The sequence below is a fragment of the Sciurus carolinensis genome, chromosome 5, assembly GCF_902686445.1.
Source record: "Sciurus carolinensis chromosome 5, mSciCar1.2, whole genome shotgun sequence".
NCBI lineage: Eukaryota > Metazoa > Chordata > Mammalia > Rodentia > Sciuridae > Sciurus > Sciurus carolinensis.
The window spans coordinates 24,753,540-24,875,435 of NC_062217.1; the positions used below are offsets into that span (position 1 = coordinate 24,753,540).

Consider the following 121,896-nt stretch of genomic DNA (forward strand, 5'->3'; position numbering starts at 1 on the left):
TGCTTTCCCTCCACATACACTTTTTTTTGTTTGTTTTTAAACTTGAGTCCCACAACATTGGTACATTTTATTTCCATTTTTATCTTAAATTCCTAGCCTTACCATATTTAGTACTGTGGCCATATTACCTAATTTTTTAAAAAAGTTATCTTATGCAAAAGAATTATTTGGGGGAAGATAACCCCTCCCCAAAATTTGTTTTCTTGAACAGTCAACAGATCCAAGAATCTCCCTCGCCGAACTTAATTTCTTTGTTGTTGTTGTTTTTGTTTGATTTTGGATTTTGGTTTGTTGAGTGGTGCTGGGGATTGCTTAAGTGCTCGCTGTACCACTGAGTTACACCGCAGCCCCTGAAATTAGTTTTCAACAGACGCCTGGCCTTCATGGGGAGATCTCTGCGGTCTCAGTTTGGGAACAGCCACTGTGTGGAAAGGTGCTGGAACTAGTACCTTCTGATTGGGTAGGAACTGGGGCCCTTTCCGGGTCGGCTCCAAACAGAGCTCGTTGAGCGGGCCGCACCTCAACTCTTCCCAGAGCGCGCGCGCCCCCTGGCGGCCTAAGCCGATGACTCAGATCCCCGGTTGCCGGGGGATTCTGGGACCCCCATCCTACCCAGTGCTGGAGGCTCTTGGAACCGCTATGTAATCTGGTCTAAAATAACCTCAGGCAGCAGGGGGTGAGCCTCCCTAAACTCGGCTACACTGACCACTTTCGCCCTGCTCCATATTCTCTGGGGCTCACTCCGGAGGTGACAAGGAGTCCTAGCGTCCGAAGCGCGGTAACCTTGCAGGTCTGCACCTTTTCCGTGGCCTAGGAGGCTTGGCAGGCAATCGCAGCAGCGAGCCCGGTACCTGCATTTCAGAGAGTAGCCGAGCGAGCGCCCGCCCTGGCCCCCAGACCCATGCACAAAGGGCCGAGCCCCGGGAAGGGGAAGAACTTGTAATCGTTTGCAGCGGGACAATGCCGACTTTTGAACCTCTAACCACTAAGCAAACAACCCTTGTGCTCTTGTTCCACTGTCCAAACAGGGTTTATTGACAGGCGTTTCACGGCAACGCATAGCAACGGCTGCCGCAGCGGAGGGCCGGCGTGTGGGCGCGGTCAGGGCGCGGGGCTGCTTTCCCTCCCCGCGCCTTGAGATACGCGGACAGTGGGGAATCGCCCTGGCCCTGAACAGGTACCGTAGCCCAGCGGACGCCCACGCGGCCTCCTGTTTTGTACCAGAACCCTCCCCTTATCTCCGACTCTAAAGCCAGGTGCCCGCGGGCTCTGCCCCAAGAGCCCCTTTCTCAATCCTGGAGCGCAATGCGCCACCCGGAAGGGCTACAAAATTGGGGAGGTGCAGCAAGGGGCATTTAGGCCTCCTTCTGTCTCCCAGCTGGGCTCAGCCTTTTCTTTCTCGCAACCCTTGAGGCACCTCTTCGTGCGTTGGAGGCAATACCTAGGCTCTAAAGCGTTTGTGGGAAGATTGAAATGGGGGACAAGCTCTCCTTTCCCAGGCCCATTCGAAGCGCCCAGTACCGCGGTCCCCAGGACCTAAACCCGGTCCCCAGCGGATCAACTAGATAATAAGCAACACTGCAAGGATCTTCTTATACAGATTCTTGAGTTCTTGTCTGTGGTGGGTGGGATGGGGATGGAATAAGGACACCACGGGATAGGGGAAAGAGGGTAGGCGGAAAGGGCTTAAGGAAATGCCCAGTGATTCAGAGGACTCTATTCATGAAAATGTTGTCTTGGGAAAATAGAATATATATCTTTTTCTTGTGGGGCATCCATAGGAAGGAAGGGGTCACTGCCAGTAAGTTTGCCTAGTGTTTGCATTGCCTTGGTGTGGGTTTGATGAGATGCTAAGGCAGAGGAGGCCCTCTCGGCCCCACCCCCCATAATTCCGCAGCAGCTGGGAAGCAGCTGACCATTCAGATGTGCATTTTGCCCAAAGGCACCCCCAGGAGAACCACACATTCCACACTCGAAGGCTGGACTCAGGCTTGGGGGCAGGGAAGGTCTCTGAACCTGCTCCCTCAGGCTTCTGACGCTCTGGGGTAAAGTGAGGCTTCCCAGATAACCTTCTCCATTCCTCTCCCTGATTTTTTCCTACTTTTAGCTTGCAACAGGTAAGATATTTCATTTCTTAGAAAAAATTTCCACTGAAATCTAAAGAAAATCAATTACAAAATCTGTAAAGTTCATTTATCTTTTTTTTTTTTTTCTTTTTAGAAAAATTCAGCTGTGTTCAGACACCCCCTTCCCTTCACCATATCACTTCTCTCCCCATGGATCCAGAAGGCTTTTAAAAGGCTGACTGGGATGTTACACAGACCAACAACCCAAACAGCAGCAACAACAACAAAAACTCCCCTTCTTCATCAGGCCCAAGATTGTGAAAATGACAGGAAGTCCAGGTTAGCTCTGGCATTTATAGCACTGACATACATTCAGCCCAGAGAAGCTCTGGTGACAGGCTTTCTAAACAAGGCCCTGGGCGGGGGCCTCCCATGTTATGCCTGGAGTCCACTCACCACCGCCACACACACACACACACACACACACACACACACACCCCACACTCACATGCACCAGCTAAGCCTTTCCTGGTCTGGGAAGGGAGAAGAAAGACACAGACCACCTGGGGTTCTGCAGTCTTTGGTCAGTCCAGCTTTCTATCTTAGCTGCCTCTGGCTTCTGCAGTTTAAATCATGCTTGCCCCTGAGGCAGGAGGGCCAGCTGGTCCTTGGAAGGCATTGAGCAGGAAGCAGCCATCTTGGCTCCGAGTGTTGCGGGTTCCCTCTCTCCCCTCAGCTCCAATCAGAGATGCAGCCCACAGATTTTGGAGGCAAAGAGCTGGGGCAGAAGGGACGAAGGCTTGGTCACTGTAGCCAGTCCAGGCAATACTTTTGCCAGTACCAAATGAAGCCTCACTGGTCATTTCCTGTATCCTCGCCGGCAAAATGTCAGATGGGAAAAAGTAAAAAATCTGGAAGATATCTTCCTTGAGGCCCCCAATCCCACTTGTCTTTACTCCTGGCCCCCAAGCTTCCTCTGAGAGCTAGGCTTGTAGTTATGTTTGTAGGTGGGAGGGAAGGGGTCTCTTCTGAGGATTCTAGCAGAGTCCATGCTCCTCATGGCTCAGCCTGGAATTGCTCTGGTGCAGCCACAGACCACTGTGGGTCACTGGGTGACAGTGGGGTTTAACACCCCCCCAGTTGGCCCCAGAACCCCAGGGACAGAGCCAGGCACTGAGCCTTGGAGGGAAGACACAGGACTCAAGGGCTCCGGGACACTTCTCAGAGGCCCCGGCTGTGGCTGGGGAGGCTGTTGGGGAGGCGGCTGGGGCTGCTGCTGCTGCTGTTGCTGTAACTTCTTCTTGTTGATTTTCCTTTCCTTTGCTCTGCGGTTCTGAAACCAAATTTTAACCTAGAAATGGAAAGGTGGAGCAAAACAGAAGATGTGAAGGAAAAGGGGAACTGTAGCACCAATATCTTCCTCTCCAACAAAAGAACCCCAAACTCGTCGTTGGAAGCTTTCATTGGATATCTTCCTAACAGCCTAACCCTGGAGCCATTTCCACACCCAATTCAGCCTCCTGAAAAGAGTCTTCCTCCTTCCTTGCTCCCTGTGTTTCTTTCCAAAGGAATCTTTACTGGAAAAGTACAGAGTCTCAGAACCAAGGAAAACAGAAACTTGCTACAAGTCCCTCCCTACACAAGCACAAGGAGGCCAGTGCTAGGTATACTTCACATGACAACCTTTGCCCCTCATAGCTAAACTGAACTGTAATATTCCTCACCTTGGAGCTGAAAATGAGATTTAATGTGGAGCTTCCTGGCTATGAGTTTGACCTGCTTTTGGTTTTGTTTTGCTTTGCTTTCCAGACTATAGTGTTCATAAGCCAAGTGTTGCCCCTCTAGTTTTTATGAGCAGAAACTGGGCTCTTTATTTTTCCTAATGATGGGCACAAAGAAAACATGTCTTTATTGCCCAACTAGAATTCAAGATTAAAGTAATGCTCTTGGCTTTTTCTTGCACCTCTCTGAAAAGAAACTTTCAACGACATCAGAAAATATAACCCGAGGTAGAAGGAAGACTTTAAGAAAAGCATTCAAAATGCAAATGCCCTTTTAATCCCACAGAGCTAAGTGGACCCTTGGCCAGGCTTCCTAATTCTCCCTGGAGGTCTCCCCCAAGCAGCAGCCAGGCCTGCAAGCGCAGGGTGAGTCCCACCTGTCTCTCAGAGAGCCCCAGTGTGGCAGCCAGCTCAGCTTTCCTCCGAATGGTGATGTAGCGACTGTAGTGAAACTCCTTCTCCAGTTCCAGCCGCTGGTGGTCCGTGTACACCACTCGGTATTTGTCTTTCGTTCTGGTTTTCACTGTGGAGGAAGGAGAAGTTAGGCCTGAGAACCACAAAGCAGCCCATCAGTCATAGGTAATGACAAACCTCCCTAACTGGGGGCTATTTCTCTTCCTCCACCACCCTGGGAGGCCAGGGGGTTTGGCTGGTTCCTGCCAAGTCTGACAAGACCCCCCAGAGAATCCTGGGGGAGAGGGAGGGTGTGAGGTTAGCAGGGCAACTAAACTAACCTTGGGGTTAAGTGGTTTTTAAAAATTTAGAAAAACTAAAACCTCACCCACAGAGAAGATAGCAGAACCCAGCGCAGCTCACCATTTTGATAAACCAAATATAGTACTGAAATACATTTAGCACCAAAGGAAGGGGACCATGTGGGGGGGGGAGTGGCCAGACTCTGGGAATATCCAGATTATCAGATCTATCAGAGACCAGCATCCCATCTGGAAACAGTTGGAGTTCTATGTGTTGTGGGATAGGAGTTAGTTTGTTTTACTACAAATGGAAAGAGGGATACAGGAGCTGACAGTTTCCCTCAAGTCACCAGAACTATCCTGCAGTCACATCAGATCATCCAAATGAATTCTGGGTTGGGCTCAGGCAGTAACCTATGCTGGCAGGCAGACTGTAGCTCCTGCTGCGGACAATATACCTGCTGGAACCAGGTGTAGCCTTGGGTACTTTTTCTTTTTTAATCCTCCATTTATTCCTACTGCAAACCCCACTAGAGCTATTCTGACCAGTGATCTATGATCATTGGATTGAGTCAACATATTAAATCTTGGGTTGATTGTTTTACTGGAGGGCCTTGACAAATAGTGTCACTGCTGTTGGAGCAGGCCCGGGCCTGGCGTCTCCATTGCGTCTGTCCCGGGCCGGCCCTTGTCCTATCCCTGGCCAGGAGTCGTTTTCTCTGACTGGGTCCCAGGTAGGGGTGGTCTTGGAGCTGAACAGGTTCAATCAATATAGTGCCCAATCCCTACAGGAAGATCTAAAGGGTCTGGGAGTTGCCTTTGGAGGTGTTTAATGCCCCGCAGGCCGACTTTGTTCAGGTAAAACCCTTTGCAAACCACAACAAAAGCGCCCTGGGAAGATACAGGCGGGATCAGAGAGAGCTCCCCCGAGCCGCTGAAAGGGGAACACAGCCGCAAACAATGCAGGACAAGGCGATCTTATCAAAGAAAAGCCCTTTCAATGCCTTAATAACAACCGCATTCTGTTTGAATTACCACTACTGAGCAAATGGCGGCCGGCTTTCATCCCCCTCCCTGCCAGGCGCATTAACATAAACACTGCCCGGCAGGCGCATTTGAATGGGCGCTGCGAGTCCGACCCCGCGCCTGCTAAGGGAACTAACACGTCCCGGGCTCTGGGCGCCTTGTGCGTGGTGGGCGCGTTCATATGCACTACCGCCCGAAATCCACTACCGCCGCCCTTGGTACGATCCCTTGGCTCAGGTGAGGGAAGAGACGCAGACTAGGCTGCACAGATAAGACAGGCTGGGACTGGAACCCGCTTGGAAAATAAAGGCCGCGTCCAGGCCTGGGGAGCTGGGCACAGGATAGTTTCCCTAGCCGAACACCCCAGGAGCGATACTCGCCTTGGGGTGCCTTGGAGTGGCCTTTGTTCGGGTGCTGCCCTTTCAGTGTCCGGGGCGGGCGGGGGAACGCGGTGACCAGGACCCGGTGCGCTCTGCGACCCGCGCCCCAAGAGCCTTGGAGGCGCCCCGCACCCCCTGGGAACCAAGGAGGGGGGCTGAAAAGGGGGAGGGATGAGAGGGACTTGTCAGAATTCATTATTGACTGCGAAAGTCACCACCCTCTTTCCGGGCCCTAAAAGAGACAATGGCAGGGCTGGGAAGGTGTATATCAAAGCCGGCGGGGCCGCGTACCCACCCCCCTCCGCCCCTTGACAGATGACGCTCCGCAGAGGAGTCGGGCTCTGGCCCCGCGGGCCGCAGCCTCCCCACATTAACATCACAAGGACGCCCGGCGCCGACCGCGGCCTTGCCACCTCCGCGCGGGACTTCACAGCGGCCTCTCATCTGCTGACCCCGCGGCCTGGGCTCCTGCGGCTTCCCATCCCCCCTCCACACCGCATCCGATCCTAGCCCCGCGACCACTCTCCTCCGACACGCACTGGGTCTTAGACCGCAGGTGACCCTTGCCAACTGTGCCCCTGAAGCTCGGATCTGAGATGCGCCGGTGCTAGGACAAGGGCGCCTCCCCTTGGGGAAAGGACCACTCCAAGGCTCAGAAGCCCACCCGGAGTTGATCTGTGGCCTTCTCACTCCAGGGCATTTCCCAACAGGGCGCTCCCAGCATGTGCGCAGTGACGCAGAAGTCGATGTTCAGAGACAGCCCCCAACGGGCGCTCTGATTTATACGGCTGTAATTGACTATAAACCTCTGCAAAGTGGCTATAACTTACAATGCGGGCCGACTGGGCCAACAAGGAAGGAAGTGGGAAAGCGGAAGCGCTGAGAACTGGGGAACACTTCATGGAGTAAAAAGAGAACTCAAATAACTCTCCCACCACACCTATCCTCACTTCCTTCCCACCTTCACACACATTTCAATACCAATAAGAGCAGACCTGGAGCTAATGGGTCCCACATCCCAGCAAACCTAGGATCTTTGAGGGAAGGAGTCTTGAACACACACACACACACACACACACACACACACACACAAGATCCTTGAAAAGAAAGTTCAGGAAAAATGACCCTTGTCTGGAGCAGCGGTTGAATCACGCCAGGGTTTTTTCTCCCCCCTTTTCTTGCTCTTTCCGTAGACACAAGAGGACTCCCGCAGCTTCTTTCTTGAATAATCCCTCTGCAGACCAAAGGTTCAGGGACCTGGGCGCGCCCCCTTCCCCTGAGTTCTTTCGGTCAGCACCTTCTTCCCGGCGACAGCAGCTTTCTCGGTCCCTCTGCTCTCTGTAGCTCCGACCCCTTGGATTGGCCTAGTTGACCAAACATAGGCCCACATGCAGCCTTGCCGCCCTTTCTTCCCACCCGCCTCTCTTTTGGGGTGGCTCAGATGGGGGAGGACAGCACGGAGAGAAATGATGTAGATACGGCTCCGCAGAAGTTCAAAGCTCCTTCTCCTTGGCGGCCAGGAGCTGCCCAAGGAATGCAGGAGGCAGCAAGTGAGCGGGAAGTCGAGCTCACGCCAACATTCGCGGGATCTTCCCGAAGGTGTCCCGTGGTTGTGAATGAGGAACTCTTGGAAAGAGCAAGCCTTTCTTCTGCCCTAAACTGAACCCAGGGTGGTGAGACCCCAAGTATCCATTCCCGGGAGCAGCAGCCGGTGAAGCCCCCAGAGCCTCCCTGAACTTGCTCCCTCGCCTGCCCTTCGGGCCCAAAGCTCCCAGACAGCCCGGATGACCCTGTGAGCCCTGGATTCAGGCCCTCCCAGCAGCCGTCGGCTGGGCGCGCGCCTTCCCAGGGCTTACCTTGGCTTCCGAGGGACGGTTGCGCTGGCTTCCGCATCCACTCGCACAGGTTCCGCCGCTGGCCGCCCGGGGACAGCTGCTCCGCAGCGGCAGTGGCAGCCGGTCCGGGAGGGCCGGGATTAAGCGTCTGCAGCAACCCTGAGGCGCAGGAAGGCGCGGCAGCCGGGTGATGCGGGTGGTGATGCGGGTGATGGTGCGGGTGGTAGTCTGCAGGGCTGCTGTAGCCCATGGCGGCGGCCGGGGAGCCCCCGTTGAGGCCGTGGGCAACCGCGTTAGCTGCAGCCGCTGCGCCTCCCGGCCCGTAGCCGTTCCAGTCCTCGCGGAGTGGGGCACCGTATGCTGCGGGCCAGGACGGCCCCGGGGACTGAGCGCTGTCCAAGTTCGCGGCCGCAGCAGCCGCGGCCGCCACGTGGTAACCACCGTAGTCCGGGTACTGAGGGGGGCTGACGAAGTTCTGCGGTGCCAGGTTGAGGCCACCAGAGTGGCGCACAGAGCTGGGGTACATGCTCACGTCCTTGTCCAGAAGGTAGCTCACGTACATGGTGGCGAGGGCCTGAGAGCAGACCTCACCATACTGCCTGGGGAGGAACGCTGAAGGCTGCCGGGGGAGGGGGTGGAAGGGGCGACAGGGAAAGGGTGAGGGGGCGAGAGAAACGGCGGGTGGCTGCGCCCCAGCCTGCGCAGTGCTCCGCTGGCTCCGCGCGGCGCTTCTGCCTCCGAGGCGGTCCTTCCCTTTGGCCTGCCTCCTCCCTCCCTCTCTTTTTCCTTCTTTCCTCCCACCTCCTTCCCACTAGGCAGCAGAGGCGGGGAAGACCCGCCACAGGCTGGCGTGCGGAGCCCCAGGCCGGCGGCCTTACGTGATTAACGAGTGTTTACAAGACTCTATTAGTAATGACACAGACACCAATGGCTGGAGACGTCGAGGCGCAACGCTCCTTCTGCGCACAACCCCCCGAAACCCGATTTGCATTTTAAAAGATAAGGGGCGGGGGAGTTCGCGAGAGGGCAGGGACCTGATCACAGCTAAATATTCAAACCTTTATTGTTGAGAGCTTCCTCCTTCCAACCTGGTGCACTTTAACCTCCAATCACAGGTTCAAAGAATGAAATCAAGAGACTTGCAAAAGCCAGGGGGAGAGAAAGAGCTATCTTGGTGGGAATTTGGGTTTAGAGGCAGAAGCAGTCTTGTTTATGCATTCGCAGGGAAAGGGGCGATCAAGAAACTCCTGTCCCAAAGAGAAAAGGAAAAAAGAAATCATTGCTTTGATGGGAATATTTCTGACCAGCCAGTGGGGTGACCGGAGCGGAGCCCTAAAAGAAGGTCCTATTCCTTCTTGCCCTGCGCCCCTGGCCTGGACGACATCTGCCCCAAGCAACTATCAGCGCTAATTATTTTCTTGCCCAAGGAATCACTTGCCCTCCGCAGAAGATAAATTAGGCTGCGTCTTCAAACTCATCTTATGTTTGGAATTTGAGTTGTCAAAGCAATTCATTAAAACACTATTCAAGAACCAAACGTCTTAACTACGAAACCAATGGGCCCGTGGTAGAAGTTTGACTAATGGTTACTTGGGAGGGCAGTAATTGAAGGGAAGTCAGGAGGTGAAAACCAGTGTGTTGGTAACTTTCTATTTCTTGAACAAAGTACTGGTTTCATGGTGTGTTTGTTTCGTGGAAATTCAGCGACCTACACTCACATGTTTATTATATTTAAATAAGTGGCTAAAAAGCAAGGAAAAGGGGACTCTGGCATTTCTGCTAATACATACTTTTGTGTTTATGTCTTACATCATATCTGTGCCTTAAAAATCGTTTCTCCTTTACAAAGTAAAACATTCTGTTTCTCATCTCCAGTGAACTGGAAGGCAACCCGGGCCGTTATCAATTATTGCTAATGAAAAGCTCTGATGTGCAAAGGCTCAGAAGGAATTCCTCTTCGGTTTAGGAGCACTGTGACCAGAGGGCCCAGGTCTGAAAGTGGCCATTTGGGGACACCAGTGTTGAGGCCAGGATTAGGAACTAATCAGACAGGAGTAGAGAGGCAGCATGAATAGGCTCCCATTCATTCCCATCTCTATTTCAGCAATAATTTGGAGAGCACCAACCCGGGTCATTTGACTTCTCTCTGAGATTCAGTTTTGCTGCCAGGCTTGGGTATGAGGCAAAGCTGGGCAGCTGACCCCACAGTGCTGAGTGCACTGGGAACCCAAGTGGACTGACCGCTTTCATTCCTGGACACCTGCATTTCTTGGTCCTCTCAGATATGTGTCACTATTCCCTTCATCTCTAGAGCACTTTCCAGCGTCCCTTATCTCCCTTGATCCTCACATCTCCCAGGATCAGGGACAAAGCTGATGTCATTACCCTCCTCATTCAGGTGACAATCACCAAGCCATCTAGTTAAGAGACCAAAGCACTATTAGAACTAGCCTAGGGGTGCAGGAACCTGTGCTTTCTGGTTCCTCCTGTACTTTTGAGTTTTGTCAGGAAGAAGGTTAAAACGGGGTGTCCAGGGCACACAGGAGTCAGGGTACACAGGATTCCCAAGAGGCAGGAGCTGCAGCTGGTCCTCCTGGAGGCCCTCCTAAGGGCCTGACTGGGACAGCCAAGTGCCACTTCACATCTCAAGAAATAAAACTAGAATTAAGTTGCAAACCCCATTACAGAAACTTAATCAAGGGAAAGACAGAAAGGCGTGTTAGCAGTCCTGATGGGGCGGGAATGTGGGAGGTTAAGTGGTGGGCATTGCAGACTTTTGATCTGGTAAAGATCTTCCTCCTCTTCCTGGATACAATTCCCCTTTCCGTCCCTCACGACCCCCTCCCAGGCTTGAGCTCTGGAAACCCGGGCCAAGGCAAGTCTGTATCTTCGGAATGCTGGCATTCTTTGGAACAATCGCTTTATTAGGGACAGCCATTCCCTGAGCCCTGTGGTGGCCGCTTCCTGAGTTTTTATGACCCCGGCCGCCGGCTGCTGGCTAATTGTCCCCATTTTCCAGCTGTGTCTCTGTGCTCTGCCCTGGAGAAAGGGCTCCAGCCTGTGCACCCAACTGCTTTGGGAGCAGCCAGGGCTTCTCTGGCCCTACTGGGTCACTCTGGGACCCCAGAGCTGGAGAAGCCACAGGGAAGCCTGAGATTTGCTTGAGGTGCTTGAACCCAAGAAAGGAAACCATGATGAAGACAAATTACTTTGATTCGTGGCAAAAAAAAAAAAAAAAAAAACCCAAACCTCAGGGTGGGGGCTTCTCTGGCAGTAGCATGATCCTGCCTCCAGTCCTATGGTCTGGACTGTTTGGTGAGGGGAAAGGGACTGGTAAACAATGTTGCTGGACAAACTCCTCAGAGTGGAACTGTCCCCCCAATATCCGGGTTCCCTTCTTTGCCAAGAGGACCCAGCTGAAGAAACAGGATTGTGGGATCGTTCTGCCATCTATAGAAGGTAGCAGATGGTAAAGAGGACTGGGTGTCTTTCACATAGACAGCCCTAGCAGGTTGGCAAGTTGGTGGTTCTTAACCTTTCCTCTGGAGACCTACCCTGAACTGGGGCAGTTCTCCAGCCTCTGAGTGCAGGCCTATGGCCCTAGCGAATACAGAGCCACCTGCATTACAGTCCTATTCTGGGCTTTTTTATTCCTGGGCCCAAAGTGCTTGGCAACTTTCTTAGAACCTCCTGGACTGAGTTGAGAATCCCCAAGAAGGGACTGGGATGGGCATTACCAACCCCTTCCATTGAAGGCCCCCTTCCATTCTATATCTCTCAGTCATCCACCCAATGTGGGGCCAAAGAAGCCTGCAATGATCACTCTATGGAAGGCAAACTTGTTCAGGAAGCTTGGGGCTGGAATTGGGCTGGAGCTGAAGCTGCGACCACACAGAGCCATGGCCAGAGCTGACTTCTAAGGGCAGGAGAGGGTGGGAAGAAAGAGATTCAGGTAAACAAAGCAACTGGAAGATAGGTAGGGCAGCCCCACCAGGTTATCAAAGGGATGTCTCTTTGTCACTGATGGTATAGAGGCCATTCCACATTCCTTGAAGAGCAACCCAGCTTCTAGGATCCTGCTAGTGGCCTGGGCAGGGGCTCCAGAGGGGGATGGGGAGCAGGAGGTTGCCGGAAGGGGTGGGTTGCTCTGCCAGGCAGATGAGACACTCCTTAAATCCACAGATCATTGACACAGCTCCCTCCCAGCTCAAAGGTCCCCAGTGTTTGCTCCTGCTAAGGGGACCCTGCTCTGCCCAGTATTTGTAGTTCCTAGAAACTGGGGAGCCCAGTGGTTCACATAACCCTGATAGAGTAAACTGTTTCTATTCACCTTAGCATGAAGGTCTACTTTCTGAATCCCTTTTAGATTGAGGAAAATATTCATAGAATGAATCCCTTTCATAATCCCTCTTCTTCCTATGCTAGGAAACTTCTGCCTGCAGAGACCTGAATTCACAGGATAATTTAGAAAGAGTGAGAAGGAAGAGAATGTATTCTGGTGAGATTATTCAGCTTGGCATTCTATAGTTCCAAGGGGGGGGGGAAACCCGTTCAATCTCTACTTAATTGGGAGTTTAAGGAAACTTTCATTCATTTCATTCAATCAACAATCACACAAAGAAAGACTCAATAATGGACAATTTGACCGCCAACAACCCCACCCTGCCCTGTCACAGTCCACTCAGCTAACATCTCAGGGAAGGAAATCAATAATAGTGTCCTTTCTGTAGGGCCTCCCCAGAGTCCACCACCTGTCCAGCCCCATCAGGCCACAATGGAGCCCAACATGTTCATCCTGAACAGAAGGGAGGGGCCGCAGCTGCCCACAGCTGCCTGGACTTCATTAACAAGAGCAGATGTGGCCTCATCCTGCAGAATAAAGACCATTTTCTTCCTAAGCACACTGGGTGTCTGGTTCTCTCTACCTGAGGAAAACTTCCTGAATTCATGGGAGGTCATTGTGGACTAGAGTCGTGTCACTTAGCTGCTGGGATGCAAGATCACAGGAGAAGGAAACAGAGCTGTATCACGCTCCTCTTCCAGGAACTGCTAAACTTTCTGGTTCTTAGCAGGGAATACATTCTTTTTTTCCTGCTCCTCTGTTCAAAATATATTCTCATGGCCAGAGGATCAAAGAAAATAAAAAGCCTCAGGAGTGGGGTAATAGTTGGATACAGAAATCTGGTTTTGGTCATTGGGTGAAAGTTGTTCAAATAAATAGTAGTTGCCCTTTTTCTTCCTTTGTTCTAGAATTAGGGTCTGTGGACATTGTACAGTTGTATAAAGCACTGTCATTCTGTGTGGTAGATGAACACAGAGAAAGATACAGAGGGCCTTACAGGGTTGGGAGGGAGGTCATATAGACTGGTTCCCACATGGGAAGCCCAGGCTTTCCATCCCAACAGAAACTGATTGATGCGGGAGAGAACCAGCCCTCTCCAGGTCTGCTTCTGCCAAATGTTGCCACCTGGCTTTGGTATAGAGGGCCTTCAATTAGCATTTGTTCACTCACCATTGTCTCATGTCAGAATGACCTTTGTTTACCATATGAAAATTCATTCCCAGGAAGCTCTACAGGGTAAGTTTTATGTAACTAGTGAGGAAAGGATCTCAGATAAATGTTCCACTCTCCTTGATTGACTGGGGCCATTGACAAGCTGCTTTCTCTAGAGGGGAGTCTCTGGTCTTAGAAGTCATGTAACCCTTCTATTTTAAAAAGGAGAATCTGCCACCCAGAGAGGTTAGGAAATTTTCCAAAAGTTCTAACAGCTAGCCACAGGTACAAGTCCCTAAACTTAAATGAGCTACTAATATGTGTTCTTTTGCAACCCACAGCAGTCTGTACAGATGTTAATTATTACTATGGCTACGGTGCCACCCTGGAAACATATCCCCAACACAGAACCAACTAGCATGATTCAGGGAAACAATTCCCCACCCTACCCTACCCTCAACATGGAATAGGTTCTGCAGTTGTTATAATTCTTACCACTTCCCTTATACTGCTTATTTCTCTCCACAGGCACCTGCTAACTACAGTTTGTTAATTTATTGAATTGTGAATTTATTGAATGGTGAATCTGTCCCAGATTTTCTCCAGTCAACAAAGAAGGTCTCCACGTGCTTTTTGTCTCACAGTATTCTCTATTCTTGAATAAAAACCGATATCCTGTAGCTGCTCTCTGGACTCACGTCTAATTTAAAACGAGTAATGTCCTGTATAATATGCGTGTTGCCTTTCCCGCTTCCATTATGCCCATATCGCTGTCTGTAGACCCCCGTGGCAGACAGACCAAGAAGCCCACCACTTTAGATACTCTCTTTAAAAGGCCCCATTCAACTTCCCGACTGTAGAGGTGATTGACCAACTCGGAGTCGACTCCTGAATTCCTAGCCTAAGCCGCTCTCTCGGGTCGTTGGACTTGATATTTTAAAGTACGTGAAAATTGGTGAAACCGCCCCCACCTCCTAAGGGTGTGTGCGTGGATGGGTTGTCTGATTACAAACATCGCGATCAGATTTTCACCCTCCAACTCTCCTTAGCGTTGCCATCATGGCTCTTTTCGTTTTGTTTTTAACGAATTAGTAAGTAAGATGTTAACTGTTCATCCTGGAGCCTGCACCAACCACTTCTGCCCCCTGACGTTTGCTGCCCGGGCTGTCTCTTCGCAAGCAACCAGGGTTGGCAAGCGAGCTACTGGGATCCAAGTTGGTGGCTCGGTCCCTTCATCCGCATTTGTCTCCCGTATCCTGCGCACCAGAGGGCGGAAACGAGAAAGCGTCTGTGCCATGCGAAGGGCTACAGAAGCACAGGGCCTTTGAGCCAAGATATGCCCCCACCTCCAAAACTGCTCTGCCATACTTGGCAGTCGCAGGTGACTCGAGAAACAACCTCGGCCTCTTGCTGCTCGGAAACGGGGAAGTAAGAAGCACTAGTCATGGCTTTTGCCGTAGCCCTTTCTGGCCCGACGCCCACGTCGCGGCTGCCAGCGCTCAAGCATCTTTGGAAGAGGCATGGAGCGGCCAGCACTCCAACCCATCACCCCCATCTCCTTCGAAAGAGGCAGATCCAGCGTTTGCCCCCACCCGTACCCTTTCCCGCAGGAATAAACAATTTCCCGGACAAGCTTTTAACTGTTGAAATGTCATAGTGTAATTGGAGACAGCGGGTCGTGCCTAAGAGGTTCAGGTCACACCGGCTAAAAATAGAGCTGGGGGAATCTTGCCCCGGTGGATTCTTCTCATCTTAGGTGCGCACATTTACATAGAGCTTGGACTCTGCATTTTAGGGCTTTGGAATCCCCTCAGGGCTGGGCAGGGTACTTTCAGTACAGTGGGTTATTCGGAGTGTCAGGACCAGCCTCTGGCATTTGGATTCTGGTTTAAAAAAAGAAAAGAAAAGAAAAGAAATTCTCTTCACCAAGCGGCAGTCCTCCTGGATGTCAGGAAATTCCCCAAGCTACCCTGACCAGAGGGCGTCTAGCTCCAGGCTCAGGGTGCAGCACCTTGCCTGGAGGCCCAGAGCTACAGGAACTGAGTCCTGGAAGCTCCCACCTGGTGTGCACCTGGTGCTCCTCCACCCAGAAGTGGCTCAGGTTTGGGATGCTGGTGACCCCCCCCCCCCCCCCGATCAGCTTTGCTTATCTCCACTCTTACTACTAGCAGGGAACGCCTGTGAGAAGGGAATGGAGAAAAGGGGTTCCTCCACTAAAACTCCTAGTCCATCTGGAGGGATTTATTTCTGTGGACCATCAGCCACACAACCAAGAGATCTTCTGGACAATTGGTGGTGGTGGTAGTGCATGTTGTTTTGTTGCCGCAGATAACCGAAAACTAAGTCGGTCACTAATGGAAGTCCTTGTCTTCAAAAAGACTCTACCTTTACTTTTTTACTCAGCTGTGTGGGAAGGACATGGAGGGTTTGGTTTTTGCCAACATAAGGCTAAGGTATTTGTTGGGGTCTGTTAGAGAGAGGAGCGCAGAGACACGTATGTGGGGGTGGTGTTGGAGACAGAGGTGGGCTCCTCCTCCATGATGCCGATGATATTCTTCCCCAGTGGACGTTCTAGCCGCCGGAACTGCCCAACTCAACTCTGGAGCCCGAGGTCGACAAGCTCTCCAGAGCAGGCCTACTCCACCTGGAAAGATTTCTGCAAACAGATTTCCCTCCATTTTATCAACACTATGGGGTACCACCTTCATCTCGGAGTCCACAACGCTCACCGTGACACAAAATGAATATTAATAGTTTTATAACTGATGGTTTCCGAAGGCAGTCCACACCCCCACCCCAGCCGCCGCCCCAGGACCGACGTTCCGGAGAGACAAGAGGCCCACCCACTCCTGACCTTCAGGCTTGTCCAGCTTGGAGACACTCCCCCCGCCCCGCCACCACTACCCTTGAAGTGGAAGCTACATCGCCCGTCCCCACCAGGCGCCTTCCCAACGCTGGCCCTCGGAGGGGTTCTACCGGGTCCACCGCTCCCCTCCTGCGGCTTCCCAGAGCCCCGGACCAAGGCCAGCGCTTTCCTTTGCTAACTCCCGCTTCCGTAGGCGCCCCAGAGCGAGAAAGTCGCTTCCGCTCACATGTAAATGTCAGGTGCAGCAAATGAGGTGGGAGAAGGAAAACAAACAAGCCGACAACCGCTGCGGAATAAAAGATCCTTTTTCCATCGTTTTGCTTTGCAGATCAGGCTTAGCAGGAGAGTGTGGGGGAACCAATAAGGGCTGGATAAGCGCTCTGGAATCCACAAAGGCTGGTGGTGTCGGCAGGCGGCAAAGCGAGTGAAGAATTGAAGCAGTGAGCTGGATAAATCGGGGCAAAGCACTACATTACATAAATATTTTGGAGACGCGTGTACGTGTGGGTGGGTGGACAAAAGGGCCCATTACTCGTATGATTGCCTCAGTTCTCCACGTCCTTTTTGCGCGTTTGTGGACGCCGTTCCAGGCCCAAGTCAGCCTCCAGCGCAGCGCTCACAGCGCCGGGTCAGCCAGTTGTCCCGGGTCCCCAACTCACGCAACCTCTACAATCTGGAAGAGTCCGCATCGAGAAGGTCGGCAAGGCGCAGGTGGCCAATTTTCTTCACCTCGCCCAGGGCGGTGCGCAGTTCCTGCGCTGGCTGGCTGTGGAGCCGGCGCTCCAGCTCTCCAGGCACCGCCGCCCGGTCGCTGAGGCGCGCGGCAAGCACGAAGGGGAAGCCGAAACGCGCGCGGTACTGCGCGTTGAGCTTCGCCAGCTGCTGCCGCTCGTCTGCGCCCAGGCTTGTCAGGCCCGCGCCGCTTTGCTCCCGCTGCGATTCCGCAGAGAGAGTGCCCCGCTGCTGCTCGCGACCCGCCAGGTCCGGGTGGCAGCGCAGGATGCCCTCCTGTCCTGCGGAGAAACAGACATTCGGTGGGAGCGTGTTACCGCGCCTGCTCCGCGCCAAGCAGCTGGGAGGACCGGAGCGCTTCATGCTGCTCGCTCGGCTCCGCGGGGTCGCTGCTTGCAGACCCAGTCCGGCCCCCTACTCCGCCCCGCCCGGAAGGAGGTCGAGGGAGGGAAGTAGGGTCCCGGGATAGTGGTGTCCTGGAGGCGCAGGGACACCCACCGCACCCTCCCTTCTCACGAGCCCCGGATCTCGCGACCCTCTGTCCCCGAAATATTCGGTCCCCACCGGGACCGGGGGCGGGGCAGGAGTGACAAGTTTGTCCTTCGAGACCTTGGGGCAAGAAGAACGGAGGGGAGAAAGGGCGGCCACGGAGGCTCGGAATTTACGACCTGCTTGGGAGAGAGCAGGGACGCGATAAGAAGCCGAGCATTTCGTATCTTTTCAAAGTCCTTTGCTCTCAGGGGGGCTTTGATGTTGAAAGGGGCCGGACGCAAGGGCCTGAAGACTTCCTGCAAAAGCCCTGGAATGGGTTTCGTTCTGCTCCAAAGGAGAACAGGCAGGGGTGGGATAATATCCATGGGGCTTGGCAAATAAATGCCCAGGATTTTGTGACCCTAAGTGTGAGTCCTGGATATCTGGAATCAAGCATCCAAAGCGCCTCGGAGATTAACTGCAAAGAAACCCATTTCCAGCCGGAATTCCACAGCCCTTTGAATGAAATGGCTTTCCTCTTTTTAGGAAAATTATGCCCACCCACCCTGCTAGGGGGTTTATTCTCCTTCTCCCACTATAGATTCCTAAGAGTCTTCGGCAGAATGACTTCTCTTGAAAGAAGTCTTCTCATAACCTCTTAGGCCTAAAATTGGGAAACCCGGGTGTAATACCTGGAATTCCAATTCCTAACCCAGGCGTTTTCTCTGAGCCCTGGCTAATCTTTTCGCTTAGCACTCCAAAGAGAGAATTAGAATTCTCCAGTTTATGCAATATCTCAGATACAGTAAGCAGAGAGTGACCATCAGTTAAATTTGGGCAATGACACCTAACTTGCTGAGTTGTGAGGATTACAGACAATTCATTTACCCAAAGCACAGTGCCTCATGCCTAGTAAACATAAATAGTCATTATTATTAGTTGTAGTAAACCCAATGGAACTGGACCAAGGTACCACAGGAAGTCCCTGGCTCTTTCTATCTTAATAAGGCTATTGTCTGCCTTTGGCACGGGAATAGGTGTGAGGTTCTATTGGAAATAGGGAGCATTCAACACACCCTTTGATAAATTATATCTCGTCAAAGCTGAAAAGACTTTTTTTAAACTTTATTTATGATGTAGCTCCCTCTTTTTCAAACTGTATGGTTTCTGCCCAATAAAAGGATGGTTGGGATTATGCTATCAAATCATGGACCAATGAGGGGGTAGAAAGAACTGAGGGAGTGGGTAGCATTTCAGTAAGAGTATTGGATGAAGGCTCAGAAAGGGTTAGGTGATTTGTCTAATGTCACTCGGCTTACATGCACCTGGACCATCACTCCAAATCGCAGTCGTTTTTAGGGGCCTGGTTGCCGTGCAAGGTTAAAGAGAGTTCAAAAAGAAACTCACCAATAATCCCACCTCTCTAACACCATTGCTTTCAACTCCTCCCATGGGTGTCCTGCCTCTTGGCCACTGCACGTTGGAGTAGTTCTCCTCTGCTCCCCGTGTCCAGCCTCGGCTGACCGGGTGGTGCGAAAACGTGGGTGTTAAATTCCCCACCCCGGGGGAGCTGCCCAACCCTGGGCCGGCGGTTGGCCGTGCCACGCCACGCGGCTCAGCGCCAGGATCCCGCACCCCACTCACCCGGGGCGACCACCCAGTCCTGGGACTAGCAAACCGCCCTGGCTGCGCGCAATAGGAAATGCGAGTTATGGGCGCCTTTGCCAGGACCAGCAGGACACCTCCTCGTCATGCACTCTGTTTCAAAGCAGTCGCTCCATCCCTTTACCCAGTCAGGGGGCTCCAACTCCCCATCCCCCATTTATTACTCTTTCCAGGACCAGCCTGTGGGGAGTAGTTATTGGTGGGATGACCCGGCGTAGTGGGCGGGGGTCTTTCCACTCATCGCCCCTCGCACCTGACCCCCAGTGCGCATGCGGAGCAGCAGCAGCAGGTGGCGCAGCAGCCGGGGTCTCCCGCGCGCCAGACCTGCCTCTTGCCCTTCTTGCCCTTGCACCTCGCTTCTCCCCTGAGATTTATCTCCCGTCTTGAAAGCATCGCCCTGGGGTTAATGTTTGCCTAGGACTGAGCATGTATTTTCCACTCTTGCCGGGAGAAAAGGAGAAGAGAAAGGAGGCCGAGAAAAGGGCAGCGCAAAAGGCAGACTAGACTGAAAAAGAGGAACTGAAATTTACACACCAGCACGCAGGGGTGTATGCACACACACACACGTCCTTCAACTGCCAATAACGAGAAAAAGGTGCTGGGAGGAGTCAGTAGGGGATGGTAAGCCAACCAAAAGAAACAACCTGACCTACCTTGGGTGGGTTTGTGGCTCAGTGGTAGAGCGCTTGCCTAGCATGTGTGAAGGACTGGGTTTGATCCTCATAAAAATATGATCCACATAAAAATAAATAAAATAAAGGTATTGTGTCCATCTACAACCAAAAAAAATACTTAAAAAAAAAGACTCTACCTTTCTTGCCCCAAGTCACTGAGCCCTTGGGTGCTGCATGCAGCATGGTGTCCACCTGCTCATATATTCGCAGCAGGGACCCTCCCTTTCTCACTCCAGCACCCTGTCAGTGTAGTATCCCAGAGGTACTCCAGCTATGGCCATAAACCCCAGTGGAAAGCTGGAGACTGTGGCTGTCTCCAATCCTGAGGGGCTCCCCACCTGGGATGCCCAGGTGCTAGCCAGGCCACCCCATGCCCTAAGTGGTTCTCAGAGCATCTTCACACTGCCTGTTCTTGTTTTTCCTGAAATTCTGGACTTACTGATTATATCACTGGCTATGACTTCTAAAGATATAGGTGTGGTTGTGTATCGCTGGAACTACAGGATATGAATCTGCACATAGAAGAGTTCCTGGCATAATCTACCCTCGTTGTTCCCAGAGGAGAAGGTGTGTTCGGGGAGGGGGGTCAATGGTGGCTACTGGCCAGCAGACCATTGCTGAGAGCCCATAACAGTCCACATGCCTCCCTGAGTCTGTACCCACTAGTGTGTTCTCACTTTCTGGCTTAAGAGATGATTTTCCCTTCTACTAAACACCAACCCCTCCATTTGTGTTCTTGAATCCCCCTGCACCCCCTTTCTTTCTCAGACTTTGCTTCTGCAATTTCAGATATCCTTTTGTGCACCCCCATCCTCATCCAAACACACCTTAGAATGTCTCATCCCATAAACAAAACTGAAGTCTTCCTTTGATTCCCTTTTGTCCTCTAAATTCTCCTTCCCTTTTTCCTGTCTTCAAAGGAGTTGTCTAGTGGTCTTCTTTCTCACCTCTCTTTCTAGATTTACTCTATCAAGCTTTGGCCCCACCCCCCAAACCAACCTGTGTTTCTGAAGATCAATAGAAGACAGGCATCTTGCCTGAGCACAATGGGCATCCTCTTCATTTTCAACCTCTACTGAACATGTCACATGGTTGGCTCTCATCGACACTCCTTTGGAGACATCCTTGCCTACATTGATCTTGCTCCGCCAGCTCTACTCTGAAGTACTCTAGTATTCAGGACTCACATTGCTTCCTTTCTCCATTTACCCAGACACACTATGTGCTCGAATCCAGTCCTGTGATTCTAAATACCATTGATTCTTTGATGACACCCAGATCTAGGTTAGCACGTAGCTTTTCATTGAGTTCCTTTGCTATGTTCCAACTAAGTACTCACCAATTTCATTTGGATGGTCATTAAGCATCTCAGATGTAACAAACTCTCTTCTTCCATCCCATCCTCTCAATTCTAGGTCTTCAGCACCTCAGAAAATGTCACCACCACCCACCCAGTTGCTCAGACGAAAACTTAGGAGTTATCCTTTATATTCTTTGTTTCTGATCTGCCTCCCTACCCATCAGATCCACTAAAAAGACACCCTGTTGGCTCTAACATCTGTTCTAAAAATAAACTGACATCTCTCTATCTTTACTACCCCAATCATAGTCTAAGCAAATCCATTGCTCACTTTACTACCGCAACACTCCCTGGACCTGATCTCCCCGTATCTGATGTGGTTCCCCCACAACTATTCTAAAAGGTAAGTACAATGGCAACTCACTGCTCTTAGAGAAAACCAAAGTCTTTACCTAAAAAGTTCTACTGACTGACCCTTGCCTGATTCTTTCCCCTGATATCTCCCCCACTCTTCACAACTCTCCCATCACTTTTGTCTTCTGTGACCCCCCCCAAATATTAAATTCATTTCAACCCCAGGTTCCTTTTCCTATAATAACCTTGTTGTTTGTCTTTACTGCTTCCTTCTCATCTTTTGGTTTTAAATTTAAATCCCACCTTCTAAGAAAGACATCCTTTATCACATATTTTCTACATTCAACATATATAGTTTATTCCAATAATTTCTAGAATCTGAAATAATCCTATTTATCCATGTTAATTCTGTCTTCATTAGAATATAAAACCATTGAAGGCAGGGACTTGTCCACTGCTTAGTGCCCAGGACAGAGCCTGAGTCATACCGTGTGGGCACTCAGAAAGCATTCATCAGCTAACATAGCACTCTTGAGGAGGAGTGTTATTTATTTGGACTAAATAAACAAATGAACTTATTTTGTGTATATGGGAGGTTGCTGGGGATTGAACCTAGAGATGCTCTATCATTTAGCTATGCCCCCGGAAGCCCCCTTTTTTTGAGACAAGATCTCACTAAGTTGCCTGTACTGACCTTGAACTTGAGATTTTCCTGTTTCAGTGAGTAGCTGGGATTACAAGTATGTGCCACAGTACCTGGACAAATGAACACATTTTAATAGTTTGACCTAAACCCCTTCTAGTCTGTATTATAAAAGAAATCTTAGTACCTAATTCCTTCACTAATTTAACAAATATCTTCTCAGATAAGTATTAGATATTAAATTATGGCATTACTGTAATTCTGCACTGTCAACCACTGCATAATTAACTATTAAGAAAGCTTTATTGCTTTTGATGGGGGTGGGGAGGTTGCTAGAGATTGAACCCAGAGCCTTGAAGATACTAAACTCTACCACTGAGCTCCATCCCAGCTGGTTCTTTGATTTTTAATACCAATCAGTCCTGAATTGGCTCAAGTTGTGTGTGTGTTTCAACCTTCCTTGCTTTACTATTGCCATTCCTCTTGCTTTGGAAGCCTTTCCCCCATGGTTAGTCAAAGGAAACTGTCTAGAGAAGATGCTTTGTCAGGTAGGGCAGGAGCCAAATATTAATCCTGTACTGCCATCTACTGGCCAATCATCATAATCATCTAACCTAAATGGACTGCCAACTTTGGTTTACTCTAGAAATTGGATATTCAGTTCTCTGTCAATGGTAGGTTTTCCAAGATCCCCTAAAACAAATCCTTGATCAGGTAAATTACCATATCCTGTGCATTTCCCTATGGTCTTGTCTTGTTTTCTACTACTCCCAGTTTGCTCTATACTATCCAAAGGCAAAAGCTAGACTATGAAATAAATGCTGTTTTTATTTTTTGACAAATAAATATTGTAAATATCATGGTGTACAATCTGATGTTCTGACATACGTATGCATTGTGAAATGATGAAATCAAGTTATTTGACATATCCATTACCTCACATACTTCGTTTTGTGTTGTTTTTGTGGTCTTGGGGATGGAACCCAGGGCCTGAACATGCTAAGTAAGCTTTCTACCACTGAGCTACACTCCCAGCCCACATGCTTACTTTTTTATGTTACAAAATTTTAAATATATATTTTAAGCAGGGGATGTAGCTTTGTGGCAGAGCACTTGCCTAGCATGCATGAGGCCCTGGGTTCAATCCCTAGGACTATAATAAAATAAAGTCTATACTCTAACCAATGGTCAAGTATGCAATAGATTATTACACTGTGCAATAGACCATTTTATTTGACTATTTGAACAACAAAACATGGAGTCTGAGAAATCAACGATTAATGTGAATTGAATTAATTAGTGAATGAATGAACGATACCCTTAGATACTGTTTCTAGATTTCATTTCTGATTCTCTGAAACTGGGTTAACTCCAAGTTCTGCCTCTTTCTTCAAAAGCCATTGGGATGATTATCAGAGAGTTATTAGAGTCCTAGTTCTGCCACTTTCTAGCTGAGTGTCCTTGTTCAAGTTAATCTCTCTGTGCCTCCTCAGTTTTCTCATCTCTAAAATGGGGTAACTAATACTAATAATGATACTTATTTTAAAGGGTTATTAGAAGGATTAAGTGAGTTAACAAATGCAAAGTGTTTGGAAAAGTACCTGGAACACACCAGTGGTAAAAGTTCGACAAATGCTGGTTATCTGTTATTATTATCACCATTGCTAGCATTACTTATCTAATGTCATTAAGATGATTAGATACAGTCACCCAGACAGCATTGAGGCTGTGTTCCCATCTGCCTCCAGGACACCAGGAGAGGGCTGAGAAGCAGGGAGGTCTCCCCAAAGAGCTCTCTACTGTGGAAGCAAAGAACAGTCCAGTTGGTCCAAACTCCCTCCAGCCATTTTGTCTCTCTAACCCACACTAAAGTCACCCTAGTTAAAACCCAAGGGAAAGAGATTATACTGGAATCTGTCTTCTTTCAACACCACGTTAGGTCTAGTTACGTTCATTTGTTGAGCACGCCTTTATTAAATCTAATATCCCACCCACTGAGTGATCTAGGATTCCAACACCAGCCGGAAGACAAAGGATCCATCCAGTCCAGAAGGATATTGAAACCTGCCTCAGGAAGGAGGCAGTTCATGCCCCACATCCTGCCCCACATCCATAGTGCTCAGGACCAGGACTGGATTTACCTTTACCCAGAACCTCTGGTCAAACAGCTTGGGGTGAGTGTTGGTGAAGAAGATTTTAAAAAGGGATATTTTCATTATATTATCTAAGTTCTAAGTACAGCGTAATAAACCTCAAATAGTTGTTGAATAACTGGACAAATCAATGACTAATAAATTTGATTCATCCTTTCTCTCTTAACATATTCCCTCATTGGCCCTGCCATTTCTTTTTTGTGTTAAGACAAATCCTAGGCTTTTTCTTCTTCTTTTTTTTCTCCTGATAGAAAATGTCACGAAAATCTCTTCAATGTGGTTTTCTCCCGTGATTAAGGAGGTTTTCAATTTTCCTCCTTTATTTTCTGGTCAGACATCGTGAGCTTGGGCTCCCATAGCCCCCTGTTCTTTCCAGCTCACCTGGCAGGCTTTGAGCTGAGAAGCCAGAGTCACCTTGCTGAGCAAGCTGGGGCTGGGCTGTCCCTGTATGTCACGGGTCAGGGGACTCCAGGTCTGTCAGCCCCCTTCACATCTGAGCCTGTGACTGAAAGAGCTTTGGAGAAACCCCAAGAAGTGGGTGCATGTCAACAGGGTCCTCATGTTTCTGTCACTTTGATTTTATAACATCACACTCTGCTCTTCTGAGATGTGTCTAAAATGAACTGAAATGAGTTCCTCATTTTAGAGACTTTATCTGACAATTGGAAGCCACTCAGGATGTCAAAAGTCTGTTGGCTCCTTCATGGGATGGAGGAGAGCCCAGGTCTCACTCCTGACCCTGGATGTCTGTGGAAGGCTGCTGTGTGAAGGTGGCCCTTGTCCCCTGTCCTTGTCCCCTGAGGGCATGTCAGGTAATCCACAGGGTATGGGACAGCCTGGGCCATTAACCCTTGGCCTCAGAGTCTCTGTGCAGCTGTACTTCATTCAGTCAGGCTCCCCTAAACCTCCACCTCCTCTTCTCCCCAACCCACAGCATGAAACACCTCCATTTTCTCTTTCTCCCCAGAAGAAAACAATAATTTATTGTTTCTTCAGTTTCTTCTCTTTCCCTGCTTACTCTCCCTGGGGAGTCCGGGATCTGATTGAATTCACTTTCCTCAGTAGTAATTTCCAAACTAGCCCTTTCTGGTAAAAATGTCAGCCACTTGCTCTTTTCCCTGGCTGCTGAGGTTTCCTGGAATCTAACTCTTGCCTCTCTCACATACAGGACACTGCCACAGTGGACACTGTGTGGCTCAGAGGGGGTGGGCCCTCAGCCTGACCTTTGACCTCTAAATCATTATGAGGCCTTTCACCCTGGTCCCCCTCATGACCTCTGTGTCTAATATTTAACAATGACTCTACCTTAGCTCACATAAGTTGTTTCAGTCCACTTTGGTCTAACACCTTGCAAATGCTTAGCTTCTTACTAAATCCAAGGACATTTATTGAACCTTATAATAAAAGAGCTAAATAAACATAACAAGTATGAGCAACTAGACTAAGATATCTATATCTATCTATCTACATATTTATTTATTTATTCATTCATTTGGTACCAGGGATTGAACTTAGGGCTGCTTAACCACTAAACCACATCCCCTGCCCTTTTTTATATTTTAATTTTGAGACAGTGTTTCACTAAATTGCTGAGGCTGGCTTTGAACTTGTGCTCCTCCTGCCTCAGCCTCCTGAGATTACAGGCATTCACCATTGCACTCAACAATACCTTTATTTTATTTATTTATTTTTATGCAGTGCTGAGGATCAAACCCAATGCCTCACACATGCTAGGCAAGTGCTCTACCACTGAGCTACTAACTGCAGCCCCTCTAAAAATATTTCGATAAGCATATATGAAATCCTTTTGTGTCTGACACTGAGTGTCTAATACTGAAACCTTACCTGACTGTGGAAGAGCATCTATAAAGGCAAAAAAGTGCTTCTCTAAATCTTCCAGGTCAGAAAATGGACGCTGGGACCAGACAGCTGCTGCAATCAGAGGACATCTCTCAATGACATTTCCAAACACATCCACAAATTCTCCAAAGTCCATGGAATTGACCTTCTCTATGTTCATCGCTTGTGTTCACCTGGAGGCAGCAAGACACCCTGCTTCGCTCTTGGTGAATGAGGCTGACGGTTGCTCACTGGGCTTTATTTGCTGAATGCACGAGCTTGTTTTTTATGCAATACCAGCTTAGCATGTTCTAACTGCCCCTGAGAGAAGCTGATCCAGAATACTTAAGTAATCAGTAAACATGTGCTTAAGGGTTTTTATTTGTTTTTTTTGTTTGTTTTGTTTTGTTTTGTTTTTTGTAGTTCTGGGAATTGCATGCAGAGCCTTGTGCGTGCTGGGCAAATGCTTTACCACTGAGCTGCACCCCCAACTCAGGCTTAAGGTTGTAATCCGAGAGCAGAGATCTCTGTATGGTGAATGTTTCCAATTAAGACGTTCCCCAAATCAAACTGAGTAGGGGCCATAGTTCACCCTCAGTATTCACGCCAGATAGACTTGGTGTCATTAACATTTTAATGCCATTGTTATCCTGGGAAGTTTTCCCTGACAATTCAGACAGGTCATATAGACAGGTCAATCCTCTTGGAACCTGGATTGGGAATACATTCCCATCGGTTATTACTGCTGCTACAGAGGACAGGCCCTATGGTTCACTTTTCCTCTGAATCTAAATGCTTAACACAAGATGTAATAAATACACATGAAACAAGATGAGGTGTCTCAGAAACAATTCTGTTTCACTGTCAGTGATCTCTTGAGCACTACTATGTTTTATTTTCTCCTTGGGTATATCTATCCTTATCTGAAATCACCTTCATTATTTGGCATTTATTTATTTGCATATAATCTCTCAGCCACAACTGATCTACGAGCCTACAGACCATGTATCTTGTGCCTCTGTAGCCTGGGAGCCTAGAACTGTGCCAAAGGAGGCTCACAGTGAACTCACTGTGGGATAAATTCACCATGGGATGAATTGACTAAGTGACCACATGGATTAGATTTCACACCCTAAATGTCGCCCATGCATACACAACACAAAAATAATGTGGAAGGAATAAAGTGTTAATTGTAATACTATTTTCAATAACAAAGTTATGGAATCAGCCTGGATGCTCATCAACAGATGAATGGATAAAGAAAATGTCACACACACACACACACACACACACACACATACTCACACACACACACAATGAAATACTAATCAGCCATGAAGAAGAACAATATCAAACCATTTGAAGGAAAATGGAGATCCTCATGTTAAGCAAAATAAGCCAGACAAAGACAAGTATAGCATTTCATATGTGGAAGAAAAAAAAAAAAGACCTCATGAAAATAGAAAGAGAAATATTAGAGAAGGGGACCAGATGGTAATAGGGAGGGTGGATACGATGAAAGCATGTTATACACATATATGGAAATGTCACATCAAAACCTGTAATTTTTTACAATTGATATGCACTAAAAATTATAATGAAATGTACATAAGCATAATGTACATAAAATTATAATGAAATGTACATAAGATGAGTCAGAAATTAAAAACAAAGATTGCCAATAGTTTCCTTTAGAACTAAAAATGCAAACATGTTTCCTAAAACCATACCAGTTACACATTTACTTCCATGTGAATTACAGTTTAGCGCGGGAGCAGCAGCCTTAGAATTAACAAAGCAGTCACTTAGGCTTACCCCATGGTCTTCGGAGTAGGGGGCAAGTGCCTATGCAATCTGTCAACAACCAAGGGTTTTGTCCTAACTCTGTAGTCTGTTCCCCAGCACCCCCACCCGGGAATCTGGGCCACCTCAGAAAGAAGCTGATGAAATTTGGTTTCCAAAGGGGGTAAATCTAATGCCAGACGTTCCACCATAAGTGGATTTCCTTTCAAACTGGAGCAACAAAGGGTTAATGTTGCATGGATTGTTCCCACCTTAACAAGATTCAACTTATGATTTTTCAACTTCATGATGGTGCAAAAGTGTTACACATTCAGCAGGAACCATCCTTGGAATTTTGAATTTGGATCTTTCCCTGGCTAGCATCTCCAGGTCCAATCCTCTCTTGCTGGTGAGCAGCAGCAGTGACCTCAGTTCCCAGTCAGCCCCAGGATCACGAAGGTGACAAAAGAAACTCTGAAGTGTGCTGTGTTACTGAGCTAGGATCTTCCATAGGTTACACAGACTACGCGCATTTTTAATTTTAGATGGGTTTACCAAGGCTGTAACACCATTGTAAGTTGAAGAGCATGTGTGTGTCATATATCTGTGTATTTGTGAAAAAATACTAAATCGCATACGGGGTATTCAGTTTCAGACAGTACAGCAGAGCATAGAGAAGCTGGGCTCGGGAGCCAGCGTGCCTGGGTTCTAATGCTGCCTCCACTGCTTACCACCCGGCATGTCTATACTTTAGTATTTGCCTCAGGGGAATTTTGCAAAGATTAAATGAATTAATGTACAAAAGTACTCAAAATGTACCATCATGTAATAACACATAGTTATTGGCTAACCCAGCATCCCTCGTGTTCAATCCTCCATTGGACCAACCGTAGTTTCTTTTTCTTTCTGCCCTCAGGGAGTCACATCCCTATTTCCTTATTCACGCAGGTTTCGCCTCAGACACTTTGACAGCTCAACCCCCCTCTCTTCTCCTTCTCCCTCCACCACTCCATCAGCCTTATTAGCTCTAGGGCTGACCTGTGTGGCACCTGCAGTGTCACACTTTGATCAAAGTGTGCTGTGTGCACGTCAGATGGGGACTGGGAAAAGGCAAGGGACAGTCTGTTTAGGGCCTCCATAGTGCCCTAGGGCCCCCAGTACTGGCCTGCCAGACATATCCAGACGTGGAGTGCCCTCAACCGCAGGGGCTGCAGTGAGAAAGGAGGGCAGAGTGAGGGAGATGGGTCCCTGGCACCTCACTGGCTGGGAACTGAGACCAGGCACAAGGAGGCAGTGCTGGAGGGAGCCCCCGACATCTGCAGTCACCAGTGAGGTGGTGAGGAGGTGGGCAGGTGTGGAGGGCCAGACCAGGCCCTGAGTTCATTACTACAAGTCTCCAAGCAACTTAAGTTTCTTGAGCTTTGGCTTCATCATCTGTTAAATTGCCACAGAACAAACTCCTACCATGCAGTTTGTTAAATGGGACCATCTACATTGAAGCCTTTAGCCCAATTCTGGAATACAGTATGTCACCAGTAAGTGTTAACAAAAAAAATCATCAAAGCAAATTTTGAAGACATCAGGTGAAATAGGCAATCACGAAAAGATATTGTAAGATTCTGCCAGAAAGGGAGGTTGGCAGGAGCAGTTCTAAAAGACCATCCAAGACGCTTCCTGCAGCTGTCCAAGCCCCCAAGGTGTTTATCTTACTCCTAAAACATCGCTTGGAGAGGGAAATGGGTTTTTCATTTTCAATATGGGGAGTCAGTCCGGGCTCCAACAACCCCAAGCATGGCAAGTGTTCCACTGTATGGACCAGAACCCTGAGAACCAAGTCCCAGGGAAGGATCTGACCTTGGGAGGCTTAGTGCTAGGAATCTGGGAAGTAATGAACTTAAAATGCACTCATTGCCATAGTCACCGAACGACTGAATCCTGACTGAATTGAAATTATTTGCAAAGAAGGTTGCTTTTTCTTCCTATCAACGCATTTATCTTTTCCTTAACTCTGAAGCTTAAAGTTTGCCTTTCCAGAAGGCAAGGAGTAGTAATGAAACGAGGCCGCTTGGGAATCAATTTTAAAACAGCGGTGCTAGGGCGCCACCTGCTGGCAAGACCGCGACAAGGCGGAAGTGGCTGCCTTAGTAAACTTGCAACACCCTCACCCACCCAACCCCACCCTCGAATCGAGAATAAGATTGATCAAAGTAGACTGTGTGCATGTACGAAAATGGTATAATGAACCGCACTGTTATATATGATTCTAATGTACAGATAAAAAATTAAAGATATTTCTAACAAATAAAATGAGTGCTTCTAAATTGTATTTTTCCTGATATTAAAAATGGGAAGTTAAGTCAGGGACACAAGCTGATTGATGCAAACTAAAACGGAATCTGTGGTTTAATGAGTCTAATTTCATTTTCCATTAAGAGGTTTTTAAGCACCGTCATTCTGCAGAAAATGTCTCGCAAATATCACATTGGGCATGTTAAAAAGTACAGTAATATAAAGAACGTTTGTGAATCACCACCCAACCCAACCCAAAAAACTATTCAAGGGTCATTGGTGTGAGAATGAATGAATAGTAGTAACTGTATGTTCAGTGAAATGAAGGAAGTTCAGCTCCATGTTATGAGTTAAGTAGCCCTTATCTGAAATACTGGGGACCAGAAGTGTTTTAGATTTTGGACCTTTTAGATGTTGGAATTCTTGCATATACAAAATGAGATAACCTGGGGATGGGCCCCAAGTCTAAACACAAAATTCATTTCTTTCACATACAACTTATACGTAGCTTGAAGGTAATTTTTTTTTTTTAAACTGGGGATTGAATGCAGCAGCACCTTACCACTGAGTTACATCCACAGTCCTTTGTATTTATTTAAATTTTGAGACAGGATCTCACTAAAATTGCTGAGGGTCTCACTAAGTTGTCCAGGCTGGCCTGAGAAATTTGTGATCCTCCTGACTCTGCCTCCCCAGTCGCTGGGACCACAGGCATGAGCCACCACACCCAGCTCCTAAGGTAATTTTATACAATATGTGCATCTGCGTTTTGGTGGAACCCCCCTGTCACACTCCTGTCACATGGGGTCAGGTGTGGAATTTTCCCCTTGTGGAGTATCATGTTGGTGCCCAAAATTTTTCAGATTTTGATTTTGAAATTCAGATTTTTGGATTAGGGATGTTCTTAATGTGAACCATGAATAAAATCTTAGAAGCAAAATAATATTGACTTGTTTAAAAAAGAAAACAGGATCTGGAATTGGACATAGACCACAATGTCATTTTTTTTAAAGTTCATGAACAAGAGAATATTCGTTCTTAAGGAAATCAAATCCTCTGGTGACTTTAACACTACAATAAATGTTATGTGCCATTGGGGATTCAGGTATAAATATATTTGACACCAGCCACAGAGAAGTCACATTCAAAGTGTGTGTGTGTCCTGGCCAAAATCACTTTGGCAGAAGGAAAAGGAGAACATTGCCAGCAATACTAACTCACGTTAATCTCCTCCCTATTGTCACTAACATACATTTTGTGACAAGCAGTTTGAGAGGACTTACCAAATGCCTGTCACTTCACTCCCTCCTTGAATCCTGTCATGATAATAGAGAAATATAAAATGAAAATGAATCAGTATATCACTCAAGGGCAGGAGGACTGTTGGCAGACTGAAACAGACGGGAAAGCAGGGGAAATCCTCAGTTCTGAAGAGTCAACATGGTGTCCCCATCAAGGTTCTCGAGGTGGATGTGAGCCCATGCATTTAGGCAGCTCAGAGGAAAACCAGAGACGAAGGCTTGGAAAAGAAGCGGACCAGCCCCGCTCTAGGGATACAGGAAGTGGGATCAGTCACTCTTGTCAGAGACTGGTGCTAAATTAATAAGCGACAGGTCTGGGGTTGTGGCTCAGTGGTGGAGCAATTGCCTAGCACGGGTGAGGCCCTGGGTTCCACCCTCAGCACCACATAAAAAGAAATAAAATAAAAGTATTGGGTCCAGCTACAACTAAAAAATTATTTTTTAAAAAAACTCTGCTCCTTTCTTAATCCTTGCCTGAATCTAGCCAAGGCACAAAGTCCTAGAACAAGAAAAAAACTTTATTAGCCTAGTACGATCCTTCTAGCAAGGACTAGAAGGCAAAACCACCGGATTAAAATCACAGCAAACTGCATGTACTAGGGAGAAATAATACCCTAAGTCATGATGCTGTTACCCTGTAATTGATAATGATACTGGATGGTCAAAGAACATGGGATCCCTATGACAAAGACTTTAAAAATAATAAATACAAGTCAAAATAAAATTATCATATGATCTCTCTGTGTATATATATATCCTAAAATATATATACACATTTAAATATATATACACATTGAAAATAGGGTCTTGAAGAGATATTTGCATACCCATATTCAGTCTTATTCACAATGGTCAAGGGGTGGAAGTAACCCATGTGTCCATTGATAGATAAATGGATAAATAAAGTGTACTATATGCACATAATGGAATATTATGTTCCCCAAAAAGGAAGGAAATTATATATGCTATAATATGAATGAACCTTGAAGACATTATGCTAAATGAAACAAACTAGGCACAAAAAGACAAGCACTGTATGATTCAATTTATAAGAGGTACCAAAACAGGTACATGTTAACAAGGTTTGGAGACTGCAAATTATTAGCCTAACTTTCAGTTTCCTTAGATTAAAAAAATGGTAATAATTTTAGTACTTACTTCATAAAGTAATTATGAAGATTAAACAAGGTCATGCATTATCTAGTTCTTAGCATGATGTTAACACATTACAAGGGCATCAAAAATATGCATATTGAGAAAATATGGACATGTAAAGAACAAAAAGCCTGTTTGGGAGTATAGCTAGTGTGATTCCAACCATGCCAAAAACAAAGAAGTGTGCATGTGTGTAAAACTGTGTGAATAATGTAAATATATTTAAACAAGAAGGTGGGGAAAATATACCTCAAACTTTAATAGTCGTTCTTCTGGAAGAAGTATTTTGGTATTTGGGTTGTGTGAGTAAAGGGGGACTTCATTACTATAAGTCAAAATATGAAACTATTTGAATGTTTCACTTCAAGTGAATTTTATGTGTCCGCTAACATGGGTAAAAACTAACTGAAGACATATACTTATTGTATCCAGACTGTATATGGGAGTGAAGCACACAACTTAGTGTTCATCATATCTGCCTTCTAACTTCTTAGTACCTGATAGAAAAACCAAGGTGTTCACTAAAGGTAACAGGAAAAGGTAGGTAGGCTCCACGTTCAAAGCCAACGGGATGGTATACACAAGGAGCCCTTAAAAGGCTGCAGTGGAAGGCTGGTGAGATAGCTCAGTTGGTAGAGTGCTGAGTTCGACCCCCAGCACCGCCCAAATTAAAAAAAAAAAAAAGGCTGCAGCGGAGGGCCCATCACTATGGGCAGGGAGACCAGCAAGGACTGAGAAAGGAAATAGCGTTGAAGGGTGGTCACCAAGAAAGGGCTTATAGGAAAAGGAGAAAGGGGTTGGCGTCCCAGGTACAGGGAGGGCAAAGGAAAGGAAATCTGCACATGAGTAAGTTGTTTTACATGGCAAGTACTGAGAAATGGAATATAGTGAGTCCACAGTGAGCACAGAACCCCAAGAATGTGGCTTTAGCTGCTAGGCACTCAGGGGTCACTAAAATTTCTCCACCTGCGTGACATATGCAAGTCAAGATGAATCTGGCAGAGGCTTAGAGAAAACACTGATGGAGAAGAGTTTAGAAGAATTAGGTGAAGAAGGGAGTCACATCCTCTAAGTGAGCCAATAGTGACCTAAGGGAAAACCAGAAAGGAAAGTGCAAATAACATCAGGTCACACTTAGGTGACAGGCATTGGTCTAAGTGATTTGTATGTTTATGTTCTATATTTATAACTCATATATGCTAGATATTTAATTTATCTACTTCTAATAACCCTGAGAGATGTCTTTGCTGTCCTCAGAAAAGGAAACTGAGGCTATAGAAGTCAAGTTCCTTGCCTCAGTCTATTTTGCGCTGCTCTAACAGAATGCTGGAGACTGGGTAAATTTATGTGAATGGAAATTGGTTTGGCTCAGGATTATGGAGACTGGGGAGCCCAAGATCAAGGACCCACCCCTGGAGATGGCTTCTTGCTGAGTCACAGCCTGACCAAAGTCATAGTGTGGTAAGGGGTGGGCATGCATGGAGGAGCAAGAAGAGGCGGAATTCACTGTTAAAACAAATCCACTCATAATAACATGGTATCATGAATCCATTCATAACTTAATCACCTCTTAAAGGTCCCAAGTTTCAGCCCCATTGTATAGGAAGTTAACTTTCCAACACATGCATTTGGGGGAACGGGTTCAAACCACAGCATTGCCCCAGGTGACAACAGCTCAGACATAGTGGAAAGAAAATTCCAGCCTTGGTGGACTGGCTCAGAGCACTTACCCATTGTCATTACACTTGAAGGTCAAGAAGAAAGAAAGGAGACAGATGTGGTGGCACGGTTGTAGGCCCAGGTACGCAGCAGGTTGCGGTGGGAGGATCACTTGAGCCTGGGAGTTTGAGATCATCCTGGGTAACACAGTAAGACCCCATCTCCAAAAACAAACAAATCCCCAAACAAACAAAGAAAAAAGGAGCAGAACTTAGTGGCACCTAGGGCATAAAGGGACAAGGACAAGCCAAGTTTATAAGCCAATGGAATGAAGGGTATTGGATTTCAAAGGACAATAGGAACCAAGAGTTAAACCAAGTAAGGGGCGGGGAGCCCAAGAGAACAGACACATCAGTCATTCTTAACCTAATGGGACTGGAGTCAGGGATGATTCTAAGAATCTGATGACAGAATGGACCTTCTTAATAAAACACACACACACACACACACACACACACACACACACTGCACACAATTTCAGTGGTTCATGGACTCTAGTTAAGTCTTGCCCTAAATATTCCATGTCAATAATTCAACAACGAACATTTCTATAATAGAAAGTTTATTCCCATCCATAAAATATATCACTAAATAGCTGAAAAAGTTACATATTACATATTATTTTAAAACATAGATTTTAAAAAATCATATTAGCTTCTCCTTAGCAAAATGCTTTTATTTCATGTATTTACAAGAATATACTATATCTCAGGTACACAATTCACTCAAGCAAGCCTGAGAAGGCCTTTGGATGTAGGTAGGTGCACCAATAAGGTTAATTATTGGCTCTTGTGCACAGGATGATTCGATTTTACAAAAGTCTTTTTGAAAACAAGAGTAATTGCAGACAGCTTCTAGAGAAAAGTCTGGCAAAGCAGCAGTTGATAATATATTTTCTTTTAGTGATGAAATTAATCTTGTTTTGGTAATCTACAGCCTGTTTAAGGTGGGCGGGAGGATGAAGTCCTTAGACTAACTTGTTTTTCTATGAATCTTCAACCTGAGCCTGTGGAGAGTGTGGCTCCAAATCTACTTCTCTGCCCAAAGGTCGCTTGTTTTGATAGATGGAAGGACGTTCTGAAATATGGCCATCCATGTTCTGATACATCTAATATGGAAAAGAGATAGAACACTGATTACCATCCAATTGAGATTGATATGCTATGTGTCTATATAGCAAAATATTTAAATAACAATCATTGTTTTTCATAGATCATCACATAGATCTTACAGGATATTCTATGAGTTAATTGACAAACCAATTTTGGTCTTCTTATTCATGGAGAAATGAAGTCAGAGTAAACATTTTATTTCATTATTGTTTCTACTCTTAGAAATCTTAAAGCCGGGCTGGAATGTAGCTCAGTGGTAGGGCTCTTGCCTAGCTTGTGCAAGGGCTTGGGTTCACCCCCAGTACCAGAAGGAAGGAATCCTAAAATCCTGCAGGAAAACAATAAAAGAGAAAGGCCACAAGATGCAGTTAAACTAGGGGACGGATGCTTGAGTTCTCATTTGCTAGTTTTATGGCTTTTAATTTTTTTCCAAAATGAAAATAGTTTAATTTTTTTTTTTTTTTTTTTTTGACAAGGGCTCCCTGTGCTGTCCAGGCTGGTCTCAAGCTCACGGGGCAAAGTGATCCTTCAGCTTCCGGCTCCAGAGTAGCTGAGACCACAGGCGTGGACTATACCACTCCCGGTTTACTTATTTTCTGATTATGAATTTAACACACATTCATTTAGATAAAAAAATACAGAAAGGTATATAAGCTAAAACTCACAAGAGGTAACTACTCTTATATAGACAGCTCGTTAGGCACACACAGTTTTGTGTCAGTAGGATTGTGCTAAATATTCTGGGTTTGGTTTTGTTTTGTTTTCAGGGCTGGGGTTCCAAACCTAGGCAGGGCCTTAGTACTCTATCACTGAGCCACATCCCCATCTCTGTATCATCTGTTTTAAAACCTATTTCTGAACTACCCATATATTGTTATTTTATTAATCACTGTTCAATATGCTTTCTATTTTCATTATTCACTAAGTATAGCTGCATATCATTTTTTTAAATGGCAGCCCGGGGTACTGAGGTATCCTAATTAACCTTTTGATGGGTTGGTTATATAAGGCAAACGGAAAAGCACACCTGACCTTTTCTATCCTTGTGGTAAACGGGGGGAATTGTTGGATTGGGGGTGATTCACATTTGTATTGTGGTATGCATCGCCAGCCTGTCCTGCAGAAGAGTTATACAGATGCTCTCAGATTACAATGGGGTTACATCCTGATAAGCCCATCGAAAGTTTAAAATAGGGGCTGGGGAGATAGCTCAGTCGGCCTTGTAAGCACAAGGCCCTGGGTTCAATCCCCAGTACCCAAAAAAAAAAAAAAAGTTTAAAATATTGTAAATTGAAAATGCCTTGAATCCCACTCCTCTGTTTATACCCAAAGGACCTAAAATCAGCAAACTACAGTAACACAGCCACATCAGTGTTTATAGAAACACTGTTTATAGAAGCTCAGTTCACAATAGCTAGATTGTAGATGCCCTTCAACAGATGAATGGATAAAGAAGCTGTGGTATATAACACAATGGAATATTATTTAGCCATAAAGAAGAATAATATTATGGCATTTGCAAATAAAAGAATGGAATTGGAGAATATCATTCTAAGTGAAATAAGCCAAGCCCAGAAAACCAAAGACCCAATGTTTTTCCTGATAAGTGGAGAATGATATATAATGGGGGCGGGGGAGTGGGGAATGAGAGAAGAATGGGGGAACTTTAGAATACATAGAAGGAAATGAGAGGGAGGGGGGTATGAAAAATGGTGGAATGAGACAGACATCATTACCCTATGTACATGTATGATTGCACAAATGGTGTGAATCTACATTGTGTACAACCATAGAAACAAAATGATGTACCCCATTTGTGTACAATGAATCAAAATGCAGTTTGTAAAAAATTAAAAGTTAAATAAAAAAAATAATAAAAAAGAAAGAAAATGCATTGAATACATCCAACCTATCCAGCAGCGTAGCCCAACCTAGCCATAAATGTGCTCAGGACACTTCCATTAGCATCCAGCTGGGCAAAATCATCTAACGCAAAGCCTACTGGATAATGGAGTGTTGGATAGCTCATGTAAGCTCTTGACCACTGTACTGAAAATACAAAGCCATGGTTATGTGTATACTTCACATCACTGTAAAGTTGAAGATTCCTAAGTTGAACCATCCAAGTTGGAGGCCATCTGTATTTATTTCTTCTGGGAACACCACTCTCTGGAACTTTCCCAACAGTGGGTATTCACAGCCCTTCACATCTCTGCCCCTTTGTCAAGAAACAAGTCTTACTTCCTTATTTGTGTATGTTTCATTATAGGCAAAGTGGAGCATCCTTTTGTATATTTAATGGCCATTTGCATCTTATTGTGGCCAACCTGTTTATTTCCTCCAACTTTTTCTATACACAAGAGGGTATACACATTTTCCTTATTGTCTTTAACAATTCCTTGTGATTTAGGGATCGTGCATCCTCTTTATTTAGATTTTACAAACTCCCTCCTTTCCTCCACCTTCACTACTGCTTTTTGGTTTTATCAGTTTGTTTTTTGATGGTTGTAGTGCTGATTAGGTGCTCTGATTTGATTTTTTCTTCCTAGGAGACTAAAATTTACATATATAATAAATATACAAACTAAATATTATATAATAATTTGTATATGTTAGACATAAACTAAAATTTATATATTATAAATATGTAAACTAAATATATAATAATTTATATATATTATATGTAAACTAAAATTTATGTATATAATATATAAACTAAATATTATATAATAATTTATTATTATATATAAACTAAAATTTATATGTATTATAAATATATAAAGTAAATATTATATAATAATTTATACATATATATAAATTGTTTTAAAACTTATTTCTAAACTACCCATACATTGTTATTATATTATATATATCTCCCTATGAGTCAGAATATATCCATGGTGAACCCGCTGTGGCACAAGGGCACCTCTGCCCGTGACCCTGAGATGAACTTGTCTCTTGATGCATGAGTTTTCTGAAGTAGATCTAACAGGTTATGACCTACTAGACCTGCTTGAGTTCAGCTTTTTACCCCTAGGGTAAAACCCAACATAGCCACTCCTGAACCCATTAGCCCACGCCGCTCATTCAGTGTCCTGGCCCACAAGCTTCTCTCTCTACTCCCACAGCCAATCCGTTGCTGGGTCTATTTGTAGCACTCCTTTTAATTTCTTCTTTTCCATTTCTTTAAGTGACATTTCTCCATGACTCTTTACACAAATAACATGTGACTACAATATCCTTATAAAAATATGAAACTTAGGTTTTCAAACAAAGGTTTCCTTAGTTAATATCCTCCTTTTCATTCTTGATGTTATTTATTTATTTTTATTTTTTTTAAATTGTTCACTTCTAAGATAATATGCTTCGATACTATACTTCGTTAATACACAATATTAATTTGCAGGGCTCAGTAGATCCAAACAGCTGACTCCCATTTCTGACAATGTGTTACCTTTGGCAAATTACTTAACCTCTCTGAACCTCAGGGTACTAATCTGAAAAACATAGCACCTACTTCATGGGATTGATATGAGGATGAAGTGAGTTATGGGTCATAGGTTAGGATAGTGTATGATAAACACTCAAAAATGCTAGAATTTACATTTGTCCAAAGAAACAATTTCTGGTTTTCCTGATCATCACTATTTTACTGCTGTTTCATTAATTCTGACGTCATCTCTACTATTTTTTGAGACACTGGGCCTTGAAACCAGGGCCTCACATACGCTAGCCAAGTGCTCTCCCACCAGTGCGCTCCCCAGCCCTCCATCCCCAGCCCTTTATAGTGTTTATTCTGAGGCAGTGTCTCCCTAAGTTGCTGAGGCTGGCTTCCCACTTGCGATCCTTCTGCCTCAGCCTTTCAAGTAGCTGGAAGTGCAGGCGTGTGTCACCCCACCTGGGTATTAATTCCTTTTTTCTGCTTTGTTCATTCTCCTCCCCTTCTCCCTCCTCCTTCTTCCTTCATTGCACAGGCTCTCTATAAACTTTTTTTCTTCTTCTTCTTATTGTTATCTCCGTGCCAGCGATCTTTTTTTTTTCAGAACTGATATGTCAGAAATATGGATAACTAAACGTTATTTATATTAGATTACAAAGTATATTATAAGATGCATTTTATTTTATTTTTAAAATTTATTTATTTTTAATCGGTACTTTCTTTTTCACTATTATTATTATTTTTATTTAACTTTTATATTTTTACAGACTGCATTTTGATTCATTGTACACAAATGGGGTACATCTTTTCATTTCTATGCTTGTGCACGATGTAGATTCATACCATTTGAGCAATCATACATGTACATAGGGTAATGATGTCTGTCTCACTCCACCATTTTTCATACCCCTCCCCTCTCATTTCCCTTTACATAATCCAAAGTTCCCCCATTCTTCTCTCACTGTCCCCCCCATTATATATCATTCTCCACTTATCAGGGAAAACATTCGACCTTTGGATTTTTGGGCTTGGCTTATTTCACTTAGCATGATATTCTCCAATTCCATTCACTTATTTGCAAATGCCATAATATTATTCTTCTTTATGCCTAAATAGTATTCCATTGTGTATATATACCAGAGTTTCTTTATTCATTCATCTGTTGAAGGGCATCTAGTTTGGTTCCACAATCTAGCTATTGTGAACTGAGTTTCTATAAACATTGATGTGGCTGTGTTACTGTAGTTTGCTGATTTTCAGTCCTTTGAGTATAAACCGAGGAGTGGGATAACTGGTTCAAAAGGCGGGTCCATTCCAAATTTCTAAGGATTCTCCACACTGCTTTCCAGAGTGGCTGCACCAATTTGCAACTCCACCAGCAATGTAAAAATGTGCCTTTTTCCCCACATCTACACCAACATCTATTATTGTTTGTGGTCTTGATAATAGCCATTCTAATTGGAGTAAGATGAAATCTTAGAGTTGTTTAATTTGCATTTCTCTAATTACTAGAGATGTTGAACACTTTTTCATATATTTATTAATTGTCTGTGTGTCTTCTTCTGTAAAGTGGCTGTCCAGTTCCTTGGCCCATTTCTTGATTGGGTTCTTTGTATTTTTGGCGTAAAGTTTTATAAGTTCTTTATAAAATTTGGAGATAAGTGCTCTATCTGAAGTGCGTGTGGAAAAGATTTTCTCCCACTCTGTAGGCTCTCTTTTCACATTCTTAATTGTATCCTTTGCTGAGGAAAAGCTTTTTAGTTTGAGTCCATCCCATTTATTGATTCTTGCTTTGATTTCTTGTGCTTTTCCATAAACGTTTTTAAAATTCGTTCTAATTAGTTGTACATGACAGTAGAATGCACTTTGACATGTCATACATAAATGGAGTATAACTTCTCATTCTTCTGGTTGTACATGATGTAGAATCACACCGGTCTTATAGTCATATGTGTACATAGCGTAATAAAGTCTTACTATCCTTCCTACCACCATACCTCTCTTCTTCCTTCAAACCCCTCTACCTAATCCAGAGTAATTCTGTTCTTTCTTAGCTCCCCACCTTATTGTGAATTAGGATCTGCATATCAGAGAAAACATTCGGCCTTTATTTTTTTAGGATTGGCTTATTTCGCTTAGCATGATATTCTCCAGTTCCATTCATTTACCTACAAATTTCATTCTTCTTTAAGACTGAGTAATATTTCACTGTGTATATATACCACATTTTCTTTATGCATTCATCTGTTGAAGTACACCTAGGTTGGTTCCATAGTTTAGCAATTGTGAATTGAGCTGCTATAAATATTGACATGACTGCATCACTGTAGTATGCTGATTTTAAGTCCTTTGGGTATCAACTGAGGAGTGGGATAGCTGGGTCAAAAGGTGGTTCCATTCCAAGTTTTCTGAGGAATCTCCATACTGTTTTCCAAGAGGTTGTACCAATTTGCATTACCACCAGCAATGTATGAGTGTGCTTTTTCCCCCACATCCTTGCCAACACCTACTGTTGCTTGTGTTCTTGATAACTGCCATGCTGACTGGAGTGAGATGAAATCCTGAATTGAAAGTTTAGTCATTTTGTTTTCTAGTAAAAGAATTAAGAATTTCAGTAACTTCCACAGTTTTTTTGTTTTTTTGTTTTTTTACATAAGCATTGTACTTTTTTGTTTATTCTCCTTCCTCCTTCTTCATCTTAATAAATAACTTCTTCAAGAAGTATGAGTTCTCATTTGGGGTACATGAATTTGGGTTTGTCTGTTTGTTCTTGGCAGTGGATTGGACCCAGGGCCTCATGTTTGCTGGGCATGTGCTCTACACTGAGCCACAGTCCTAGCCCTTGGGGAGATTTTTTGGTGACTGTTAGTGATTTTTCATTTCATTGCCTTCAGGTTAGTAAATCTGGCCTGTATGATAACAATTTTAATTATTCTGAAATTCTCTTTAGTTAGCAGGATTACTAATTCTTGCCATTTTCTGCTATTTCCAAGATTTCTTTTTTTGTTTGTTTGTTTCTTTCTTCCTTGTTTTAATGGTCGATGATGCTTTCTATGGTCCTTTTCCTTTTTTCTATACGAACCAAAAGTTGTGTATTATATTTCTATCTTGCCAGTGGTTATTCTTACTTTTGTGTGTGTGTGTGTATGCTGGGAATTGAGCCCAGGGCCGTGTGCATACTAAACACGTGCTCTACCACTGAGCTACATGCCCAGTTCTATTCTTAACACTTTTAACATCCATATTTCATCTGATGCTTGCTTGAAAATGCGACTGCTTCTTCCTGGAACCTCTGCAGAATCCCATGTGACCTCTTCCTGCTCTGAACGCTGGCACTTTTCCCTGTTTATCATGAGCATCCTTGGTTGTGGGTGTTCCCTCTCTACCCAATCTTAACTGCTTTTGTTGGCTCATTTCTGGTCCACAATGAGATCTCTTGCTTTCAAAGGCGTTTATGCCCTCACATAAACACACACACACACACACACACACACACACACACACACACACACACATAGAGCTATGTACTTGGTGACATTCTGGCCAGTGATGGACTTCACCTGTGACTGTATACCAACAGCCTGGTGTGTAGTAGGCTATTTCATTCAGATTTGTGTAAGTGCATTCTGTGATGTTCGCCCAACAACAAAATCTCCTAACAAAGCATTTCTCAGAATTCACCCCATTAAGTGACACATAGCTATATATATATGTATTTTTTTTTTCCTATAATTTGGGGGGAAGGCATAAGAGGGAAAATGATGAGGAAGTAAATATGTTTAACTTGATTCAAACATTATCAAAGTATTACGTGATATCCTACTAATATGTACAATTTTGACATTTTTATGTATCAGCTAAAAAAATTTTTTTAATAATGTGAAGCAGAGCATGGTATCCTGGGCCCATAGTTCCAGCTGCTTGGAGACTGAGGCAGGAGAAGCCCTTGAACCCAGGAGTTAGAGACCAGCCTGGGCAACACAGCAAGACCCCAAGACCCCATGATCCCATCTCAAAATAAACAAACAAAATGTGAGGAAGAAGAGGAGACCATGTGAGGTCAGTCGCCTCCTTCCACCCCGACCCGGCCGCTGCCTCGTCCCCTCCCTCATGGTTGCTCAGCCCCATCTCCAGTCACCTCTTCATTTGTGTCCTTACATTTGATTTTTCGCCTTGCTTTTGCTCTTTCCCCTGTCGCCCCCACCTCCCTTTCCTCCAGAAGTACCAGCAGCTGGGATTAGTTAGAACAATGAGCAAAACAGAGGTGTTTTCTAACCTACTTCCATGCTGACATTTATTCACTTAATTAACAAACATGCAGCAAGTACTACATCACGTCGTGGAGATGAGCGGGGTATCACCCTTGCCTTTATGAATCGAGCTGGGGATGGGAAAGACAGCCCACAGAACAAAAGTAGCACACAATGAGTTGAGTCTCACACAGAGTTATATATATATATATAAAGGATTATGGAAATTCAGAAGGAGCCTAAGATCAGACACAGGAAGTTGAAGGAAGTTTTGCTAGAGGAAAGATTCTTTGATCTGGGTCTTGAAGATTAAAGCTTGTTTGTTCATCCTAGACATTTTTTTTTTCTTTTTTTGGTGCTGGGGATTGAACCCTGTGCCTTGAACATACTAAGCACACACTCGACCACTGAGCTACATCCCAGTCCCATCCTGAAAACTGTCACTGATTCACCACTCTCTAAATAACACCCGAGCATGCATCTCAATGATCCCCTGATCTAACCCTGCGGGTGTTAAGATTAGATCTAAATGTCATAACCTATGCTTTCTCTACGTATTTTCCATCCCTTGTCTCTAGTTCTCTGAGAGCCATTTTCCTTCCTTAGTCCTTGAAGATGCAGATTCTACACAATCGCTCATGGATGTCCCGAGAAAATTACCCTGGTCATGCTGACCATGCTGTTCTCCCATCCAAGAAATAAGACCGGATTGTGTTTAAGAGATGGAGCAGCAACGTCAGCAGAGAAGCAAGGGCTTGCTCTTAGCGGGCCAGGCTGCCTGGTAAGGTTGTGTGGATTATGCCTTGCACAAAAGTGCCCAGCAGAGGGGGCAGGTGTGGGCAGAAACCCAATCTGTTTCATTCCTTCAGACTGCCTCAGAATGGAGCAAGGGGCTTGAGCCCTGAGTCAGGGGCTCCACCCAGAGATGGCGCCATTTTCCAACTTGTTGAGGAGCTACTGATTTTTTTTCCTGTGGATTACCCATGGCTTCAATGCTGGTAGGAAAAAGAAGCCTTCATCTGGAAGGGGCAGGGGGCAGGGAGAAGGGATTGGGAGGAAAATCTGTTAACTGTATAGCTTTGACCATGAATTCACTTAGGACGGGATCATCCAAGAAGTTGCCATTCAACAGGCACTGAACAGGCTTCCTGAATAGAAGAAAGGGGCTTTGAACATCTTTGGGGTCTGGAGACATGAAAGGAAAGCCTCAATCCAAAGCCCAGGTGGTCCTGAACAAGCCAAGCGGTTCTTCAGCCTAGTCGGGCCACCTTTGCAGTCTGGCTTCCCTCCATATTCCTCCATCCGCCCTACTTGTCAGCCACAGTCACAGTAGCTCTCACCTCTCTATCTTAAGCCTTTATTTGTTTTGTTCATTGAGCCTGGAATATCCTATCCATCCTCCATCCTTCAACAGAAAAAATGCTCTTCATTCTTCATGCCTGGTTCAGATTCCTTCATGAATCCCCCAACTATCTAACAGTAAGCATTAGTCAATCCTTTCTCTTTACTCCACCAGCTCATTTTTTGTATCTTTTTATAACTCTTCTTTCAGTTTTTCTTAGACATTATCTTTTATAGGTCATCTGCCCAACAGCCTGTAAGTACCTTGGGGGCTTTCCATCTCTCAACCTTTTGACCTAATTCCCTGACAATAATTTAGTTTCTATATGTGATTTTTAAGAAAAATCACAGGAAGAAAGGGCACACATCATCTAAATAGGCCTATAGAACAAGAATTGAATATGGACTCAGCAATTAGAAACAAGGACAGAGGATTCACTTAAAGAATCAGATTTATGGGGCTGCAGGGCTGGGGGTGTGTGGCTCAGTGGTACAGTACTTGCCTACCAAGCTCAAGGTCCTTGGTTCTACTCCCAGCCCCCCATCATATTTATATTTAAATAACATTTAGTGAGTAAATTCCAATTTCCCAGTATAGGTGAAGTCTTCACATACATCATCTTATTTACTCCTTTTTACAACTCCATGAAGTAATATTTTTAATTTCAGATAAAGAAGTGGGACTGACCCCCTAAAAATACTGACTAAAGATGAATCATAGGAAAAGTAAATAATTAGAGCCAGGATGCAATCCTAGGTATTGGGAGTTCAAGGTTCATCTTTTGTTCACTTCATCTGAGGATAACTGTCTTCACTATACCAGGTGGTGTTATTGGGGAACGGATTAGCAATGCAATCCCAAGTTCCTAAAGCTCACAGATCATCTAGCCTGGCAACCCATGTTACAGAGGGAAACACTGAGGCCAGGAGAAGTAAAGTGACTTGTCATAACGGGCACGGTATTAGGAGCTGGTATTTAACTCTCATGACCCCAGGCCAATGCTCTTTCCATTCTACCATGCTATATGATTGGCCTGTGTGATTAGTCTGTACTAAAGCTTCATGTTGAAGTAGGGAAGGCTAGTGGCTTTTGGAGGAATTAAGTTTTATTTAGTTGTCCAATCCTCTGTGCTGAATTTTACTTTATTAAATCAATTGACTGAAATCTCCAGGAAAGATTTTTTTTTTTCTCCTAAAAACACTTCTCAATAAATAGGTCTCATCCTACGCAACTTTCAAGGGGCAACCTAGATGAACTGAGACGAGAAAGACATCTTGATACATTTGGATCTCAGGAAGTCAACAACAAATGTTGTAAATTACTAATTTCCTTTATAGTAATATCAAGTTCTGGTTGCTACATACCGCTTCTTCTGCATCTGCCAGCTGACATCCTAAAAATGAAGTCAGGTTAGGGAAGGACGGCCGTTTCCTTGAGTCAAAAGCCCAGCAGGATTGCATTATAAAGTATCTGTAAAAGCAAGAGAACAAGCACCAAGATGAGGACACAGATGAACTAAAATGGAATGTTTTCCACATGATGAAGCACATTTAGTGTAGAGCTATGTGTTTATGGCATGTTTATTTTATGGAAAGTACTCTACTAGATTTTGTACTCACATCAGAAAGAGAAATTAGAAGATGAACAGAAATGCCTTTAATGACCTGTAATGAAGGAGATGGAGTCTCATCCTCACAGATCTCTCAAGTAAAGTAAGTAAGACCCAGAAGCCTCAGAGAACAGGCAAGGTTCAGTCAGAGTCCCTCAAACAGGAAGATTATTGTCAGCTTTTTCATGACAAATTATATGAACTTTGCACTAAGGAGTTTTTACCATTTTTTTTTTTTTTTTTGTCATGCATTTGGACAGATTGAAAATTTCTGATTTCAACCAATCAATCTACTGTCCGATTTGAACTTACATTTCTTCTGTAGCATAAAACGGCTGATCCATTTTAAATCCACTCTGAATGAGTTTATAGAAGTTAGCATCAACCGGAATGCCAGGGTAAGGATTCACACCTGAGAAAAAGAGGAAAGACGTCGCCATTCATCGTTCCTTCGTTTGTTTATCCATTCATGGCAAACATGTATCAAAACTCCCAAGTGCCAGACAGCCTGCAGCAGGGGCTGCAGATGGATAGAGTCATAAGGCTTCCCAAGCAGGTTACCGACCAGTGAGGAAGACGACTTAGGGACATCAACAAGTAACACATCAAGTGGCACATTTTGCAACAGAAGCAAGACCAGGAGCTATGGGAAAAGCCCAGGTGGCATTTTCTCCACCCTCTTGTTTAGGAGGCACACGGGTGGGGGAGGGGTGCAGAGGGAGCAGAATGCGCAAGACCCAGAGCCCAGGGAGACCAGCAAAGTGCCAAACGTACCAAGTGAAAATATCTCCCAGAGCAATATTCCATATGACCAGACATCACTCTTAATTGTGTAGATCCCTTCAAACAAGCTTTCAGGAGCCATCCATTTTACAGGCAGACGGGCCTACACAAAACCCAAGAGGAGATCCCTGGTAAATTTCCCACGTACAGTCCATGGCTTCTTTTCTTTCATTAAATGATGAAATGTATTCTCTTCCTAAGTCCTCTCCTTTTTTTTTTTAATTGGGGAATTGAACTCAGGGGCACTTACCACTGAGCCACATCCCCGGCCCTTTCCATTTTTTTATTTGGAGACAGATCTTGCTAAATTGCCCAGACTGGCCTCAAACTTGCAATCCTCCTGCTTCAGCCTCTTGAGTCACTGGGATTACAAGCATGTGCCTCTATGCCATGCTTCCCTTAATATTTAATTGAGAAAAATCATATTCCTCAAGTGAAAGTAGTTCACTTTCAAGTTAACTTTCTAATAGTAGTAGCCATTATATACATATATATATATATATATGATTATATATAAATATAATGTTTAAAACTCATCTTGAACAAAAGCTGGGGCTTGAAAGTGGTAAATGTAGCAGTAATTAGATGCTTTCCATTAAAGAAGAGCTAGTCAGTTGCCTGCAGGGAAGTGGGCTCAGAGTACATTAGTGTATAATCTTGTTAAAGCACTTCTCAGAAGAACATTAGTAGAAATGTTGTCCCCAAGAATATGGTGAGGGGAACTTATGTCATCACTTCCAGAAATGATACCAGACTGGTTTCTGCGGTTTTAATAATTTCCAGTAGCATGAAAGGGGAGTTTTGACTTAGTACCACCTCAGATTTGACTCAGGACACAGGATGGTTAGGTTCCCGAGACAGAGCCTTTTGTACTGGTTTTATTTTTCATGGATCAAGGAGCCTGTCACAGCACATGTCGAGTCTGCCAAGTAAAATCAAAGACCAAGAAAGAAACCCTGTTTTAAGTCCCATACACAAATGGAGGAGCTGAACAAATCAAGCGGGCTAGTCTGGTTCATTTAATTCATTAAAAGAATTAATTGCGGTTCTAAATGGAATTCACCTTCCCACATAAGAGACAGCTGGCTAGCAGAACAGACGCTGCATAATCATAGAGGAGTGGTCAGCATATTTATGATTTCAGCTGTAATAATTGAGGAGCAGATTTTAAATCAACTAAGGTGATTACATTTGATCCTAGTGGGAATGCAGTTTAATTTGATCTTCCACATTTATTGGCTGTTTATCCTGAACAAGGCGCTTTCATGTTGGCTTTATTGGTATATTCCCACAGCCCTACCAAGTAAATGCAAAACCCTCTTGGGAAACATGGTATCCTAGTGGTGAGGCAAAGAGTTGGGGTTTAGGCTCTTTGTGTTCAAATAAATGTGCCATGTTACCATGGCAAGTTACTTTTCTGTACCTCAGTTTCCGCATCTACAAAGTGGATGAATTAATATATGTAAAGTGCCCCAAAGAGTACTGAGCCAGTTTTTGTTGCTATTAATATTTCACAAGTAGGGACAAAGATGGAGAGAAAAATCCCCAAAATGAATAACCATTCATTTTGGTTAGGAACAGGGACTTAAACCCAGGTCTTGTAATTCTTAAAAACCACCCTTTCAAATACAAAATTGATCACCTAGTATTTCTAATAATTCTCTTGTATTTAAAAGCATATCTTGACAAGCAGACTCAGTTACGTTTTATGTCTCCCTGCATTAACAGTAACAGGGTAACAGATATTCATTAATTAATATTTAATTTAATTATTGTGCCCTTAAATTTTATATTTAATATTTATGTTGTACATTTTGAAAATTATTTTAACTATTAGCTTTTCTCATAATTGGAAATATAACCCAACAGTCACTTTATAGCTAAGGAAACTGAAAGAAGTGTTTAAGTAATGAAATTTTTTTTCTTTAAGTGAAGACTGCACTCAGAAGCCCCTAATGGATCTATTCTGACTAGCTAGCCCAAGGACACATGTGTGGCTATTTTGCTCCATTTTTATTATAGATGGAAAACTCCCTGAAGCTGTAGAAAAATCTTTTAAGCATAAGTAAGCAAATTGCTGTAAGAGTTTTTGTGTATGTGTGCGCTACAGTAAATCAAAAATGCATTACTGAGTACAGCTGTTTACTGGTAATAATGACAAAACACAAAACAGCAGAATAAAAACATGCACGAAGTAGTGGCCTCACATTGCCCCTGACAACGTAGTTGGAATCGCTCAGGATATCTCGAGCCAATCCAAAATCACAAATCTTCACCACCTTCCCATGGGTGACAAGCACATTCCTGGCTGCCAGGTCTCTGTGAACACACTAGGAAAAACGAGATCAGAGTGTTATTTGCCGTGATGGACACTATCACAGGGTGCAATCTTTCTTCTAGCTTCAAGTTCAATAGGAGCTACAGATGACAGAAGGGCTCCCATCTTTACTGGGCCAGGAGTTGCCATGGTATGTAACAGGCCGGGCAAACCCAGCAGCCCAGTTCTTCAGCTCTTGTGGCTGCAGTCCCGGAGACCAAAGGAGAGTGGTTCTTAAAAACGAAGATTGAATTGAACTAGGTGTTCTACCTTGCTATAAGAAAGAGATGCGACAACAGGGGTCCCTGCTGAGCCACTAAGGGACTTTCAAATTGTCTTCCAGCACTCCTCAATCCTCAGGTGGGTGTTTTCTGGCTGGGAAATGGCTTTAGGAATAAAATGGAGTAATATCAAAGAAACTATTCAGGAAAAAAAAAAAAAAAAAAACAACTAAAAATGATGTCAGGGAGATTTACTAAAGCAGAATTGGGAGTTTCTGAACTGAGAGGTATCATGACATTTGTCCAAGAAGTATGGCAGGAAAATTAACTCTTTGAAGAAAGATTTTCAAAGGAACAGGGCACCAGATACAAGCATCCAAAAGGCTCTCTTCACTCTTTAAAAAATAAAAGCAAACCCCATAAAAACAAAAATGTCTGTGCCACAACCCCTCTCGCACCTCCCTCCCAAACCATCCCCCTTTTCTTCGTGGTGTGCTGGGGATTGAACCCAGCAGCCTTCTCCTCTGAGCTGTACCTCCCAGCCCTTTTGTGATACTTTATTTTGAGACTGGGTCTTACCAACTTGTCCAAGCCAGACTTAAACTTGCCATTCTTCTGCCTCAGTCTCCAAGTAGCTGGGATTATAGGAAGGCACCACCACACCCTGCTCCAAATTCAATTTTTCGAGTGCCTGTCATCTACTTGCATTTTACCCTCTTTACCACCAGGCCCTGCAGCCTGCCTTGCCCCTCTCTCTTGTCTGCCCAGTCTGCTAAGGCCTGCACTGACCAGTGTGGCACCCACCTGGCTCTACTTGATTTGACCTCTCTTTGGTATTTGGTACTGTTGGTCAGCTCTCCTCCCCAGGTCCTTCCTTCTGTGAATTCTGTACAGGACTCCTGTTTTCTCCCTCCTGCTCTGGTGGTTCCTGTCTCCTCCAGGGCTCTGCTCAGAAGCCCATTCTCTTTCCCCAGAGTCACATCCTCTCCTTCGTCCTTCATCAAGCCATCTCATTCAACCCTAGGGATGCAACTACCATCACCCAAATCTCTATTTACAACCTGAACACTTCTCTGGTGCTCAGCTATCTACTATACTAAGGTCTACTGGATCACTCACATTGAATATATCTAAGTTATTATCTTTATCCAAAACTCCTCCTCCTGATTCCATAATCCCTACCCTATCCCATGTTCCCTGCCGGTTTTCTTTCTTCTTCAAAAATTTCCCTTAGCCCAAGGATGAACTCCTTCAAAAAAATCTTCTCTAGGCGAGGCGTGGTGGCACACACTTGTAATCTCAGCAACTCAGGAGGCTGAGGCAGGAGGATTGCCAAGTTCAAGGCCAGTCTCAGCAACTTATGGAGGCCCTAAACAACTTAGCAAGATCCTGTCTCAAAATAAAAAATAAAAAGGGTGGTTAAGTGCCCCTGAGTTCAATCCCTGGTGTTTAAAAGAAAAAAAAAGTCTTTTCTATTCCATGACTCCCTGGTTAGGCCTCATGTACAAGTCTCTCCCTGAGGTTCTCATTCTCAGAATTTATTTAAATCACAGTATACTGTCATCTTTGATTTGCATGTCTGCTTATCTCTTTCTTCCCTATCAAACATAATATCTTTGAGCCCAGGAGTTATATCATCATCGATGCTCTTACTCCCCCTAGCACAGAGTAGGTACATAGCCAGTGCTCAACGAATGTGTGAAGAAGTCAAAGAGCCTGTGGAGGAGATTGAGAGACAATCAGAGAAGCAATAAGAGGGAGGGGAAGCAGGAAAGAGCAATGTGCATGATTCAGAGGGAAAGGCCTGCAGAGAAGACAAAAGGGAAGAAGGTCTAAAAAAAAAATGGATATTCTTCCAAAGCTTGTGTTAGTACAAGCCCAGGGGGGCAGGGGAAGCATTGCCCTTGACTGCCATTTGTGAGTAGTTTAGGAACAGATGCTCCTTAACTTATGATGTGGCTGCATCCCAATAGACCCATTGTAAGTTGGCAAAGACCAAAAGTCAAAACTGCATTGAATACATCTATCCCACTGAACAGCTTAGCTTAGCAACTATGCACTATAGGTGGTTTCCCCTCATGATCACAGAGTGACTTAGGTGTGACCAATGCTGCTGCTCAGCCTCACAAGGAGGATCAGACCACACACCACTAGCCCAGGGAAAAATCCAAATTCAAAATTCCAAGCATGGTTTCTACTGAATATATATGGCTTTTGCACCTTCCTCAGGTTGAAAAACCAAAGGGACCATCACAGGTGGGGACCTTCTGTATTTACTTAACAGCTGGCAGCAAACTGGGCCAGGCAATCTAGGTAGATGCTCTCCAACATCTATAGATATTTGTGAAAGCACTACTGTCCATGTTTAAGTGAACAACAACAAAGAGTAAGGAGGGCAAGAAGGCTGAGCAAGGGAAATCCAAACAGCAGGCAAGAAAATGAAGGAAGAGAAGGCTGTGCCCCAGGTGGATGGGAGAGATGGGCAGATTTTGAGACGATAGGGTTTCGCCTTTATTTTGAGACCGAGTTTTACTAAGCTGCCTGGGCTGGCCTGAAACTGGTGATTCTCCCACCTAAGCTTCCTGAATACCTGAGACTACAGGCATGGGCACCATTAAAGGCAAAAAACAACAGTTGAAATCCATCTTTCCAAATTCAGGGAGGTAAAAAAAAGGAGAAAGGAGGTAAAGGAAAGGAAGTAGAGAAGGGGAGGAACAGAATAAGACATGTAAAGAAAGTAGAGCAGGAAAAAGTCTAGAAATAAAGAGAAGGAAGGTAATGGAAGGTGAAGGAGTCTAGGGAATGTCACCTCAAAGTGTGTTGCCCTGGTCTGCTGGTTATTTTAAATATGGCTCTTGGGGTTCAACAGATGTTGGATGAGGCTTTTCTCTGCAGCTCCCTTAGCCACTCAAAGGAACTTCTTCCCAGATGATTGTTCTGTTTCATTTTTATCATTGTTTGTTTTTTTTGATGGAATCCAAGGCCTCACACGTGCTAGGCAAGTACTCCACCACTGAGACACTCCCAGCCCCACTGTCTGTTTTTCAGGCCCATTCGTTACCCCTAAAAATCATTTGCCACCCCTCTAAAAGACCTCCCCACATCTCTCTCCTCTATGAAGAGAATTACGCTTCCACCATCTGTACCTTCCTTGAGTTCCATTTTATGTGACGCCCCACACACATATGCATATAAATAAACGGTTATGCCTTTTCTCCTGCTCCTTGTCTATCACCAGCTTATTTCAGCAGACTTAAGGACTCAAAACTTGGGGGGTGGGGGGAGTAGTCCTTTTGCCTTTATGAAGAGAAGAAAACAACGAAAGGAAGTGATTAAAGGATTTCATTAATCGGCTCCTAGGTATGAGTGGTGTGAAATGGCAGAGAAGAGCAAAGCTGAAAGGCAATGAAAGAACGCAAAATTAGGGGCAAGAAAATAGTTTGAGGCAGCCTCCATACCCTTGCCATCACAGCCTACTGGATCTGGGATTAGCAATCCAAGAGACTGTGGGCCTCCGGGGCTGCAGCCAGAGCACCACAAAGGAGTGTAAGTTAGACAGGCCCAGGGGAGTGAGTGTGCTGAGTTTTGTCCTCCATTCACTCCCTGGGGCAAACTCTGTACAGGGCAGGACCCAAATGACTGTCCAAGGAGGGATTGACAATGCTACACTTCATCATGAGTGGGATTTCCAAATTCTTCCTTTCTTCTTTCTTTTTCTTTTTTTCTTTCTTTTCTTTTCTTTCTTTTTTTTTTTTTTTTTTTTTTTTTTTTTTTTTTAAGGTACTGGGGATTGAACCCAGGGGTGTTCTACCACTAAGCTACATCCCCAGCCTTTTTTATTTTTTATTTTGAGACAGGGTCTCACTAAGTGGCCCAGGCTGGCCTTGAATTTACCATCCTCCTGCCTTCCCTCCTAAGTCACTTGGATACAAGGCCTGTGCCACCACTAGCAGGCAGCAAGGACTTCCAATCTCAACCTTGTTCCCTGTAAGTTCTAGGGAACTCTGGACAGCCTGAGAGGGCTATGCTAGCCATTTTCTAATAAAGAATCCCAGGCCTTTATGATACAATTAGCAAAGAGTCAGTTAACATTCTTGGTGACTTCAACAGTAAAGAGGGGAAGAAGATAGGCATCAAGGGAGACATTATAATAAACAAACAAACAAACAAAGAGGCACGTCTCTTTTTCATACTTTTATATAAGCACGTCTTTTTTCATAGTTTATCTTTTCATATTTTTTTGTCAGTTTTTTGTCTTTAAAAGGAGCTTACCGACTTAAATTCCAGGAATTCCATTCCTTTGGCAACTTGATATGCAAAGCAAAGAAGATCTTCAAATGTAAGCACATTCAAGTCATCTTCTTCTTCCAGTCTTTTCTGGTTTTCATATTCAACTTCATCTGTAACATAGAGCCAGCTTTGACTTCTTCCAAAATGCTAAGAAATTTTGCCTTATCAAATTTCTATGAGAAGGTTATCAAAACCACAGTTAGATGAGGTACATTTAATAAAATTTATAGAAACCTGTAGGCTTGAATTGAGCTCCTGCATTAGGTTCAACAGATCAAACCAAAATGTCATCACCGGTGCTAAAGTTCCACATCACCAAGAAGAAAGGAAATTATCTGATCTTCTGAGAAATCAGGAGAGATAACAACCAAATTTCCTAAACAGGCCATTTCAGTTGGGTGTTTAACCTGAAGTAACCTGATGTGAACCAAGTAGATGCTATTGTTCCTTCTCCTTGCCCCTGAGAAAGCAACTTTGAAACGAATATCCTCCCTGTTCTTTGTTCTTGTTTCTTCTTCCTTCAGCCCTTCTGTCAACCTCTTCTGCTCAGCCCATTGAAACACTTATTTTATTTTTTGGAATAAAGTAATGCATGATTCTAGAATCACAAATCAAACCAATGAAGATCTTTAAACTGAATTTGTTGCTATTTTGTGTTGGGGCTAATGAAATAGGAATTTGGGGATACAAAAAAGGGAGAGATATATTAAATTTCAAAGAAGCACCTCCAAATCATTAACATGAGAAAATGCCCATGAACAGCCGCTTCTCTTGAGCCACCCAGCGCACGCCCACCTCCCACCCACCCATGCCCTTGTCTACAAAAACTAACGGGAGGCCCAGGCACAGTGGCACGCCTGGAATTCCAGCGCTGAGGGAGGAAACCTGCAAGTTCAAGGTCAGCCTCAGCAACATAGCAAAGCCCTAAACAAATTAGTGAGACTGTCTTGGAATAAAAAATGAAAACAATAAATAAAAGGGCTGGATGTAGCTCAGTGGTAAAGCACCCCTGGGTTCAATCCCCAGTACCAAAACAAACAACAACAAAACGAACATGAGGTTCCATGTGCAAGTCAGGGAAAACGGGTGACAATGGCTTAACTCCGTGCTGACTTCACCTGAGTCCAGTCCTTGGCAACCAACCCTCTATAAACATCAACACCCGCCACACCAAGAGGTGTCGTTTCTCCATCTGGAGATGGCCCACACTCTCCCTTGAATGCACATCCCTTGCTTTACCCCAAAGTCTTCTCACTCTCACATTCTCCTTCAATGTTCCTGTTTTCCTAAATAAACCTCTGTCTATGCCTCTGACAGGCACAAGCTACAATTCTTTTCCCTCCCATATGCCAAGAAACCCCACTGGTCCCAGATCCAGTTCCTCCTTCTCTCTGGGAAATCCTTGAACCCTTCTTTGGCTTCAAGAGATTACTGTCTCTTCTCCAAACTAAGACATACTTATGAAGTTGTTACATCAATTTCCTGGCAGCAGAAAGCTACCTGTTTTTGCTCAGAGTGGTCACAGAAAGATTCTTTTTGTTTAGAGATAAATTCTCTAGCTGCCTTGATGATAGATGACCTCCTGGTTAGTCAGGAGTTTTTGAGACACTTTTATTATGCTAGGCAGATTCATCACATTGAAAAAAGAAAAAAAAAAAAAAAAACACTAATCAAGTTTCTACCACATTTTATGAACGATTATTTTGCACTTGATGTTCTTCTGTTTACTCTTTCAAACAGTCCTGTGAGAAAGGTATTATTAAGCTTGTTTTTAAAATGATAAATTGTGACTCAGATGTTTAAATAACTTGCCCAAAGTCATCCAGCTAGAAAGTGAAGGAAACAGAACTTCTGCCTGATTCTATGACTCACCGTCTTTACCACTTATCAGGGAATAAGGTGGCTCTGATTAATTTGTGACTTTAAAAAGTATAACCTGACCAAATAAAATATTCTTCAGAGTTTTTAGTTGACGATTAATATGAAAGCTTTAAAATATAAACTGTTGGCTTTCACTGCTTTTCAAGCCAGTTGCATTACAAAGCTTATCACTGCCATCAGCAAAGAAAAAAAAATGCCCTTGCCACAGTGCATTTTTAGCTTTTTAAAAAAGCTAAAATGAAACTCTTGTATCTGTTTTCATTTTAAAGTGTTACTAATTAGGATAAAATATTACCTTCAGAATGAATTGAATTCCCATTGAATCCTGAAACCTGATCTGAGTCCTGGTGTATCTGAACTTCTCTTGAACCAGGCATACTATTAAAGAAAAATTTGTTCGTTATTTACATTCGTCTTCTGAGCAGAGGTTCTATTAAAAAAATAAGTTCATCAGAGAAATGCATCCCAATTATAAATGAGTTTTTAAATTAAAAACACACCATCAACTTGTCAAACTTTTGTCTACATTAGAAACATCTGTGTATCCCACTCCTTGGTCTATACCCAAAGGACTTAAAATCAGCATACTACAGTGATGCAGCCACATCAATGTTTATAGCTGCTCAATTCACAATAACCAGATTGTGGAACCAACCTAGATGCCCCTCAATTATGAATGGATAAAGAAACTGTGATATATATATATATATATATATATATATATATATATATATATATATATATATATACACACACAATGGAATATTACTCAGACATAAAGAATAATAAAATTATGGCATTTGCAGGCAAATGGATGAAATTGGAGAATATTATGTTAAGTGAGATAAGCCAATCTCAAAACACCAAAGGATGAATGATCTCGCTGATAAGTGGATGATGATACATAATGGGGGGTGGGAGGGGGCAAGAATGGAGGAAGGAGGGACTGTATAGAGGGAAAAGAGGGGTGGGAGAGGGGTAGAGGGGAAGGAAAAAATAACAAAATGAATCAAACACAATTACCCTATGTAAATGTATGATTACACAAATGGTATGCCTCTACTTCATGTACAAACAGAGAAACAAGTTGTACCCCATTTGTTTACAATAAAATAATAATAATAATAATAATAATAATAATAATAATAATTTTAAAAAAAAGAAACATCTGTGTATGTGGCCCTGCTGGTCTAGCTAGGATAAGTGATCTCTCAGTCCTTGTCACATTACAAGCTGGGTGTTGAAGTTATGCTTTACAAAAAAGAAATTAGACTTGGTGAGATAAATATGATTTGTTTCAGCACAAAGTTAATAAACACTGGAACTAGGATTCACAGCTCACTCTTCAATTTCTAAACTTGACCCATTTTTCCTTTAAAAGCTCATGTAATATAATCCAGATCTACAGATCTTCTCTAAAGACTGAAGGGCTTTGCCATCCATTTTTGTTGGTTGGTTAGGTTTTTTTTTTTTTTTCTTTTTTTTTCTTTTTTTTGCATGTGAGTGCTAGGATTAAACCCAGGGCCTCATGCATATGAGCTATACCCCTAGTTTACCATCCTTTTTTTTCAGTTTTGTTTTTGTGGAACTTGTTTCCTTTCCCTGTGAAAGTAAGAGTCAACGAAAATCTCTTTAAAAGTATATTATATAGAATGCTTCACTAAGGAATTCTGCACCAATTATAAATAGATCATGATTCAATTTATTCCAGTGTGTGAGTTTATCCCAATTTACAATTTCCATATCTTTGAAAAATAGTTTCATGCTTTCAGGTCACAACTATTCCAAACTTAATTGTTTTGAGGTATTTAATACTCCAATGACCAGAATGAATCAAAAGAGCTAATTACTGCCCATGAAGTGCTATCACACCCATCTAACTCTTAGGAGAGACTCTCTCTTCTAGAATATGTATGGCAGGTTGGAGGTGTAGCTCAGTGGCAGAGCATATGCTGAGCATGCACAAGGCCCTGGGTTCGATCCCCAGTGCCTCAAAAAATATGCATGATATTATACAATTTTCTCAGTTCCAGAATATGAACTGAGAAATGAGGGTCAAGGGGAGGACTAAAATGATGGGGATACACAGATAAGGGCAAGTGCTCGCAGACATGCATGGGGACTTCCATGGGGCTTTGTGGCTTTAAGATGTCGTATCTCTGTGTAACGAAGTCTGGGAATCTCCATCCAATCCCCAAGAAACCCCCGGAAGAGAAAAGTCTTTGACAGATAATTCTACCTTCAGAATAAGGGAGACCTTTCACCTATGCAGGGGAAAAAGAATGCATTGTGGGTAGAAGAATGCCTATGGGTTGGTTCAGATAAAGCTGCTGTAACACTGTGATGTTCAGGTCATCAGCCAAAAATTTCAAGGCTGAGGAGGGGCATGCCACCAAACTCCTAAAGCATCCATTTATGCATACTTAAATGATAAATCCATCAGGACCAAGGCTCACTCAGGATCCACACAGATGGCAGAATATACAGCCCAGAGCCCAGAGACAGTGACCAATAGTTTACGTTCCCATGTTATGCCAATCGATCCATCTTAACAGTTAAAAATCCAATTTATGAGTTTAGATCCCTTTTGTACAACAGTCCCAGGACCTGAGCTATTTTCTATGAATAAGCCAAGGACATTGGAACAGGTCTTCATTCTTTCTACCAATACCTGTGTGGCAACCAGGAAACGTAAAAGATTGAATTACAAACCTTTCTCAAAACCATATGTTTCTAGGGTCTGATTTAGACAGGTAGAAAGAGACTGGCTAAATAGTAACTGCCCTGAAGGAAAGGAAAGGTCTCATGGTTCCAAATCAACAGGGCAACTACAGCAATAGTTGGGGGATACATTCCAAGACCACCAGTGCATGCCTGCAACCACAAATACCACAAAATCCTATATATACTATGTTTTTCCTATGCATGCAAGATTATGATAAGGTTCAATTTATAAATTAGGCACAGTAAAATATTAACAATAATAACAAAAGAGAACAATTGTAACAATATACTTTAATAAAAATATTTAAAACTCGTTGAATTGTTTATTTCTGGACTTTCCCGCTTAATATTTTGGACTACAGTTGATTGAGGGTAACTAAAGCTTCTTTAAGCAAAACAACAGATAATGGGGGACAGCTCTATAGCAAAGATAAGTGACTTGTGCTAGACTCCTGGCCCACACAGTGCCTTTAGAAACTGGTCACCGAAGAGTATTTGTCAATCACACCTTGTCTATGTCTTGTATAATAATGAAACTTTGACCTGGCTTCTTACCTGGAATTTGGATGTGATTGGAAAGTGGGATAAAAACTGAAATTGTGTTCCTTGAAAATCTCTGTCCATGTCCTGTGGAATTTTTCTCTTTTGTTTCTTAGATAGTTGAGAAGATCACCATAGCAACAATACTCAAAAATCAAGTAAATTGGTCCTGAAATAGTTACAGTTTTAATTATAGATATACAAACACCATATTGTTTTTCCAGAAAAATCTGCACAACATACAACATATTCTGTGAGAGCTCAGTTCTCCCCCAACTTTGAGAAAGTACATTTTCTGAACCTATCTCTTTTTATATCTTAAATTCAATTTTAGCTTTCTGCCTAAACTTCTTTGGAAATTAGAATATTCTTGCCATTCTATTTGGCCCTTGGATATATGGCTTCCCCAATACCATTGGCCTCCTGTATTCTGCAGCCTGCAACTGAGAATCGCATGCCAGCTGTATTACGAACACTTGGTACACTAGTTTGGATCCTGAACATTCTCAAAAGGCCCATGAGTTGAAGACTTGATACCTAGACAACAGTGCTATTGGGAAGTGATGAAACCTTTGCCCATGGGGCTTAACTGGAAGAATTTAGGTAACTGGGGTGAACCCCTGAAGGGGATATCAGGACCTAGGTCCCTTCCTACATCTCTCTTTTTCTTTGCTTCTGGACCATCAAGAGTGAACAGGGCTCCTTCATCTTGCATTCCTACCATGATGTACTATGCTACGACAGACCTAAGGTGATAGGGCCAATGGACCATGAATGAAATCATGAACCTAACAAAATTTGCCTCCTTTTAAATTATCTCAGGTATTTTGTCATAGTGATTCAAAGCTGACTAACACAGCTGGTATAAATATATGCTGATCTGTTGTTTGCCAGAGGAAAGAGAAATATATTTCCAATCCTCTCTTAGATCCACTTTCTCTTTTTTTATCTTCTTTTATTCCCAGTCCCAGTCCTGCTGTCCCAGAAAGAACCACTCTTGGACACAACATTTGAGTATTCATAGACAGACATAAGAGAATTAGAGAGCATGCCCCAGAGAATTCTGGGAAGATAAACTTTCAAACCCCACCTTGGCTGTGACTTGTTTGAAAGCAGCCTATTGGGGGTACTGGCTAAGTTCTGTAACTCTTTCCACTATTACATTTATGTCAGATCCACAGCTGGGGAAAAGTCCACACACCAAAAAAATGTGCTGGCAGGGTTGTTGTTTCTAAGCATGTTAGATTTTTATGTGACATATCCCAATGGAGCAGATAAGAGAGGAGCATTCATTATGTTCAGTCACTTAATATATGGAGTGCTCACTGTCTAATTCCACTTGAATTGGGGGTCCACACTAAGTCTGAGAAAAGAAAAAAATTGAGAACAAACGTCTTCTTTGTCTTCCGGCTAACTAATCTATTTTGCAGTAGGCGTTTTTTGTGAAAACTGATTACCTGACAGTGTGCATGCCCCCAGTAGATTCACAATATTCTCATGGTGTCCCAGGTGAGTCATCATTTTGAGTTCTGACATGAGTGCCTCCCTTTCAGAGCTGTCAGCTTTTTCTGTCAATGGAGGAATAAAAAAATGTCAGACGCAAGTAAAACAGGAACTTTATGTTGTTTAACACATTAAAAATTTCCCCAGTTCAGAGCTGATTTTATTACCTATCTAAATTCAAAACTAAAAGAAAAGGAGACACCAAAACAATACATGAATTTTGAATAATAATATGCTATGCCTTCAAACAGAATTTCAAAGATTATGGTATAAATGTTGACTATAATAATATGCCTTTCCAGGCTAGAAATATGGCTCAGTGGTATAGTACTTGCCTAGCATGCATGAGGACCTGGATTCAAGTCTCTGCACACCACACACACACACACACACACACACACACACACACACAGTCTTTTTGCCTAGATTTATAAAAATCTTCAGTTGTCCCTCAGAACATACAACCAAATAAAATAATAGTAACACAAGATCTTCTTCCATAGTAGAGATGAACAGATATGCTGAAGGAAAAACATTCTTTTTATCTATTTATTTGTTTTGACTCCTGAATTTGTTTAAGTCACCAAAAGAACAGTGTCAGCAAGGCAATTGGCTCTAGCCTCTGGTCCTCAGGTCTAGAATCTTCCCTTTGTCAGTAAGCCCAACAAGAGGAGGGCAGAGAGGACTCATTCCTACTAATCAAGTTCTTGGTCTTCAGTTGATAATGAGAGATGTCACTGCCATGCACACTAGCCTGTATCAGTCGGCCAATACATTCTTTCCCTGGACAGAAGCCAAGACAGCGTGACAAAGTGTACACATAAGCCTTGCTTTGAAGCATCATGAGGGCAGTTACTGATGAACCCAAAGGGCTCCCACCATTGAGGCTGATGTGTAGCTGCTCAGAGCACCCTTGCCCCAGGTGGGTGCTGGAGCAACAGGGGCAAGGGCAGGGTCTTTGGACTTGCTACTCCAGGCTCCTCTAACACATTCTGACAGCAATAGCAACTTTTCTTTGCATTAACTAAGATTTGATTCAATTTCCAGGTCCCATTATTTGGTCCTGGAATACATCCTAGTCTTTAGGGTGGCCAGTGTCGAATATCATCTATTTTGACTTGAGTGTGCTCTCAGGGGTATGCTCGTCTCCAAGATGTTGACTTTGTAGTCAGACCATTCTGAGACTCAATAGCATAGCATATCTTCAGCTACTTCATGTTTTACAGGAATTCGTGACTAAATTGTCCACGTCCTGTTCTCTACCACTGAGCTACATCTCCAGTTCTTTTCTGTTTTTATTTTAAGACAAAATCTCACAAAGTTGTGGAGGCTGGCCTTCAACTCACAATCCCCCCTCAGCCTCCCTAGTCCCTGGGATTTCAGGTATGCACCATCATGCCTGGCAGTAATATAGTTTATGACATGCTGATCTTTTTCAAAGCCTTTTCATATACTATTACCATTCATTCATTTATTAAGTAAAATCTATTTAGCATCCACTGTGTATGAGGCAATGTGCCAGGCACTGGGGAATTGAAGATTACTAAAATACAACCTCTGTCTTCCTAGCACTTAGAAGCCTCCTGGAAATGGGGACAAGGAAATAAGCCGTTACAATATGCAGTCAGCCCTCTACAGAGTGTATCCATGGATTCCACCAGTCCCGGATCAAAAATATTTGGGGAAAAGGTATATCAGAACCTATGCAGACATTTTTTCTTGTCATTGTTTTCTAATCAATATAGTTACAGCAACTACTTACATAGCACTTACACTGTATCAGTTATTGTAAGTCTTCTAAATGTGATTTAAAGTCCTCAGGAGGCTGTGTGTTGGTCCTATGCAAATACTACACCATTTTGTAAAAGGGACTTGAGTATCTAGAATTTTGGTATCCTCTGAGGGTTCCTAGAACCAATTCCCCATGGATGTCAAGGGACAACTTTAGTACAATGAATGAAACGTGGCAAATGAACGCAGTGTGCTGTGGGGTCACACAAGAGGGACAGCCTACATAGCCCTGGGGTATGGAAAGGGGCACCAAATGTGTGAACAGAGACCCAGAGAAAAACAGGAGATAGCCATGTGAAACTACAGTGGAGGGGGCTGCAGGGTGAAGAATACTACAGATTGAAGTGACAGAATGTGCAAAGGTCAAAAAAGAAAAGCGCAGGGCTGGGGTTGTGGCTCAGTGGTAGAGCACTTGCCTAGCATGCGTGAGGCACTGGGTTTGATGCTCAGCACCACATACAAATAAATTTCAAAAATAAAATAAAGTTCCATAATAGCTAAAAAAATTAAAAAGAAAGAAAAGAACATAGCAAAACAGACACAGACCCTGCCTTCATGAGGCTGACGGATGAATGTGGCAGATAAGACAATAACTGAATAATTAAACAAAAATGTCTCAATCGTAATAAATTCTAGGGGGAAAACCTACAGAGAGCTCAGGTAACATATTGCAAGGGGCTTGATTATGGCAGGGGGCTGGGGCAGTGCTGGGGATTAAGCCCAGGGCCTCCTGCATGCCAAGCTGTGCTCTACCCGCAGGCTCAAGGAACTTGATTTTGTCTGTGGTGTGAAATAAGGCTTCCCTGCCGGAGTGGCATTTAAGTTGAGAGCTGAAGGAGGAGTGGGAGGTACCTAAGAGCAAGGTGAAGGGCAGGCGGAAGGATCTGCCTGTGTGAAGGCCCTGAGAATGCAAGAAGGTCAGCATGGTGGTGGGTTGAGAGCCAGAGGTGGAGAGGCAGAGCAATGAACAAATCCATCAAGGCTGTGTAGTCACTGGAGAACAACTGAAAGCCACTAGAAATGTTAAGCATGATCCCCTCTGAGTTTCCATCACTTGGTCTTCAGCACAGAGAATCCAAAAGGAGGTAAGAGAGATGGAGGGTCCATGCTTTGGAGGTTGTTGTAGCTATTCAGGAGGGGCAGACCTAGACTAGGGTGGAAACAGAAGATGGATCCAATAGATACTCAGCAGGAAACCTGATAGGAATAGCTCCTGGGGTGTTAGAGGACAGTGTCAGGCTGAGTCCTAGTTGTGGTGTGTCCAATTGTGTGGAATGTGGCTCCTCTGGAACTCAAAACCAATCACCAAGAGGAAGGACTGTTGATGGAGGGACAGGGTTGGGGGAATTCAGTTGGGATGAGCTATGTTAGAGGGACTTTTGAGACATCTGAGCATTTAGACACACAAGCCTGAAGCTCCCAAGGGAGATGTTCCAAAGGGAGGTTGGGAGTGTGGTGGAGCTCGCCTGCAGTGAGCACGTGGGGCGAGATGGGAGGAGGACCAGGAGCAAGCCTAGGGCAACTGCATCAGAAGCTGGGTGCAAGAAGTTGAGCCAACAAAGCACTGAGCCAGAGGAGCAGAAGGAAATCCAGAAGAATATGGCAACATGGATGCCAAAGGAAGAAAGTATTCTGAAGTGGACAGAATGGTCATAGTGTCAATTTATGCTGAAAACATGAAGACTGAGAGGCCCATTGGACTTAGTTGGTTGGAGGTGTTGAGGCTCAAAGAACAATAACTCAAACCCCAAAGTGGGGCAACTTTGGGCTGAAGGAGCAGCTTCAAGGTCTTCTGTCCATTCATACCCCCCTCCCTCACTGTGCCGCCACTTAATCCTCTTTTTCTCCCACAATGCAGAGAAGGGCGTTTTGAAGTTCCCTTACCTAACAGAGAAGTTCTCTTCCCAGAAGAAATGTAATTGCTATGAAATCTCCTTAACCAGGAAAGGTGACCTCTCAGGAAAGACAAGACTAAAAGTCTCCATGCTCAGGGCTCCCTACCCAGAGACTCTTTCATGTATTCTCCTGAGGACTGTTACCTAAGAGGCTTTCTGTCCATAAGACAGACAGACAGACAGACAGACACACACACACACACACACACACACACACACACACAGTGCATTTCTTCCTCCCCTTCTCCTGTAGCTTGTCTTCACTGTCCTCCAGGAAACCCAAGCTTCTGTTCCTTTCTGTCATTCAGGATGGCACGTAAGCTTCAACCATCTGGCCTTTCTTGGCAGTTCATGCTCTGCGTACGATTCCTGTACTGAGATTTCTCCATGTACATTGACAAGTTTGTGGGCCTTTTTCTCCTATTAATCTGCTTATTTCAGTGAACCTTCAGAAGGTGGTGGGGAGATTTTTCCCTTGGTCATGGTTCAGAGGTCATGGTTCACCTTCACAAGAGAGCCAGCTGTGGATGCTTCTGCTGAGTGAGTGGTGGAGCCAGCTGTGGACGCTTCTGCTGAGTGAGCGGTGGTAAGAGAGACAGGGCGATGCCAGACTGGAGTGGAGGGAGCAATGAATGGGAAGGGAAGAGACTGAGGGCTCCAATTTGCTCCTCTACCCAGAGAATCTATGTCAAAACAACTTCTGCCCACAGTGACTGTATCCCCAAATACTGAACCCAATAAAAACTAAACAAAGAGAGAAGAGGAAGAAGAAGTAGACCTTTGTATTCGTGACTTGTATTCTATATTTATAGCATGGTTGATCCTAACAACTACCTACTCCTTTTTAACCCTGATGCACGGCAAACCATAAAAATGATAGAAAAGAGGAGACGGGGTGACTGGGAAACTGGCTCCCACCTTCATGCATCTCTGTTGATACCCTTCCACTGCAGATACCGTACCTTTTAGCATTTTGACTGCAACTTGGATTGAGACTCCTGTTTTACTAATTCCATAAGCTGTTGCATTCATCACTTTCCCAAAAGCACCTGATCCTAGTACCTTTCCTGCAAAGACACACAGGAAGTCAGTGCATTTGAAAGGTTTTCTGATGAAAAGGAAATGCTGTGGAAGTCTCTGGAACATTCAATTCTTACCAAACTCTAAGTTTTCTCTTGGAAACTCCCATTTGAGGTCATACTCATATTCTCTGAAATCGACGTAGAAGTACTCATTGTCCAATGAGCCGGTCACCTGGACCATTTGCAGCTGGCTTTCATACCTAAATTGCTTCAGAGACGAAATAATGAGTCAGTGAGCAATACGAAGTTCTGCAGATATGGGAAACAATAATGAATTATCAGCCTTTCTTTTACCTTTTTGTACTTGTGACAAATTAGTATGGTTAGAACAGCAATGAAGGGGAGACAAAGCCCAATCGTTGCATAGAATGAGATGTTGTCTTGGATGAAGGGGAAGGGCCCTGAAACAAAGGAGTGTCACTAAGCGATGAAACAGAATTCCTGTTTGCTATTATAAATAGTAGACTGCTCATTATAATCTCTCACATCCTGTTTGAGTAACCACTATTTTCAGTCCTTGCACATGCTCTGTGAATACTCTACTCCCCACAGAAAATCAGGCAACCTTCCTATAAAGGACAAGTTTCCTTCCTAGAAAATCCTAAGAGATTCTGAGCTGATTTAAAAAAAAAAATCATTTACTAGGGTTGTAACACTCACATCCATTTAAGCCACAGAACCTACAAGTCAGATTAAAAAAAATAAAAGGTCTGTGTTCCTTCTGTGAACATATGACATGAATGTGGAGATGCTGGTACCGTGATGTTGGTGATTCTAAACTAGTAGTGTTTCAATTCAGAGGGCTCTTAAAAAAAAAAATTGCAAAAGAGCAGGATAAAGGTAAATAAGGAGATTAACAAAGAGGAAAATGACAGAGGTCCCCAAATTACTTAAACTGTTTTGCTAGAGTTGGACCTTTTGGTAAACATGCAACATACGGGGAGTTTATGGTTCTCTGTATCTCCATAACTTGTGAGTCATAATAATGTAGACAGAACTCTGCCCCCAAATGCAAAACAGTACAATGCATGACAGCGGGGATTCCTCCTGACTCAAAAAGCCTTCTTTACTCACACACTGAACCTGTTCTCTCTTGTAAAATTCCCCCAATAAAAGTCAGTCACAGGGCGAACTTCTGATGGGGAATTCCTGGTGGTGGAATATCACAATAGCAACCATCCCATACCTGGTGAGTTTAAAAGGATTGTTTCGCAAGATGTGCCCATGGAATTGTACGCACAGCACTTGACCAGGAACCCCTTTACCGCCTCACTCATGTTTAGGGTACTGCTTGATATCCACTGTCCAAACACTTTCCTGTTAGCCTTTTTATTCCAAATTCCTTCTGTGATTTCTTCAGTGCAGCTGAAAAGAAATGGCAGACAGAGAAGTTAAGACAGGCAGGGCTGTCCTAAGATGGGAAGTCAGGGTTTCTGCAGCAAGTTCTGCAGAAACTTTTAAGTGATTCATCGATTATAAGTTATCACACAAACAATCTATGGCCATGGAGAACTATGGCTGATTCAGAAGGTAAGCATTTTAAACATGTCATCATTTCTTCTTAAATTGTATCCATGAAAAAGAGTCAAGATGTCAGAGTTAGGTTCTTCCATAACAAGAGATGTCAAGGTTCTCATTACTTGGGAGACTTGTCCAAACACTTCTTCCAGGTCCAAGAGGGTAATGGATAGCCATCCGAAGAGCAAGATGCTTGACTAGCTGATGTTTCAGCTAGCACTTGAGGTTTCCCTGTAGAGAATGACAAGTAAAATAAGCTCATGGAGTATAGTACTTTCCAGAAATGGCTCATTACTCCAGTGCGGTTGTGTTTCTGGGAGGTGTCTCATTCAGGATACCTCAAGACTTTTGGTTATTAACCCTGCCACCCTCCACACCTCCTCCCTTTCTTGACAGACTGGCCCAACGCGTCTCCACTGAACACCACTCTTCCCCTTTTTGGCTCTCCGCTATCTATCTGCACACCTCAAAATGATTCTTAGCTTCAGAAGAACATCTGTAAAAAGTCTAGTGAAATGTACTTTTACATCTTTTCTTTTTCTTCTTTTACTTTACTTGTATCTTCTTATAGACCAAAGAAGTGAAGATTATTAAAACAAATAAATGGCAAACGATTTGGCTTTTAACATGACTTTTCAAAGCAGTAAAGTCAATAAAGTCACAACACTAGCCAGGTGTGGTGGTGCACATCCAATCCCAATGGCTCAGGAGGCTGAGGCAAGAGGGTCTTGAGTTCAAAGTCAGCCTCAACAATTTAGAGAGGATAAGCAATTCAGCAAGATCCTGTCTCTATATACAATATAAAAAAGGGCTGAGGATGTTGCTCAGTGGTTAAGCACCCCTGGGTTCAATCCCAGGTACCAAAAAAAAAAAAAAAAAAAAAAAAAAGTCAAACACTAAAGCACATGCAGAAAGGATGTGGAATAAATCTTTTAGCTTCTGAGGATAAACACAGAAAGAGATATATGTAACTAAAACCAGTAGATAGGAGAGTAAAATTCCAAAATATTTCAGCATACAAAAACAGTATCCCTTCTAAGCCATGTGTTGGTTCTTTCTAGTTAAGATTATTAGACAATAAAGTAGTGAGAACACAAAAATAAAATTCTTGGTGGCATAACTTACTTTTTATATTTAGTGTGAACATTTTGGTGAACTGTGCATCATCATTTTCTGCGTGGAATATATATTCTCCTGGCTGGTGCTTATGGTTGCAAAACTTAGATATGCTGTTTGAGAAAGAATTAAAGATAGATTTAGCCTGATTCTTACAGGAGTTGCTACAATGAAAGATGGTTTGCATGGGAAGAGTCTTCTGTGAGGTTATCCCCACTTGCTAACGTTTCCTGGACAAGGAGGTATCTGTATTCTAGACCCTTCCTATTCAAAGTGTGGTCCACAGACAGGTAGCATCAGCATCAGCACCAGTATCATCTGGGAACTTGATAGAAAAGCAAAATTCAGAACTCACTCCAAACCTAGGAACTCAAAATCTATATTTTAAGATAATCTCCATGTGGTTCATATGCACATTAAGGTTTAGGGCTGGCTGAGGGTCCTCAGAGAAACAAGTGAGTGGCTGTCCCTATTGTTCTACACATTGTGGATAGCCTGACTTCCCTAAAGAAAGACCTCTGCAGGTGGACAAATTTTCCTGCTTCCTAAAATGACTGGTTTGCTGCTCCAAGGCAGAACCTATGACCAGCCCTTGATTTACACAGCAATTAACAGTAACAGACTCAAATCCACTGACTTTATACAGAAATCTTTTAATGGTTTCCATAGCTTCTAATACCTAGTTGCAAAACTCATTAAGCATTCAATACCTTTTGACATGATAACTTGATATGGGGGCTTATTTGCCACGTCTCCTAGTACTATGTGATGTTGGAAGTTGTTGTGGGGGATGTTGGACAGTGTATGAGAATAGGGAGGCCACAGGCTATTGAATACAGCTTCATGCATCCACTGAAACAAAACTAGAGAAAAAGGGGGAAAATTCCCTTAATGAGAAACAGAAAATATTAAGGGCTTTTCAGAAGATATTTAATTAGACCAGAGATAACTTGAAGTTAAAAAATAAAAAAAATCCATAGACAGAATGGACAGAATGAAAATTTAAGCATAAAGATCTGAAGTGGAAGATTAAGTGGCCTTAATCTTGGAGCTGTGTAGGATGCAAAAGACCTAAAAAATAAAGATCTTGTGTTAGCCAGTTTTCCATCACTGTAACAAACACTTGAGGTAAGTCAACTTGTAAAGAGAAAAGGTTTATTTTGGCTCATAGGCTTGAAGTTTCCAGTCCTTGAATGGTTGGCCTTCTTGCTCTTGGGTCTATGGCAGGGCAGCACAAGACAGCAGGAGTGCATGATGTACCAAAACCACTTACCTGTTGACTAGAAAGTGAAAGGAAAGAGGAGGAAGGAGCAGGGATCCCACTGTCCCCTGCAATGGCACACTCTCAGTGACCAGAAGACCTTCCACTGGGCCCCATTTCTTAAAGTCGCACCACTCCAGGGAGCAAGCTTTCAACACATGGGTATCTGGGGGACATTTAAGACCCAAACCATTCCAACTTCTATCCTAAAAATACCGTAGTCCACGAAGGTGGACAAAACATTACAGGAGTGGAACAGTTAAAGCATTAAACCAAAGACATGTAGACAACCAAGAAGCAGAGGTCAGTGTAGATGAGGAAAGTTCAGTGGGCTTCACAAAAGCAGGGCTTGAGGTGCACCCCCCTGGATGAGCTGGTTTAGAGGAGAGGATTAGAAAAAGAGATCTAAGAAGGAGGCGATGGAGACCGAAGGCAGGAGGCAGGAACCCACAGGGCGATGGTCAGAGGAACAGGAGACCTTGCTGGAGCAGGGCATGTGCGGGGCTGGTGGAGAGAAGAGGGCCAAGTGGATGGAATGGGGCCGGCTGACCGGGGACCTCGGAAAACAAGCCTAATGCAGAGGAAGATATTCTGGATCCCTGAGGAGAGGGTGAATATCACGAACAGTACTTTAGATTCCTCTGCTGGCAGGAGGAAGAGTTCACTGGAGGAAGGTCTGGGGGCAGTAGTAACAATCCAGGAGTTCATTCATTCAGCAGCCGATGGTGGACCCTATTTTGTGGAAGCAATCAAGGATACAACAAGAAGTTTGAAAAAGATGGGTTTCTGTTCTCCCTATTTTACAGTTTGGTGGTAAAAGCAGACAAGAAAAGAAGCAGCTATGGTAGAGTGTGGGAAGTCCTATAATAGGAGAAGTAAAAGTTCAGATTTGGAGTTTCAGAACATGACAAAATGAATGTCATCTAAGGTAAGGAAAATGTGAAAGAAGAGCAAACCCAAGAAGCACCAGGAAAAAAAAGAAATGGTAGGTTCTGGATTGGATAAGGAAAAATCTTGATCCCTAAGATACAAAACATACAACTGGTTAGTGACAGCTTTTGAGTCCATTCTGATCTGACGCTGGTGTTTTGTGCCCTTAACTCCTAAGTGGAACAATAACTCTGTGTAGTGATGAAAGAATTCATTTACTTGACCTATCAAAAGTTGCCAGCAGTTCATGAGCACTTGACAAGTTTTTAGATGCTTTGTTAACAAGAGACCAGAGCATAAAAGGATGGTTTCTTGTCCTGACCTGTTTGTCCGTCCATCCTTCTTTCCTTCCTTCCTTCCTTCCTTCCTTTCACTCTCTTTCTTCCTTCCCCCTTTCTTTTCTCTTTCTCTTTCTTGCTCTTTTTCTTTTTTTATTTCTTCCCCTCTCCCTCCCTGCCTTCCTTCCCTTCTCTCCTTCCCGTTCATCCATCCTTCCTTCCTTCCTTCCTTCCTTCCTTCCTTCCTTCAGTATTAGGGATTGAATCCAGGAACACTGTGACACTGAGCTACATTCCCAACCCTTTTATTTTTGAGATGGGGGTCTCAGTAAGTTGCCCAAGCTGGCTTGGAACTTGTGATCCTCCTGCCTCAGCCTCCTGAGTCTCTGGGATTACAGGTGTGCTCCACCATGCCCAGCTATGACCTACTACTGGACAAAAAGGAAGAAATGGTGAAGTGGAAGTGATAGAAAGAGTGGAGGGAAAGTTGCATGAAGCCCAAGGGGGAGAAGACAAAATCCAGCTATGTGTGATTCCTAAACTTCAGGAAGGCAGCATTTAAGTGGTCCAAGAAAAGATGAGAAAACGTGAAAGGGAAAACGTAGTTCTCTCTGGGAAATGGCTAAAGACCTTTAAAAGGAAGGAGAAAGGAGATTTTTTAAAAAGAAAATGAAAGGAAGGAAGGGAAGGAGATAGGGAGGGAGGAAGGGAGGAAAAGAGAAAAATACAACTCCATGTGGCTAGTCAAGGACCATGCCACAGGATCTAGTAATTTGGCAGAAACAGCAATGACCAATAGAGCTATTTATCATCATGTGGACCAAAGTGAAAGATTTCATGAACATTTATCTCCTCCATTTTTTGAGTTGTTTTTGTGGAGTGTGGTGTGCCACAGAGACAGCACCTAAAATATTTTCACTCTTTTGAACCATTTCCAGGTAGGAAATTGGTCATGTAAATAACTGGAACACAAAACTGAATCTCCAGGTTGTTTGAAACTGCTCACCCTCCCTCTCCTTTCTAACAGTTAACCCCAGCGACAACTGTGTGGCTGAACCTCTGCGAAGTCCAAGGGGAATAACCCATGAGGTGTCCTGGAGGTCCAAAGCTTCCTCTCTCCTAGGGTTTTTCTAAAAATGACCTGTCTGGCATGGACAGATCAGGAAATTTGACTTCACAGTGAAACAATATCTTGGAGACTAATAAGATGTATGCTTAACACAACTATGAGAAGGGTTTTCTCCTCTGAAATAAAAATTCAGGTCATTTTATCTTCTACTTAGTGCCCAGAGGGGAGGAGTTGAGAAAGGGCAAGCTCTTTCCAGGAGTTTCAGAGAATGATTTTACTTTTTGGTTAAAAAAAAAAAAAAAAGTTTTATTTAAAGAATAAGAGGTGACCAAAGTCAAACCAGAGGACAGGGATTGATAAAGAATGTATTGGTGAAGCTGAGAGCTTGTGAAAGTGCAAAAGGAAGGGGTGACAAGATTGAAGGTGGCTTTCCACAGAACAGAAAGATGGTGGATAAGGACAGACGGTGGGTCAGGAAGCCTGGCGACCCCACCTAACCTCAGGCTGCAGAGTAGTGGGGCCTGAAGTTAACTCAGCTTGGCTGTAGTCAGAGCTGATCTGTTCAAATTTCTGTTCTGAGTTAGATGAAGATAGTGCGGGTGGGGGTGTGCTGATGATTTCATATCTCTGTATAATACTATGCTCATTTTTATTTTTTTCAGGGATGCCAACAAGCCTGGAGGTATGCATTAAAGATTGACTAGCAAAAGATGGCACATCCCATACAGGTTTCAATAACCAAAGAACATATCTATCTATCTTTCTTTCTTTCTCTGTTTCTTTCTTTCTTTTCTTTTCCTTCTTTCTTTCTTTTTCTTTTCTTTTCTTTCTTTCTTTTTTTTTTTTTTTTTTTTTTTTTGCAGTGCTGGGGATGAAACCCAGAACCCAGAGCCTCAAACATACTAGGCAAATATTCTACCCCATTGAGCTATGTACATCCCCTGCCCAGAGTATTTCTGTTATCTTACACACTGGGTTTGAGGACCTCACACTTCTGAAACGAGTTGGTGTCAAGAGGCAGTATAGAGAAATGGCTGAAACTCACAGACATCAGAGCTAACTGTTTCTGCTAGAATCCCAACTCTGCTACTGCCTGGTGCAGTGGACTTAAGCAAGTCACGTAATGTCTCTGTGCCTCAGTTTCCTTGTCTATAAAATGAAAGATTGAAATAGTATGTACCTCATCTAGTTGTTGGAAAAGAAAGTTTTTTTTAAAACAGGACTTTTGTATAAAGTGCTTAAAACAGTGCCCAGCACATAATAAACAAAATATGTGTTAGGTTGCTACTACTATGAGGCTCATTAAACCTAGTAATCATTTTGAATAAAAAAGAATCCATGTAGGAGCTAATGTAGCTCAGTTGTATAGGGTGCTTGTATAACATGTGCCAGGCCCTGGGTTCAATCTCCAGTACCAGGGTGGGGGTGGGTGAAGAAAAAAATAAGGTAGAAGTTTTACTCTAGGATGTATAGTAAGTGTAAAAATCACATGAAAATAGAAAGAAAGATGTAAGGGGGAGAAAAAAACCTAAAGTCAATGCCCATCAACAGGAATAGTTTAAAAATGGCTAAAAAGAATACTATGCAGCCATTAAAACTGATGATGTAGTATAATACGACTATTAACATAAAAATACTTACTATATATTTTAAGTTAAAAAAATCAGCTCACAAATGACATGATTTCATTTTTGTACAAAAACCAATATTTTATGTTTTATTATGATGGTTACATAGAAAAAGTAAAAATAAAATACTATCTCTGGAGATAGAGTGATGGCTGGTATTTCTACTTTTTTAAAGGCAATCTCACAAAATGGGCATCAGTGAAGGGTAGCAATTTTGCTTTGTATGGCTGGGTAGGTAACAACCTCAGTTTCCATATTTAAAAAACATGGGACTATTAGGATTAAATGAGGTAATCCACATCAAGTACTCTACACGTTGTCTGGCACGTGGTAAAAGTTCAACGTGCCTTTCAGTTTTAATAAGTGACTTCACATGATGTGACTGAGAACTTACAACCGAGTGGGGTTTTTAGGGAAAAAGGGAGCCAGGATCACAGTCACACACAGCAGAAGTAAAAGGGAACAGGACTTAGCTGGGAGCTCTCGGTACTTCAGTAGGCCCAAACATCTCCCTGTACACATTCAGGCTCACCTCCTTCAGCAAAAATATTTCAAAAATTCATCCACAGTTTCTCTCAGCCTCTGCAGTGACATATCATGCACTGGTTCGAGAGCCTGATTTTCTGTTTACCCTTGCTTCTCTGGAGTAGGCCCCAGCTCATCTTCCAGAACCCACACAACCATCAGCCTGCTGTTTACCTAGAAGTTACCACATGCACTGCAGTTATTGCCTGGGACAGGGGAGCGGGGACAGAGCTGAGATTCATAGGGTAGGAAAAGGAAATATTTCAGGGACAAGGAAAGCTCAAGCCTTGGGCCAGGCTGAGGAGAGTCTTTCAGAAGAGATTACTAAATAATTCCAATGATCTAAGAAGTTTTTCCCTTTGACCAGGAAACTAGGACAAACTAAGGTAGATTCAGTGTTAAAGTCTATCGACAGGAGATTAGGCAAACCAACAGGTGAAATATCCTGGAAGCTTTTATCAAGAACAGGGTACCAGGGCGGCTGGAAAATTACAATTTCATAAAACGCAGACACACAAACGCAAGCCCTGATAAGCAGCGGGGGTGATATTTGAGGAAGTAAATTGGAGAAATGAAGCTGTGAAGTGGGGGAAGCTGACAGACTTCTGGCACACACGCCACGACCACACCAAAGCTTCTGCAGGAGTCGTGTTGTTACACAGGCTTTCGGTTACAGATTTGAAAAAGTCACGTCTCTTTGCCAATAAAGTCGTCTCTTGCAACACGATTAAAACAGATCCTTCGCCATCCACATTCAACTCCATTAAATTGGCTGAAGGATGCTCATGGTGCTGGCTAATTCGTACATGTGAAACTTTCTATAATTGAAAGATGAGAAGAACTCAGTCTCCACAGAGAGCATGAGGTGGAGAGGAAAAGACACCCAGGATTTGTCGTTGTTCAGTATTTTTGAGCACCTTTCCTTTGCCTTGGGTATTCAGTGGCCCATAATACCCAGTACCTCCGGAGCACTCAAAAACACTGTAGCCTCTTCAAGAACTTCTAAATCAAAGAAAGACAGTGTTGGGTGTTGTGGTCAGTGTCGTATGTGGTCCCTGTAGTACAAAGAGGATGCCATTGACTCTTCTTTGGCCAGACTGTGTACTTTGAACTGTTTTCCAAAGGTAATGATGAATTCAGCCATTTACTAGACACACATTTCCTGAAGAAGGCATTGTACAGAGACAGAGAAATGGCAGAGCACCTGTCCTTGTGGAGATTATAATCCAAGAGGTGAGATTCAATATACAAAGAGGTAACTATGCTAGCAGATAATTAGGAACAACAGAGGCATGGAACACTATGGGAGTCACCATCTGCCCAATTCATTCATTTGGCTACCTCTGTAGGAACACTACTAGGATCCCGGGGTGCAAATTGTGACCATCGCATGAAATAATTAACCAGCCCACAAGACTGGCCCATGATTAGTAAAATCTCAAAAGGTTATGCAAGATGTCGCCAGCACTGTAGCGATCTGTGTCATTTGGAAGGAGAGGCAGAAAGACATTACCTTACTCACTCTTGAATAAGTTTGATGCTTCTAACAGCATCCAATCCAACAAGAAGATACTACAGTGACATTTGTTGAACTAAATTGAATTTATCTTTATTTCTTTGATTGTTGAACTAAATGGAATTTATCTTTATTTCTTTGAATCAGATTCATAATAGAATCCCTTAATGCTAGAAGCTTATCTAACATTTTGTTAGATAATGCATTCACCTAACATGACGAAGGGAGAACACAGTAGTACCCTGAGAACCTTCCGAGCCTGGGCGACTGGTAATCAACTCAGCTAGGGTAGAGTGGAGCCGACTCTCCAACCTGCTACTTGTAGACATTTGCTGGAGTGTATAAGAGTCCACGAGGTTAAGGAGATCCCTCTAAGACAGTGCTCCTCAATCAAAGGCAGCTTTTCCCACCAGGGGACATGTGGTGATATCTGAAGTGATATTTGGTCATCACTACCAGGAGAAGGAAGATGTGCTATTGGCATCCAGTGGGTAGGGCCAGAGATGTTAGTAAATATCCTATCATGCCCAGGACAGTCCTCTACCATAAAGAACTATCCTGCTGCTGTTGAGAAATCCTGAGTTGGGGGGAGTGGTATTTGTCAGCTCCCAGTCAAAGGCAGCATTTTTAATGACCTTGACAGTGAGTCCTTTGAATGTTATGGGGTTTGGGCAAAAGAAGGTAAACGTTTCTTTGAAAATTTTTATTTGCAACTCTTTCTAAAAATCCAAACAGGGTTAGGGATATAGCTCAGTGGCAGAGAGGTTGGCTACCATGTGCAAGACCTTGGGTTCAATCCTCAACATCACACACACACACACACACACACACACACACACGATATCTGAATGAAGACCAAAGACCAGTTAAAAATCACTTGAGAAATAAAGAAAAGCACAATAACTGTGGCACGAACAGAAGAATCAAGGTGAAAAGCACTTTTATCCAATAAAATACGTGAGCCGTGAATGCAAGACACATACACCAATTTTAAATTCCCAATTAGCTATGTAAAGAAAGTAAAATGAAGTGGATGAAATTAAACTGAATAACTGATTTTGTTTAACTTTGTATATACAAAATATCATCATTTTGATGGGTAATCAATGTAAAATGTATTAATGAGATAGCTTACATTCTTTTTTTCATACCAAGTCTTCGAAATCTATTGTAGCTGACAGTTACGCACATCTTAATTTGGACTAGCCACATGTGGCTGGCAGCTGCTGTACTGGACAGCACAAAAATCACCAAAAGTTCTCATTAAGAATTCAGCATCAGGCTGAAGTCCCAGCTACTCAGGAGGCTGAGACAGAAAAACTGCTTGAGCCTAGGAGGCCAGCCTGGGAGACATGAGAAATACTGTTTCAAAAAAGAAAAAAGAAAAAAAAAATGAGAAATCAATCATAATTTTGATTTGAAATGTCTGGAATGGACACCAGGAACCCACATTTTGAAACATTTGCCCAGACAATTCTTGTTCAGTTGTTTTATAAACCACATACTGAGAAACAAAGATTTTATTCTAGAGCATTCGCCTCTCAGTTGCTTATAGCCTAACCTGAAACAGCATTAGTTTTAAGAGATAAGAGGGGTCACAGAAGACCATGGAAGCCACAGAAGATGCAGCAGGTAAGGTAGGGTTTTGTTTTCTAAAAAGGGATGATGGATTCCTCCCTTCAGAGAATCTAGAACATGGTTGTCCAAATGCTCTGGGAATAGCAAGTTTTTCTTTCAACACTATGGTTGGATTATTTCTGCATTTATTTTTTAAAAACACACATCAATACACCTATAGGTAATGGGTTCTGTTTTTAAGGAGTTTTACTTCCTCAATCATTGGCAGCATGCTCAGGAGACTCAGTGTACTACAGTGTAGTACTCTCAAATAGGAAGTAACAATCTTATGACTCAGAAAATGCCACAGAACCATACTACACTAACATGATTCCGTTTTCATACCGAGGGTTATATTCTCTGAAGTGATTGTAAGACTGCTACTATAGCTTCACAATAGGTCTTTTGTCTTCTTGTCTTTGATTTCAACTTAATAATATATAAATTCATGGGACTGGGGGTGTATGTATCTCAGTGGTAAAAGCATATGCTTATCAAGAGGCTGAGGCAGGAGGATAGCGAGTTCAAAGCCAGCCTCGGCAACTTAGTGAGGCCCTAAGCACCTCAGCGAGACCCTCTCTCTAAATAAAATATTAAAAAAGGGCTGAGGCTGGGGCTCAGTGGTTAAGTGCTCCTGGGTTCCCCTCCTGGTAGTAAAAAAACAAAACAAAAAAAAGCACACACGCTTAGCATGTACTGAGTCCTGGGTTCAATCCCCAGCACTGCAGGAAAAAAATATAAACATAAATAAAACAAAGATGTATGTATATGTATATAATCTCACAATAAGAGAATTTGCTTCCATAAGTACAAAACTGTCCTGGAGGGCAATAAGAAAGGAGCATCATGCTAAAAATGATAAGCCTAAGCACTTTCTGTTGTCTCACCTGTATCCATCTTCCAGACCACTTTGTTCACATGGAAATGATTTTCGAGAGAAGGTCCATGTACATCGGATTTGTGGGTATGCTTTAAACCTGACAGAAAAGCAAAAGTCTTCATATTGGTCAATTTCATAATCTTCACTTGAATTGGTAGCATTTATAAATCCCTTTTCTGAAAAATAAAGAAGCATTTATAAATTAGATAATGGCATTCATATGAAAATGTATTGAGATGACAAAGTGAATTTTTATTCATCCATCTGATGCAAGAAAGCTCAGAGGTTGACATACTGCAGGTCTGGTTGGAAGCGCCCAGAAATGGAAGTCTTATCCCCAGTTCTAAGCCTGAGCTCATAATCTTTTGGAGTCAAGATTCCTTTAAGAATGGGATGTAAATAATTAACCCTTGCCCAGACAAATACATAAATAAACCTACAAGACTTTACTGACAACTTCAGGAGGTTGAAGGGTCCCCCCACTACCAGCCCAACAAGTATACTCTGAGAACAAAGAATGGAAAACTCTGCTCTTAGCCAGAACAAGTCTCTCAGTGATGGGTCCCACGTAAAAATGATCTCAAGGTTCAAATCATAGAGCAAGCTGGCTAGCAATATTCACACTTCTTCCTTGCAGATCATTTCCTTATTAGTTTGCTAAGAGAATTCCTTTGTTTCTTAGCATTTTCATTTTGGCTAACGTCTGCGTCCTAACCCGAGATTACTTAAGCATGATTATTTTGAAATGCTTCATAGCCCACCCACATTTCCACTCATTCCAGTGCTTATACAGTGTGCAGTCATGGCTCACTGGGCTGGCAGCAGGTTCACAGAACAAGTATTTATTAAGAACCTGTTTGGCACCAGGCTCCAGGGTCACAAAAATAGCAGGGATGTCCGTGTCCTTAGGAAACTTACAGTATAGTGGAGGACAAGGCATACAAACAGATGGTCACACTACAGAGACTGTGGTACTCAAGTGAGCATGATTTAACTGGAAAAGGAAAGGAGTGGGTAGCTTATCTTTGAAAAACTCTTCTAACTCAATTTCTTTCGCAGCTTTTTGATGGTAACATGAGATTGAAATCAGCACTGGTGTTACATACCACACATTCCACACTAAAAGAAACTAAAATGATGAATAAAAGGTTGCATGAGCCACCTGCATTACCTAGGATGGTAACCAGAGCTGACTGACTGGGATGCTCTGAGGAGGAACAAGTGTAATATCCAGTGTCGTTTCTTCCCACTGATGATACAAAAGCAAACAGAATCCGTATCATAGTTCTGTTTCTTGAATAGGTACTCATCTCAAAGTAGCTGCCCTAGGTGTTAATAAAACAGAGTTTGCATTTAATGTTTTCGGCCCGTACTCGTAGCTCATTGTGCCTGCACTTTCAGAATACAAACTTGTCACGTTACCTCCTCGAGGACTTTGTTTCCTAATTCCCAGGTGAGCCCAAATCCGTGGTTCACATGAATGGCTTTGCACCTTATCCATAAGGGTTCTCCCACTTTGAGGAATAATTGGGGCAGTGTGGTCTGAGGAGTTTGATTTAGATCTAGAAAAATGAAAACATCCCAAGTAAGGGGGAAAAAAGGTGATTTTTTTTTCTCATCTCGAAATATATACTTGAACATCCTGAAGGATGAAGGTTTTTTAAAAAAAAATTTTATTTGTTCTTTTTAGTTTATACATGACAGTAGAATGTATTTTGACATATTATACATACATGGAGTATAACTTCCCATTCTAGTGGTTGTACATAATGTGGAGTTACACTGGGCATGTATTCATATAGGAACCCAGGAAAGTTATGTCTACTGTCTTTCCTATACCCATCTCTCCTCCCTTCCCTTCATTCCCCTTTGTGGACAAAGATTTTAATATCTCCAGTGTTACTAACCATATTAATAAAATAATCTTTTAGAGGTTTACTACTCTTTGTTGAGAAATCAGTGCTTACAGAATTCATAACATTACATTTAAAATGATATAAAGGGAGCTGGGGTGTAGCTCAGTGATACTAGTGCACACTTAGCATGCACAAGGCCCTGGATTCAATCCCCAGCACCTAATAAAAAAAGATAAAATTAAATGATATAAAGAAAAGATAGAATCTCCGAAGCTGAATGATTGCTTAGTTACTGTTAGTACCAGAGAGTTTCTAAGGAATAATCACTGAAAATAAAAGTACATGCTAGGGTTGAGGGTGTAACTCAGTGGTAAAGCATTCACCTAGCATGCCCAAGGCCCTGCCTGCTATCCCCAGCACGGGAGGAAAAAAAAGTATATGATATCAGAGTTTTACCTATTGTGAACAGTTTGGTACATTCTCTGCCCAGTTCATTTCTTGCACAACACCTTATATCTGTTCCAAATAATTCATGAAGTACCTTTTCCTCCTTTTTAACAACAGCTGGACTTTCTTCTTGACAGCTGTAATTAGAAAACAAAGGCCCTTTTGACTAAATATGTTTTTAAAGGACTGCTATGGGCTGGGGGTGTAGCCCAGTGGCAGAGCGCTTGACTAGCACGTGTGAGGCACTGGGGTCGATTCTCAGCACCGCACGTAAATAAATAAATAAAATAAAAGTATATTTGTGTCCATTTATAACTAAAAAAAATACTTTTAAAAACAAATAAACAAACAAAAAGACAGATGTGGGGGGCTGGAAAGATAGCTCAGTCAGTAGAGTGCTTGCCTTGTAAGCACAAGGCCCTGGGTTGGATCCCCAGCACCCAAAAAAAAAAAAAAGACAGATGTGCATTCAGGAATACAGTTACAGGTTCTTGAGTTTGTCTTAAAGGGCCAAAGCAGAAAAAAGAAAGAAAAAAAAAAAAAAAGAGAGCAGATCAAAAGGTAAACAAACCAAATTTATTGCTTCAGTCACGGGTTCATAAGGGAACTAGCTGGTTACTCAGGATCTCAACTCATTGGAATAACACTACATAATAAAATAATTAAAATGTTCTTTTCCTCGGCAACTTCTTTTTTGGTTGTCTTTTAAAAACAGGGAAAGGAAGAACTTCCTTCTAGAAGACAAAAAAAAAAAAAAGCCCAGGCACCACAGAGCGAAGCCATCTCAGGAGTCAACAGAGCAACACTGTTTCCCGCCTCAGCAGAAAATGGACTTTAGTTCCCGTACAGCATTTCCCTAATTTAGGCTTTTCCCAAAGCAGAGGATGGTTTTGGAATCTGTGAAGCATCACTCTTCTCTTTATCCCTAGAATCAAGTTACTCTTTTCTTTGTATATCCTTCCTTGAGTTGTTTTCAATTATAAGACAATAATAACTGAGTTCATTGTACAAATGTTGGATAATAGAGAAAAACACAAAGAAAAGAATTTTAAGTTATCCAATCCTGTCACCCTAAGATAACAACTGTTATTATATTGACATGTAGCTTTTCAATTTTTTTTTCTCTATTTATATGTTACGTGTGTGTGTGTGTGTGTGTGTGTGTGTGTGTGTTTCAAGAATCTTTTTTTGTACTTCCAAAATTTGAGATCACATTCATATCATTTGGGAACCTGGCCCCTTTTTTTCTCTCCTTCTATTTTCTCTCCTTTTTCAACAAAAATGGTTCAGTAGACTTTAGTTCAAACCCCATGAATTCTTGCTTACTCAAAGCATAGTTATGACACATATAGAAAAAGAAAACTAAACATTTACTCTGTATTTGTATCTGCCAGAAACTATTCGATGTGCTTCGTGAGCAATCAACTGGCTTAATCCTCATCATGATTCTATGTGATACCCACTACCATCCTCTTTCTTCTGATGAAGCACAGAGCAGTTAAATAACTTGTCCAAGGCTACACAGTTGGCAAGCCAACCTCAGTTCAAAGCCAGGCTATCTGGCTTTAGATTCTTGATCCTTAAACAATTATATTAAACCATAAACAGAATGACCACAAATTAAACATTTAGTCACAAGGAATTTCTTTTAAGAGAATTATACTTTAAAACCAGTATCTCCCCCCGTCACCAGATACTCAGGGAAGTAACAATACTATAACCTAAAAGCACTTTTATTCATGGAGTATGATGGTCTGCAGTTGAGGTGAGCAAACCTCGAAGCCCTCCTTATAAAAACGAAAAACAAAACAAAGACAAAAAAATCCCACCTTCCTCCCTGTGTGGCCGGTAGTATTTGTTCTGTACATTTAAGGAGCCAAAGTTTTCTGTTGAAATGAAGACAAATTAAATTTCTAATATTGTTCGATGTCAATCACATTAGAAAAAGACCCCAAATTAGTGATCACAGCAGTCATCTTTTCACATGTCATACCTTTCACCCTGAGAATCACAGAACACCCATTCCACGACCGGTTCTGGAACACTTTCAGATATGCAGACCAGGGCATCCTGATTTTCCATTTTTCTAAAGTAAGGTCTTCTTAATGTGTAAAGCAGTGTATCTAAAGCATCACAAATGATTAACATATTAATATTTGTTAACATTTCTATTGATATTTTAAAAATCATTGTCTTAGTAGCCCCCTCAAAAAATTCGACATCATTAAGAGAAGTTGCTGGGCATGGTGGTCATGACTGTAATCCCAGAGGCTCAGGAAGCTGAGGCAGGAGGATCACAAGTTCAAAACCAGCCTCAGCAAAAGTGAGGTGCTAAGCAACACAGCAAGACCCTGTTTCTAAATAAAATACAAAATAGGGCTGGAGATGTGGCTCAGTGGTCAAGTGCCCCTGAGTTCAATCCCCCATAACCCCACCCCCAAGAAAAGAAAATTTAATATTTTATACTATAGCAGTATACACTGCCCCACACCCAGGCAATATATTAAATTCAATGATAGCTGCGATGTCAACTTTAACACTAATGCCAATTTCTTTGAGCATTCATAAATCCACAGATACCTACAGTAAGTGGAGTGAAGTTATGTGAAAATGAAAATACTGACATGCATAAAAAAGGGACCCTAGCAGCAATAATACTCAGCTTAAACCCCTTATTTAATGTGCAGCTTAAAACTCAATTTTCTTCCCATAAATATATTATGATGGAGAAATGTAGGAGTATGAGTAGGATGGAGTTAGAATTGAAAAAGACTTTAGAGGCTGTTCACAGTGGACCATCACACCACACACACACACACACACACACACACACACACACACACACACTCCATCCTCCAGTCCCAACCATGCTCCACATATAAACTTTTTCACTCCTGCTTGGACTTTTCCAGGAACTAGAGTTCACTACAGCACAAGGTCGATCATTTTCTTTCTTTCTTTTTTTCTTTTAACCAACTTTTTTACAAATGAAAATGAAAGTTTTCCTATACTTAATTTCTTATAACAAATTTCAATCTAAACTACTGCATACTGTTTGATAAATATGTATATGCATGCATATATGAAGGAATAGGATGTACCTGCTGATATATAGGTATATATATAAATGAAGGAATGCATGAAGTGTAAATATTTTTTCTTATTGCAGGTGTAGCCATTTTATTAGTCTAATATTATCATCATCCCTAAAGTCATATCACCACAAAATAGAGTACACTATTATGTGTTACTTTCTAACTTGTAACATATTATTAACCTTTTGAATACATGACATCCTCTAATCCTGTGTTTCTTTTGTTTATTTGCTTATCTTATTCTGTTAATAATTGTTTACCATGTTTTCATAAACATGTTTAGAGCACTTGCATTGATTTGAAATATTATTTCCAGTTCACTGCCGTTTTAAAAAAAATTGTTCTGATTGGTTATACATGTGTAGAGTGCATTCTGACACACTCTACACAAATGGAGCATGACTCCTCACTCCTCTGGCTGTTCATGGTGCAGAGTCACACGGGTCATGTAATCATACATGTATATAGTGTAATAATGTCTGCTCATTCTACCACCGTCCTTCCCATCCCCACACCCCCTCTCCTCCCCTCGTTTCCCTCTGTACAATCCAAATAAAGGGTAAATTTTTAAGCATAATGATTTTAACAAATCCTCCTGGACCCCTGATCTAATTTAGTAATCTGAATATTAATAAATACCTTTTAACCTAATTTTGTGCTTCTCCCTACCTCTCAACCCTAGGTAACACTTATCCTGAATTTTGTATTTATCATTCTTGCACTTTAAAAAATAGTTTTACCACAGCTATGTGTTCCCAAACAATATATTGATTTGTTTTGTTCTTGAGCTTTAAAATATTGTATCACTCACTATGTTGCTTCTACAATTTTATTTTTTTCATCCAACTTTCTTTCTTTCTTTCTTTCTTTTTTTTGGTACCAGGATCTGAACCCAGGGGCAATTAACCTCTGAGCCACAACCCCAGCCCTTTTTATATTTTATTTTGAGACAGGGTCTCATTAAGTTGCTTAGGGCCTTGCTAAATTGCTGAGGCTGGCTTTGAACTCACAATCCTCCTGCCTCAGCCTCCACCATACCACCATACCCAGCCCAACCTTATTTCTTAAGATTCACCCATAGTTTTGCATGCAGCTATCCTTTGTTCGTTTTTTTGTCTTTTGTTTTTAAAAAACATTCCACTGGTAAGTAAATCATGATCTATTTTTTCATTTTCTTGAAATGAACATTTGTTTCCAGTTTTTAAAATATTCCACGCACTTCTACCAAGGCATGTGTGGAACATTTTCTATAATAATATGCCCAGAAGTGGAAACGCCAGTTTACACAGTATGAGCATGTTCAGCTTTATACATAATGACAATTAGTTTCCCAAAGTGGTTATACTAGTTAAAGCTTATACAGCAGAATATGACAGCTCCTACTGCTCTATATACTTACTAAGACTTCTTAATTTTCAATGATCTAGAGGTATAAAGTGGTATGTCATTGTGGTCTTAATTTAATAATCAATTTAATGTATATTAAAATACTTTGTTGGGGGGCCATTATGCTGAGATGGCTCCAGTGCCCTGGGTTCCTACCAATAATCAAACCAAACCGAGCTCAGAGGAAGCAGCATAATGAACTTAAGCGTAACCAATCAGAAACTGCCAACCAACCTTTAACTAAAGACTTTAACAAGCAAAAACTGCTGACTAAGCTCTAACTAGGGACTTTCCACTTTAACCTATCAAACCTTTTCTTTGTCTTGCTTCTGTGAACGTTTTACAGAAATTTTCCCCTCACAACTCCTTAATGGAACCCACTGTTTGCCATCTGGTGTTGCCCAATTCATGAATCACTGTCTGTTTGAATTCTTAAAATTTTAATATGCCTAAGTTTATCTTTTAACACATGTTTATTCACCATTCTGGTTTCATATTCTATAAATAAAATGACCACTTGTATTTTATATTCATTGTCTACTGGGTTTTGTTTTGCTTTGCTTCTTATTGATTTATAGAAGATCTTTACATATTATGAATATTAATCCTCTGTTAATTGTGAACTGCCAAGTACCTTTTTCCCATGTTGTGGTTTTTACTTTTCATCTCTGTAATTTCTAACATTCGGTCCAATTCTACCCTGTACAGCAATTTTTTTAAAGTCTACCTTTGTTTCCACATGACAGTACTTCAAATACTTAAAATTAAAACTGAGATCAAGAGAGATAAATACCACCCAAGGAATTTTAACTAGTTAGCCCAGGTTTCCTGACTCAAAATCCTAGAATTATTTCCTCTATATTACACTATGATCAATTTCTACTCCTCAAAACATTCCCTTCTCTATGCCAAACATCCCCCATTCCCATGCCACACTTTTAGTAAACACAGAGCTTGTGATTGTCTCTTTCACCTGTTTCTGTTTTTGTTTTGAACCCCACCACCTAGCAGAATGCTAAAAAGAAGTTAGTATTTACTTGATTGATTGTTCCTATATTTTTATACTGTAAATCTGGAGTGAAAGAAGCCCTAAATAAAGTAGGGACACAGCAGATGCCCACTTCGCTTACACAATTATGTGCCCTTGACAAAAACAGAGAGAGAGCAAGAATTTCTTATCCTCTTCCAACCTGGAGCACATAGTGTCCAACGAAGGGGAACAAGGAAGTCAGGAGGTTCAGGAATCAAGACTAAAATCAAAGGCAATTCTTGATTTTGCTCCTCTGTGGCTCTGGTCCTACTAGTATCAGAGTAATTGAAGGGATTTTCAGATCAAATTTTGACTTTGCCTGACTTTTGCCTTGCGGACTGACTTTGGAACCCAACACCCCACCCTGTCCCATGACCCAGTACCAGTGACATGAAATGCTCTCTGCCGTCAGTAGCTCTGACTGCAAGGCCACCCTCTCTCACACAAGGCCCAGTGCAGTGTGGTGTGAAAAGTGTAGACCTGGCTTAAACTGGCCTCTAGCTATGATCATTATCATGTCTCAAGGTGTGGTTATGGTGAGTGCCTGGGGCGATACAGGCAGAACACCTTCAGCAAAGGGTGACTGTGGTCACTTCTGCCCCAGGTGCCCCTGTGGGCTGGGCACACAGGCACCACACGCTGGCTTAGTGTAGAGTCACTGACGAGGAAGAAGGGAGCAGCAAGTTGCACCAACGTGTGGCTAGGGAAGCTAATTTAAAGTGTCATTAACCCAGAGTTTGTGGAGCACTGCCCTGGGCCCTCTGTAGGGGACCTGTTACTACTGCCACTTCTATTAGTCACATAAGGTAAAGCAGTGCGTTTAGTGCGCACAGCATTAAGTCTGTGCAAATGCTAGGTCTGTGCTTAATGGGGACAAAATGAAATGCCAGAAAGCAGATGGAGGTGGGTATGGACATTTGGACTGTTCTATACAGTTTGCACAGTCTGGCATTTGCACAGATCTGCACTGTCCAATACAGTAGCCATTAGCCACACGTAGCTGTTTCAATTCAAATTTTAATTAATTAAAATTAGATACAATTGAAAATGGTTTCACTAGTGACATTTCAAGTGCTCAACAGCCACATGGGGCCAGGGGCTACACTATTGGACAGAACAGAAAGAACATTTTCTTCATATCAGAAAGTACTACTGGATCATGCTAAGACCTTACAATCTTGTGAAATATATACTTTTATCCTCCTTTTACAGATAAGGAAATTCAGGCTCAGAGAGATTCAGTCACCTGCCAAAAGGAGTAGTTTTGGAACTGGAATTAGAACCCAAGACTTCTAATTCCAAGGTCATAATGTTTTCCAATTCTCCCCTGTCATCCATCTGTTTACTGAAAAAAGAAAAAATGGGGACCCTGAATAGACTTATGTCCTAGGTTTTTAAAGAGCATTCACATTCTGAGAGTCCATGGGAACATATCAAAGCTTCTCAGTTCTCAGTAGATTATGTGGAGAGAGGAACTAAATTCAATCAACTCAGCTGCAGATTGAGAGAAGCCTGAATATTATATCTAGAGCCACATGTCATAAACAAATGAGTTCTGTATTGTGTACAAGTATGCATATGTAACAATGAATCCCACTATTATATATAATTATAATGTACCAATAAAAATTTTTTTTTAATTATTAAAGAAGCAAATGGGTTCTAAACTACTTCTTTGGAATACTGGGAATACCTAGTAGTGAGCTGGACTTACTTCTTATACTCACTGTAAACAATATTGTATAATTGGTAGCTTCACTCTGAATAAAAAGTAGGTATTCTCCAGCTTGGGTCTCTGTCATTTTCAAAATGACCATGGAAACAACTCCTCTGTAAAACAGGAAAGAGAACTGGTTACTTTGGGAAAGGTGTAAAACTAAAAACAAAACTTCACACTGAGTAAGAAGGCGAGTCAGTGGCTCCCTGTGACTGTGGCACAGAGGGTTGCTTGGTGGAGAACAGTTTTCGCCTGTGCCTAGCATTCGGCCTGACCACTGTTCATCTGACGGTGACTTCCCACCCCTGAAAGTGAGTGAGCTCCCCTCCAGCCATCCGCTCACGTTTCCTGAGCCCCTTGGAGGGAAAGCTCTCATCCCAAATCGCAGAGCCTTAGGGACACACGTTGCTGTGGTGTCCCTTCCATGACAAAGCACCTTCCATGATCCTGCTTGGCTGGTCACCTGGTCACCAGCTTCATTCAGTTCCTCATTTGCAGAGCTCGATGGCCATACAAATGAGATACCCTGGGGTAAAGAACGTTGTTCTGCTGTGGGCTCTCTCTCTCTGAAAGAATCTGAATAAATCTGACATGAGGCATTCTCCTATGAAGTAGTTATTCTGCCAACATACCACATGGAAGGAGAACGATGTCTAAGTGTTAGTATGTTTAACTTTTCCGATCCTTTATAAAGGTCAATTTGGCCAGGGGTCTTCCCTTCAAAGAGATTCACTTGATGTGGATTTAGCAATACCTTCTCTCTTTAAGTGCTCTCTAGCAGTTTATTGAGTGGTGTAGATTTAAATTCACACTTTCTGATTTTTATTTACTTACTTTTTGTGGTACTTTGAACCCATGGGCACTCTACCATTAAGTTACAACTCCAGTCTTTTTTAATATTGAGACAGGGTCTTGCAAAGTTGCCCAAGTTGCTCTCAAACTTGTCATCCTCCTGACTCAAGACTCCTGAGTCGCTGGGATCATAGGCATGCACCACAGAACCCAGCCAACACTTTCTTTAAATTCTTGCTACTCAAAGTGTGGTCTTTCTCTAACCATGTTAGCATCTGTTGGGATTTGACAAAATCCAGAATTTGTCCCCATTGAGACCTACTGGATCAGAAACTGCATTTTAACAAGATCCTCAGGCAATCCAAAAGCAAGCTGCATTTGAGAAACCCTGTTTTAGGACACTCAGTAGCAATTCAAGAACTGTGCTTGCCCTCATGGTCAGTAAACCAGTAGGACATATATAGATTTGCTTCTGCAGATTGATTTTGTTGATGTGCTATCTTTCTTTGAACAACTTACTCTCATTATCACTTGTGAATTCGTCTTCTTCTTCTTTTTAATTTTTTTTTTTTTTTCAGTGCCAGGGATACAACTGAGGACTTCATGCGTGGTAGGCAAGAGCTTTATCCCTGAGTTACACCCCAGTCTTCATTGTGAACTCCAAGAAGCTTAGGTGTTCTGCCTATGAGCCAGAGTCCAGATATAAATGCCTATAGTTCTCTGCTATGAAAAAGTCACAAAAGGGTTGGGGTTGTAGCTCAGTGGCTTGCCTAGCACTCGTGAGGCACTGGGTTTGAGCCTCAACACCACATAAAAATAAATAAATAAAATTAAGGTATTTGTCCATCTACAACTAAAAATATTTTTTTAAAAAGTCACCAAAAAATGTTTTGGTACTAAGTGAACTAATCCACAGGGCAACTATGACTTTAGGTGACAAGCTGGCTGCCTGTCTTAGAGCAAGAAATAGGAGCTCTACTGAGCGAAGTTACCCTACCTTGCTACTTTGTTTTTTGGTCTCAGTCTGGTAAAAACTGTTGTGGCAGAACATTTCTTTAAGCCGTCCTTTTTTTTTTTCAGCACTGGAGATTGAACCCAGGGCCTTGCATGCTAGGTAAGTGCTCTACCCCTGAGCTACGCTCCCGACCTCTAAGCCAAAATTCTTAATAGAAGAGTGCTTTGGTTTAACCCCAAGATAAAAGTAACTGAAAACAGAAGTGAGTAAATACAGTCTCAAAAGAGGAAAGGAAAATGAATGTGCTCCAAGATTTAGAACTAATGTTAAGACATATACCCACTGTCCTGACAAATGCACAAGAGTTTGTTTGACCTTAAAGGACAAAAATAAATAAATAAAATTAAAAAGTCAATTTACACTAGTCAATCACTGAGATGTTTTCCAACACCTCATCAAGGGGCATGACAGCCCTCTCTGGTCACATGGGTACTGTTTTCTGCATTGTTCCTGGAAAGACAGTGCCTTCTCCACGGCTATGGGGGCACCAGCACATCCCCAAGAAAGGCAGCCTTAGAATCATTAAGTGGGCATTGAAATGTCCTATGCCCCATGCCCCATCCTCCTCCTGAACAGCCGGGGATAGAGATCAGCACAGAATTAGAGGCTTGGACAAGATATTTTCTTCTGGATAATGAGACCAATGTTCCTTCCAGACAGATCAATGTCTTACTAAAACATTTTGTGGCTATCCCATAACATCGAATTCTTCTTATCATATTATGGAACAAAATAGATCAAACGTTCTCTCCTCAAGCATTCCAAGAAAGATGTTTCTTGCTACTTTAACTAGAATGAAATGAAAACTTTCTAACTTTTTATTTTAATATGATAGTCAATTAAAAAAAAGTGACACATTTAAAATCCTAAGTATTCTTTTCACTCTTCGTTTCATATGGGGTCAGTCACTCAGTAATCACTGATCTCCCTGCTCCACCCATCTTTCTCTCTATATATACGTAATACATATATAATTCTTATGTAGAGACTTTTTAAATTAATAGATTTTAATTTTAGAGCAGTTTTCGGTTTTTTTTGCAGGGCAGAGGATTGAACCCAGGACTTGTGCTTGCGAGACAAGCACTCTACCAACTGAGCTATCTCCCCAGCCCAAGCAGTTCAGATGTAAAAAAATAATTAAATAGGAAGTACAGGGAAATCCCATATATGTCCTTCCTGTCACACAGTTTCCTGTATTATTAATACCTCACACAATTGTGGCATATTTGCTATAACTGATAAACCAATATTGATACACTATTATTAACTGAAGTCCATAGTTTACATTGGGATTCACTTTTTCTGTTGTACATCCTATGAGAGTTGACAAACTTAACGTCATGTATCCATATTATAGCTCTATTTTTAGTTTACTATTTTACCAGAGATAAGATAGATATGAATAAAAACCTTTAAACTTTTTTTTTTATGGTAATGGTGCTACAACCCGAGGATGTCTTACCTGTCTTACCACTGAACCAAATCCTTGGTCCTTTTTTCTTTTTCTTTTTTTTTTTGGTATTGGGAATTGAACCCAGAGGTGCTCACATCTCTAGCCACATTGAGCCACATCTCTAGCCCTTTTTATTTTCTATTTTGAGATAGGTCTTGCTAAGTTGCTTAGAGCCTCATTAAATTGCTGAGGCTGGCTTTGAACTTGTGATCCTCCTGCCTCAGCCTCCCAAGTTGTTGGGATTACAGGCATGCATCACTGTGCCCAGCAACATGGACAGAAACTTGAAGAGGAATTCCAAATGAATCATGTTTTATGCAAGAAAATATTGTTCCAAAAATGCCTGTGATTGTGCAACTGGTCTCTCTTACCTGTTCTGTAAATCAAAATGTGGCTGGCAATTCAGAGAGTTGTGTTTAAAGACCCAGAGACAGGAAATATTCCCTGGGGTGTTGACCAGCACTTGCAGCGTGATGGATGCAGACACATCTACCTCCACAGTAGCGGCTTCATACACTGCCCCTGTCCTCTCAGGCCTCCGTGTACACCCCAGGTCTTCTGGGGATTCTGGTACCTACATCACAGAAGGAATAATGTGAATTCACAACAATTTTATGTTTAATGCATCCCCTTCTTAGCAAGAAACCTGTAACAAATACACGTATATTGACATTCTACCTACAACATCCAAGCCTGCTGTGACCCACTGAGAACATACCACTCAGTGACTGAAAATCCTATTACTTATAAGTCTCTCAAGAGAAGATAAATAACTATAGAATGACTTTTTTATTATTTCAATTTTTGAGCTTTATATTATTATTTATTTGTTCTTTTTTAGATATACATGACAGTAGAGTGTATTTTTACATATTATACATACATGGAGTATAACTTATTCTAATTAGGATCCCATTCTTGTGGGTGTACATGATATGGAGTTACATACACTGGTCATGTATTCGTGCATGAACATGGGAAAGTTACGTCTGATTCATTCTACTGTCTTTCCTATTTCTATCCTCCCTCCCTTCCCTTCATTCCCCTTTGTCTAATCCTATGAACTCCTATTCCTCCCCCCAGATTATTGTGTGTTAACATCCACATATTAGAGAGAATATTTGAACTTTGGTTTTTTGGGACTGGGGTATTTCACTTAGCATGATATTTTCCAGTTCTGTCCATTTATTGGCAAATGCCATAATTTCATTCTTCTTTAAGGCTGGGTAATATTCTGTTATGTATATACGCCATATTTTCTTTAGCCATTCATCTGTTGAAGGGCACCTAGGTTGGTTTCAAAGTTTAACTATTGTGAATTGAGCTGCTGTAAACATTAATGTGGCTGTATCATTGTAGAATGCTGATTTTAAGTCCTTTTGGTATATACCAAGGAGTGGGATAACTGGGTTAAATGGTGGTTCCATTCCAAGTTTTCTAATGAATCTCTATACTGCTTTCCATAGTGGCTGTAACACTTTGCAGTCCCAATAGCAATGTATGAGTGTGCCTTTTCCCCCACATCCTTGCCAACATTTATTGTGACTTGTATTCTTGACAATTGCCATTCTGAGTAGAGTGAGACAGAATCTCAGTGTAGTTTTAATGTGCATTTCTCTAATTGCTAGAGATCTTGAGCATTTTTTCACAGATTTGTTGACCATTCATATTTTCTTCTTCTGTGAAGTTAGGTTGAATTTTTGAAGGTTTTTATGGAGTGTTTCAGGTTACATTGGACCCCCCCTACCCAAAATTCATATACTGAATTCCTAGTCCTTAGTACCACAGGATATAACAGGGTTATCTGGAGACAGGGCCTCTACAGAGGTAATCAAATTAAAATGAGTTCATTAGGGTGGGTCTTAATCCAATATGACTGGTGTCTTAGAAGAGATTTGGAGACAGGCACAGATACCAATAATTTATATACCAATAATCTATATACAAATAGAAGAATGCCACATGAGCATGAAGACTTCTATTTACAAGCCAAAAAGAGAGACCTGGAGGAGATTCCATCTCACAGTCCTCATAAAGAACCAATTCTGTTGACAGCTTAATTTTGAACTTCTAACCTATAGAACTCTGAGACAATAAATTCTTATTGTTTAAGTCACCAAATTGGTATAATTTCCTTATATCAGTGCTAGCTAACTAATACACCATAATTATAAAATCCATTTTACATAGCTAAATATTTTTATGATTATCAGTATATAGATAAGAATCTATAGGACAAAGATAAAGTAGTGTGGGTGTTAGAGGGAATTTAAAACCCAGACTTTTCTAGGTGGGTTTCCCCATAGACTGATTGCCACTACCGCCCTGCTTGTCTGCTTTAAATAATCAAGATATATTGTATATACACAATGGTATATTACTCAGTCATAAAGAAGAATAAAATTATGGCATTTGCAGGTAAATGGATGGAACTGAAGAATATCATGCTAAATGAAATAAGCCAATTCCAAAAACCAAAAGCCAAATGTTTTTGCTGATAAGTGGATGCTGATACATAAGGGGTGGGGTGGGGAGAGGGTAAGGGAAGAATGAAGGAACGTTGGATTGTGTAGTGGGAAAGGAGGGGGGGAAGGAAAGATGGTAAAATGATACAAACATCCTTACTCTATGTACATGTATGATTACACGAATGGTGTGACTCTACATTGTGTACAATCAGAGAAATGAAAAGTTGTACTGCATTTGTGTACAATGAATCAAAATGCATTCTGCTATCATGTATAACTAAATAGAACAAACAATTTTAAAAAAGATATATTGAGATAAGGTGTTGTAGCAGGTTCTTCTGCTGGACACCCCATCTCTTAGCTTCTTTGTGTATCAGTACTGTGCACGCATGGACACACACACAATGTTTCCTTGCTTCCTGGAAAAATATTAATTCCAAGAATGAGGCAAGAAAAATACAAGATGAACCTGAGCTATCTTGCAGTGCCAAAAAGTAAGGAAATACTTGAAAAAAGATGAGGATACATTGAAAGGACACAGAAATCAAGTTATAATAGCTCCCTGGAGTCAAAGATAGAACTATTTGAGCAACAAAATAAATAAGGATGGTCATGAAATAAGGACAGAATGAAATAAACATCCAGGAATCCATAGTGATCTAAATAAATAATGAAATCGGTAAATAAAAATTGGGAGAAGGAGCAGCTATTCCTCACAGAGTAAGTCCAATTGATACATATAGAGGAAATGAAGGAAAAAGAATATCACCAACAGGTAAACACCATGGTAATGGATGCTAAATTTAGTAGGTGAAAACTGGAAGATAAACGGGATATTTACATCTCCCCCAAGACACTTATTAACTACTAGGGGGAAAGATAATAACGTCATAGTGGAGAAATCTGGCACGGTTTCTTAATCTAGTGATCACGATCACGTTACTAGTAAGGGACTCACTGATCTCCTACAACACCTGCTATGGTGAACTGGGAAGGACACACATTACTTCTGGGAAATCCTTGTCCCAAATGCATAATTTCAACCTCATTACGAAAAAATACCAAACAGATCTAAATTGGGAGATATTTGGTAAAATAATTGTTCAGTATTTTTCAAAAATGTCAAGATCACGAAAGACAAAGAAAACCGAGGACCTGTCACATACTGAAGGAGACTTAAGAGACATACACCTGTAAGATGCTGGATGGGATCCCGGAAGAGAAAAAGCCATTAGTGAAAAGGCTGGTGAAATTCAAATTAGACATGTAGCTCATAGTACTGTTAATTTTCTGGTTCTGATCACTGAACATTGGGGGAAACTGGATGATGTATATTAAAACTCTCTTCCAATTTTTTTTAAATTGTCAAATGAAAAATTGTATATATACATATGGTGCACAATGTGAAGTTTTGTCATTGGATAGATATTAATTATATATTATTATCTATAAATATATGTACATACAATTTGAAATGATTAAATCAAGCTGATTAACATTCCCACCTCACATCCTGATTATCGTATTTTGTGATGAGAATATTTAAAACACACTTTATTATTTAGTCACCATGCTGTACAATAGCTCTCCAGAACTTATTCCTCCTGTCTAACTGAAACTCTAACCAACACCTCTCCATTCTCCTTCCACTACTATTTCTGTAACTTTTCTGTATATCTCAAATTTTTTCAAAATAAACCGTTGTAAAAAAAATGAGAAATGGGTCCCATTCGAACAGACAAATCCAAGGGCCTCAGAGGAGAGAAGAGCAAAGAGGAATTGCATGATAAAAGCAGAGAGGTGGCAAGGCAGCAGAGGCCAGCAGCACTGGGCTGGCCCTGAGTCCTGCCAGCCAGCGTCTGATGGATGGTTTAGAAGACCAGGCGAGGTCCTCAGTGCCCAGCTGGGCGAAGGTGCATGGTCTCATGAGGCACTGGTATTTAAGAGATTGTGGCATCTAAAACCCTAAATGTTAAAAAAGAAAGAGTGCAACTTTTGTATTAATGGTAAGGGTCAATTCATTGATTTTCTTAGAACAAAGAATTCTAATGAAGACGTGGCATTGCTTAAGAAATCCCTAGTGCAATTGGCTGCTTACTTAAATAAAAGAGTTGAGAGAAGGAGGAGCAATCTCCGGAAAAGTCCAGAGACTCTACATATGTTGTTCTATCACAAAGAGAAACACTATGAGAGGGCTGGGCGCAGTGGCGCACGCCTGTAATCCCAATGACTCAAGAGGCTGAGGCAGGAGGATTGCAAGTTCAAAGCCAGCAACTTAGCAAAACCCTGTCTCCGAATAAAAAATAAAAAGGTCTGGGGATGTGACTCAGTAGTTAAGCACCCCTGGGTTCAATCCCTGGTACTTAGAAAAAGAAAAGAAAACATAAATCCTATTCCAAAACAGACAGACAAACTCACAAACAAACAAAACAAATCTAGACCCCTAGAAGAGTGGGGTATGCAATGCAAATAAAGAAAATGAACTGGCTTGTACAAGGCTTCCTTCCCCAAATACAACGCTGTAATCAAACACATTGGGTTAACTCCAGTGATTTTGGTTCTTCACAAACAGAAAGTCTATCATTAAAATATTCTGGGGATTTTTTTTTTTATTTTTGTTGTTTTGTTTAGGTTTCTCAGAACCATGATGCAATGGCAAGAATTTGTACAGAAGGAATCTGAGGCCAAATGCGGTTTTAATTTCCTGGAGGGAGAGCAGTGTACGTGAACTTATGACCTATTTGGTGAGAAGAGATCATATTAGAGTTGGGATAGACCACCTACCTGCTCTCACTGTTCACAGGAAGAAAAACAGTGCATTTCCTTAGATGCTACGCGGGCTTGTTGTCTCTAGTAAGTCATTACTTAAAAGAATATGTAATAGTTAGTCTAGACCGCCTGCAAGCAGTCATAAAAAGGGGTGCTCAGAACTATCATTCCAAACAGAGACTATAAATGATGGAAATATTCAGGTTTCAAACAATAATTAAGTGGCTTATGAGAATAGTAAAACTATCTTCTAGATTCCAGGATATTCCAGAAATGCAGCTGAAGATGTGATTGCTTATTTATGAGACTTGCATTTACAAGTTTTCATCTACTAAAGAGTGCTTGTTTATTCAAAATATAGGGGGACTAGAGATTTCCAGAAAGATGTCTCAACTGAAAACTGGACTGTGGAAGAAATAAAAACATTTTTTTTTAAAGCCACTGAAACTCTAACACATTTACTTCACATTTAAATGGAAAAACATTCCAAAGGAACTACAATGAGATGAAAATGCACTGTAAAGACCATTTATTTTTTTGCCGCAGTTAAGATTTGTATGGTCATTTGTCCCATGTGGCCTAAAACCTACTGGGTTTTCATATATTCTTGAGTATTGCATAAGAATATAATTTACACTATATGAAAAAATAACACAGGGGTTTGGGACGTGACTTCGTGGTAGAACGCTTGCCTAGCACGCGCTAAGGTCTGGTTCAATCCCCAGCACTGCAAAAAATAAATGAATAAATACAGGATTTATTACCAGGAACAAAGTCTGATGGTCATTAGAATTTTTTTTAAGATGTGTTTTATAAAACACTAAAACATGTACAGCTATTTTTCTATATTGAAAAAAACAGGGGCTGAGATTGTGGTTTAGTGGTGGAGCACTTGCCTAGCATGCATGAGGCACTGGGTTTGATCCTCAGCAGCACATACAAAACTAAATAAAATAGAGCTATTATTTTTAAAAAATCCACTTTAAAAAAAAAACACTGAGGTTTAAAATCTCATAGCAAAGAATATTTGTACTCTGTATCATTTCAGTTTCCTTCACTTCAGAGAGAGAGAGAGGTGGGAGTGACCATGTTGAATGAGTAGAATAAAAAGAGAGGAATAATGAAAAACGAGATTGGAACTCGAAGGAGCCAAAGCCGGATTAGGAAGCAATCTGGATCCCAGCATAAGTAATAAGAAACCACTGGCGGTTTGGGGCCAGGCATTGGAGGGGCACAGCTGGACCTCAGGAAGGCTAGTCTGGCAGCCATATCTGAGATGAACTGCAGAAGGAAGAGGTCACTTAAGATTTGCAACTCTGAGGGAGTTAATGAAGGGGTGAATTAGGAAAGTGGCAGTGAGACCAGAGACTATGAGGTGATTATAGGAGAATGATTAAAAGGAATTAGTTAGTCTTGGTAGCTGACAGAATTTGAAAGCAAGGGAGGGGAAGGAGTCCAAAATGATTCTCAGCTTTTAGGCTTGGGAACTGCACAGGATATAAACAGATACCAATTTATGTAAGAATAAGAGGAAGCCAGGCGCTATGGCTCATGGCTATAATCTCAATGGCTCGGGAGGTTGAGGCTGGAGGATTGCGAGTTCAAAGCCAGCATCAGCAACTTAGCAAGGCCCTAAGCAACTGTGAGACCCTGTCTCTAAATAAAATATAAAAAAAAAAAAAAGGGTTGGGGATGTGACTCAGTAGTTAAGCATCCCTGTGTTCAATCCCTGGTACCATTAAAAGAAGAAGAAGAAGAAGAAGAAGAAGAAGAAGAAGAAGAAGAAGAAGAAGAAGAAGAAGAAGAAGAAGCTTGGAGAAATGGAAACAAAATAAATTAGGTAAGTGAATTTTAATGTATCAGTGAAAAAAAATCTAAATCCAAGTGAAGGTGGGAAATTAAGGGTTCAGACTTGAGTGAGAAGCCTGGATTCTAAGGGTAAAGGGAAATACTCACTGCTTCTTTGTGCTGGGTATCAGTGTCCTTTATGAATGCACACCCAAAGGAGAACATGGATCTTCATACACACACACACACACACACACACACACACACACACACACAGTGCTCAGTGCTGGGGATTGAACCCAGAGCCTTTTGTGTACCAAGCATGTCCACTGAGCTATGCCCCCAGCTAGAACACAGTTCTGGGATGAAATGGAGTACAAAGTAACTAGGAGTATAGACACTGCAGCTGCACCAGATGTGAGTGTCTAACACCCTGAAATACATCAGAAGGAAAGTCCATTTAGCCAACAGCTTACAAAATATGGTCTCCAGAGAAAAACGGTTGAAGCTATAATTTCAATATTACTTTACCGTGGGATACGATGGTGACTTCTCAACTGATGAATCATTGTTCTTATGAGTGATTAAAACACATTTAATCACAGGCAGATCTTGATTGGTAATAGTCTCAAATATCATTAGGGAGAAAACAGCTGTAAAACAAAATAAAAGCAAGCATGTTGATACATGCACACCTTAAAAGAAAATACAAGTATTTTATCTTAGCACAAAGTGATACATCGTAACCAGGGGAAACCGGCCAACATAAAAGTATTTAGGAAATATAATTTTGTAAAATCAAGTCCACTTTAAATCAGAGTGGAACTATGTAAAGCAGGGTGGTTCAACACAATCATCTGCAGTGATGGCAATGTTTCATACCCATGTTGTCTGATACAGCAGTCATTAGCCACACTTGGCTCTTGAAATGAGGTTAGCATAATTGAGAAACTGGTTATTTATATACAGGCTGTTCTTTTTTTTTTTTTTTTCTTTCTTTCTTTCCTTTTTTTTGGGGGGATGGGTACTGGGGATTAAGCCCAGAGACACTTTACAACTGAGCTACATCCAAAGTCCTTTTTATTTTTTACACTGAGACAGGGTCTCACTAAATTGCTGAGGTCAGCCTTGAACTTGCAATCTCCCTGCCTCAGCCTCCCTAGTAGCTGGGATTACAGGTGTACACCACTGTACCCAGTCTGTTCTTTTTTTTCCTTATGGATACTCATAGAATCTTTTCTTTATAACCAGTGTACTGAAATTTTCAAAATATTCTGCCTTTTTGAAAGTCTATTTTCATCTGCTGTGCTGAGGACTCAATGGTCCTTTTCAATCTAGAAACTCAGAGCCCTCTCTTGAGTTTTTTTGAATTAGGTCTTTAGTTCCTTCTCTCCCCTTCACTTTCTGTTCTCCTTTTACTGTATCTGGATGTTTTTCCCAAAAACCCAGCAATTCTTGACAGTCTGCTCACACACAAGAATGAAGCACTAAGTGTCTATGGCAAGCTCTATGCGCAGGGTGTGGTCTGTTGCCTGATCTTCTCTGGAGGCTGATATTTGGGCCTTTTCTCACAGGCTGCTCAGATTTCCCAGAGAAGACTTCTTTTTCTTGCCTACTGCCCATGTGCTGGGAACTGATGCTGGCAATTTACACCCTGGGGGCCAGCAGTGGAGAGCAGGTTGCTTTCAAGCTATCAATTTTTTTTTCCTGCGGTACTGGGTTGAACCCAGAGCCGCCGCATGTTAGACAAGGGCTCTACCATCAAGTTACATCCCCAGTCCAAAGTTCTCAAATGTTATTTTCTTCTTCTCTATTTCCATATCTTTATATGTTTATATCTTTGTTTTGGATATTTTTAGAACTTCATTGTGGAATAATTGACAAAAATTACAAATATTTCAGCATACATTGTGACAGTTTTACAAGTGCACACATTGTAAAGTGAATACCACAATCGAGCTAACTAACTTATCCAGCAACTCACAAACTTATCATCTTTTTGTGGTGAGAAAATCTGAGATCTACCGTCTTTGCAAATATATGTTATATCTTTAAAAACATTTTTTGCTGTCATTCGAATGGCTTATTGGGTAGAGGCAATAGGTAAACATGGTAACCATCTTTCTTCCTTGTAATCTGAGACAATCTCAGAGAATTTAAGAAGCTCTCCTGCCTATTCTTTAGTGTTCCTTTCTCTCTCTACTCTTTTTGTTAAATATATATTTTTTAGTTGTCAATGGATCTTTTATTTTATTTGTTTATACGTGGTGCTGAGTATCAAACCCAGGGTCTCACACATGCCAGGCAAGCACTCAACCACTGAGTCACAATTTCAGCCTCTCTCTACTCTTTAAAAAGAATTTTTTTTAGTTGTAGATGGACACAATACCCTTATTTTATTTATCTATTTTCATGTGGTGCTGAGAATTGAACCCAGTACCTCACACGAACTAAGCAAGTGCTCTACCACTGAGCCACAACTCCTACCCTCTCTACTTCCTCTTAAAAAACATAATTTTGTTAGAATAATTAACATGATAAATTATACACACTAAATACACAATTTGATAAGCATGTGTATATAAAGCCATTACCACATTCAAGATAGTTTCACCCCCAAAAGTTCGCCCAGGACTCTGTGTAACCCTACCCTCCTACCAGCTCAACCCCCCAAGCCCAAGTCACCTCTAATTTGTTTTCAGTTACTATGTTAGTTTGAATTTCTAGAAGTTCATACGAATGAAATCATACAGTGTGAGTTTTTTACAGGGAGAGGGATTTTGCTTCCTTCCCTCTGTATTTCTTTAAAAATTTGTCCAACATTAACCACTGGGTAGAAATCCATTACGTAGATATTATACAGTACTTTATTCACCTATCAACAGACATTTGGGCTATTTCCATTTTTGCTCTTACAATCAAAGTTGTAGTGAACATTGAATCAAAAGTCTTGGTATGAGCATATTCTTTCAATTCTCTTAGGTAAATACCAAGCAGTTGAATGTCTAGGTCCTATGATAGGTATATGCGGAACTTTAAAAGAAAGTGCCAAACTGTTTTCAAAGAGATTATATCATTCTATATTCCCACTGGTAGCATATGGGAATTCCAGTTGTGTCTCATTTGGTGTATGAAACTTATAAGCCACTCTAATAGCAGTGGTGTCTCACTGTGGCTTCAATTTCAATTATCTTACTGACTAATAATTTAAAGCATTCTTTTAGATGCTTCTTTGACATACCTTAACCTCTTTGGTGGTGTGTCTGCTCACAGTTTTGCTCAAATCAAATCCTTTTTAAATGTGGTTATCTTGTTATTATTGAGGTTTTTTAAAATGAAAAAAAATTATATATATTCAAGGAGGACAATGATGTTTTGATGTACATATGAACTGTGGACTGATTAAATCAAACAGGTTAACACATCCGTCACTTTACACACTTATTTTTCTATGGTGAGAACATTTAAAATCTACTCTCCTGGAAACTTTCAAAATAAAACGTTTTTGGTTTTGGTTTTGATTTTTCATTTTGTTTTATTTTGTTTTCTAAGAGATGGGCTCACGTCAGGCATGGTGGTGTGGTGCAGCCCTTTAATCTCAACGACTCGGGAGGCTGAGGCAGGATGATTCAAGGCTAGCCTTGGAAACTTAGAAAAAAAAGGTGGGGATGTAATTCAGTGGTAGAGTGCTCATGGGTTCAATCACCAGTACTCTGTGTGTGTTTGTGTGTGTGTGTCGTGGGCTCTCGCTATGTTGCCCAGGCTGGCATCCAATTCCTGAACCCAAGTGATCCTCCTGACTCAGTGTCCTTGTAGTTGGGACTACCATGTCCAGCTAATGTATTTTTTAATATGAGGGAGCATTTTGACATTTGTTTATTTTTAATCTATCTATGCAACTAAAAAATTATGAATACCTACAATGGCTCAGAAAAGAGAAAATACATCATCAAATCAACTCAAATGCTGAATTTCATTTTATATGTTATTATTATCTACAATCATCATGCTGTACAATAGATCTCCAGTGTGTATTCCTCCCGTCTAACTGAACTTGGTACCCTTTATGACTGAGTTTTGATAAGCAGAGTTTTGTACATGCTAAGCCAGTACTCAACCACTGAACTACACCCCCAGTCCAAGAGTTTTTTCCTTAATATATTCTCGACATAAGCTTTTTATTAGATAAGCAATATTTTATTAGATATGAAATATTTTCTGCTAGTCTGTGGCTTGTTTTTTGAAGACCAGAAATTATTAATCTTAATAAATCCAGTTTTCTTTTCTGGAACATGCTTTTGGTTTTGTAGCTAAAAAAAATCTGCCCATTCTGAAGTCAGAAAAGTTTTTTCTATGAATTATATAGTTTTAGGTTTTACATTATTTTTTACATTTACATTTTAGTCTTACATATAAGTCTATGATCCATTTTGAGTTAACTCTTGATATAGTGTGACATATGGATCAATTTGTTTTGCCTATGAATATACTTAGATACGAATATCCAATTGTTCCAGCACCATTTGTGTATGTTCAAAGACTATGGTTGTTTCACTGAATTATATTTGTATCTTTGTAAAAAAAATTGACCATGTATTTCTAGTCTATTTCTGGAATCACTACACTGCTCTAATAATCTATTTATCTAGATGCCAATTGTTTTCATTAATGTTGATTTATAAAAAAGCCTTGAACTCAAGTATTGTAAGTTGTTTAACTATGTTGTTTTCAAAGCAGTGTTGGATATTCTGGGTCTTTTATATTTCCATGTGAATTTTAGAGTCAGGTCAATTTCTACAGAAAGACCAATGGGGATTTTGACAGAATTTTCACTGAATCTCTAAACTTATTTGGGCAAACTCACATTTTAACAACATCGAATCTTGTAATACATAAATAAGGCATAGTATATCTCTCCTTTTATGTAGGTCTTCTTAAGTTTTTCTCAGCAATGTTTGGAAGTTTTCAGTGTGTGGATCTTGCCCACTTTTGTCTCTGTTTCATATATTTTGGATGTTATTGTGGTATTTAAATTTCTGCTCGTTGCTTGCTAGCATATAAAAAGACAATTGATTTTTCCACACTGGTCTTACATCCTGTAGACTTACAGAACTCACTAGTTAGTTACAGTCATTTTTTTGTAGGTTCCATAGGACTTTCTCATAGATGATCATGTCCTTGTAAGTAAAGACAAAGTAAAGACAGTAAAGTTTTACTTCCTTTCCAATGTGGATGCCTTCCATTTATCTTCCTTGCCTCTTACACTGGCTAGAATCTTCAGTATAATGTTGAATGAAAATAGAGTGGGCATCCTTGTTGCTGATCTTTTAGGAAAAAATATTCATTTAGCAAGGGTGATGGTTAGCTATTTTCTTAAAAACCCTCAATTAGTTTGAAGAGGATCACATCTATTCCTAGTTTATTAAGAAGTTTTATCAGGAATAAATGTTAAATTTTGTCAAGTATTTCTTCTGTATCTACTGAGATGATGATATAGATTTGGTTCTGTTCTGTTGTCTTTTAGTGGGTTTTTTTTCTGTTTTTAGTCTGTGAATATGATAAACCACATTGATTGATTTTCAAATGTTAACCAACCTTGTATTCCTAGGATAAACACTAGTTGAACTTGATATACCATCTTTTTTATATTGTTGAATTCAACTTATTAAATATTACTAAGAATTTCTGCATTGAATTCATGACAGTTATTGATCTGTGATCTTTATTATTTTCAGTTTTTGTATCAAAGTAATACTGACATCATGGAATGAGTTAAGGAATAGTCACTCCTACTTAATTTTCTGTAAGAGCTTGTAAAAGGAGTTTTATTTTCCCTTTTGTTTATTTTCCCTTATGTTTAGTGGATTCTCCAAGGATGGCAATTGTTCTAGTAACTTACACTGCAGAAATATTTTAAACTGCAAATTCAATTTATTAATCATAACAATATTTAAGTTATCAAATTTTCTTGAATGAGCTTTGGTAGTATGTCTTTCAAAGAATTTTTCCAACAAATTGAAATTATCAAAGAAAAGACATAAAGTTTTTGTTTTTGTTTGGTTTTTTCACTGCTTCCTGTGTGCTAGGCAAGGGTTCTACCACTGGGCCCCTCATATTATACTTTTTTTAACTATAGATTCTGTGGTGTGTTACCTGTCTCATTTTGGATATTTACAATTTGTGTCTTTGCTCTTTTTTTCCTGTTTGCTTTAATTAGAGGTTTATCAATTTAATTGACTTTTTATTGTTCTTGGTTGCATTGATTTTTCCCTATTTTTTATTTTTCATTAATTTTCACTCTGATTATTTTATTTATTTTGCTTATATGGGATTTGTTATTTTACTTTTGTGTCTTATGGTTGAATTTGATGTCAACTGATTTGAGATCCTAATTCCTTGCTAATATAATTTATAGCATTATAGTTGAGTGCTTTAACTAATAATGATTTAATAATTATTTAATAATAATGTAATATTTGGATTTCTGCTTAAGTACTGCTTTAGGGGCATCCTATAAATTTTGATATATTGTATTTTCATTTTGATTCACTACAAAATACATTTTATTTTCTTGTATCTATTCTGACTCATGGATTTTTTAGAAATATGTTATTTGGTTTCCCAATATTTGGGAACCAGATCATTATAATTCCAGACTGTCTTTCTATTTTTAATTTTAATTTAATACCACTGTAGCCAGGAGATATACTTTGTATGTTTTGAATCTTAAAAAATTTGCTTAAACTTGTTTTAGAGTTTAGATATGTTCTAACTTGGAATGCAAACTATCTACACTTCAAAAACTATGTATTCAACTGTTGTTGAGTAGAATGTTCCATAAATGTGATTTTATCAAGTTTGTTGATAGTGTCATTCAAGCCTTCTATATCTTACTGATCTCTTTTTCCTGGTTCTATTAATTAATTATTGAAAGAGGCATGCTGAATCTTGGAATATAATTGTGATTTGTCCTTTTCTCCTTTGCAGTTTAATTAGATTTTTTTTTGTTCAGGTTCTGTTATCAGATGCATAATGTTTATGATTCTCATGTTATTCTGATGAATCAAGACTTACAGCATTAGGAAATAACTGTGCTCTGAAATATATATTTTTTTACCATTATAGCCCCACTCACTCTCTTTTGATTAGTGTTAACACGAATTTTTTCCTGTCCTTTTACTGTTTTCATATCTAGGATTGATTTCATTCATGAAGCATACAGTTTGGTTCTGCTCTTTTTTTTTTTTTTAACCAAATCTGAACAACTTCTGCCTTTTATCAGTGATATTTAGGTTATTCAAATGTAATAAGATTACTGGCATGTTTTAAGTTTCAATCCATTACCTTTTTTTTATTTTCTATTTGTTCCATTTGTTCATAATTCCCTTTTCAGTTCTTCCTGTCTCCTTTGGGAATAAGTGAATTCTTCTTAATTTGACTTCATTTCCCTTCTTGAGTTAATACTTATGATGCTTTTTTTGTGTTATTTTAGTAGTTGTTCTAGGGTCTGCAGCACCCATTCCTTCTTTAACAGTCTGCCTTTAAGTGATACTACACCTTTTCATGCATAACACCAATATGTATTTCCCTTTCATCCCTTTTGGGTTTTATGGCATTGTCCCACATAAGTTATAAACATCCACAAGATGCTGTTGTTATTTTTGTTTTAAACAGTCAATAATTCCTTTAAAGGTTTTTTTTTTATAAAAAGTCTATATTTACTCATGCAGTTACCATTTCTAGTGCTTTTCATTCCTTTGCCTAGATCTAGATTTTCAACTGATATTATTTTCCTACTATCTGAAGGTCTGCATTTAACATTTCCTATTATGCTGGTCTGATAGTAATTATTTCTTTCAATATTTGTACATCTAAAAAAGTACTTGTTTCTTCTTCATTTTGAAAAACTATTTCCCTAGATAAAGAAATCTAAAGTGGGTATGGTGGTGCACACCTGTAATTCCAGCAGCTGAGGAGGGTGAGACAGGAGAATCTCAAGTTCAAAGCCTGCCTCAGCAAAAGTGAAGTGTTAAGCAACTCGGTGAGACTCTGTCTCTAAATAAAATGCAAAAAAATTGGGCTAGGGATGTGGCTCAGTGGTCCAGTGCCCCTGGGTTGAATCCCTGGTACCCTCCCATAAAAAAAGAATTCTACACTCATGCTATTTTTCCTTCAGTTCTCTAAAGATGTGAAGAGTATCTTTTGGCTTACATTGTTTATGACAAGAAGCTGCTGAATGGATGATCGTGTTTCTCTGGAAGGTTTTAAGAATTTCTCTTTGGGCTGGGGCTGTCACTCACTGGTAGAGCACTTGCCTGGAATGTGTGAGGCACCGGGTTCGATCCTCAGCACCACATTAAAAAAACAAATAAAGATATTGTGTTCATCTACAACTAAAAAAAATATTTTAGAAAAAGAAAAAGAATTTTTCTTTATCACTGTCTTTTTAAAAAATATTTTTCAAGAGCTGAAGGAATAGCTCGTGTTGGAGAGTGCTTGCCTAGCATGCGCAAGGACCCGAGTTTGAATGCCCCATCCCTCGGCAGGGAGGAAAAAAAAAAGAAAACATATTTTTCAGATGTTGATAGACCTTTATCTTATTCATTTATTCATATGTGGTGCTTAGGATCGAGCCCAGTGCCTCACATGTGCTAGGCAAGCGCTCTACCACTGAGTCACAACTCCAGCCCTATTGCTGGCTTACACAATTTGATTATAATGGGCCTTTGATAGTTTTCTTCATAAATCATGTACCTGGGTTTCATTGGGCTTCTTGGAGCTGTGGATTTATCATTTTTATCAGATTTGGAAATTTTTCCTCCATTATGTCTCCAAACATTTTTCTTCCTATTCTCCTCTTTTTCTTTACTTTCCTTCAAAATTCTAATTACATTTATATCTGACCACCTGAAGTTCTCCTACAGGTCCACAATTCTCTGTTCATTCTGAATAGTTTCTATTGCTATGCTTTTGAATTCTCTATTTTTTCTTCTGCAGTACTTAATATGCTACTAATCATGTTCAGTGTAATTATAGTTTTCAATATCCATAAATTCAATTTGGGTAACTTTTAAATATTTAGTATGTCTCTACTTAACAGGTACAGTCTTTCATTAATCTTCAGAAATAATGAAAGACACTATAATAACTACTTTAACATTCTTGCCTACTAATTACACATTCTATATCATTCCTGGAACTGTTTTGGATGATTGGTTTTAATCCCTTATTATGGGTTGAATTTTTCTCTTTCTTCATCTAGTAATTTTAAATTGGGTGCTAGACATTGTGAATTTTCCCTGGTGTCCAATGTTTTAGCATTCTGCTAAATATTTTTAAATTTTTCTGGTATGAAATTAAATTCGTTGTGAAAACTTTGTTCTTTTCAGGTCTAGTTTTTAAGTTTGGTAATGTATGATCAGAGTATGTTTAGCCCAAGGTTAATTTTTCTTTACTGGTAGACTTTATCAAAAGAAATAACCTCTGTTCTTCAAAAGACATTGTTAGGAAATGAAGACAAGCCACACACCGAAGAAGATATTTTCAGAACACATGTCTGATAAAAGATTTATATCCATAGCACACAAAGAATTCTTAAAACCCAATGATAAGGAAATAAACAACCCAATAAAAATGGGAAACACCAGGCATGGTAGTGTATGCCTGTAATTCCAGCAACTAGGGGAGCTGAGGCGGGAGGATTGTAAGTTCAAGACCAGTCTATGCAACTTAGTGAGGCCCTCAGTTACTTAGCAAAATGCTGTCTCAAAATTAAAAATAAAATGAACTGGGATGTAGTTCAGTGTTAAAGAACCTCTGGGTTCGACTCCAGTACCAAAAAAGAAAAAAGAAAAAGAAAGAAAGAAAAAGAAAAAAAGGCCAAATATTTTAGGAGATACTTCACCAAACAAAATATAGAATAACAAGTACAAGTTGCTTAATATCATTAGTCACTAGGGAATATAAATCTAAACCACAATGACATATTGCTACACCCTTACTAGAATGGCTAAAAAACAAAAACAGAAAACTGACAATACCACATGCTAACAATGATGTTGAGCAACTGCAACTCTCACACATTCTTGGGGCAAATGAAAATGGCACAAACACTTTTCAAGTCAGTTTGTCAGCTTCTGATAAAGTTAAACATTTACTTAGCATACAATACAGCAAAACAGTACCACTGCTAGTTATTGCATCAATAGAAATCAAAACCTAAGCTCACACTAATACCTGTATCCTAATTCTTATAGCTGTTTTACTCATAACTGACAGAAACTGAGAGCAAATAAACAGTCATTTGCTTAACAGATAAATGAACAACAGAACATCCATACATTAGAATACAACCCAGCAACAGAAAGGAAAAACTACTGATGCATCACAACATGGATAAATTTCAAAAATTACCCTATGTAAAATAAACAGACTCAAAAGGCTACTTATTGTACAATTCCACTCATATAGCAGAGCACCAAGTCTATATAGTCCCACCTATTTGGCAGGTTGAGTTGGGAGGATCACCTGGAATTCAAGACCAGCCTGAGCAACCTGGAGAAATTCCATCTCAAAATTTTTTAAAAAATTAAATTCTAATTATATGACTTTTTATTTTTATTTATTTATTTATTTATTTTGTACTGAGGATTGAACCCACTGGTGCTTAACCAGTGAGCCACATCCCCAGCCCTTTGTTCATATTTTATTTAGAGACAGGGTCTCACTAATTGCTTAGGGCCTTGCTAAATTGCTGAGTCTGGCTTTGAACTTCCTATCCTCTTGCCTCTCAGCCTCCCAAGCTACTGTGAGGACATTTTGAAAAAGGAAAAATGATAGCAACAGGAGAGAGACTCCTGGGGATGGGAGGTTGGGGTTAACTACAAAGTAACATAAGAGAACTTTTTGGAGGAATGGAAATGTTCTATACCTTGATAATGGTGGCCATTACATAGTTTAAATAAACCCATAGAACTATACATTTAAAAAGGCAAAATTTAACTGGATGTGAAGGCACATGCCTGTAAACCCAGTTATTCAGCAGACTGAGGGAAGGAGGATTAAAAGTTCAAGGTCAGTCTGGGCAACTTAGCAAGACTCTGTCTCAAAATAAAAAATAAAAAGTGTTGGGGATGTAGCTCAATGGTAGAGCATCCATAAAAGTCTGATACCCAGTACACAAATAAAAATAATAAAATTTTAAAAGGCAAATTTTACCATGTAAAATCATACCTCAATAAACCTTACTTTCAAGAAAGCCAGAGGAAAATTTGCCATCATCAATATTAAGGTTCTTTCCAAGAATCTATTTCAAAACCCTAGTGGAAATTCCCAGATTATAGTTTCAAATTCATTTGGAGCAATAAGTGTGGCTTTGGAATTGTAAAAAAGCTCCTAAAGGATTATCAAGGGGGTGGGGGTGGTTAGCATTAAAATACAACTTTAGGTTAAGGTAAGAGCTACTCTCCACTGAAAGAGTTATGGACTTAGATGTTACAAAACAAACAAGAATGTCAAGATACTTCATTTTCAAGTCAAGTCTTGTGAAGCAAAGAGAACTGGGTAAGAGTTGGAGACCTACATTCTGAGTTCCAAGCCCCTCCTCTAAAAGTTTAACTTTGATAACTTTAAATTTGAGCAAATGATTTAACCTCTTCAAGTCCCATTTTCCTCATTTGGAAAACGAGGGCAGTAGACTAAGGTCCCATTTGCTCTCCTCATCCACTCCATGTTTTTTCTCTATAAATTCAGTGTGTTCATGAGTTCAAAACTCAAATCTCTGTGTGAAGAGTGAATAGCTACATACCTGGTAGCCGCCCAAGAACTTTAAACTCAAACTCACCTTTTCATCCTTAAGCCTACTCCCACCTCTATCTCTCTCCCTCAGTTAGTATCAACACATCCACCGTCATGGAAGCCAGAAACTCACTCACAAGTCTTTCCTTTCTTGTCTTCTTTTCTTTCCTTTCTTTTCTCTCCCTCTCCCTCTCCCTCTCTCCCCATCCCTCCTCCTCCTCCTCCTTCTTGTTTTTCTTCCCTCCCTCCCCCATTCCTTCATTCCTCCTCTCTCTCTTTCTCTCTTTTTTTCAACAGGGTCTCACCATGTTGCCCAGGCTGGCCTCAAACTCCCAGGCTCAACAGATCCTCCTGCTTCAGCCTTCCAAGTAGCTGGGACTACAAGTGCACACCACCAAGCCCTCTCCAGAGGCTAGGTTTGATTCCCCCCTATCCTCACTTCCCTCACCCAAGCAAGCCAAGGCCATCACTGACTTCTGGATTATTCTCAAATCTATCCTCAGCTCCACATCTCTATTACTTTTGATCTGATTAAAGCCTTCGTGGTTCTCCCTGATCTGGATTACGGCCAACAGCTTCCTGGGCGACCGTCCTGAGGGATACAGGCTTGTTGACCCAGTATCCATCCTCCACAGACAACAGAGTTACCTTTCTAAAATACAAATGCTTTGTTTGAAACCCTCCACAACTGTCAGCAATGGTCTTACCCTTTTTGAGTCACAGATACCTCTGAAAAATCTAATGAAAACAATTAATCCTCTCTCCAAAATTAGATAAAAGCAGCACCCATGCGCAAGCGCGCAGGTATACAGGTACGAGTAGGGACGTGCGCGCACATACACAACAGACACCGGGACCCCTGGAATCCATCCAGGATAAAGTCAAACCTTCTTACCATATTAGCAAAACTTTCATTACACAGGATGCTAAGACAACCCTGAATTTTTTTAAAGCTGTCCTCTGCACAGTTTTAGAACGATTTTCTATTATAACTGTATAAATGATAATTACTCTAATCCTGGAGACTATACACTGTATTTCAGCAATCCAGAATGGCATAATAGTTTTCCATCTACTCCATGTTTGTTACCGCTGAGCCTTGTTATTTGACACCTTATTTGTAGGGAATGTCCTTACCCTCTGATTTCTCCATCAACTCTCACTGGTCTTTCCAACCGTGGCTCTAGCATCACCTCCTCTTGTAAGCTTTGCCTTATTTTCTGTCTGGATTAGAGGTCAAGTCTCTGTGCATATTTCCAATATTGTACCACAATTTTCCTTCTGTGCATTTGACCTTTTCCCACCAGTACTTCCATTATTAGACTGGTAGTTCTCTGTGGCCAGGAACCAGTTTGTGTTTTTTATTTGTTTGTTTGTTTGTTTGGTTGGTTTTGCAGTGTTGGGAATTGAACCCAGGGCCTAATATGTATTAGGCAAGTGTTCTACTACTGAGCTACACCTGCAGCCCTTGTAAGGCATTTGACACAAGTCCTGTATATGGAGAGCATTCAAAAGCCTCTATGGAAGTAGTAAGGAGGGGAAAAAAGGAGGGAAGGAAATCAAATCTTACTGACTGACTGCATCCTGATGATTTTTTTTCAGACTTCATATATTTCTTTCTGCAAAGCACCTGCCTAACAAGGAATGCAACCATGCTCTGGTTTTTACCTGATGAAGGAGTAAGATATCTTCTTTTTACAAAAGAGGAACTTCAGAACAAAAAAAATTGCCAGCCACAGTAAAGAGCACATGTTTCCTGTGTTGTTATTCCTAATATATGTATCTGCATTGCCTCCAAGAACAGAATATTTAACATTAGGAAAATCATACCTCAAATAGTAAACTTTCTAAAAACTGAATTTGGTGAATATCTTACCATCAAAACACACAATTTGAAAGAAATAATGGCAATATCCTGCATTAGCATAGACTGTAAATAATTCTACAGAGGATTCTTGGCTATCAATTGACCTTATAATGACAGCAGCGAAAAAAAAATATTCTTACTGTTTAACCTAAAAAATACCAAGAGTTCCTCTTTTAGGATCTTATGCAATTCCTCTAGCCACAAAAGAACACTTTGTGTGTACTTTATATTATTTTTATATTTCCTTCACATATGTTGGTACCCAAAGAACAATATTGCATGAGTCAAATTAACGACCACCAGCAACTTCTACAAAAGCTCTCCTCACTTTGGGACCACTGAGGATACAACTGTGGAAAGCACTGATCTAAAGTAAATCACTTAGGTTTAAATCCATGGGCACCCACAAAGACAGAAAAACTTCCTACCATATAACTATGGCTACCTGAGAAGTGATTAAAACTTTTTTTGGAAGTTATGGGAAAACTTAAGTTCACAAAGTCATCTGATGAAAACCAAAAAGCTCCACTCAGACAAACCACCTACCATGTGAGTCACAAGAGATGCTGTTACAGAATGAATGAAGGACACAGCAGAGTAGCAAGATCAAGCCATAAAAAAGGCTGAGCCAATTTCTGGCCTCCCTTCTTTGAATTCTTACTCCTATTATCTGTAAAGTCCCTTTCAAATCAAGAAAAAAAAAATGATAAAAATGCAATACTCTTGAGATTATTTACTTTTTTTTTTTTTTTTTTTTTTTTTTTGTCAACTCAAAATCTTTACCCGAAGATTAGGGTGATGCCTGGCGGGTACTTGGGGAGTCAGCAAGATGGCAATCTTTCATGATAGAAGTTCCTGCCATGCTTTCTGAGCTTCATTAGAGAATGAAAGCAGGAGAGAAGCCACAGAAATGCAGATACTACCAAAGTGTAGCTATCCTGTGGGCTTCTCCAGGGAGCCCGAATGCTCTCTCAGAATAAAATGTAGTCAACAAATTTGTTCCAAGAATCATTTATAAAATGTTTGGAAAATTGTTTCTTGCTAGGTATGGTGGCATGTACCTATAATCCCAGATACTCCGGAGGTTAAGTTTGGGGCCCTACTTAAGCAACATAGCAAGACCCCCATCTCAAAAAAAAAAAAAAAAAAGAAGTGCTTCTTGCCCAAAAGTGAAAGATGACCATACTTAACGCTGGAACAATCCATTTGTTTTACTTTAAGTGAAAGAGCATTTTCTTTCCCATAAGCAATCAATGCAATCTATCCATCTAAAAGTAGTCTTAGGGGGTAAAATGCCTAGGATTCCTATTCTAACTTGCTTGAAACTTCCTTCATTGAAGCATGCTATTTATAATCTGTAGATCCTTGGTGATCAAAGTAAATGTTGGAATTACTGTACCTCCTCTGTCGTCCCCCAAAAACATATAAAAATAACATTTGGAAGGTTTAACTAACTAAAAGAAAGTTTCATTCTAAAATGTTTTTCCTGGGGAAGGGCAAACACCATGCATTTGTTAAACAGAATAAAACTGTTTATACCCAAGTTCCCCCACTTCCATCTCTTTGATCTTTGTACCCTTTATGCCTAACAAATAAATAGGTATTCAGCGAAGTTTGTTAAGTAAAAATGATTCTTTCCCTAATGCATGCTTTCTCCTCATTTTCCTGATCTCAAGGCTACCCTGGAAATGTAAGTCTTCCTCCTCCATATTTAATATCTCATCACCTGATTATTTTTCATAATTCAACAACAAATTCAACAACAACAAAAAGATCTTAACTGATAACTAAGTGTTACTGAGTGTTTTTTTATTTATAAAAAGTTGATCATTCTTTAGTGGATGGCAAGTACTTCCCAGTTAAATGTAAGATAACTGACTGTAGATAGACACAAAGTACCCAAGAAGTGAACAGTGAATCCAAATCTAGATGGCAAGAATCAGAACTAGACTTCTAGAGTTTGAGGGGACTTTTAACAAGAGTCTCCCATTCAATCCAAACCAATCTGTGCCCAGAGTCCTTTCCCTCCACCTTCTCCTGATTCATTGTCCCTTGGGCTAGAAGTTCAGAAGAGGGCAAATAAAGTTAAAATAAGCAACAAAAGCAAAGAATGGCTACAGTATCGTGTAATCCAAGACTTTGAATATGAATTCTCTGACACTAATGAAAGAGATCGTATCGCAGTTATTGAAATACTGAAATGCTCCTCTCTTTCTAGTATCAGTTCATGATGCAGATAAGGTCCCATTGGCATTCTCCCAATGCCACAAGACTTCATCATCATTCATGAAAGGTAGTGTTTACAATATAAAAGGGGGCATAATAATGGTTTGGTTTGCATGAAGTTCAAAGACAGGCAATTAGTATCTGATATTACAAGTCAAATGGTGGCTACCTTTGGGAATACTGATTGAGAAAGGATGGAGCTAGAGCTGCTCAGTATCTGGATCCCATAGTGGTTATGCGAGTATATTTACATAGGAAAATTAATGAATTTGTACTCAGGATTTGTGCATATTTACTGCATGCCAATTAAACTACTTTTAGAAAAATCTAGAGAGAGAGAGATACAGAAGTTTCTGAGATCTTTCCTAAATATAAAAGAAGCAACGTAGCTTAAATATTATTCCAAGTATTGATCTTCCATGTGCTCTACCACTGAGCTACAATCCCAGTCCCTTCTATCTCTTTAGAAGTCTTTCATGCTACTGGAAAAGGCACTATTATACAAAACAGAAAGTTAATTTCTCATATTAGCAGAATCTGAAAAACATATCGTGCTATACATTTGAAATGTAAACATTTACTTAGTAAAGATAAATGTTTAAGAAATGTAAACTTTGGGGTTTTGTTTTTCACCACTTCTCCTTATTTTATTACTCTATAATTCTTAATTACTTGGGAAAAAACTATTGGAATAATTGCTGCACACTTCCATACTGCTAATATTTGCTCTATTTATCACAGAAACTTCAAGTTGGAATCTTATCATTTTGGAGCTGGAGGAGAGGCAGTAGTCGGTCAGAGGTAAGAGGCCGGGATGGTGAGCACCGGTCCCAAGGTTGCACCCTTGGACAGGGACCAGAGCTCCCAGGTTACCAAAACTCTGTCTCTGTCAAACCAAATTCGATTCAACCTTCTCAATCTTTCCAACAGAAAACTGACGTGAACGGGATCGGAAAGAGATTTTTTTTTTTTTTTTTTTTTTTTCCCAATCACTACTACGCTACCCAGCAGATTATTTGGGAGGACAGACCTCAAAGTCCTTGAAAATCCCATTAGGGTTTAATCTTAGGAGAAGAGAATGTAGGGAGAAGGGGCGGCCGGTATTTTAATATGTAAATCCTGTTTGCATAACATTTCCAAAGTAACTAGTCGTTGATCCAACCGAAATTAGGTGGGGGTGGGGTTCGTTATTTGGGATGACTCGCTTTGGGAGAGGATGCGGGCGCCTTTTCCCATTAGAGTTCACTCCATAAATCAAAACCTCAAAAGAGAGTTAAAGTCACCCCCTACCCCCGGGAGTCTACTGTATCCAGGGCTGGGTTCAGGCGTGGTCCCGGGCCACCTGGCGCAAAGCTTGCGGCCGCAGACTCACGATGACTGCCCACCACCGGAGCGTGCCGGCCGAGCTGGCAGACGCCGCGGCCCCGAACGGGCGCCGAGCCTCGGAGAGGCCGCCCGCGGAGTACGGGCCCGCTCGGGACCGCGGCAGTGATCCGAGAAGGGACGTTAGAAGAGGGAGGAGGACGAGGGGTGGGAAAAGCTGGGCCGTGGGCAAGTTCTGGGCGAGACAGGAGGGCGCGAAAGAGAGGAGGGGCGCGGGAGGCGATGGAAGGAGCGAGCGTGGGGAGGAGCGAGGCGGCGGGGCCGGAGGAGGCGCGCGCCCGTGTCCCCAGTGCAGGGTGGGGGCCGAGGGGCCGCACCAGGGACTGCGGGGGGCTGCGAGCAGGCGAGCAGGGCCTTACCGAGCAGCGGCAGCCGGCCGCCGCGGCGCGCCAACGCCGGCATGGCCTCCAGAGCCCGGGGTCCCCAGGCCGCGCCAGCCCAACCCTGCGATGCCGCCCCGAGCGGCGCGCCCCGCGCTGCAGGTGGCTCGCTTAAGGATGCGCGTCACCGACCGCAAATTCCCTCGGACTGGTGCAAAGTGGAAGGGGGGAGGAACCCTCTCCCTAGAGGCAGGGGCTGAGGCGGGAGCGCCGAGGTTGGGCCGAGCGGATAGCCGGTGCCTGGCGCAGCGCTGCGGCCGAGCCCACGTGCCCGCCGCGGTCCGCAGCCTGCGCTCTGCTGCGCCCGGGGCTCCCCGACTGCAGCGGGGGAGATTGGGCGCGGTCCTGCCGGGGAAGTTGCCCGGGCTCCGCGACTCTGCCTGATTTGCTGTCCCCAGAAGTCCCCAAGCCCCCTCGTTTGGATTCCGGAGCGTGGGGACATAGGGAACCACAAACCTCCCTAGTGGAGCGCGAGGATCTTTGAGGCCCGGAGAAGGGTGCTGAATCCATGCCACACACTGGCAGCTCTTGTGGGTCTTATTCCATGCTTTGTAGATCTTAATTGTGAACTGCTTTCCTTTGTCTCCCCCTCCATCTCCTAGGATGCCCAGGACCACTCCAGCAGCGGGATCAAGAAAAGCAGCTCGGTTTCAATGTCAACCAGAACAACTGGGAGGATAACAGCGCCAATAAAACAGGCAAAGGGTGTTTTGAATTATCCACTCCACCGTTCTTGTTCTTTGTAGCACAACATTTAGTGTTGAAATTTATTTTCTTTGCGTCAGGTTGAAGATTGGAAATCTCTGGACACCAGTTCTGGTTTTCCCCCTAACTAACCCCTTGTCCTCCACAAGACACTTGCTCTCTGAGTCCCAGTTTACTTCTTGTATATGACTGGATCGAATGGTCGAATGGTCGATAATGTCTCTTCCAATTATAGGATTTCCTTGCTCTTAATCATTTTGATCATTCTCTAATAAAGTACGAACATTGACAGTGTTTATTCCTAGTCATACAATCTTTTTTCTCAGATGTAGACTACAGTACAATAATTTTTCCCTCTAGGGCATGATAGAAACTTTAAATGTGTCTACTATGGGGCTGGGGATGTAGCTTGGTGGTAGAACTTGTCTACCTTGTGCAAGGGCCTGGGTTCCATTCTCCCCACACCACCACCAAAAAAAAAAAGTCTGCCCTGATATAGTCACTATGGAAAACTCTAGTGATTTCTCAAAATATTTAAAAATCATATGACCCATCAATTACACTTCTGGATATATACCCAAAAGAATTGACAATGGGATCGTAAAGAGATATCGTACACTTGTGTTCATAGCATCACTGACAGTAGCCAAAAGGTGGAAGTAACCCAAGGGTCCATTGATGGACAAATGAATAAAGAAAATGTGGTAGATACATACAATGAATTCTTTCAGCTTTAAAAAGGAGAGAGAGTCTGATACATGGCACAATGTGGTTGAATCTTGAGGACATTATGCTAAGTGAAATAAGCCGGTCACAAAAGGACAAATGCTGTATGATTCCATTACATGAGGTAAGTAGAATAGTCAAATTCATGGAGACACAAAGTAGAATGGTGGTTACCTGGGGTTGGAGGGAGGGGGCAATCGGGAGATGTTTAATAGAAGGAGAATTTCAGTTTTGCAAAATAAAGAGTGTTCTGGAGATTGATTGTACAGCAATGTGAAGGTATTGAATAGTACTGAACTGTATACTTCAAAATGGATAAAGAAGGGACTGGCAGTGTGGCTCAGTGGTAGAGCACTTGTCTAACATGTGCCAGGCCCTGAGTGTGATCCCTAGCACCACACAAAAGAAAGTAAATTTAATGTATGTGTATTTTACCATTCAAAAAATTCTTTTTCAGTGTCACATTTCAGCAGAGCACAGTGCCACATACCTGTAGTCACAGCTACTCAGGAGGCATCAGCAAAATGATCACTTGAGCCCAAGAATTCAAGGTCAACCTAGGCAACTCAGCAAGACCCTGTCTTTGAAAAAAAAAAAATTGAGTCTACTATAGGTCAGAAACAGAACAGGAGGAAGGAAGCATGAAATAAGTTGAACAGGAGAAGATAAGGCAATGAGGTGGGCTGGTCATTGGAGAGAAGTGGACTTGTGAGCCTTCTGATTGCCTCGATTTAACACTTTGCCTTTTATTTAAAGTTTCACTGCTACAAATTTTAAAGGAATCAGATGATTACAAGTTTCAGAACATCAGCTTGGGTGGAGCACTGTTCAGGATACAAAATCCTAAAGTTGCTGCTGCTTTTGCAAAGAATGTTAGACACAAGGCAGAACCTGTCTGTGAAAAGGGTGGTGAGAAAGGAGAAATGAGCAACGGTTTCTATGCACATTGTATTCTCCCTGGAGATTGATGGAGAAAAATAATTCTAGAAAGAGTAAACTTAATAGATGAAAATATTTTGGAGTAGGAGGTATAGACTAACATGGGGAAGATGAGAAAATGCTCATCATTCTCAGAAGTATGCCACGTGTTGAATCAAATATATATCTAGGGGCTGGGATCGCGGTTCAGTGGTAGAGTGTTTGCCTAGCATATGTGAAGCACTGGGTTCAATTCTCGGTGCCACATATAAATAAATAAATAAAACTTCATCATCAACTAACAAAATATTTTTTAAAATATAGTATCTAATTTCTTCCTCAATGCAACACTCTAAGGAAAACAACCCAAGATCTTTAGGAGTCTTAGATTACACAACCAGCTACATGCACCCAAGTGTGAAATTTTGGTTCCAGGGTTTATGATTTGAATTCTCTCATAAATAAATCTCTAAAAGGGCAAGAAGCAACAAGGAGGAATGAATTCAGAAAAAGGGGAGGGGAATCAGAAGAGTTTTTTCTGGGTTGAATGAAGTGGCTTTCATTTGCCCCACAAAGGATATATTTTTATCTAGATTCTTAGCACCATGATGCAGAGCAGCTACGTAGCCATGAGTCATTCATCTTACCAACACCTTATAATGTATCCAGCCCTAAATCATATAAATATCTCCCTTTCCCCTTCTCTGTCTTCAAAAATTATGTCATGGTTTTAGTAACAGCTCACAAATGAAATACTTTAATGTCATTTAAAGCTTATGTTTCCTGAAAATAAGAAATATCTCAATAGGATTCTTGTGAATTCAGTGGAAATATTAACTATGCAGGACAATTTAATACTTGCTATCAGAAGTTTTGAACCCACCAACTGGCAAAATATGACAATATCAAGTGTTGACAAGAATTCAAAGCAATGGAAACTTATGGCTCATGGGAATGTAAATTGGCATAAGCACTTTGGAAAATAACTTGGCATTAGTTAGTAAAGTTGAGCACATGTGTACCTCCACCCAACTGTCTTTCCTTAAAGAAACTTACATATATGTATGCTCTTGGAGACATGTCTAAACATGTTTTCATAGTATTAGCCTTTGTAATGTCAAAGAATTAGGAACAAGCTAAATGCCCACCAACAAAAAGGATAAATTGTAGTACATTCATACAATGAAATACTATATAACAGGAAAAACAGAAGGAGCTACAGTTACCTGAAATAATATGAATGAACCTTAAAATCATAACGTTGAAAAAAATTGTAATGTTAAGGGAGAAAAGTGAGTCGTAGAATGAAAAACATAAAGCTGAGACCAGTGTTCTCCTAGAAATACATTTCTAAGGACTTTAAAGAAAATGAAAGAATACCACAAAAATGAGGATAGTGTTGCCTCTGGAATTGACTGGGAAGAAAAGACTTATTTGTAAGGCAAATGGGGGTTTCTAAAATACTGGCAATATCCTGTTGTTTTTTTAACCACTGTGGTGGGTGTTTGATGTTCCTTTTATTTTATTTATTTATTTATTTATTTATTTATTTATTTATTTATTGCAGTGCTGGGGATCAAACCCAGGATCTTGTCCATGCTAGGCAAATAAGCAAATACTCTACCACCGAGCTACACCTCCAGCCCTAATTTTTTAACTATATAATTCTTTTTATATGTTGCTGCATGATGGTCATAACAAAAGGAAATTTGACATAACACTTGCACCTATGAGGTAAATAACACATGAATCTGATTAAGAGCCCAGATTCGACTACCAGTTTATAGGAAATACATGGAACATGGCAACAGTGACACAGATATACAAATGAAAAATTTTAGACCATAGGACATCTTATAGCACAAATAACCTGGTTTGCTCAAGAAAAATTATAATAAAAGAATGTGTGTGTTGGAGGAGTAATCCATAGATTAAAAGAAACCTAAGAGATCTTGTATCTATAGCAAGCAATTGCAATGTGCATTGTAAGAATATTATTTGGATGCAAAATCAGGGAAGCAAACTGAAAAAATAATTGTAAAACAATCAGGAAAATGTTATCAATGCTTTTATTTTTGATATTAAGAAATTGTATGTAAAGTACATGTGATGGTATTATGTAATTTTTAAATGCTTCTGTCTTTCTAGAGATGCATATGAAATTTTACAGATAAAATGATGTGAAGCCAGGCACAGGGACTCACACCTATAATCTCAGCAACTCAGGAGACTAAAGCAGGAGGATTTCAGGTTTGAGACCAGCCTCAACAATTTAGGGAAGTCCTAAGTAACTGAGAGAGACCCTGTCTCAAAACAAAATAATTAAAAGAACTGGAGATGCAGCTCAATGGTAAAGCATCCCTGGTTTCAATCTCTAGTATGTGTGTGTGTGTGTGTGTATACATATATATATGTAATATGTATATGTATATATGTGTATATATATATATAAACATATAGTAACAGCTAATGGACACAGGTTTTCTTTTTTAGAATGATGAAAATATTCTAGAATTAAATTATGTTGATAGTTGTACAACTGTAAATATACTGTCATTCAATTAAACAATAAGTAAGTAAACTATATGGCATGTAAATTAGATCTTAGTGAAGCTGTTAAAATGACATAAAGTCTGAATTTTTATTCAAAACAACCTGCTGGGGGAGGAATAGTGGAGGATTCAAAATTGACCGGGTGTGTATATGGCAGTATAGCTCAGTGGTAGAGTGCATGCCTGGCATGTGTGTGGCCCTGGATTCAATCCCGAGGGCCACAGCAAAAGAAAATGAGCACGTGTGACTGTTGAAAGGGAGCAAGGCACTTGAATTAATTGTACTTTTCTTAAAAAAAAAATTTCTAAGAAAATTTTCATCATATTTTTGCTAGTTTCCATAGCTTGATACTTGATGGTTTTTTTGTTTTTTGTTTTTTGTTTTCATGTCTGGAGTGACTGTTTCCCTTCTCACCATTTCCCTTACCCCTTCCAGTCAGCTTGACTAACTCAGTTACCTTCTAATTCCATCCTGACTATCACTATCTCTGCCTCAAGTGTGAGTAAGTTCTCTCCTCCTTGTTTCTCACCTCATTTATACCACTGTATTGTAATTCTTAGCCTTTATGTTTATCCCACTACTACCCACAACCCCACTCACAACCCCAGCTTTCATTCACCCTTATTATATTCCTAGACCTCAAACGATGACTAGTATACAATACAACATATTCTTATAAATCAATAAATAGTTCTTGCATGACTGTTTCAACATTTTGAAGAAGTTCTAAAATACTTTTTTAATATGAGAAATTTCTAACAACCACAAAAATAAAGAAAATTATATAAGTGTACATGTATCCATCACTTGCTTTCAAAAATGATCATCACTTGGGCATTCCTGAGAATAAACAGAATTTGTGAGGGAAGGTTTTGGAGACTACGCTTTATCTAAAATGGATTACTCTGAAGGGGAGAGGTGCTCCAGTGCCTGATACAGAAGCAATAAAAGAAATAAAGAGTTATTTTTCAATCCCTCTTTTTTCTTTTTTTTTTTTTTTTCCTTTCAGAGCCAGGAATTGATCCCAGGATCTTGCACATGGCAGGTAAGCGCTCTACCACTGAGCTACATCCCCAGCAAATTTATAAAGAAATTAATTTTTCCACAGTTCTGGAGGCTGAGAAGTCTAAGATGAAAGGTTTGCATCTGGGAGAGGGGACTTCCTGCTGCAGCATGACATGGCAGAGGTATCCCCTGGTGAGAGAGCAGGCAGAGGGAGAGAGAAAGACGGCAAGAGAACTGCATGTGTTTAAGAGCGCTCACACTCAGAACAGCCGCTCTGCAGCACCTAACCCGCTGCCCCAGTAACAGCATTCCTTCATCCAGGAGGGTGGGGCTGTCACAACCTGATGACCTCTTTCTTTTTTTTTTCCCTCTCATAATCCCGGGCATCAAACCCAGCAAGCACTTTACTGTTGAGCTACACCCCCAGACTCCCATTCACTTTTTTTTTTTTTTTTAATATTTTTTAGTTGTAGATGGACACAATACCTTTATCTTATTTATTTATTTTTATGTGGTGCTGAGGATCGAACCCAGTGCCTCACACGTGCTAGGCAAGCGCTCTGCCTGTGGGCTACAGCCCCAATCCTCCCATTCACTCTTGGAGGTCCCAACTCCAACACCATCACAGTGGCCATTGGAGGGGCTATTCAAACCATAGCAAGGTGGCTTCTGTGTGCTAGGGATTGGAATCACACAGGTGAAGAAGACAACTCCTATATTCAAAAAGGTGAGTAGTTAATAGGCCCTGATAGTCACAGAAACAAATACTTATGCCAAGTATTACAAGGACTTTGATAGATAGATGCATGTATAAGGTGTAATTGGGTCGCAGTGGAAAGCATGGTCCATTCTCCACACGATATTCCTTTCACCTCTGGGTCTTAGAAACCTGGCTTTACCCCAAGAAAATTGTTTCCTTTGTAGCTCTCTGAAAGCTTCTTTTTTCTCCATATACGATGAAGCCTAGAATGCTGCCATTCTTCTAGATCTCAGTGCTACTTCCAGACCATTGTGCTCCTTTTTTTTTTTCCTTGTTTAGAAAAGAATGCTCTTTTGCTAGCAGAAGTTTACATGGCTCAATGCAAAAACAGAACAAATGTTGGGAAGTGTATCCATGCATACCCACACTACCACCTAGTAACTAATTATAATTTGATGTTAGTCCATTTAGTTTTTTTGTTTGT

General features: G+C 41.6%; 3 protein-coding genes, 1 long non-coding RNA gene and 1 pseudogene across 9 annotated transcripts; 2 read left to right on the forward strand and 3 right to left on the reverse strand.

Annotated features, from left to right (window-relative positions):
- Positions 1-1,034: 1,034 nt before the first annotated feature.
- Positions 1,035-4,011, forward strand: LOC124985233 (uncharacterized). The gene is made up of 3 exons (XR_007108825.1): positions 1,035-1,177; positions 2,221-2,405; positions 3,422-4,011. It is a non-coding gene; the product is annotated as an uncharacterized LOC124985233 (long non-coding RNA).
- On the reverse strand, positions 3,172-8,345 carry Cdx2 (caudal type homeobox 2). 2 transcript variants are annotated; one of them, XM_047553794.1, is made up of 3 exons: positions 7,805-8,345; positions 4,225-4,370; positions 3,172-3,417 (listed from the first exon to the last, which is right to left on the reverse strand). In XM_047553794.1, exons 1-3 carry the CDS (start codon positions 8,343-8,345, stop codon positions 3,172-3,174), a joined length of 933 nt encoding a protein of 310 aa, XP_047409750.1. The 2 variants fall into 2 exon arrangements, with proteins under 2 accessions (XP_047409750.1, XP_047409751.1); XM_047553795.1 differs by having other exon boundaries at positions 3,288-3,419; positions 4,231-4,370.
- Positions 8,346-16,430: 8,085 nt separating this feature from the next.
- Positions 16,431-26,261, reverse strand: Urad (ureidoimidazoline (2-oxo-4-hydroxy-4-carboxy-5-) decarboxylase). 3 transcript variants are annotated; one of them, XM_047554573.1, is made up of 5 exons: positions 25,981-26,120; positions 23,584-23,781; positions 19,665-19,701; positions 18,754-18,865; positions 16,431-17,151 (listed from the first exon to the last, which is right to left on the reverse strand). In XM_047554573.1, the coding sequence occupies exons 2-5, from the start codon at positions 23,651-23,653 to the stop codon at positions 16,810-16,812; spliced, it is 561 nt and encodes a 186-aa protein (XP_047410529.1). In that variant the 5' UTR covers positions 23,654-23,781; positions 25,981-26,120; the 3' UTR covers positions 16,431-16,809. The 3 variants fall into 3 exon arrangements, with proteins under 3 accessions (XP_047410529.1, XP_047410531.1, XP_047410530.1); XM_047554575.1 differs by lacking the exon at positions 19,665-19,701 and having other exon boundaries at positions 23,693-23,781; XM_047554574.1 differs by lacking the exons at positions 18,754-18,865; positions 19,665-19,701; positions 23,584-23,781 and having other exon boundaries at positions 16,431-17,156; positions 25,981-26,261.
- Positions 26,262-34,792: 8,531 nt separating this feature from the next.
- Positions 34,793-114,976, reverse strand: Flt3 (fms related receptor tyrosine kinase 3). 3 transcript variants are annotated; one of them, XR_007108766.1, is made up of 25 exons: positions 114,785-114,976; positions 97,685-97,806; positions 90,500-90,702; positions 86,866-86,981; positions 81,634-81,763; positions 79,650-79,777; positions 78,760-78,899; positions 78,509-78,662; positions 77,345-77,513; positions 67,643-67,746; positions 66,640-66,748; positions 66,186-66,364; positions 65,294-65,400; positions 65,075-65,207; positions 64,880-64,984; positions 60,186-60,296; positions 58,744-58,897; positions 55,760-55,842; positions 53,566-53,693; positions 48,963-49,085; positions 46,747-46,858; positions 46,285-46,384; positions 45,728-45,833; positions 35,452-35,660; positions 35,228-35,328 (listed from the first exon to the last, which is right to left on the reverse strand). XR_007108766.1 is itself a non-coding variant. In XM_047553271.1 (24 exons), exons 1-24 carry the CDS (start codon positions 114,825-114,827, stop codon positions 35,206-35,208), a joined length of 2,982 nt encoding a protein of 993 aa, XP_047409227.1. In that variant the 5' UTR covers positions 114,828-114,976; the 3' UTR covers positions 34,793-35,205. The 3 variants fall into 3 exon arrangements, 2 of the variants coding, with proteins under 2 accessions (XP_047409227.1, XP_047409228.1); XM_047553271.1 differs by lacking the exon at positions 35,452-35,660 and having other exon boundaries at positions 34,793-35,328; XM_047553272.1 differs by lacking the exons at positions 35,452-35,660; positions 90,500-90,702; positions 97,685-97,806; positions 114,785-114,976 and having other exon boundaries at positions 34,793-35,328; positions 86,879-86,955.
- On the forward strand, positions 93,345-95,586 carry LOC124984774 (KATNB1-like protein 1; annotated as a pseudogene).
- Positions 114,977-121,896: the final 6,920 nt, after the last annotated feature.

Bases quoted from the DNA above. Each gene is read 5' to 3' on its own strand.
- Cdx2 (XM_047553794.1), bottom strand. From the start codon at position 8,345: ATGTACGTGAGCTACCTTCTGGACAAGGACGTGAGCATGTACCCCAGC. The intron at 4,371-7,804 runs GTAAGCCCTGGG...CTTCCTCCACAG, and splicing joins ACCGTCCCTCGGAAGCCAAG to TGAAAACCAGAACGAAAGAC. The intron at 3,418-4,224 runs GTGGGACTCACC...TTCCATTTCTAG, and splicing joins TGGGGCTCTCTGAGAGACAG to GTTAAAATTTGGTTTCAGAA.
- Urad (XM_047554573.1), bottom strand. From the start codon at position 23,653: ATGCTAGCAATGGTGATAATAATAACAGATAACCAGCATTTGTCGAAC. The intron at 19,702-23,583 runs GTACTTTTCCAA...CACACATGCTAG, and splicing joins TTACCACTGGTGTGTTCCAG to GCAAGCGCTCTACCACTGAG. The intron at 18,866-19,664 runs GTAGGTCAGGTT...CCACCCGGTCAG, and splicing joins GAGCCACAAACCCACCCAAG to CCGAGGCTGGACACGGGGAG.
- Flt3 (XM_047553271.1), bottom strand. From the start codon at position 114,827: ATGCCGGCGTTGGCGCGCCGCGGCGGCCGGCTGCCGCTGCTCG. The intron at 79,778-81,633 runs GTATGACATGTG...TTCTAATTACAG, and splicing joins TGTGATTCTCAGGGTGAAAG to CTGTCAAGAAGAAAGTCCAG. The intron at 58,898-60,185 runs GTAATCAGTTTT...TAACTATTTCAG, and splicing joins GGGGGCATGCACACTGTCAG to GACCAATTTACTTGATTTTT.